We start from the raw sequence: 144179 nt of genomic DNA on the forward strand, positions 1-144179 counted from the left end.
ACAGTATAGACCACTTATAACGTAACCGCTTATAGTGCAGGACCGGATATAGTGCGGTCTTTTCAGACTCCCGTTAATTTTCCCACAGCACTCCATGTATACACGTATCGCTTATGGTGCAGTTGCGGGAAACGAAATACCGGTTACAGTGCGGCTGCCTGGGAGTAGTAAGTCAGCGGAGACGGCGAACGCTCCCCTCAAACGGGCGCCCCAAGGAGTGCTCGAGGAAGAAAGAGAGACTAAGTGGAGGATACGGGCACGTGGTGCGAGCGAACAGCCAGTGAGGCTGAAACCAGAAACTTGAGTGCGAGTCGTGAAATATCACGGCGCGCATAGAGAGCGAGCGCCACGAAACTGCCAACGCTCGCTTCACGATAACGGTAGCAAACGAAACTTCAGGGAGCGGGCGGCGCCGGCACATTACGGCGAAGGGCGCACGCGGAGACCGTGGAATGTGAGGGAGGAGGGCGGCAGGGAAGGGGATTTCGCCTCGGCAACTCCGCCGCTTCGGTGGCTCCCCTCGCCCTCCCTCGTAGCTCTCTCACTTTCGACTGTCACCGTGCACGCGCCGCCGCTCCAGCCGGCCCGGCGCCAGCTCGCCGAAGTTTCGTTTTCTGCCGTTATCGGGAAGCGGGCGTTTGCCGGCGTGGGCAGGCAGCAGGTGTTTCGTTGGCCGGCCTGGGACAGCGCCGCTGCTTCCCCCTGCGCTACTCTGCGCAAAGAAGCATAAAGAAGGGTTCACTGCCATTTTCTACGCGTGGCTACGGTAGCGTGGCTGAGACGTCGCCACGTACACGCATGTTCCGGCGCAACCACGGTGGAAGAATATTTTCTTAGGGCTGCAGAAGTAGGCGTCTCTTTCCTTCTTTACAATCACCATATATGTAGAGCAAACGCGCCTTCTTCCGACGCTCGAAAGGCCTTGGGGGAGGGGGGGGGGGGAGGGAAGGGAGGCGACGTTTAGCTGCGGCACCAAGTGCCTATTTATATCAGAGGCTCCGGCAACAGTCACCAACGCTGCACGCATTTTGAGTGAACGAGGGCAAAACGCCGACGGCGTCGACAACAGTTCTGCGTGTTGCCGGTGCTGCTGCATGTCCAAGTTTATACAGCTGATAAAGCTACTAATTTCGGTCGCGTTTTTTATCTTTTTTTTTTTCGTTCGCGCGTGACATTGAGGGGTCTCTCCTAAGCTCTTACTCTATGGTGGTGCCGCAGCAATGCCGGCTGGAGGAGACGCCGCATGATTTGGTTTGAATTAACGAGATTCGACTGTAAATTGAATGCAAACGTTCTAGCCGCATTCCTCGACTGTCGCATACGCGTGGCGGCTCGGTGCACACGTTTTGCATATGTGCGGGCCTTGAAAATTGTTGCTTTGGTTATAGTGCGGTACCGCTTATAGTGCGGATATTCGCGACTCCGGCGACTTACGTTATAAGCGGTCTACACTGTATTCAGCTTAAGTGTGCTAACACTTGCATTCAGCTTTGTTCGAACTTTCCTTTCGAACAACCTGCGTACATCACAATGATCCTGACCATCTTTGCAATATTTTACACTGTAATCAGTCAATGTCACACCAAAAGCAAGCTGGTTAGAAATTGCAGGAGTATAAATAATGGCTCCAGTGAGTGCAAAGGGTGGCTGCAACAGCAAAATTATAATAATGACTGCACTAGCAGTGAACCTCTTTCAAAAAATGGTAAGATGGTGTATTTTGTGATTTATTTCTTTTAACACTGCAGCCAATGCATTGCTGATGTTATCAGATGGGCAAGCCAAACATTTTATTTTTCTGCAGAAAACGGTGCATGTTTGGTAAATGAAATTACCTTTTGTACTTGTACAACAGCTTACCCTATGCCCGACTCTTAGTTTCACGACAAATGTTACCATCATGCTTCTAACAGTGCAATTGAAATAAATTCAATTCATTTAAACTTAACCAGAAAGCCAGCTTAAAGGTGTCAATAACGGACCACTCTTTATGCTTGCCCAAAGTCTGTCTCAGTTTCCTAATACTACGCACTGCAAGTTAACATCCTATGGTCTCATACATACAGGAGACATCATGGTGCTGAATGACACAGATGTGCATTTAAACTTCCAAAGTACGGTAGCGAAATGAGCTCCGATCTTGTAACTTTTTCTGCATCATTTTAAATGAAATGATAAAAAAAAATTAAGAAATTTCTATAGCTCTTTGCTCCTCAGGGAACCATTAAAAAAAAATTTCGCCCTAGAATCAGCTGGCCACACCATTTAAAAAAGAGACATTTCTGTGCCCTCACTTGCATGACCAGTGACAACCACACACGTGTTAAAATTAACAAAGTGATCATCCACGCAGCCAGCATTGCGAGTTTAAGTGCAAAGCAGGGATATGTGTCAGCCTGCTCTTCCCTGTACAGCCAATGACAAGAGCTAGGAAAAAAATGGTGACGAGAGTTGGGGTGAACGAAAAATGGAGGGGCTCTTCTGAGAATAGGCTGGCCTGTTGCCGTTCTCCAAACAATAATGTTCGGAGCAAAGCAAAGCAGCGAGCAGGCGAGGCTAACTAGATGTCCAGTGTCTTCCGCAGTTTCAAGGAGTATCTTAGTCTCCGACGATGACTTCTTATTCCTGAAATGACCACATGGTGCATGCACAAGCACAAGTGAAAGTTTCCACAAAAATAAATAGAAGATAAAAAAAAGAGTGCTTAGGGCCACAAGCCAAGCACCTCGTTCCCAATGTGGTCACCTGCACAAAGTCACTGGAACCCAAATCCACTACACCAAGCTTATGCAATAGTACCATGTTTCTAGTTTGCTACTTCTCTTGAACATTTTCACATTCAGCACCTTTCATGTCAACTTTACCTACAGGAAACACCACCATGCAGAATATGAGCTGTAAGTTGCACTTAGAGTGCAATAGATGAGACTTGAGGGCAGAAGAACATGGTTCAAACTCTGACGTAATGAACACAGGTACTTCTCATTTATTTAATTGTAACCTCAAAGGCCCCTAAGTTATTACATGAGAGGTCCAATTCGCATACCAACTCTTTCAATACAATTCTTGAAACTGACAGAATCGGAATAAGATCCGATATAACAAGTTATTGGACCTCTTCTATTTCTAATCTTCATTAATGACCTCCCTAACAGCATTTCGTTGCAAATCTAACTATACTCCGATTGTGTCTTCTATCAACGCCTGTTATTATAAAACATCTATATATACTGCATTGTGTGGGTATCCAGACAACGCAGTATAAAATTTGTATGTGCCCTGTACAGGCTGATGTGTTCAAACGTAGTTGACGTGCACTTTTCGCATTCATTGAAAGAAAAAAAAAAAAAAAATAGAGGACGAGGCTGCGGCGCTTGGCGTCCCTTGTTCTGGTAGTCTTAAAAAAAAAAAAAAGATAACACAAAGCCAATCAGTTTGTCAGGCAGATTTTATTAACAATATCTCTCTTTGCTAGAGGGCAAGGCTTCAATATTTATGCTGTCGGCGTGATTCACGTACTAACATCTAAAAAAAATAATCACATTCAAGAAATACTTTTGTAACTTTGGAAATGCATAGCAGACAAGTAGGGCTATGTAACGATGTGTCACAGCTATCTTTAGAACCACCAAAGCAACTTTTTTTTACCTTGACAACGAAGCTTCTTGCTAAAAATTTTCACTTCAGTTTTTTTTCTTCAGGCAACCCACTGAACCTTCAAATATTTTTTGGCAATACTATGTCGACCGGGCTACCATTATATGTTGAATTTGTTCGTTCTGGGTTTTCCTGTGTTCCCAGCAAAAAGTTCAAGCTTTGCAAGTTTATGATGTTATTTATCATGAATTGTTACTAACTAGCGCAACACAGTACCCTTGGAAATTCACTCACTTTTGCTGGTGCCAAAAGCACTTAGAAGTGTTGAAATATTTGAAACATTGGCTATTTTGGCAGTCACACCACTCCATTGTTGTCATGCACACCATTTGAATGTCTAGATTGCACAATGTGCCTTTGAAAAAAAAAAAAAAAGAATGTTGATTGGGTGCCTTCTAGCTCAGCTTGGCAAGAATAAATTTTCTCCAAAATGATAGAAAATTTCTGGGAAGAAAAATAAACGTGGAGAATGAGTTTTGCACATCAACAAACATGGGGAAATTTTTAAAACTATATCTGTGGTAATCGAAAAAATGTTTGTAGTGGAATGACCCCACAGTGATGCTATGCAAAGCGGGAAAGCAGTAGCTTCGCAAAAGTGAAAACGCTTTCAGTTACTACTGTACAAGGTACATTTGTTTTTACTCATTGCAGCAGGCACCTGGTTTATTTTTCACTGCATTCTTTAGGCTTGCAAAACAAGGGTTGTCAGGTCAAGGAGCACGCAGAGGCCTCCTCATACTTTATTATTGCGTTCGATGAGCTTTTCTGTGCAAGCAAGACGGTCTAGTGTCCGTTCAACTGGTGCTGGAGTATCCACATGGTTCGCTCAGTTTCTGTGCAGTATTGTACAGTAATGTGGAGCGTTGTCAAATATTGTACAGTAATGAATAAGGGCACTTGCACAGGCGGTGTTCGAAATGTAATTAAGAGATGAGGCAGCTAGTCAAGCTTCAGAGGAAGGCCGGTCTGAAATAGACTGCGTGCTCTTAAGTGAGTGAAAACCCCACATGATGGGAACGATAGCTCGTAATAATTTCTACATGCGCTGTCGAAGCGCTGATATATAAAAGCAACCCGTGGTGGGGAAAATTTCTCTTGATATTATTAGAGTGCTGCTATCAATAAGACACACTCATGAACATCTACCGTTGTTTGAGACATCATTAAAACAGTCTTTACGCCGAATCGGAAAACTTACAACTTCACCGCTGCCAAGGCGACCAAAGCGAAAATTTTGCGACTTTTTACTGAAGAAATACTAGGAGCATTGGAGGCTAGTTTAAATGATGCCTTCAGTCGAAGTTTTATTTTCCAGACTTCCCAATGTGGCAAAAATTGTCAAATGTGACAAGTTCAGTCATTATTTCAAATGGTGCATGACGTCAATTGCTAGTAGAATCCCAATGAAAATGCTTAATGCGTAGAAACACTGTCGATCCGAATGATCTATTTCGAAAGGTGCAGTAACAAGAGAGTAAACAATGCATGAACAAAGGAGAAAGAGGTCATCCTTGTTTCAGACTTGAATTTCTGTAACTTCATTGCATCTCCAGCTTTCCCACATGATTTATACTCCGTTTTCCCTATATATCTCCCTCAACAGCTCCACAAAATCGTCTAGCCCATTGTGCTTGAGCATATCCCATAGCAATTCCCTGTCTACATTGTCGCAAGCTCCCTCAATATCTAGAAACGCTATCCATATAGGTCTATTCTGAGCTATTGACATCTTCATACACTGTGTTAGTACAAAGATATCCTCTAAGCAACTGCCTGGTCTGAACCCATCCTGTAGTTCCCGCAGTATATCGTCTTTCTCGACATGCTTCAACAGCTCCAATTTTATGGCTTTCATTGCCATTCTAATATCACCGGCGATGTTTTGGGGAGGACATGTTTTGGTGTTGGTGACCTAGAGCGGGGGGTCCTTTCTTCCCTTTGTCGCATCTCCAAAGCCATGGGCATACACGGAAGGTAGGATGCCCTTCACGCAGTTTATATTACCCGCCGTATTCTGAATGTGCCATTCATAATACGGTGGGTAATATAAATCAGCTATGCCGACTGTCTCTAAAAGAAAGAATCAGATGACATGAAAATAACGTCCGAACATTCAACCAAATAAGCAGCTCCGTCGGCGAATATTCCAAAGATGCCGACCACAAGATTTCTTTCCAAGAAACCCAAATCCTTCCAACAGAGACAAACTGGCGAAAAAGGCTGCTACTGGAGTCATGGCACATTCAGAATATGGCGGGTAATATAAACCGTGTGAAGGGCATCCTACCTTCCGTGTATGTTCATAGCCTTGGAGACGCAACGAAGGGAAGACTGGACCCCCTACTCTAGGTCTCCAACACCGAAACCTCTCCTCCCCTCCCCACCAATGGCTGTCCCGTGAGTAAATCGCCCCCAGCATCGGTCAACCCAGCCGACCAGCAACACTGCAGCCACCCCCCCCCCCCCTCCTTCCGCCTGCTTCATCTGTCAAGAACACGTGTTCTGTCAAGTGTCTACCCACCTTCCTCCTTGCTTACGTTGGACCTTTTAAAAGCTGCACATGGCCACCTCCAAAGAATACCCCCTGAAGGAGCCGAATTGGCTACGAAACGTCAAGCTGATAAAATTCTCCTATTTGGTTGGAGTCGCTCTTTAAGTCTTATCACCACATGTCGCTACCAGCCTAAAGTAAAAGCTCACTCAGACTCACCAAAATTCTACTCAGCTGGGCTCGCTCGGACTAATGAGTTGGTTCGAGTCTAAATGAGTCTGAGTCAGTCGTCTTGCAAGTTTCCCAACCTAAAGTGCTCTACTATGTGATTGCTTGGTTTTTCTTCTTTTGGTGTTCCACATTGTACACATTCAATGTGCCTGGCATCAAACTTTAGTTGAAAGTTAGCGCTTGTGTCTTTTGTTTTGTGTTTCGCGATCCTAAAATTCTATGCTAGAAATCTAAGAGTTATGGAATGTCAACCAGCCAGAATGAATGCTTTGCTCATGTATAGAGTTTCAAACTACTGCAATGACTGCTGGTTGCTGTCAAATCCTTGATAACAAACAACACACTCTGTTCAACAACCGCTGACCATGCTAGTCTTTCTTGATCACTACCATTTAGTTGCTTGCTTTGTCTGCGAGGCACAAGTTCACCCATAGAAAGAGTTCCGGGGTTCCAGATCTGTAGCAGGGGTGGGACTGCCCAAGTCATTTTCGAGCAATTTTTGGAGCAAGTAAAATTGCATATTGAAGCAACTTGGAGCACGGTAAATTTCATTTTGGAGCAGGCCAATCTGAATTTTAGTGGAATAATGGAATATGGCAGCACACTTCGAAACCACGATAGAACAGAGAATAAACCAACACAAAGCGCATAGTAGAAGCACGACGCATGTTTTTCTGTAAAGCTATACTTTCCCGCGCCGACACTCATGATGATAGCCGAAAATGTTCTCAAATTATGCGGTCCAAGCGACACGCTAACATAATTTCTGGGTCACCGCAGACGAAGAGAGCTGCAATCAACCCTGGGTTGGTATAACGTAAAACTATTCCAATCTGAATTTATTGCGATATCAATTATATGGACACTCCAGGCGCATTTCTGCCGTCGTCTACAGGATGTTCCGTATAAAGTGCAGGGGCGACAACATTGTCGATGCGCGCGAGTGAAAGCGTGAGAGGGTGAGCCGACCATGGCAGCTCCATATCGCGTGCGCAAGGGAGGAAAGCAGGGAGGAAGCACGCCGTCTAAGGTCACGCGCAAGGCACCGTGGGGGGAGGGGGGCGTTCTCCAGCAGCGCGGTACTTATCTTGGAAGCAATCTACGATGGGGGCAGATCTAGTGTGAGTGCTCATAGCTTTGTTTGCGCTGTGTTTTCGCCGCTTAGCTCGCATTGAAGCGAGAGGCAGCACAAAGGTCAATTCGCTTGCTCACTCTAGAGTTTAGACAGCTAGTTTCCACAGTAATCGAGTGAGACATGTTCATGTTTGCTTGTGCGCGCGTGACACCTGTTAATTTAGTAAGAGAATGTTTGCAAGTTTATATGACCGATAAAACCATTATCCTTACTTTGTATAGCTTTCTACTAATTTGCTATCGCAATCGATGCTTCGTCTTTCGGGCAAAACTGCAACTTTTTATTCCAAATCTGCCATTAGCCCTTTGCAATATGTTAAAATGGCCTCGCCGATGTGGGCATAAAAACAAACGGGAATATTTTTATGGTATAGTGGCCCTGGGGACTGAGACAGCCGCTCGCTGAACCCGCGGCAGCATGCGTGTCCCTAATATCTAGTTCGTTCGCAGTGCCCCGAGCCTGCTTTTCGTTATTTTGCGCCTCAGCGAACGCCGCTCGGCCCACTCAACCGTATTCTAGTACACTCTGAATACAGCCGCCGTGGCCATTCTGACAGCAGTGACAATAGCCGAGAGTGGCCGCGCGCACGCTGGCCACTTGCCGGAAGCGCCGCAAAGTCCAGTGTGAAAATCCCGAGAAACTGTGCGGGAAGCGCCGTTGCGCGGTCTGCGGAATGTGAACGGACGCACTCTTTTTCGGACAACGAATCCGCTTGCTGCTCGCGGCCATTGCCGGAGCACACATGCTGAAGCCGTTCAGGCGCAGCGTGGCGCAATTTCGGTCAATTTGCTGTGTTTGGCGCAGGAATCTGCATTTGGATCAAAATGGAGCAATTGGCGCAGGAGTCCCACCCCTGCTGTAGTCTTGTGTGCACACCCAGATGTCGCCAACATAAGTGTGACAATGCTTGAAAAGGTTTGCTTCAAATTCAATGCAGAAAGATGGGAAGCAGCAGTATGCAAGAAAGCCAAATTAGTAAGCACAGGGCTTCCCTATTGAATAAAGTAAAACCTTAAAACTATGTCCTGAAAATATAACAGGTGGGCCCATGTTTAGGCAAATCCACATTATTACCAGCAGTGTGCCTTATCACAGGTAGCTATCACAAAGTCAGATAAAGAACAAACACGTAGAGAACATTATAATAATACAAGCTAAAGATGTAAAGTAGGTAAAGGACTACAGTTTCTGCTTAATGAAGAATTTTATATGGCAAACAAGGCACACACTGATGCTGCTTCCAGTGCTGCTCGCTCAGGGGCTGAGCTGCGGTGGGGTGCCCTCTTCTTCCTGGTCGACTTCAATTACAATTGGGCCGTATGGCCGATACTGTTTGAGGTGGACCATCTGGCGCTTGTGAAGACCTGCACGAGAAGCAGCCATGAATTCAGACCACTTAGTTTTAACCACACCGCTACTTGATTTGTAACGTGCCAATTAAACGATGTGTGCTCCATGCATTGATAGAAGCAACAAAAGAAGCCAGCACTTTGGCAGCATTCACATCTGCGAGTGACAGAGGTCATGCATCCGACTGGCGACCAAGGAGTGCATCACGGAGACCGACGTTCACACCAGCAAGTGCGATTTGTCGTCGCCACATGAAATGTCTCCCAGTTGATGCTTCCACTTCCACCGCCTCATGAAATACCATATTTTCTCGCATAATGAACGCACCCTGAACTTGCTGCCGTGAAGTAGGAGACACGGTACAATTCGGCGCCTGATGTGGCGTACGGCGAGTACAATTGTATCGGACGCCTGATTCGTACCGTGTCTCCTACTTTTATTGCGACAGCAATTATATGGACACTCCAGATGCATTTGTGCCGTCGGCGCTGACGATCGCACCTCTATCTCCCGCACCTTTATCTCGAGAAGGAAAGCGGGGAGGAAGCGCGCTGTATTCGGTCGCGCGCATTGCGCGGCCACGCACATCCTATCTTGAAAGCGATCTGCGTTGAGGGCTGAGTCTAGGTGCGACGGCGGCTCATACCTTTGAGTGTGCTCCGTTTGTGTTGATGCGATATACAGCACGAAGGTCACTTTGCTCGCTGTTTTCCTTACGCAAATGTTTTGACAGCGAGTGTCCGTGGTCATCGAGTGTGATGTGTTCATGTTTGCCTGTGTGCGCCGCCACCATGATTGGTAATTTACATAGCGAATGTTTGCAAGTTTATATGACCGATAAAACTACTACCCTTACTTCGTATAGCTGCCCACTAATTTGCTATGGCAATCAATGGTTTTCCTTTCAGGTGAAACTGCTACTTTTTAGAGGTGGCTGTGAAAAAAAAAAAAAAAAATCACTCAAAATTTTACCCCGCATAATGAACACCCCCAACTTTGCGCATATTTTTCAAAAAAAAAAAAAAAAAGTGCTTTCGATCATTATGCGAGTAAATACAGTAAGCATCAGCACATTGTGGTGGCCTGCTCCTGTGCTGCCGATTAGCTCACCAGATTTGCGACTCCAGTGGTGATGCTGAAAAATCAGTCGTGGAGCAACCCCACAGAATTGATCGCTTTTCAACTCAGCTTAGTCACATGACCCTCTGCGACTCTTTGGCATAACAGCAAACCTGTGAACCTTAAAATTCCAAAAAACTGCTGCGGATCAAAATGAAAAAGAAAAAAGTGTGTGTGTAGGGGGGTTATGGCAAGAATTTTATTTAAAGCTTGCCTTAAGCACACGCCTTCTGTTGTGCCCACGAGTTAGCTTTAGACGCCATGCGCCAACAGCAGCAGCAAACACCACACAGCACAGAGTTGTCGAGCAACACGTTCCTTTTAGATCACAGTTCTTCAGTGAATTTGCTGCTGCTGATTTCACCTGGTCCGGGGAACTTCCAAGGTATATGTGCGCATGGTAGCGAAACTCCTATTCAAGGCCATACGTCCTGCAATAGTGGCTTGTGGAGGCACGGCAGCACCATCTACATTTCGTGGGGCCAATTTCTCGGAGGAAAGAAATCAATGTGTGCCGTTCGAGGCTTGTTGCGCTAAGTTTACTGCACTAGCTCACATCACATCGCTACATACGCAGAGCACACAACAGTACAGATGAAGCAGAAGCGAGGAATCAGCCACAATATCGGGTCAAAATCCAACACGTTTGACTCATCTGTATTTATAGCCCTCATTTTATAACTGCAGGCATTACACCGGTGAGCCTTGAGGGTTTAGCATGAATTGAGAGCAATGGCTTCACCCAGATTTTGAAGTACCGCATGCAGGTGCCCTAGTACCAACACACATCTTTCACTTCAGTGTCCAGAGAAAATCAGCACTACATTAAAATAATTCACAAGAACCACACTTTCATCTTCACTAACACAGTATAAGACATTGCTAAAAGATGATGTTACTAATGAAATCTTACAAGGTTAATACTGTGTATAATGCCATTACTGATATTGCCAAACTTCAGAAAGCCCTTCTGCTGTTTTTTTTTTTTTTTTTTGCCGTGTTGGTCCTGTGGGCATTTCATGCTACATAGAAGATAGTTTTCCGTTGCCGTTCTCTCCCATTTCAGTATTTGTGAGCATGTCATAAACTTGCTTCTGGAGAGGCAGGGAGTGCGCTGAAAATGCAAAGCAAGTATACCACGGAGTGCCTGCAGGGGCTATGCTAGTGTGGGTGCCCGAGTTATTGCAGGAGTGGCAGCCGAAGGGTTAAAGAAGTACTAACAAAAGAATTTTGTCACATCTTTATTGCTTTGTTGTATAGCCATCGAGCCAGTAATTACACTATGGGGCTTCAATTACCCTCGAGTGCAACAAATGTGTTAAGTTTTACTGTGACCAGTTCTAAACGCGCCAAGAGCAGGGCGGCTTTGGACGTGAAGGAGACTCATCGTGTCACCAAAACCAGTTGTGGCAGTCTCGTGGTACCCGATACTAGTATCAGCGATGCAGACTACGGCTGTGGAAAGCAGGGTCCATTCAGCACTTGACGGTACAGGAGGGGACCGTGTCCCCCTATGTTTCCAAGAGAAGCACACGATTAGAAAGATCGATTAGGCAGCTTTCGGCAACACAGTCAGTGCATGGCCTTTAACTACCACTGGGCTTGACTGATGGGCTCACAAAGGGGTTCCGAGACACTTTTCTAACTAATTTTAGAATGACACCACTATTAAATTTTACATCACCTCACAATTCTCCTGCCGCAATAAGTTTTCAAATCCTTCAAGCACACAAGCAAAGTTATCGGACAGATCAGTGGCTTTGTGTCTCTTAATTTGCACTAGCACACTGGAAGCTAAACAGGAGAGATGGCAAGGAGTCACAAGGGAGCAATGCACTGCTGGCCCCACCCAAATGTTGAACCAAGACAGCTCCTGGCAGCACCTCGTGGCTCTCGTGGTATCTACACTACGCTTTTCATCTCAGAGGCTACGAGCAGCAGACGCAGCAACGTGCAACTGTCGTGTTTAGACCGGCAGTGTAAAGATGAAATGCTTTTTGTCTTTTTGAGACCGCAGACTTTTCATTTGTTTAACTCAAACGTGCAATAATTGTATTACTGAGAATGTTCTCGCAATCACGAAATCAGCCAATAGCTGTGGGTCCAGCTGCTTGTGCTGTTGCTGCATGACATTACAGAAGCGGGAGCAAGCGATTTTTCACTGCTTTTTACATGAGATTGCAAATTTCCCGCTGCATGCAGTGCAATCATATTTGGCTCTTATGTTGCCAGGAGCCTCAATAACAGATCCACAATGTTTTCTTGCAATGTTCAAAGAGTGTTTCAGGGTCCATTTAAGCTACTTGTGATACCACGTGAGCGCCACTTCAGTTTACATGGCCGGCACTTCAGGTTTCAGTGACATAATGAGACCACTTATTCATGTCGGAAGCCGGGCTGCCTTTAATGCATGTTTTGAACTGGTTGTATAAAATGTGCTGTAATTATTTGTGATGCTCTCGAGGAATGCAGGCTTCAGACAGTAATTGCATAGTTGACAGCTAGCTAAAAAAAACAGGACACGAACTTTTCCTGTCAGTAAGAAAAAATCTCCAGTAACCCTGGTGGAACCACTTGGCTGAGGCTGCACTTGGGAAGCATACAGCTTGCATACATGCAGCAGAAGTGACAAGCACTGCCTGCAGTGTTATTAACTGGCATTTAGAACACTGCAAATAAAGCCTAGTTAGCAAGCCCTCTGCGAGGTGGCCTTTACCAAATTTGCCTCGACTCCTGGTGCAGGTTTCTTTTTATTACGCACTTGCTTCAAGCAAAACTTTCCCAAACAGAGATTCTAAAAAGCAGTGCTTATTATATGGGACCACAGAGTAATGGATGCAAGCACAGTCCCGTCTTTCTGCAGTCTTTTACAGCCAGTACTGTCTTTTAAGAATGTCGACACTCAACCAAATAACCGAACTTACCTCTACTATTGAAAAGACAGCACACTTTGGCAGGCTGCAATGACACATTACCCCTCCTGTCTCCTCACTGCATCCATTAAATTCAGGGGGCACATACAATGTTTAAAACGTTAAGTACATGGACATTCAAGAAACATACATGATCATCTGAATATTTACTTGAATAACACTATTCCTATGTTTCTACTTCACATCTAGAAAAGGACGGCATGTCATTGCAAGAAATTTCACATGTGTGTGTGTCTATGATGCTCTATCGCCTTAGCTACAGCAGTGGCTGTCCTCCCCTCACATGTTAGTGGCTACCTGTGTACACTTACAAAGCCACATTCCACTAAAAAAAGAATGTGCATGCTTTCACAGCCTATGCAATGGTGTGAGCCCACGCACCACTGCTGTTGAAAAGTTCAGATACGACAATTCGAGAAGATTATTTTTTCAGTCACATGGCTTTGTTAAGGCAACGCACAGCACACTTTGTTTTGACATTACAGTGACAAATGACACCCCTGTGCCAGAATTAAATATTTCAGAAAACAGATCTGGCAAAAAAAAAAAAAAAAAAAGGAATTGCAATAACAATGCCTTTCAGTAGGTGCGCTTCTAATCTTGTACAATATGAAACAAACATACTCTATTAAATTTATGCAGCAGTTATATATATGCATATATCTTGATGGCATAGTCCACATGTGGGAACATTAAGATTTTATTGTACAATATACTGCAAAACGAATGTACAGTCTGTTTCACACTTAGGGGAAATCTCGGAGCGCATTGCATGATAACGACATTAGGTATTTACACCTTTAAAGGAACCCTGAACCAGCCCACGAGCTTCGTGAAAAAAACATAGTCTGCAGATAGCATACGCTTTCGTGAACATCTCAGCCAAGTTCTGCAGTCATGCACGGTGCATGGAGCTCGCAAGCGGAGCGCACACTTTTTCTTTTTTTTCAACGCTCTCTTTGCAACAGAAGCCTGCTCCGTACTCTCTTCTGGACGCTTTATTTCATAATAAAGTGGATTCACATACGCAGCTGCTATTGGCCAATAGCTGACATCAATCAAGAAAGGTGTTTGGATCAGTTCGCTTCTTCCTACTGTTACGCTGTATATTGTTACGACTGGTCTGTGCGTAAAAAAATTTATGTCGCATCGCCAAAGCAACAGCGAAAGCACGACGTTCTGAATACGCTGAGTCAGCCGCAACTTTTAAGGAAACCAGCCTAGAAGAACAGCAATGGCAAAAAGACGTTAGCGTTTGTGTGCGCATTCTTGCCTCCTTCCCCCACGGCGTGCACAGCGCCCTGATACCTGCCTAGGCTCCGCAGTGCCGTCTCCGTTCAGCGTCGGGGACGGTTAAGCTTCGCGCGCACTTTCATACCTTCTCCTCCTCCGCAAGGAAGACACCGGCGGTGTCTCTGTGTGTGTGCGTCGGTGCCTTTCCCTGTGCTGTGCCAGTGGCGGTTAGAAAAACTGTTAAACTTTCTTTGTGCACCGAGCAGCGGCTGCAAGCGTGGAGAGCGTTCGCTTTCTCCTTCCCCCTGAGCAATGGCATTCTGGACACTATTGACCCTTTTCGCGGAGCAGTTTGTTCTTAAGAAACGAGATGGCACTTGCGGCGGGGCGCCATATGTTTCCTCAGCGACCGCGCACGAATGCGAAACCATTACTGCTTCTACCAATTGTTTCTGTGCGATCAGCTGTCGGAAATCCAACTGAGTTTTCGCTAACGCACTGTGCTCCATTCATGCTGGCTTGAATCATGTGGATTGAAGACGTGTGCAGCAGTTGGCTGCAAAAATATTGACTGGCATATTAAGCGTTATAATTAATATGGTGGTGCCAAGTTCGCGGATCGCTGCTGCAAGTGTCCGTACATGTTTCTGGCACTTCGAGATGTACGGCTTTCCTCAAGGATACACAAATTTGCTCATCCACCAGCGTTGTATAGCTAACCTTCAAAGAAAGGGCTTCAGCCCCGGCACGTCAGCAAGAGTGAGCACCACTCATCAAAACAATGATAACGGGAGTAGCGCCGCTTCCTGTCAGAGCAGGTTTTGCGCACAGTATCTTCACACATCACACCTACCCCAACCAGTACGGAAACTTACACCCGCTCTTTCGCCAACATGTCAAGAATAAGTGAATGGGGGCACACTTGAATATATGCGCACTATATAAGTACAATAAGTGACGATACTACACCGATAGCGCACGAATGGTCGAATCTAAATGTTTCGTGACGGTCCACAAGAGTAAGCGAGTTACTAGCGATAATATGCATTTGCTACAAGGTATTACAATGTGCAGAATAGCTACGTTTAAGGCTTGTGTACAGCAAGAACAAATCGAACGAAACTGAGCGCACCCACAAGCGATTAGGCAGAAAATGCTCAGATAGTGACCGCACCAAGGAACCTTACTGAGTCAGAAACGTGACAAGCCGCTGCTCCAAATATTTGCCAAATAAAGAACGAAGACCAAAACACCATAATCCTTATTCATGAGCAGAAAGTTTGAATAGGTTGCAATACATATTTAGCCCCGCTTTTATAGCAAGCACCATATACAGTATAGACCACTTATAACGTAACCGCTTATAGTGCAGGACCGGATATAGTAAGGTGTTTTCAGACTCCCATTAATTTTCCCATAGCACTCCATGTATACGCATACCGCTTACAGTGCAGCCGCGTGCGACGAAATACCGGTTATAATGCGGCTTCTGCGGGAAAATCTCGCCGATAAGGGTGGCAGCTAGCACGCTTCTCAACAAGATGCATGCTGCCGGCCGGCGTATGCATTATTCAATGCAATCAAACTCTCGTTAATTTGGACTTATTTGGCTGCACATCGGTTAACCCTGACTACTTTCGGAACTCGGTGAGCGAGGAGCGCCGCAAATAAGGAAGAACGGCGCTAGCGTCCAACCGAAACGAAGCGGCGGAGTCCGCATCGCCACAGCCATCAGTTGAAATCGTACGTGAATGACAGCAACGCCAGAACGCTTCCGAGCCTATTTCTGTCTTTAAAGCCGGAATTCTTGCGTTTACCGCCGCGTATAACACCGCGTTGGCCGCGGGCTTTCGTAATTGCGTAGTCATCATCCACAATCGCGTCGATAGCGGCCGCGGTTTTCTCCGCAGCGGTTGCGGCGAACAGTAGTTTCGTTTTTACTCGGTACGCGCGTTGGCCACGTGCCTAGAAAACTGCGTAGTCGCCATCGATGATCGCATAGATAGCGACCGCGGTTTCGACTGCAGGTGTTGCAGATTGAGAATGGTAGTTAATTCGTCCAGACTCGGTGCGTGCGTCGGGCGCGTGCCTTCAGCACCGCAATGTCGCCGTTCGTAATCGTGCCGATAGCGGTCACATTTTTTTCCTCAGCGGTTGCGGCAAACAGTTGTTTTGTTTTGACTCGGTGCAAAGCTGTCGAGCTTGAAGAGCACCGGCTACATCGCGATTATGTTTTCGCCAGTGAGCTGGCGAAAACGTAATCGCGATGTGCGTGCGATATTACAAAGCGTGTATACATGTTTTGCATACGTGCAGTGCTTGAAAATCGTTCTTTTGGTTATAGTGCGGTACCGCTTATAGTGCAGATATTCGCGACTCCGACGACTTACGTTATAAGCGGTCTACACTGTACGCTGCTCGCGCCGTTTGGACATAGCGTAATCAGGTGCGTCCACCCAGTCACCGTCTATTATATCTCCCGAAACAGAGGTTTGCTAAGCAGCACCGGCGTCATACATATCCATTGTAAACACGGAGGCAGTTGAGGCAAGCAATGGACGTGTCACCACGTGATCAAACATGGCAGCGCCCACTGGGATCGCCCCGAAAAGGGTCAAAGCCCGCCCCCGCCAATGAACTTCGGCCTTCAGCTTTTGAGCAAGCTTGACTGTGTGTCGCTTTCCGAGAGGAGGCTCGTTGAACTGACCGCTCCGCAATGATGTATTAAACTGTTTTGTTAATTGTTATGTGGGTCTCCTTTCGTTTCTGCCTGGGCCCTTGCATGCTGGTCGAGCTCCAGACCGCCAGGCCCACGCTACCCCCACGGTCCATGGTTATCGATCCTTAACAATTTTTATTGACGCAGTTTAATAAACAGGCTGAACTATGTGAACATCTGCTTTTGAATTTCAATAATTACGTACTTCCGGAAGAAGCAGACTATCGTCTGCTCACGCTTGGCCACGGCCGCCCGCATAGGAATTAAACTTTGGCCACCCGGCTTCTCAGTGTCGTAGCTGTTGGGTCTTCCTAATTTCGACTAGTTTGGAAGAATCAACTAGCCTCGAACCACGCAAAACACCGTACGCACGCTTGCCAGTGCACACTCACTCCTGGCCGCTGCTGGTTAGATGCCTTGGCATACTTCACTTTGTAATGAGTCATTAATAGAGCTTTAAAATGCGCAAGTAGGATATGGCTAATATGCGACAGTCAGGCTGGTGCAGGACAAAGCCAGTCCGCACCATGTAGCACAGCGAGACAGGAGCATATGTGCGCGAGTGTACACTCAAGCCAAGTAATCCACAAAGCAAACGCTGCAGTTGCATGTAGCTGCAGTCTGCTACGTAGCATAAATATCGCGGCCGCTGCGGGGTGCCGCGAGTCCACTGGCTTAGGGTGCCTCGATGTCCTCCTCACCAGTGGGCAAGGGGACATTGGGACACCCTAACTGGCTAAGCGCACTGCAGCTCGCTCAGGAGAACTGCGCTTGGCGTGCTCTAGGCGTCAAAATCGGAAAAAGTGGCGTCTACGTGAACATCCAAAATCAAATATGAACTGCGTGCCACGGTGACGTTCAGTAGAAGGAGCATTATGGCCACACCCCGCTGTGCCGTAGCCTTCGCAGTGCAAATCGTTGAAGGAGCGGAATCACCACTAGCGGTTTGTTTTAGTGCCAATAACTCTGCTTCTGCTGAACGCCTTGAAGAACTTTTTGCGGCAAAGTATTTCTAGAATAGTCTAATTTAACTTCAAATGCATTTGTCTACTTCAATAAAAAGTGGTTCAGGGCCCCTTTAAAAGAGAATCAGCCACCTCGGTGTTTTGACTAGTTGATGATCTTCAGAAATCATTGTCAACCACACGAAAATGAGCAAAGCATTTCTGAACCAGCTGTAGCATATGATGACGTACGTCATCAAAGCCAGATCCTACACACTACATGCAACCCATAAGGTCAGGCACACATTCGTCACACAGCACTACTAGTTATTCTTCAGCTACTAAGTTCGCTTTGCAATAAGCCACGTTGGTTCTATTCGTGGCTTTGTTCTAAGCGACAGGCCATTCACTGCTTCATTAATTTAAGCCTAATGTGCCAGTAAATGACAGGCAGTGACTACCAGAAATGGCAAACTCATTCCTGTGGTCTAATTGATGGGGTACTGCAAGTACAGCCGAACCTACATATAATGAATTATTGTGTATATAAAACAGCTGTAAAATCCCCTAGAAAATTTCTTTAAGATATTTATTTTATGCATCATATCACCTATATATATTGTACTTTATTGTGATCCCCTTCAGATTCAATATATCTGGGTTCGACTGTATGTAGTACAGTGTGCACAAGTGCAAAAACAAGACAGGCGGTCCAATCTTGTCCGTGCCTCTGTCCTGTATGTTTGCAGTGCACACATAGTAGTTGCAATGCCAGAAGCAACTGAAAGAGAGAGGCCACCTACGCAGAAGTGTGCCGAAGACGCTGGCCACAGCCCTTCGGTTGAAGGCGTCTGGTGTGACCAGTGCCTCCATGGTGCACAAGCCATAGTCGTCGGTGAATAGCTGAAGCCGCTCCCACACGTGTAACATGGGGCCTTGCTTGACCAGGGGGGCTGCAATCGTGTATGCAATCACGCATGAGCACTTGGGTGATTCCACGAGAGATCGAAATACGGCCAAAATCTAATGAAATTTCATGAATTTTTATTTAATATAGAACTTCAGTTATACTATCTTATTTCGCATGATTTCTCGGTGCCAACGATTGAGAACACAAAAAATGACCTAATACAGTGACACTTCTTTTTTAACAGTTAATTAGGGTCTCTATTCCTTATTCGCTTCAATTCGAATTCAAGTACGTATTCAATATTTTTGAATTATTCGGTGCAGCCAAAAGCAACGGACGGCCGGAACAAATACAGATCTCGGAGGCTATCCTTTATATGCCATGACCGCCATACAACTGTACATCTCGAAGGCTATAATACGTTTTTGCATTAGAGAGCCGGAAATACGTCATGGCTGCCATGTTCACAGCAACCGTCACCCAAAAGCTCACTGCATAGCTCACAGCATGGGCAGCCCTGCATTGGTGTACACATTTTTTTGTCTTATCCCCCCCATAAACCTTCAGTTGCGCTTATCCACATGTTGCTTATCTTACTGTCGGCAACCGCTGCAGCCACAGGTGAAGATGGCATCAACTGCGCCTGTGTCTGGGCAGCGCGTGTACACGAAACCAATATGGAACTTTTTCATGAAAGTGCCTGCTGGAGGCGAAGCGCAGTGCGAGACCTGCGTAGTTGTTTTGAAGATGCCTACTGGTACTACTACGGCGCTCGTCACCCACTTGAAGAGACATCTAGACAAATACAAAGAATACTCGGGATTGAATCAACCTTACAGTTTGCCGAAAAAGAAAAGTGAATCAACGGGGCTGTCATCGCAGCTGACCATGGCCAGTTTGTTTAAGCATAAACTTCAGCCGTCATCGATAAAAGCACAAGAGATGACCAAGAAGATTGCAGCATTCATTGCTCACGACCTGCAGCCATACAGCGTGGTCGAGGAATAAAACTTCATCGAGATGATGCACTGTGCCATTCCGGAGTATGTCGTTTCGTCACGTAAGACCTTTCCACGAACGGTCATTCTGAATTTGTATGCGACGAAGAAAAAAAAAATCGCAGCATATCCACGAAGTGAATGATGATGAGTGGGCGAAGCACCGGGGGATCATTCGGGTAAACCACAGCTACGGACGAGAGATAAAGAGAGCGTGCGTCGGGAACGAGAGAGAAAATTACACCATCTTCCCGTAGGGGAACCCTGAGTAGTATGCGAAGCAGCCATGGGGTCGACTCAAGGTAGTTTTATCAGCTGTATAAATTTGGACATGCAGCAGCACCAGCAACGCGCAGAACTGTTGTCGACGCCGTCGGCGTTTTGCCCGCGTTCACACCGAACGCGCGCAAAGTGGAACCGAATGGAACCGGAACGCCATCTAGTGAACACTTCATAAAACTACAGGTGGCTACATACTACTACTACTACAGAGGAGGGAACGACCCACACCCCGAAGAGCTTCGCCCCTAAATGAACGCCAAAAGCGCGTTGGGTGCGTATTTGACAACGGTAGTGCAGAGTGCTTTACTTTGACCCTTTATGGTCATGTGTCGGGCCCATGCCGCCATGCAAAAATATTGGTTCCAGACAGATGTCAGGAAGCGCCCGACGTGCGCGTTTGCTCGCATTCTCTGTTTATTTAGTTTATTTGGGCAGGTTGTGCCATCTCTCGACCGTGTTTTCAATTACAAATTGCAGTTTTCTGTTGCCTACAGTTGAGGGCAGCACATTTTGCAAGGGACTTGAAAAGACTTGAGCTCAAGGCTGCGGCGAGGCGTCTGCAGTGTAGCTTGATGGAACGGCGCTGCCATCTGCTGGCTGCCAAGGGAGTGGCGACAGCGGCTGTAAGCGCACGGGCGGAGAGTTTGACAACTGAAGGTAGTCTAGTAACGTTGCCCTCGCCTGCAAACCAATGCTAAAGGAGCATGCTGGAGAAAACATTGTTCATTTCCCTGAGACGTGAACGGAGAGTGGGGTCTGCCCGACAACATCCAGACTTTTGACATTACTGACAACGGCAGGAACTTCGTTTCAGCTGTTGCCAAATCCCACTGGGCAGGACTTCTCTGTTTTGCACATACCATGCAGCTGTGCATAAATGAAGCCAAAAGGGAAATGGCAATTCCCAGCTTTGTGTGAAGTGTCGATCGATTGTGTGTTGCTACAAGAGAAACGCACATGCACATACACGGCTTATGGACATCCAAAAGGACATGCACATTGCCCAGCATGAAGTGATTCAAGACGTCCCCATGTGCTGGAACACCAAGTACGCTATGACAGAGAGGCTCGCCGAACTTCGTGCCCCAATTTCAGTTGAACTTTGTGAATCTGATGTGGACAACTTCAACTCCAAAGAATGGAAATTATTGGCTGCGGTTGTAAAAGTGTTGCAGCCCTTAGACCAAGCAACGACTGAGCTGTGCGCAGACTGCTATCCTACACTTTCGCAAGTGATACCAACCGCGCATTGTACACAAGTGGTGTCGCATGAGCGTGTGTCTGAAGGTGACGAAGGAGCATCATTTGCAAAGAGCCTTATACACAGTCTTGCAACAAGGTTCCCTGGCTTAGAAATGGCACGTTCCCGCAAATGCAATGCTAGTTGATCCTCGCTACAGACATTTCTTACACTGAAGAGAGTAAAAAAAAAAAACCCAGTAGGCAAGAGCCACACTTGCAACTACAGCAAATGAGCTCAGGCAAGTCCAAAACGATTGTGCTCGGACATCTCTTTGCCCAGACATGGAGAAACCTCCAGCTGACACTCTGTGCAAAACAATGCACATGAAAGTGTTTCTTGCCAAAATGCAGACTACTTGGGTGCCCCTGTGCTACCACAGTCAGAATACCCTTTGGAGTGGTGGAAGAGCCATGGCAGTCAGCTGTACCCAGTGCTGGCCAAGGTAGCACAAAAGTACCTCTCAATTCCTGCCACCCAGGCAAGGAGTGAGAGGCTATTTGCAACAGCAGAAAATATTGTTAGCAGCCAGCGGGAACTGCTGCTCCCAGACCACGTGGAGCAGCTGGTATTTTTGCATGAGAACTTGTGAATGCAGTAAAGAAAAGCTGCGTGTAATTTCTGAATAAATTTCAACTGTTAATAGTTTTCAAGTTCACAAAATGCTGTGCTTACATGAGTTCCAATTCTTAAAAAAGTGTGTAAATTAGTTGGGTCATGATAAAAATGCAAATTTTTCTTTATGATATGTGATACAGTATACTATTTGAATTATTCGACCAAATCACCATTTGCTTCGAATTCGCATCGAGCCTGGAATACATTCCTGGAAAACATGATCATTTAGCAACAATGTTTCGTATATTGGTAAACTGCGAATGTATGATACATTTTTCGAACGCTAGATCCCATGTAAATAACAAAAGGTGCGAGGCATGCACAACTGAGAGCAGTAGGTGCCCGCAATGGCAACTACCCCAAAGTACTTGCTAGACCTTTCTCATAGCAAGATCTACGGTGGCCTGTGCTGCACATTTCAAGAAGAGAACTTGTCTTCATCCGGGTGACAACTGCAGTTATTGGCCCGATCAAGACACCAAGCTGTCTTGCTTTGCGATTAGAATATGCAGCGCAACTAGACGAAGATAGAGAAGATCACACACACGCACACAGCACTGTGCGCGTCTTCTTCCTCTGTCTGTCTAGTCGCGCTGCACATTTTAATCGTGAATCATAACCAACGAGCCCGCCAACATGCTTCAGTGAAGTTCTGTCTTCTTTGCTTTCTTATCAGATCTTGCAGGGCACCCCACACAGTCAAAGTGCTCCATTCGACAAAGAAAAAAACAATGCTTACCATCTGTCGAAGGCGCAGCATGCACCATAGTCTCCTCAGGAGTTGCACTGTGCGATTAAAAAAGAAAAACAGACACTTGGCTGTGCACTGAATGCAGTGTAATAAATGAGAACACCAGGCGTACACGACCCTAACCTCTAAACTGCTGCCATGTTTGCGCTCCGATTTCACCCAGAGGTCACATTTGATGGTCCATACCCTTTATTACTATGTTTATGTACATTCTTAGCCTATTTAATCCAGAACAAAATCAGAAGTATGTGTTGTCTGTTTTCGGTTCCCTTTCAGTTCAATACCTTGCTCACTGCAGCAGCTAAAGCACAGCATGCACTGTGTTTCACCCTACCACTGACTGACAATGCCACCAATTGACAGCAGCAAAGCTGTAATATTTTTATGTCAAACAGTGCGACAGACACAGTAATTTCTGGTTTGTTGTGGATTAAACAATCAATTTATGTACATAAGCGTGGTAGTAAAATTTCACAGTGCATACATTTTAGTACCATATTTATGTACATTATTTGTCTGCTTAATCCAGAAGAATGCATCGTCAGTTGCGACGTTGGACTAAAAAAAAAAAAAAAAAAAAGCTGACTTTACCGCAGTTTATTGGTACACTGACTGCCACAGGTAGGCTAAAGCTAGACTTGTATGTAACGAATTGCAAGTAATTGATTATTTGTAATCTACTTCATTTTTTTTTGGCAATTTTGTACTCCAACGACATTTTGTACTAGGCAATGCTCACTGTAATGCAATTACATTTTTTCAGTAACTAATTACACATAGTTAGCAACTTAACCGACGGGACAAGCTGTAACAGGTGACGCAGCTTTAGGAAGCTGAATTTGGTGGGAAGAACAGTAGAACAGCCAAGATTGTGCCAGATAGGAGCCTCGCGGACACGCATCTTCAGACAGGCAAACCCGGTAGCTCAATATTTCTTTTCTCGTGTTAACGCTCCGACTGATGTTGGCTGACAAAATGAGCCAGTGCTGGCATGTCTTGATAGTGATGACCACTTAATGCTAATGCCAGGAAATCGCCTACGGACAATTTGCACGCCTTTTTATTGCCGCAAGCAGGAGCATCTTCTTCAAGTCCCAGCAACAATGAAACATTGAAGCGCTGTGCTTCACAGACCCAGATGCTGAGTAACGACAATCTTGTGCGCAAAATGTTCATACATTACAGCACTGCCCTACCCCCCAGTGCGCACATTGAGCGAGTTTTCATTGTCGCTGCTGATGTACTCGCGACAAAAATGAGGGAAGATGACCAATGAAATTTTTAAAAATCCTTTGTTAGTAAAGATAAGCAATGTAGGAAGACCGGCAGGGGACACACTGAAATGTGCCAGGCCAGCTCATTCTAATTACAGTCTCTGTGCAATGCTATAAACAAGTCAAACGAAAAAGTCAAACGAAAGTAACGTAAAAGTAATTGATTACTTTTTACTACTTCGGTCAATTATTTTTGTAGGGCAGTAATTATAGTTGGTTACTTTTTTTTTTTCTGTAGCGTATACAAGTCTGGGTAAAACACGGAGCATGCTGTGCTATTGCTGCCGTAGTGAGCAAGCTATCGAACCCGTCCTGAAAAAAAAAAAAAAAAAAAAAAAAAAAAAAAAACCTCTCTTTGGATGCACCGGAACTGAACAAGAACATATTCATCGAGCGGACTTGTGCAGCAGCATCGAGCGGACTCGTGCTGTCTATCGCTTGAACGGAAACTGAGCGGCGAAAGCACAGCACATACAAAGGTCAAAGCCGTGTGGAGATCGCTTTCAAGATCGGTGCGTGCGATAGCCCTCAGCCGCGCAAAGTACGCAGTTGCAGGCAGAGTAGAAGCCTCCTCCCTTCCACGCTGCCTTCCCGCATTCCTCCTTTCACGTGGGAGATTGAGTCGCCCGGTCGCAAGATACGCATTTGGTGCCGCAGCTAAACGTTGCCTCCTCTCCCTCCCATCCCACCGTGGCCTTTCGCGCGACGGAGACGTTGCGTTTGCGCTCCGCTGTGCGTTCGCTTTCCGTGAAAGCGCGCGTCCCTTGCGCTCTTTCACTCGCACATTACACTCGTTGGTTAGAATTGGGTGCATCATTGCGCTTTTTAGACAACTTGAATTTCGGTATTCGATTGTAACGAGAACATCGACTTCAGGTAGCAAACATATGGAAAGAAACTCGTGTTATAATCATGTAAACACGGCAACACACACAGCCGCGATAAAACTGTATGCACCATTAAATGCCACACCTCTGAGTGAAACCCGAGTGCAAATGAACCAGCGGTTTGGCCTAAACTGCAGTGTGACACCAGCCGCTCTTATTTATACTATTACAGTCGACTCACGATAATTCGAAGTTGCTTAATTGGAATTTTTGGTTAATTAGAAGTAAAGGAGTGGTCCTGTCAGTTTTATATTATCAGTTTTTTTATATTATCAGTTATATTATCAGTCCTGTCAGTTTTATATATATTATATTAAATTATAGAGAAAAAATTTCTCGATAATTTGAAGTTAAAAATCTCATAATATTGGTTAATTAGAAGTTATTTTTCAATTGAGAACCTTGAGGCTACCGTAATTTTTCAATAAAATACACAATTTTTCACGTGCCAAAACAGCTACTTGACCGCGTTGGTGTCGTCGCCATCGCAGCTGCCTGCAACGCACTGTTATCGCCATCACCACTGTCCGCAGCACCACATTTCTTGAAACGGCACGATTGTTTAGTCAACGCCGGCGTTTCGTAAGCTTCGTCCAGTCTCTTGTTTTTCGTCGAGTGCAACAGCCGCGCATTGGTTAATTCCGCACGTTTCTCCACGCTTCTGATTTTTGAGTGTCATAGTGGCGACGATTGATAATGGCAACTCGCGGTTCTTACCGAACACTTGACCTGGCAACGCAAGTCGAAGTTTTGAAAGAAGTTGACAAAGGAGGCACCCCAAGCAAGACATCGCATACAAGTACGGCATTAAGCCTAATACATTCTCAAATTTATCAAAAATAAGCGTTCAATATTGGATGCTTTTGAAAATGACAAGTTCAAGATGTCACGGAAGCGAATGCGCACCGGTGCCTACCCCGAGTTGGAAAACGCACTGCTGATTTGGATCAAAGAAGCTCGCAATAACAAACTTCCCCTCAGTGGTGAGGTCGTCGCGGTGAAAGCCTTATCGCTTGCAGCAATGTTGGATATCAACGATTTGGCTTCGTCGGATGGGTGGCTGATGCGCTTCAAACATCGGCATGACCTCATTTTCAAGAGCGTGTGCGAAGAAAAGGGGTCTGTAAACCCTGGAAACTTGCGCGACATGGAAAGCTGAAAAGCTTCGTAAGTATCAGCCGGTTGACATCTTTAACGCAGACGAGACTGCGCTTTTTTACCGGCTGCTACCAGACAAGACCCTGACATTCAAGGATGATGACTGTGCTGGAGGCAAACAGACTAAAGAAAAGGTGTCGGTTCTGATCGCAGCAAACATGACTGGCACCGAACGATGTCGCCTGCTTGTCATCGGGAAGGCCGCAAAGCCTAGGTGTTTTAAAGGCGTAAAGACGCTTCCTGTGGACTACGCCTCAAACAGGAAGGCGTGGATGACGTGCAACATTTTCAGAGAGTGGATCACCAAACTTGATCGCAAGTTCACGTCGTCGAACCGCAAGGTGCTGTTCCTTGTGGACCAATGCAGTGCCCACATGAATGTGCCAACCTTCAATGCTATCCATCTTGCATACTTGCCTGCAAACACGACGTCGGTGTTGCAGCCGATGGACCAAGGCATAATAAAAATGTAAAGGTCCTGTACAGGCAGCACCTTGTCGAGCGCATGATTTTGTGCATGGACAACTCCTCGAAATACGAAGTAAGTGTACTTAGTGCCATCCACATGCTAGCGCGAGCTTGGGGCCGCTTGAAAGATGAGACTATTGCCAACTGCTTCCGGGCTTGTGGTTTTGTGGAAACTTCAGGGGATGGTTCTTGTCCGCCGGAGTAAGTGAGCTCGACGACGGTAGCTTTGGCACCGCTCTCGGTGACGTTCGTTTTGAACAGTACGTCACCGTGGACAGCACTGTGGAAACATGCGGTCCACTGATGGACAGCAAAATTGTGCAGATCGTTCGGCCCCATGAATGAAAGCGACGCTGACGCTGACAATCGAAAACGAGCTACAACCGAGGGCTGCCGATGTAGCTGCGGGTCTTGCTCTCGCGCAGCAATTTTTTGTTGGAGAAAGCAACGCCGATGAAGCACTTGGACACGTCTACTGCTTGCAAAACATGCTTGCCGCAGCTAGATTCGGCAAGCAGAAGCAGACGAAGATGACTATTTTTCATAAAAGACTTTCCGCTTTGAAATTAATAAAGGTGCCGTTTTTTGTGCTTTTCATTTAATTGGAAGTTCGTTTAATTGGAACTTCTTTGCGGTTACCGTGAACTTCGTATTAATGGGAGTCGACTGTACAACAATCGCTATGTGCTTTCTGAAGCATGCGTGCTCACATTGCAAAGCTGTGATAATTTGGCAGAAAAACACTGATTTCGCGCAGCACCTTCACAACAAAGTCACTTACAGGATCACTTTTACTGGCACACTTATTTGTTTCACAGTATACCCAATATCCTGTGAGATCATAGCAGGATCTGCTGCTATAATTTTACTGTGCCATACAGACTGAAATATGAGGAAATAGTCTTAATTTCATTGCCGTCACACTAGCTTGCTGACGCAAAACTGAGTAAACAAGCAAGACAAGAAAACACAGAAGTTTGATTTTCATTTTCTCCAGTAAAAGTTAACTTTTTTCTCACATATAACAGTTTTGAGAGAATGCTAAACCACTCTAAACTGATTCGTTGCTGCCCTCTGGTGTCCCATTAACTGCTCTCACAATAAAGGAATCATGCAAAGCAAGAAGCTAGAGCTCGTAGCTGCCTACACTGGTGCCACAGGAGCCTGCTCTGGCTCATCCTCGGGTGGTGCCTGCCCTTCTGGAATGGGCAGCTGGTCTTCCTCGGCCCCTGCACAAACAAGAACGATTGAGAAAGAATGCGCCAGCTTGCGGCCAGAGTATGCCAACAGCTGCACGACGCTAACTTTCCATCAGCGCCACAGAGTTTGTCAGAATGGAACCCAGAGGGAAGAAATATGGTGCCACTGTCAATGTGAATTTCTAAAAGGGTGCTACGATTCCACGGGAACCCTGGGAGGCGAAAGGTTTGGCTTGCGTTGAATGTGGCTTGGCCCAAAACATGCCCAAGTCTGAGGAAATAGAGCTTACTTTGAATTAAATCTTCATAACAAGAGTTGATTGTCCTGCATTGTGCATCTTGCGTCAACGCCTGCTCACATATAACAAGAACCGAAATATATACGTAAAGAAACATACCTAACAGCAGACTTCCATAATAAAAAGATACATATACCAGTATTGAAACTGGTGCACAGTGAACACAGGCTTTCTTGTCCTCCTCCCAACTTCAGCAATGCGACCGTACTGCTAACATTCAGTATAACTGTAGACACCCTAGAATGAGTGCTTAATCTCTATTAAAAAAATTATTGTATAATAGCACAACAAAAACATAATCTTGCACACCACTTCAGCGTATCCTGGCTCTCCGAGAAAGAACCAAGTTTAGAGCCCCACACTTCCGGACATTCACGTGCATACAACAGCCCAGCAGTGTTGCGTTTCGGCCTGGGAAACAACTGCATTATCCAAGGCAGCCAGTTATGTTTACTATATTCTGTCATATATCTATCGGCTCATAGTTTCCCCTCTGCTACTTATGTATGACAGTCCAGCTGCTTGTCGTGGTTTTAAGCATCAAATCGATCCAGAGCAGGGTTTCTGACAAGTAAAATAAACTTTGCATCTATGAGCTAAATTGGGAATCAAACTCTGAAAACATAGTTGAAAAGAAATTTAGTTGCAGCAAACAGCCACAACAGGAGTGCTACAGGTAACCGAAAAATAAACTGTTCAGGGCCAACTTGAGGGGCGCTGGCCATAAGCCGCACATCGAGCAGCATGCAGAGGTTTAGTGACAATTTACAAAATTCAATGCAATCACAACCTTCCATTTAACAGGTACGGAAAGAATTGATGAAGTGGTTGATGAAACAAGGTAAAATCCTCAAAAAAAAAATAATAATAACAATCTTAGCCCTGATGACGCTGTGTACACTTGTGTATGCCAAAAAAGTGCATCAACAGCAATAGCATTGAACAAAGTTATGAAACTTAAAATGTGTTGCATACATTTTTTAACTGTTCCAATTGGAATCATGTTGGAACTTTGAATAACGGGTTCAAAATGTTTTAGTAAAACGTGGGGGATGGTAGAGGGTTGCGTGTACTTGCTTGATGTGAGATGTCGTTGTATGTAGTGGGTGTACCCCTTTCATTGTTTTTCACAATGTGTTTTATCGGGCATAATTTTCCAAGTGCCTGGATGGGTGCTTTTCAAGCTTGCTAGACATGAAGTAGTTGATGTTCTCATATTTAATGTTCCTGTAGCAAATTTTTGCATGGAGTCCATATGTTCTGTGAACTTGACAAAACTCACTAAAGAATTGAAAATTCTTAATCTATTCTGCAGCTGTGTGCTTTTTATATGATTCTGAATATGCAATAAATGCAGGGAAAGTAAGTTTTCAGTCAACAGAATTTGTTGGCGTATGAAAGGGTTAAGCCTTGTAGCAATTAAGCCTGGACAAAATGTAAACAAAATACCACAAAAGCCTGAACGCGTGAACCAATCGCTGGGACATTCTGCAGCAAATGCCCAAATAAATCCTCTTACCAGGAACTTGAGCTTGCTGCTCTTCCTCAGGAATCCCGCTCATTGACGGACCCACACTGTGGGAACAAAAACAGTGTTAACAGATAAGTCACAATGGAATGAGGGCGGAATGATCAACGACTACTCACGAGGTCCTTATGGCCAGCTTCCCCTCTCCGCCTGCAAAGCGGGGAAAAGGAAAAGTTGTAAGAGAAAATTTTCTGAATTCTTTGAATGACTGAAGCTTTTTGCGAGGCTTCTGACGGACAAGGCATGAGCGCCACTTCAACTTTGCGGAGTTTAGAATTTCTTCAAAAAATAGTTTCAGCTCACACAGCACTACTTTAACAACAAAAGAAGAAGAAAAAAAAAGCAAGAGTTAAGAATTGGAAAGCATGCTTTTTGGTGCAAAGGCATGTGGCAATGGCTAGAATATAATTTGTGAGTCATACGAAAACCTGGTATCTCTGGAATAGTTTTCATGCCTTGCACTGCATGCCGAGTTAAGGCAGAGTCCACGTAATTTTATTGTGAGAAATTTGTGGCACCAGTGCTAAAGCGCTACCCCATGTAGCACAAGTCACTGCCAGTTTAGCATATCCCTCCATATACAAGAGCATTCGACTGAGTGACCTTTAGCACTTAACATAGTAAATAGTGCAGACAACAGGAAAATACAGATGCAAACCGGACAGACATGCGCTGTTTGTGCCTCTGTGCCATTGTTAGCGCTGTTAACCACAATGACCAAAAGCCAATGCGACCATCTCGGAACACTGGCTCTGTTCCAATACTCCCTGCAGAAGACTATACAGTAGATCGCAAAGTGGAAGGGACAAAGAAGAGCTTTAGGAAGACTGCATACAGGCTACTATGGTATCTTAACAATTAAGATAGCAGCTGAGGATTAGCAGCCTTGCACACAAGAATGTGATCACATTTTGTTTTGTTCACCTGTAACGAGCCCCCCATTGCCGCTTTCTTTTTTTTTTTTTCAAATGGGGGGGGGGGGGGGGTTTGAACATGCAAAGTGTTCAATAGCGGTGACATTTCTATCTCGCATCTTTCTTTTTGGTGATGTGAGGTGGTGTCCAGCTACAGAGGCAGGTTCCAATTGTGGGGCTCAAAGCTGTCTTCTAGCCATCAAAGTAGACTGGCTTCAATGCTGGCAAGGCTCCTGTAATGGCCCTAAGAAAGGGCTGACAGTATCAATAAAGAAGACAGAAAAGAAAGATTGGAGCACACCCTCTCGTGCTATTCCTTTAATGCTCGTAATCGATGCATCGTTTGTACAGAGCATGACATTCCAAATTCAAGGACAAGTCAAGGATTTCACGGATGTAGAAGGCCGAAATTCCAGGATGGGGTAAACGAACGTTAGTCGTACAGATACACTGAAAAATAGTAAAATGTCCTTCATAGCTGCAATTTCTTGCAGCTATGTACCTACTGAGTTGCACACACGCTTCAAGCTTTTCAGGTGGCTTTTCAAAGCCGACTTCCTTGTTGTAATGATGCCAATTGCCCTCAAGCCCGATGGTTAGTAGTGTTCAGCTTCACAGTCAACGAGTACCCTATGGGTGGCGCCTCATGACGAAAGTCAGAGGAAGTAATCCTGACAGACACGTGAAGCGTCCACCGCATCTCCTCTGGAACGGCAGCGACGTACACGTGACACAAGCAGTCATACCCTCTGGGTAGCGTCACATCGCGACAACTCACTGAACTAAGGTGCACCATCGTGTTAAAGCCAAATGGTTGTACCTTACTTTTCGCCATGCATTTCTAGAAGCTGGGGGTCGGAAATGGAGCCATGATGGCTACAGTGTGAACCAACTATGAAAATAACAAAAACAGTGCTACGGCTTGGTTGCCTTATCTGACTTCGTCTAGCTCAACGACTACAATGGTAATTGAAACAAGCCTGCCGCTGGTGGCTGCGAACACGCCACATTGCATCGCTTAGTGACCCTCTGAAAATAAAATATCTAGAGGTTGTTTTCCTGCACAACAGTATTCGTGGCACAGCCTGACGCAGAGATTGTTACTTCGGATGTTTAAAGGATGCCCCTAACCCCAGATTTAAGGAATTCAAGAAGCACATTCATTTTTTAGAAATTCAACAATTCTCAAGAACTTCAAGGAGGTGTACAAACCCTATCGATGAGGCTAAACGAATAAGGCAGGGGCTTTTGCAGTACCTGCATGAAACGAGCCTTCATGCTTATGCAAGTCAACTTCCGTTTTCAATCACAACTGGCGCCCATGCATTTCTGTGGCCCGAAAATTTCGTTATTTCGAATATAATATTGGCCTTCGCCGGATAATTCGAACTTGACCAGTCAGCATGCACGTGCTTGACTGACCCCAATAGTGCCAGCGTCCGTCTCAGTGAAGCTTATGGGGACTATGAATGCGTTGAACGAATGTAAACTCTCGTCAAAAACGCTTATTTTCAGCTTGCCATAGGACAATTTTTTAAGCAATAGCTATAGCTCACAATGTCGTGATTACGGTATTTACCCGACCTAATTCGCCCCCCCCCCCCTCCCCCCCGCAGAAATTTTGGCCGAAAATTGCTTGCAGTTCAATCGGATGCGAAGCCAAAACCCCCTTCGCGGCATTCAATAAGCTTTTTTTGCATAGCATCAGTGAATTAAGGCAAAGCTAACTTTAAAAACCGTGCGGCGAAGCTGAATTTAGGTAACTGGCCACCACTGTGCAACACACATTAGGCCTTTGCCTATTTTTCTTGCTGAAACATCGGCTGCACATTAGATTTAAACTTTTTTGGGGAGACTTGGTGTCATTTCTACGTTAGTTTTATACTTTGCACATATAGAAAGTGGGTGCACGTTTGATTTGAGGGCTTGTTAGAATCGGGCAAATACTGCCAAATGAATCGGCAGTGCGCTGTTTCTTTGTTTTTTTTTCCATCTTGTTAAAGTCGACGCGCTGGGTAATTTGATCAATTTTGTAGGTACCGTCAGGGTTGAAATGCCGGAAGTCAACTGAATAAAAGTTGGGGTACACCCCATGCGACAAACGGCCAAATGGAGTTTAAGGGTGCCTGGGGCCTCCTCTCCATGATCATGAAATTTCATTTTAAGATTATGCCACGTGGCATCCCTGGTGGAAAAAAGAATAAGACGCGGAGCCTACGCAATGTTGTACTCACTGGCAGTTGAGGTGTCCTGCAGTGAAGGTTCCCTGGCCACTTCCAGGCCATGAGCTGAGGGCAGCTCCTGCACAGACAGTGAGCACTGTTGAGTAGTAGCAGAGCTTACATTCATGTTGTCAGCACTTCATCATAGCTTCATTCTTAAGCTGGAACCGCATGGCGCGTTTTTCACTCACGAAAAACGCAACGTGCAGCGAACGCCGGCGTTGCCGTTGACACGCGAGCACCCGCACGAGAAAACCGCGCCAGTCCGCCGTTTTCCGGGCTGCCAGACAACATAACTCCCAATGACATGAATTGTCTCTGTTACCGCATATATAATATGCCCTTAAAGTTACCGAACACTACAATAAAAATAATCTTCGTGTAATTAAAGAGCGCCAATTTTTACAAATTATTTATCAATCTTCATTTCAAACAACAAGATTGTGTGCAAAACTGCGGCTATGTACCTTCCGCATGCTGAGCGGCGCTGCTTGTTTACAGCTTCACGTAGAAAATGGAGTGTTGGCCGCTTATTACCGAGCAGAGGAGGCGATTGCTACTATTTATGGCCTCATTAAAGGTTGCTTTGCCCATTTTGGGTGAACACGATGCGACACGTGTACCACACGTTTCCTCCGACGCGCGCGCTAGTTCTGCAGAGTAAAAAAAAAAAAAAAAAAAAAAGTTCCACCAAAGAGATTTTGCCGAGATGCGCAGAGCCATCTGGTGGAAAAACCGAAAAACCAAAATGCCACGTGACTGCACTCTGATTGGCGGACGCGCCGCGCGAGGCGTTTTTTTACTCCGAGTAGCAGCACGCGGGGGCGCAATTTCGTGAGGTATCCTGGCAGCAGAATGACGCATGCGTCCCACCATCCGTGCGTCAATCGCACCTGAAATCGTACCATGCGGTTCCGGCTTTAAAGATGGTAACAGCACGAACAACAAAGTACAGTGGAATCTCGATGATAGGAATCTCACGGGGTCACGAAAAATATTCGTATTAGCCGAAATTCGTATCATCGAAACACAATTAAAACTAGCTAAATTAAAGAGTCTGAGGTGAACTCACTCGGGCACACGCACGTAAAAAGCATTTACAGTATAGATCAATTAAAAACGTGAGTTCTGCACTATAAACTTATCTGTTTATAGTGCAGAACTGGCTACAATGCGGCCTTTTCCGACTCCCGTTTACCCTCCCATAGAACTCCATGTATACGCACCCCGCTTACAGTGCAGCCGCGTGAGACGAAATACCGATTATAATGCAGCTTCCGCGGGAAAATCTCGCCGACAAGGGCGGTAGCGAGCACGCTTCTCAACGAGGTGCGCCCACCGATGGGAGAGATCAACGAGGGCTATGCGGAGGAAGAGCATGAGACAAGGAGCACGAGTCCAAGGGCGATAAAAACGTCGCCGCGAGCCATATGTGCGAGTGAAAGCGTTCTTTTAGCACGCCTTCACAGAGAGCGAACGTGACTTCCGTCGGGCGAAAGGCCGTGGGGGTATGGGAGGGAGGGACGGAGGGGAGGCGACGCTGTGCTGCGCCTATCTTGCAACCGGGTGCAAGGGTAACCGGCGACGCAATCTTCCGTGCGAAAGGAGCAAACAAATTATTCCGGAACCCCCCACTTCAGCGTGCCTCAATCAGATCGTGGTTATGGCACATAAAACCCCATATTTAATTTTAATTAAACCTTTTTTTCTTCATTTGTGAGCCTCTTTTATATTTGGAATAATATGTATATTTACTGCTGTTTATGTTCCACAATCTTTTGTAATCAAAACCAACTCCCCTCTGTAATGCCCTTGGGCCCTGAGGGTATTGTAAATAAATAAATAAATAAGTAGAGTGTTATAAGACTGAAACACGTGGCTTTTTTTATTTTCACCTGCCAGCCTGAAGTTCCCGGGAGCTCAACTGTGATATCCGAACATGAGCAAGAGGTCTCTGTCATCACTAGCAGCAACAGCGATGATACTGTCTTAAATGGCTTAATCGACCAGTACGAATCACTGATGAAAGTATATCGTGGCTCCTCATAATGGAGAGCGACGCGTATTCACGTGCACAAAAGATGGGACACTCGCCTCACAGTTGGAGTTTTTGAAGCAGCAAGCATACCATTTGCTGGAATGCAAATAAAAAAGTTAGCATAGCTTGCAATGGAGGCACAATGCTAGAGACAGCGGAGCTGATGGGCACCTAGCTAGCCCTGGCTTTTGAGCTAGGCTAAGCACTACCAAGTTATCCCAAGCATTTCCCGGAATTTATTGATTTTAGATCGATTAGCTATTGATTGGCTATCGCAAGGTATTCGCCACGTATTTGGGCTAGGTTAAGCACTACCAAGTCATCCCGAGTATTTCTCAGAATTTATTGATTGATCATTGATTAGCTATTGATTGGTTATCGCAAGGTATTGGCCACATATTTGGGCTAGGCCCTGATCTACCAAATCATCCCCAGCATTTACCGGAATTTATTGATTATCGATTAGCTATTGATTGGCTATCGATAGGCTAAGCACTACCAAGTCATCCCCAGCATTTCCCGAGATTTAATGATTATTTGTCGGTTATCAATTAGCTATTGATTGGCTATCGCAAGGTATTGGCCACGTATTTGGGCTAGGCAGAGCACTACCAAGTCATCCCCAGAATTTTCCGGAATTTATTGATTATTGACTGATTATTGATTAGCTATTGATTGGCTATCGATGACTTGGCAATGATTGGCTTTCAGCGCTTTTACCAAAGCCGCCTAGCTTACTTAAGAACTTCTAGATATCGCTGTTACCGAAGTCTGCAAGTCGTGCGCGAAACCCATGTAGGTAAGCATCATTAGGGCACGAAAGTTTCGGCGCCGCATTTCAAACCTGTCTCCAAAAGGTATACAAATCCTATTATGTCAGTCGCTAAGCAAATATAACGTTGCAGTCACCGAGATGCACATGTGCAAAAATAGTAATGCAGAACAACCGCTTACTACATACAAAGCTCGAACAAATACGATACTCAACGCATAATCAGTGGGTAACAACCGAAATGAAAGAGCAGCTGGCACTTTTCAACGTTTGTCTCGCATGCTGCAATGAACAGCCGATGTAATTTCTTAAAATACATGACGAATTTTTCTCGGTGGTGGAGTCACAGAGATGTCTGGGAAGCTCGTGCACAGTACTCAACGAACATGGACTGCGGTGGTGTGGTTGACCAGTTGACTACAACCAAGATGGTGGCAGTGCTACTTCCGGAAACCCGGCGCATGCGCAGATCGGTCGGTGGGATCGGTCTATTACAACTTGCCACTAGTCGTAAAATATCCTCTGGGCTTGTCTTGCGCCCTACCAACCTGTCCCTTGTTTTATTGTGCTATAAGCATGCGACCACGCCGTACAGAAAAGGCAGCTCCCAGTATTTCCAGACAGACACCACTCACAAAGAGCAGCAGAAGAACCTCGTAGAACATAAACTGGCACTGAATATCGAAGGGCATGATAACGTTCACATAGAATCACTCAGTGTTTGTAGTTTCTGTCATATTACGCAGCCCACTTTTATGACCTGTCCTTTCTGCGGGGCATCCCGGCTCCAATGAAAAGCAAGGAAAAAAGGATATGCAGATCCCGCCCACTGTGGGAATCCGTGTTCTATGAAGCATTTTGTAAGTAGCTGTCTGTCTATCCTAATTTCAGCTTGAACAATGTGTTAGCAGATAGTGCAACATGTCCGTCTGAGGCGAGCAGTTGTATGCGTGTGACGTGTGTCCAGTAGAAGATCGTTCATACGTGCTGGAAAAATAAAACCGTAGGAAAAGATGTACTAACCAGGAAAACGTAAGTTCTGAAGTCACTAAAAATTCACCAGACTCAACTTTCGTTTACGTCTATGTAATGTGAAGCGTTCAGTCAATCATTGCAGCATGAAACGCCGAAACGCGCCGATCTGGTGGGGCTCAGGCGAGCCGTGACCCGCGTTGTCCTTTTTGCGGCTTCAGCAAGCTTCCGTTCGTGCTCCACGAAGTTGGCCTGGGCCAGCAGCTTCTTTGGGCGGAGCATTTTGGCGGGAAGTTTAGACCTGCCCACTCGGTGACAATCGTTGTGGCACGATAGGGCAATGCGTGTTGAGCACATGGGGCCCTGACGACCTGTGACGCGCATTGTCTTTTTAAGACGGCAATGGGAAACTAAAATGAAATCGAGCTGTTTCACTCTGGTGGCATCATGGTATACGATGCCACCAGAGTGAAACATGACACTGTTGTCTCAAAACAGCAATGGGCATTCTCTGGGTGCCTTCCATGAAGCGACCACTTCACCAATGCCCGCCTAGACGACGACGGGGCCTGGCGTTGACGATTACCAGCAAAAAAAGAAGCTCCCTTCGAGATGACAGCAATTGCCGCATTCTGTGGAAGCAGTAACGAGCGTCAGTCAAGGCCAGGCTCCTCAAATCGCTACAAGCTGACCGTCACGGAGAGCCCGCTAATTGTTGCCAGGGGTCAACGTCAACAACTTCCATGGGAACAAAGTTTACTCCAGATTCCCAATTGCATCGTATGCAGTGGCGAAGGTACATCAGAGGCGGAGCCCAGCAAGGTGGTGCAACCATGGGCGGAGTTCGACCATTCAGTTCAACCATTCCAATTGGACGAATTAAGGTCATTAGATTCCCTTGTTTGGTGACGTAGGGTAGACGCTGGCTTAAACAGTAGATCTTGGGTGCTCTGACGTGTACAGTGGAATCTCGATGATACGAATCTCACGGGGTCACGAAAAATATTCGTATCATCGAAACAATTAAAACTCGCTAAATTAAGGCGGGACGCGGGGATCAGATCGCGAAAATCGCGAGAAAAATTTATTTTTGAAAACCACGCGTTTGGGTATCTGCAACGCCTAACCTACGCTGCATCAAAATGGTTTGGCTGAAAACGCACTGAAAGTGCCCGAAAAAGTTTAATTCGTCAGTGCGCAGGGCGAGAAAACAGCTTTAAATCGCGCAAAATCACCGCAGTTCACGGAGCCATATCTCGTATTTCCCGCCACCGAGCGCCGCCATCTTGGTATCGTTCGAAAGCTCAAAGTTTCGCCGTTCCGCTTCTCAATTCGTCCGTCATCGCCAACTTGTAACAAACGCACAAACACCAAAGAAGCGCGGGTCTGCGATACGTAGTCACACAGGCCCTCTGATAAAAGCGGGCCTCCGATTGGCTGCCGTGCTGAAAGGCGTCTCTCCATTGGTTGCTGCTGTGGCAGGGGCAAGATGGCAACCGCAGTTGTCTGCTTTGTAAACCACGCCGGCGTCTTCACTTGACACAAAGAATTCGGATTACTGAGAACTCCCAGGTTAGTGATGGATCGCCGCTCGTTGGCGAATAAACTTTGGACGAAGCACGCCTTCGGAATATGGAAGCGCTCCTACAGCAAGAAAAATACGACGGCGATTAGCGGGAGAAGCGGAGGAGCACCCGACTGAACGAGCGCAACCTTGCACGGTGGATTACGTGCTGCGCTATCTTGCACCGTGTGACTCCAGCAGCGAAACCCACAATCGCCCTGTGCCATCGGCACCGATAACGCAGCCGACGGAAGACGCGCCACCGGAGGCTCCTGTGCTTTGGCGTACGGCCGCGCGAATCAGCTGAGATCGTATCTCGGTAGACATAGCTTGCTGCGACTAGGCAAAATGGCGCAAAAAAGAACGCGGCCCGAAGCACGGCAGCCACTCCGCCCGATGGCACGCGGAAAAGGATGAAAAGCACAAAAGCAACAAAAGCGCCACCACTTCGAACTCTTCGCACCCATTCGCGGCCTCCGCGCTGTCTGGCGTCGCGTCCGCGCCTCTGCACCAAAAGAGAAAGGGAGAAAGCGCGTGACTGCGCGCTGTTCTCTTTCGCGGCCGTCGGTGGGGCGGCGTTTATTCGTATCAACCGACGCGGGTTGAAAATCGATTCGTAACAACCGTTTTCTAGCACGTTGCAAAGTAATGGGTCTCGGCCGGGACCGCAGAAAAATTCGTATCATCCAGAAATTCGTATTAGCCGTGATCGTATCGAGGTTCCACTGTAGTGTGATCAGACATGTAAAGTGCTCAGACATGGAGGGTGCTACATATCCATGCAGCCAGTTGTGGGTTGTAAATATGTTAAATAAACCAATGTGTTTCCTTCAACCTCCCGAGCTCATCTCCTCGCCGACAAGCACCTCTCGGTGATAGAAATGAATGACAGCATGGGTCTGCTTAGCTTAGTGTGACGCCTTGGTATAGTTCAGGCCAGCTACAGTGGAACCTAGCTGATACGATTCTGCGTAATGTGTTTTATGGGATGATACATTTCTTTTTCTTTTCCTGATAATACGATTTGGTTGGATAATACATCGGATGATACGATTTTGGGATGGGGGGGACATGCTTTATTTTCCGGTTCCTGTGAAGACCGTAGCAACAAGGTTCCACTGTACCAAGTTCTAGCCGCTCCGGCGGCGTAGGTAAGCAACCCTTTGTGTGACTAACTACGAACTCCAGAACCGGATCCCAACAATGCTCACTTCACACCATCTGCAGTAGGGAACGACGGTGCGTTTGGGTTATTGCCTATTAAAAGCATGCAGTACGCTTGTAATGGCACTGCAACACATGCACTGTGAAACAGATTACCATGGTAAAGATGCTTATTGCAATGGGGTAGTGGTCATAGCTGTGAATGGTAACATGCAACAAGCCACGAAATTTCCTGGTAACGGAATAAGAAACCAAGTGCATGGCAACATTTTCATGAGAGATGGGTAGAAGAGTGCAGCGGGGAAGGTGTTGCGGTAGCCTTCTGCTCTCGATGGGACATGCCTCGTTCTTTCTTTTTTACATGGCATCAAGCTGCCGGAAAACGTATCATATGATCGCAGTTTGGCGACATACAGAAAGTTAGTGCAGAAAGATCATGTTTTTCTGGGAACGTATTAGCCATTAAAAAAAAAAAAAAACATGTATTGGGTAATTTTTTTTTGCATTTTCAATTGCAAACGTTGGCACCGGGATATCATATGAAACAGGATTGTATCACTGAGGTTCTACTGTATATCTGCGATAATAGCAAGACGAAGGCATCAAGGTGACAGAGGCATGACCAAGGTGGTGGTGAGATCAATGATGACAGTGGCATGATAACAATGAAATGACAATACATTTGACATCTTCTGTGCTATCTGTAGTGCTCTGTTTCCTACTCAGTACTGTCAACCGGCACTACCAACCATGCAAGATAGATATATACTTACCTATCGCAAAGTCAATAGAAGAGGCAAAGAATGCTTGGAGTTAAGAAATGCAGCAAGGTACAAATGTCGACTAGATGGGAACATATTATGGTGAAGCAATAGGATAAACATAGAACACAGTTTAAGGCACAACAGAACAATGATTACCAAGTAATGATTCTAACTGCCGCAACCAGAACATCTTGGGTTTAACCAGTGTTTTTGCATTTATAAATATACCCTTAAGCTCATACTGCACTGCAAAAGGAAAAAAATAACTAGTGATAGAGCAAAATACAGCACTCATAAAATGCTAGCAATACAGACAGTAGTGCGGAAAGAAAATGAAACACCTGATCTCAGCTAAAAAGAACATACATAAAAGAAGAAAATAGACTAGAAAGAAGATAGGCTATTCTCAAAACAACAATTGGTGAACAAATAACAAGAAAAAAGTTCACTGACGATTACCATACTCCATAATGCGAAATTTGAGCGCAGCTTTGTATGTATTTTCATTTCAAGATCTATTGGCTGGCGCAGACAATCTGTCTCGTGCGGCACGTTGTAAACGGAGCGAAGTGTGGCGCGACTGCCTCACTAATCTGGAGATCCCAAGAGTCAGTGATGGTGTATGGAAACAACACCCCCAGACGTAAGTTTACTGCACAGGGATAGACATGGTAATATGACAAGCTGCATTTCGCAGCCGTCACATTTAATGTGAGATGACATATTTCGGTTGTTGCAATATTAACTGCAAGTTGATAGTCAGTGCTGCGAGTGAAATTTGTGTCTAGTCTTCGCACTGTTCCCCTGGCATAAAAACCTAGAAATTGCATTCACCTGTTCTTCAACCAATTCGGCCTCAGGCTCATGAACTGGCTCTGGAACTGGCTCAGGAACTGGCTCAGGCTCTGGCTCAGGAACTGGCTCAGGCTCAGGAACTGCACAACAGAAACAGGACGTCACTCGCTCGGTTTGTGTCAGCTCATCTGCAAACCTAGCCATAATGCCAAATGCATCTGTGCAGCTATGAGGGCAAAATTTGCAAAGTAACTGCTTGTGAACAAAGCCTTAGGGACAGGAAAAAGATCAACACTAAACCAGTTGAGTAAAAAATGGTAAAGTATTATTTTCAGCACTCGATCATACCTACATTAATTTGATAAGATATATTATGTTGCTTACTAGTGGAGAAAAAAAAAAAAAAAAAAGAGAAAGCCCATACTTCTCGTTCTTGAATTTCACTCTGAAATGTTGGCACCTGTACATCAGTGTGACGGCAAAGATTTCAAAGTATTCTCTCATATTTGGGCAACTTTGGCACCGGGAAAGTTCTATAGACTTGTTAGGTTGTCTTTTACTCTTTTACGTCCTTTACATTTACTCGATCATTAATGATAAACAAGTAGATTGCAGTATAGACACCGTCAGAAGCTATGACGTCATGGTGCGACAACTTCAGGGTGGCATTGCCACTTGTAATTCATTTTTGCATCTTTTCTGGCTGACATAACCCCCTCTCATGGTAAGAGTGGTCACTTTGCTATCGTGCAATTGTAGTCCACTAATACAGCATAACTGACATTCCTGCTTATTGTCTACATTGATGAAAGGGCCACACAGAGAGCACACAAGCTCTGTACAAAGAGGAAACCTGCAGTCTTTCAGTTGAACAAACCAGAGGCAAGTTGGTCTGTGCAAGAGGCTTTCTGTCATGCAAAGCACACAACGCCGACAAAAATAAGGAAATCATTGCAGTGACTTTTTGTGGTTTACAACGCTATTAAGTAGAGCAGAGTAGAGCATCTGATATTTCACCACGAAAGTGCTTTTACGCACATAGGTGGTGGGGATGGCGGGAAAAAAGCTGTGGGACAGCAGCTCGACTAGCCACACCTTCTCTAGAAGACAGGCCGCAACACGGCACCGTACAAACAGTAAGAAATATGGAAAACACAATATAATCAAATAAATTTAACTTGGAAAATTCAGAATATATTCAAAGGAAACAAGTTGCGGTTTCCCTCGAAAGGCGATGCAGTGATCGCAATAGCAAAGTGTTAGACAATACAAATCAACGCGGTTCTTCATCCTTTGATTAAAAGGTCAGATATGCTGTATCTACGATGCATGCTGAAGGTATGCAGGATCGTTAACTGACAGCCAAATCCCATGAAGCGATAAGGGCAATAGGATGGCCGCTCGAACTAATCTACTTGCCAACCTCTCCAAACTCTGATATGGATGTGTTCGTTGCGAAAAGAGAACAGGTAGGCACTAAATTGCTCAACACTGTGCTTACTTTAAGATTCACTGGCAATGTTTCAAGCATTTGTACGTTGCTGGCCAGCGTGCATCTCGCGCTCATCAAAAACATTGACATTTACTCATAGCTGCTCGACACACTGCAGAAAGTGTGAAGAGCTCTTCATGTTTCAATACAATTGCAGCAGTGAAGAATAAATAGTAGTTGCCACAGTTGCGCTATGAAAACTGCACACTAAACCAAACCCACTCATGTTCCACACAACCTCTTTTAGCTCACTTAAGAGTAAACACTGCTACACATTGTTTTAAATTGCAGTAAAAACAAAACACTACCGTGAATGATACTCGTCATGGAAAAAAAAAACATTGCGTCACAGCTGCGACTTGCGGTGAATGACACAAGCAGTGCACAATTCCCCATGAGCCGTTCTCCCAACACTTCCTGCGTAGAAATGCTTGCCTCTCAAAGCAATGTGTCGTGTGTGAGTGTGACCCACATTATCCTGCACAATTATATGACACGGCGCTTGCAGTGGTGCAACAGCCATTTGAGCTTCTGGTGCAGGCAAAAATCTGATTTGGTGCAGTCTCCAAATACATCTGTATGCCACATATAATAGTCCATAAATATAACGGAGCCTGCTTTAGGTGCATCATGAGGCATTCGGGCTAAAAAATTACGAAACTAGTTTCAATAATATTAAATATAATTACTTTCCATGTGCGTATATCATGCCATAAGGCCGCTTCTACAATTTAGACTTGCGTTGTGCATTTGGCCAGCTTTAAATGAGAAAAAAAAAAAAAAAGTTTGCGGAACTTCAAGGGCATGTCAAGAAGACCACACCCGAGGAGGCACGTGACTAAATTGATGTTCGCGTGGAGACGTCCAGGTGTCTCTTGTAATGTGCACAATTTGTTTTGCATTACTGTGCCGTGAAACATCTGAAAGCTGATTAAATTAAAACTACAGAATTCGCTCTTTCGTTCGTGCAGGATTGCATTATGTCAGCAGTTGAATAGATGTATTACGAGAAGTTCTTAAAGTCACACCACCAAGAGCTGCGCTAATCAATCTGCGACTGGATATTATCCCAAGCTTCTTTTTGATCCAGCATCTTCCTCGAGTCAGCTCCGTGCCACGCTTTAGAAGAATACCGAACTGCAGCACGAACGGCACAAGCAAAACAGCAGTACAGCGACAGTACACTGCAACTTAAGCCAAAGGGAAATAGAAGTAGAAACGCGAAAACAGTAAATTGAGAACCAACAGCATCGGCTATAACTGTGGCCACTCCAGCGACTTCCAGGATTATGATGACAATGACGACGTACTTTAGGTTTTCAATACCAAGGCAGCAGCAACGCACGGATATTTTTGTTCTTGTACGTCATTTGGTGCAGGCTTGGCACAATTTTCCACTAAGATGTTCCTTTGGGGCAGGATGGCGCAAACTACCTCTCTTGGTGCAGTTTGGCAAAACTGGCGCAGCTGTTCCACCACTGCGCTTGCTGTCGCCGTTTCCATTTTGGAGTGCAAAACGATTTTCAGCAAAACAGATATCGGCAAATTGGTATCCTCAAAAGTGGTTTGCTGGACTCTTAGCAGTTGCCGCACCCTAAAACTTATCTCCTGGGCATTTCTTCTCGCTTCATTGATTGCATTAAAGCTTTAATGTCCTAAATGACACAAAATACAGAAACAATCCACATCAATCACTGGCATGCGTGGCGACTGCGACTGATTGCTTCATCTACACCCGTGTCCACTTCAAGGTGACACGGACCATTCAAGGAGGGACTTGATGATGTGACGGCAACTGGCCACTCGGCGACAAAGAGAAAAGGGGTTGCAATATTTTCAAAGTTCCAGTGACTTCCAAGATCACGTGTTTCATTTCGATCGCGCCTTGTCATCTATACCTATTGGTCACTCAGAGCTTTAAGTACCATGAATCTGTCTTGCTACACCTAAGTCATAGAATCATGCTGTGCATGCTGTTAGGGAGTTTTAGTATAGTGGAAAATGCTTACGTTGGCGTGCGACGCAACACTAACGTAAAGAAAGGCTGCACTCCGCGGTACAAGGCAGTGTTTTAGAATAGCGGAACGGAGCAAAACGATAACGCTAACGCAAATACACTTAGGGCACCATCTCGAGGCGGATACAGCAAACATGAGCAAACCCTCTCGTTAAGCCTACTCTGCCGCTAATCGAAAACGTATATCGAAAACAACGCCCATTTGTAACCTGTACGTCGCTGTCGAAGCATCATCACACAAATCTAAAGCAAACACAAGCATTAGTGGGGAACGTATAAGCCGAACAGTGCAGGTCGACGACTCGATAGATCTGAAGTGGACAGCTCTCGCTTCAACAGGCGCCGCCATCGTTCTCTATGTACGGAATCCCTTGCGTGTGTTAGCGTTGAACGCTATATTCCAGAAATAGCATACGTATGCAAGAGTTCTGGCTACGTTTACGTTCTGTGCAGTTTGCAGCACGCAACATTAACGCTAAATTCTTGCGTTTGCTGTTTTCCGCTATACTAAAACTCCCTATTATTCGTAGCTTGAGCTTATATTTGGCAGGACGCGTCTGAGCAGCTGGAAAGCATCACATTAGGCAGCGCCCTTGCAGTTGCTTATTAAATGTACGGTGGGAAGGGGAGCTTTCCCCTTAGAGTTCGTTATACTAGCTCTATGCCCTCACTCGTCACTGATATCTCCGAGATACGGCACGCAGGCAGCACATGGGCTCGTCCACGTAGATGGCCATGCTCAGCTACAGCCGGTCCCCCTAGCATACAATCGATCACATGACCTCTAAAATAAAGCGCACGGCAGGATGGCCCGCATCAAGCCTCCATCCTTCTCAGCTCACCCTCAAACCCGCTGCACATGGTGTGTAGTCCTCTCTTATTGCACTTGGAATTTATATAGAACAAACGGCGACGGGAAAAATTCACCTGGAGTGGCTATACAGTTGCTATCACAACGACAGTCCACTCACAGGAACATCTTCAGCAAAGTATTTTTGACACATGGCATAAACCTTCATGTGTCATGTTTATTAAGAGTAATTGGAAGACAGAAAACCAATGCTTGAAATTTATGATCATTTTAGTCCATGGTAATTGGTAAGTGTGACTGTCCTATCCCAGTGGCAGTGTACAAGACTTGCGTCCTGTCCTGAAATGCATACCACTGACAATAACGAGGTAGTCACTGCGATCACTTTTCACAATTTAAAAGGCACATAAGTCTGACTGCTCTATCCTAATGTCAATGTACCATGCCAAACATTAAAATGTGTGCACCCTCAAAACCCCGAGACAGGTGCACAGCCAGTGAAGCACAAGTCCTGAGAGTACCTCGACACACACTTAAACAGCTTGGTGATGCAGCAGGTTTACTTTTACAAAGACTCGGCATGTGAGGGTGACAGAGAATGAGGTCTTAGCAATAGAGCGTGCATTGCCTTAAAGCAGGGCATCATTCCAACCAGCTGTCAACATAAGCACTGGACAATTTGGTGATTGCAGAATAATAAACTGCGGTAGAGAAAACGGGCATGACAATGCAATTGCTCTCACTTCTGTGTTGCATTAGTACTACAGTTACTTAGCTCTACTTGACCAACTTTCAAACACGAGGCAAGCTAAATAAAGGTAGACAATTGTAGCACTTTGCAAACATGACAATCGGTGTTTTAGTGAGCAATGTGAGAAAAAAATGTCACAGTTTCGCCCTAAGGGCGAAGCAATGAATGCGATAGCAACACAGCAATGTCATATGAAGGTGAGCGGCTTTGGTAGCAATATGAATTGTAGTAAACATGAGCTGATTAAGTAAGCAGGTGTGCTGCGGCGTAAGTAGACCGACATGAAGAGAGACTCGATGACCACAAGAAGGCGCGTGTGAAACGGTGGTGTTGATGAGAAGCGCTTCCCGTGGGCAGCGCGTGCGAAGGGACACACCTGTAGCGCTGCACTGCCGATCCGGGCAGCATTGCTTGTGTAGCGTGCGTTGGAAAATGTGGCTCGACTATTACTAACTGAATGAACAAGCGTGGTGTGAGCGCGCACAAACAAACATGAATAGATCACACTGAATGACTGCAGACAACGACCGTCAAAACTCTGGCAGCAAGCGGATACGCCGCAGCGGCAAAGGTACGTGCGGTCTATCGCTTCAACGAAAACTGAGCGGCGAATGCACGGCGCATAAAGGTCAGAGCCGTGTGGAGATAAGAGACGGTGCGAGCGAGCGACGAGTGCGGTGCTGGCTTCCCGCTTCCTTGCTTGCGCGTGGGAGATTGAGTGCGTTCGCTCTCCGTGATAGCGCGCGTCCCCGCACGCTTCCGCTCGGGCATACGGCACGCGGCGAAGATTTTATCTATAGGGAACCTCACGGCGACGCCGACGGCAGAAATCCGGTTGAAGTGTCCATATAATTGCTATCGCAATAAAAAGAACGTGCCCTTGCTGTGCAATTTGAGGGAGAATAAAAGGTAGCTTCAAAGCCAAAATCATCTTTTACAGTTGTTAGTATAACGGTGCAGGACGCTGTACTTTTGCCTCTGGAATTCACATATGGATCGTGACTTGCAGTTATTTATTTTCTTACTTATAGGTTTACGGAGCTTACAGCCAAATACACTACAGAAATACTTGGACCAATACCATGAATCAATATGGTACTTTTTCCTTATTATAAAATCAGGAAGGCGTAAGAGTTGTGCACACATTGTTATCCACTTTGAAAATATAAAAGTGGGTGCTCATTAGATGCGGTAAATACTGCCAAATAATGCATTTCCTGCTTCTTGTTTTAGTTTGATCCGCTGGATAATTAAATTAATTCTGGTGGTCCCGTGAAGGTGGAATAAGTGGAATCAAAAGAGTTTGACTGTACTGGTACCCCAAGCGAAATTTGCCATGTTTACCGGCACATTAATAGCAGTGCCCGTTGCTTCCTAGAGAAACATGAACTCACCCATTTCTTCAGTGATCGTGGATGGCTCATCGTCATTTGGTTCCGGCAATATCCGGACTCGCTGCCATGGTACAAGCAGGCGGTCGGAAAGCAGCCCTGCAGAAGCCACTGACTCAATTGACTTTCAATTTAGCGGAAGCTTTCATGTCAGGAGTTATCTTAACTACAGAAAAATAAAAATATTTTCATAGAACTGACTTATTTTCTGAAGTGATTTTATGAAGGTTTGGTGCGTTTGAAGAAATGAATTAGAATTTACTGATAGCTTGAGAGCTGGCTATTTGCTTACTTGAATATAACTGAAAATCAAGTTCACACTCTAAAACTCTGCAATAAAAAACAATGCAAACAACAAAATAGAAAACAACAAAACAGTTCATCTCTTCAAGCGACCAAAACGACAACATTCAGCTCACAAAGGTAAAAAACTAACTGCGTGTGCAAAATGACATCCTTCACGGCACAGGATTTCTCGTGCCAAGACCTCTTCACTTGCAGGCTGTCTATTTGCGCACATTGATCACCGGGGCATTGTGAAAACGAAACTGCTGCACACCAAAATTTGGCTTGCGTAAATGAACGCTCACTGTATGCCAAGATAGAAGATAGTCCAGACATGTATTCCATGCCAAGACCGTGACGAAAAATCCCCCCAGGAACCCCTCACCATGAACCCCCTTCCACGGCAACCCTGGTCGGAAGTCGCTGTCGACCTACATGGGCCCCCTCAGTCGGGCGAACACCTACTTGTCATCACACATGAACACTCGCGCTTCCCAGTCTAGAGAGCTGGTGCAGTCGACCAAACTTTCACCCTTTTTCAGTTTACCAGATGTTGTGAAGTCTGACAATGCACCACCCTTTAACAGCAGGAACACGGCCTCTCTGCAACAGAGCTAAATTTCCACCAATGCAAAATAAGGCCCAAACAAATGGAACTGGAAAGCACTTCATAAAACGATTGTTCAGGCTAGTCCAGACAGCCCACCTTGAAGAAAATAACTGCATACCTTTCAGCTACAAACTCGCCTCACCACTGGGCGCTCGCCCCACAGCCTGATGTTCGGCACAGACGGAAACAAGTCCGCTCCTAAGCATGCTGCCACTCCATCAACAGCACGACAGAGGCAGATGCACTGTTTGCGCTGCCTACCGCGAGAGAGGTTGTGGACGTTTTGAGCTGTCACGTCGACTCGCAGGATGACGAGGCAGCCTTGGATGATTTACAGTTAAACTTGGATATAACGAAATTGAAAAATTCCCTAAAAATTTCTTTATAAAGAGGATTTCATTATATGCAGGTTCGGAACTAAAATTCGAAAAAGAAACGCTTAACGTATGTACTATCGCTCAAGATTTACTCCCAATACACTAAAGTTGCGATGAACAAAAAAGTCCCAGTTTCCCCCGAAAGACAAAGCATCGATTGCGACAGCAAATTAGCAGACAGCTATACGAAGTAAGGATAGTACAGTCAAGCCTCGTTAATACGTAGCCACTTAATGCGTAATTGCGGTTTAAACGTAGTCGCGAAGATTCCCCCACCCAGCCCCCATTGAACCCCACGTATTGGCTGACCACTTAAGCCGTAGTCGCTCATTGCCCGCCAAACAATTAGTGCGTGCTATTTTTCTTGTTCTACACGCACAGGCACAAAATCGGCAAAATCTCGTGTGCGCAGACGTTCGATTCTCGAGTTGCGACGCCCGGACGACAGTTGCGAGCGATAGTGAACTTAGAACATGGCCACCATGACGTATTTCCTGCTCGTACAGCTGTTGCCAATTGCCGCGCACAAAAGCATGGCCTTCGAGATAAGTTCCCGGTAACACGGAGAAGCTGCCGGTAGGGGGTGCGAAATCGCTGTCGCCGTCGGGAGTAGTAACAGCGCGGAAGCACATTTGTGCCGTTACCGTGGACGTCGCTTTGAGGTTCTGTGTAAAGTCCAAGCACGGCAACATCGTCGCCGTATGCGAGGCGAGGGTGAAGTGGGGGTTGGGCAGAAGCGCGCTTCCTCGCTAGGCACGGCGGAGGAGGCGAGAAAGGGAGGCGTTTACTTCGGTGGCAGCCGCCGTATCTTGAAAGCGATCTGCGATGTGGAAAAAGTGTGCACCCGCGCAGGCTTATCTTCAAAGCGAACTGCAGACAAGGTCTTGCGTTTCTTGGTCGAAACACTCGTCCTTGGAATGTCACACCAGGTACTGGATGTGTGGACGTGTGTCGTTTCACACAATTGCGAGGTGTCGGAAACGAAGAGCGAGCGACACGATGGCGTCGTGTACTGTCACCTAGTGCCAGGTTAGTGAAGCACAGAGGCTTGCTCAGTAACCAAAGAGTGGCGCTGCCATCGCGTTGAAAAAGTTTTTTTTTTCTTCGGCAACATCAACCGGAAAACGAGAGTGCTGGCTTGGCGGGCTAGGCCAGCTGCAGCAAGCGGCAGGATCAGGTTTGAATGAAGGGAGGGGGAAAGGTGACGCCCGCGACGGCAAGATCGCCGGGTCGAGGGATGCAGGCCCGCCTCGCACACGCGCGCTCGCTCTCCCCTCGCAGACGCTGTGAATTCAAGCGCGCCAAGCATGACACTGCCGCTTCGCATTCCGTCGCGGCGGAGACGGTGTTTCCGATTGCTGCTCGTGCAAAACTGACAAAATTTGGGGTGAAATCTACAGGATGTCAGCGGGGAAAATTCGTTATTTCGAGGGGGTCTCCCGCTGCCACTTCGTTACGTAGGTCTCAAATACATGTGCTTCTACGGAGTAATGGCGGGGAATAGAAAAACTTCGTTATATCCAGGAATTCGTTATATGCAGGTTTAACTGTAGTTTCATTGAAGCGCCGCGTAACGGCATCCTTTGCGTGGAAACAGCAAGCAAAAATCACGCAGTTCTTTTGAGAGGTAGGTTAACCAGGATTGGCATTTGTTGCATTTTGTTTTTGCACCATCTATGCTAGTCTTTATTCGAAAACTGCGAACTTTGTTTCAATTTCGTCACATCCAAGTTTGACAGTATAGTATTTACTAAGTATTCTTACCAATTCAAGTGTCTAGTTCCTGAAAGAGTGAATCTAACTTTGCTAACTGGTGGTTTTTTCACAGCTGCCCATCCAACACGTCAAGATAGTGCCTGTTTGCATTTTTCTCAACAATGCGTGCGTTGAGTGAAGTTGCTCTTCGATTATGTTTGAATGCACAAGCAAAACTGGCAAGCGCAAGCAATTATGAGTTCTGGGCATTGCTCAGCACGCTATATTTACTTGGAGTCCCAAACTTCGCGTGCACACGTTACTCGTGGATGCCTGAACGGCTGAAAAAAAGTGATAGTGAGCAAGGTCGTAACGAAGTGGTAGCCATGGTGCCGCAAAATTGCGAACAAATCCGGACCCTATTTCTCTTCCATCAGTAGTGCCAGAGTGTTTTGTTCAGTCGTGCCAAACAGTGTTTTGTTTAGTTTTCTATCGTACCTTTGACGGTAAATACTACTGTATAAAACCAGTAGTTAGCAGATTCTCATGCACACCGAACAGCGCACTTGCTTCATAGGCAACGAGCGTGCTTGGATGCACCATGTTTTCAAGAGTGCTTGCTTGTAACAGGTTATCCTCATTAGACTATACTAAGAATCTCAGCACAATCCCCGCATTGGTGTAGTAAACGATGTTTATTCTCCAGTGTGCCTGGCAATCAAACGTGACTGTCCAAGGCTGTCACAAGGACATCCTGGATTGCGCATGCATGCAGCTAAGAATTACAATACGCAGCTCACCCTAGTGGCAGCGAAAATGTCGGACAGTGCCTTGTTTCGTCATATGACTCCCACATTCAGAAAGTGCTTTTTCTGCTAGTAATAATAAATAAGCAACAAGGGGGGAAAAAAGCGAAAAAAAAAAAAAAAGTGGTAGGTGCATGGTTACTTTGCGAGAATTGGACATGGCGTAATCCTTAGGTTTAGTCAGTGCGCCTATAAGCAAAGCAGTGTGGCACGCTTCGACAATTGGAATGGCATGGCAGACAATCATATTTGTAAAATAACCTAATGGGATGAGTAAATTGTTTATTTGAAAATGTAGCAAACCAAAGCCTAAGAGAAGGATGGTAGCCTTTTTCACATGAGGGTGAGGGGAGGACTCGACTTGCATTGTGAGGTGGAGCACAGGAAAACCAAAAATGAGGGCATTTGCCCACCTCTGGTTATGACCACAGACATTTTGGTTTGCTGTTGCAGACACTCATACAACAATTACCCTGGATTCCATGTAGACTCTATATCAGTGATCCCATGCTGTGACAGCTATGGAGCCAACTAGTCCGGTCAATTTTGTGTTATGTATGCTTACAGTTTGTTCTAATTCATTAAACAAATGGTGTTAGAACATTACCAGGATAATCTAGAACAGAAAAATGAAAATTAAGGAACAATAACGAGTCGAGCGAAAAAAACATGACAACTCCTTCACATACTGAAGTGACAAAAAAATGAGCAAGACGATTCTATAGATGTATTTAATAGCTGAAAGTCAGCGTTGTTTGGTCGCATACAATTTTTTTATACGTGCTATTGCTATGACACAAAAGTTGTGGAAACCATCGAAGATAATTGTTGAAGTCAGCAAGAGCTTTCCTGGGGGAATGGTGCTGCATATCCTCATGCTATCCGTGAATCGCAAAGCCTTATGGGCAACCTTGCTGCTAACCACAATGCCAAATGATACCATGACACAGTGTACCTTCCTTTATAAACACAACAGCCACGGGCCACCTTGGCACATCCATTCGGGAGGATTGGCCAAGAATGGGCACTTAGCAATACCTAGTGGCCCAAGATCGTAGACGACTTGGGTCATTGAGTACAGTCCAATGTAGCTGAAAAAAAAAATTAAATAAAATGAAGAAGCTATCGCTACATAAAAAAGACTTGGCCAGGAAAGTGCAGCGAGGCAAGGCACAGGCACACCTCAAAACCACAAAGTCAAGGATGAGCTGTCAAAAAAAATACTACAGTGGTTTAAAGAGAACATTTGACAAAAGTTAAATCAGCGCTACACAACAGCTTGATGCTCATACGTACGACGGCCGGGCTGGCGAAAGAGCATCTCTACATCGTGCGCTGCGGACGGCCTCACGCGATCCTGCATCACAAGCATCGACACGTGAAATTAAAAAAACAATAGCAAATTAAGCATTGAGTTTGCAACTGAAATAAAAGTTTTCATGCTTTCGTAAACTTCTAATGGGGAATCTAAACTAAGCAAAATTGGCCTACTATGTACCACTCTAATAAGTATACCAATAATCTGTGAAAAGACCTTACACAACTTTCATGTACCATCTTCACGTAAGCTATGAACACATTATATGTATGCCTTGGACGATGGAACAGATACAGTTTACAAAACTGCTTTTGCTGCAGACCTACGAAACTTTGAAATCTGTGCTTCAATATTTTTCTAAATTTGCCTGCCTATATTTATCTATTTATTATTACCTACCTATTTTATCTAAATTTTTTTGAAATTTACTAACTGCTATCACGAAAAAACTTGCTGCCCTAAATATTCTTTCAATCGTCACTAGAATTTCGTTTTCTCACCCTAATGTAACTCCATCCCTCATTAAAATAACTTCAGCAGTGGTCTAACAATAGTTTGTCTATAAGCAAAGAAGAATCAAATGAACTAAGAGGCTATATTTCTATTTATCAAATTATGGGATTTTACATAGCAAACACCATGATCTGATTACGAGACACTCCGCAGTGGGGGAGGACTCCGGAATAATTTGGACCACTTGGGGTTCTTTAACCCACACCTAAATCTAAGTACATGGGTGTCGAAGTGCGACCGCCGTGGCCGGGATTTGATCCCGCGACCTCGTGCTTAGCAGCCCAACACCATAGCCACGAAGCAACGATGGCGGGTATATTTATATTTATTAACTACAACAGACAAGACAATGAAGCCAGGAAAGCATAGGTGAAGTCATGTTTTACTTTGATGAAACACCGAAATAATAAAAAAGAAAAAGTGGAGGCAATTTGTCTCGTTATTTCCACATTTTGCGCAGTTAATTTATTCTCTGCTTTCCTTGGCTTTATAGTACAGTAAAACCCTATTGATACGTTTTTCAAGGTAGCACGAAAAAAAATAAAAAATGTAACAGCCGGGAAAATGTAACTGAGGAAAGTCACCAATCGCCACAGCTATGTCAGAAACAGCTCTGAATGGCTGCCAGTACAGTTTAAATTAGATGTCTTAACTCTCATATTGCGACCGAGGACGGTGCGTGCGCGCATGTATAATTAAGGGACATGGACAATGTTTCGCAGTTAATTTCTTCTATGCTTTCCTTGGCTTCATAGTACATTAAATTAAAATAATTAATGTAGAATGGATTACTGGTGGACCATTAGAGTTACAGAATGGATACCAGGAGAAGGGAAGCGCAGTTGAGGACGGCAGAAAACTAGGTGAGGTGATGAAATAAGGAAATTTGCAAGCGCAAGTTGGTATCAGCTAGCGCAAGACAGGGGTAATTGAAGATCACAGGGAGAGGCCTTCGTCCTGCGGTGGACATAAATATAGGATGATGATGATGACAATGTTTCGTGACAGTGGCCCCTTTCAGTTCTTGATATGCTTGACCGAAATATTTTGCTTAAGCTTCACCACATAACACGGCTCCATTGCAGCGAAGCTGACTTAAGAGAACCAGTGATTATGCAATGCATATAAGACCTTTGCAGGCATTCGGTGGATCTGAGCTGTTGTGCGTGGTTCCCAGTAGGCTTCAACTGATGCACACTTTGCTTCGGGTGCTTCGCCAACTGCTTTGTGCACATGTGCAGCACCCGGCTTGTGCAACTTTGGCTCTTATTGCATGTGGTCACTCACTGCAAAACTCTGGTCTCATACTTGAAACTTTGGTTGCTAACTGCAAACTTCGGTCAATTGTTGCAATGTGTCAGTTGCTTGTTGCAATGCACAAGCTGGCTGCACCGCTATATTTACGTGACCACCACGTTGAAACGCAACATAAAATGCAGAAATATTACAGATGAGCGACGTATCAAGGTCAATATAATACATAGAAGTCAATGGGATTTATCAAAAACGCGACATAGCAGCTGGGAAAACGTAGAAGCGAGGAACGTATCAACGGGGTTCCACTGTATATGTTGAGCATGCCACGGTGACTAAGTGACTATGACATTCTGCTACACAGCATTAGGTCGCGGGTTCGACTCCCAGCCACAGGGCCACATTTTGATAGGGGTGGAATTCGAAAACGATCGTGTACTGCGCTTTGGATGCACATTAAGAACACTAGGTGATCATAATTATTCTGGAGACCCCTCCTCCTACTCCATCCCTCATAGCCCATTGTGCATTTTTGGAACATTAGGTCCTTTAATTTGATTGTCTTTTGTCTTCACATATGGCTGTTACTAAGACCGCGTCTCAGTTCCATAAGTATTTGAATAGGGAAGTCAGAGTCTATTCCAAATCTAAACTTTCTTTTCGAAATGTGACATAGTTAATGAAGCCAAAAAAAAAAAATAAACAGACATGGCATGAAAGGGATGGACACGGTCCCGTATCAATCCCTTTTCTATGTGCTGTGTCTGTTTCTTGCGCTCACTAACTATGCCAAGTATGCACCAAATGGGCCCTCAGGACGTCCTTTTAGGCTTTCTCTTCAACATTTTTTAAAAGTTGGTTGAACGACGATGGCGCCTGCCCACCAGCGCAGGAGGCGCAGCAACGCTGTCATGGAGGTTCTGCCGCAGGGTCTCCATGTCGATCTCCGTCTCCTCATCGATGATGACACGAGTGCGGCGGCGGCGGCGGCGCGCTGGCTCCCCAGACGGTGGTGACCTGGGCACCCGGCGCCTCCCTGCAGACACAGCACGGTCAAGCTACAGTCACGTGTAAACTCTCTCTACAGTAGGCGACAACCTAAACATACAGTGGCAAAAGCATGGACGTGGCTGCACATGGCTGTCAACGTGGCCCAGCGCATATTCAGCTTGTGCACCCTGTTTTAGAGGTAACATTACACGTGCGGAAAGACTGAGCGAGCTCATACGGTGTGGCATTGTATGATGTCTCCCCCACATTTCGTGTTCATAGTGTCTTCCACACAATCAGCCATGGGAGCGGAGTGGACGTGAAGGCATGGCTGGCTTTGCTTCATACTGCCATAGTCCCTCAATACATGTCACGAAACTCCGCCGTCACTCTGTGGGAGAGCTTGATATGTCGCATGAAGCCGCAGCGCTGCGGCGCCAGCGCAGCTGAGAGGACACCTTTCTCCGTGTTAAACCCGGCGAGACTGCAGATGCGGCCGGTGTGGGCTGTAAGTTTGGATGCATACTTTTTATTTGTATGTGTGTGTGTGCGTGCGCACGCGTGCGTGTGTGATTCTCAGTGCTTCCACTCTTGCGCCAAATGCGCCGAAGAGCATTTCCTGCGCCATCCTGATAAGAAAACGACGATTTTGCGCCAAAGTGCACCAAATTAGCAACCCCGCAAAATGTGAGCAGCCATAGTGGTCTGCAGACATGCGTGACGTGTTTGAACAGCGCCTCCAAAGAACCGCTAGTTTCACTGAAGCGGCTTTTAATAAATAGAGCTCGCTGTTATCTATATTTTTGTTTGCTGCTTGAAGTTTTCTAATCGCATGGCCGTGTAGCTGCTGCACTTTTTAATATAAAACTGAAGGTGCCCACTGGCGGCGCAATAGAAATGAATGAGGAAAGGCACGGGCCAGAGATGAGGCGCTGCACGCGGGGCCGTCGCGGGCTCATACACACTTCTTTTGTTGTTTGGTTGGTTGTCTTGACCGCGCGGCACCGTGCTAATTCATATCCTTCAGAGACAACTTCGGAAAGGACAGCTTGCACCGATGCAATGAAGGTAAGTCTTTTCTTTCCAATACGTCTTTAAAGGGGTGATTAAAAATATATTGATTTTTGGAAACTACTCACTTCGGCATCTTCAATGCCTAATCCACGCTGTATCAAAACGGTTTAGCTTAACACGTGTTTAAAGTGCTAAAAAAAATAGTGTCAGCAGAGACGACGAGAAAGAAGATCAAAATCGCGCAAGACACGTAAGTTCACAACAGAAGTGTCTCTCGACTTTCCAGTCTCCGTGCGCTGCCATTTTGGCAGCATTCAAAAGTTCATAGTTTCGCTTTTCCATTCCTGTCTTTCTGTTATGACCGCACCGTAAAAGTGCAAACAAAATAAAATTCAGAAGCCGGTATAACGGAGTTCGCGTTGCGTGCGGCCCTCCTATTGGTACAGCGCGCCGACATGAAGAGGCGTATTCCGATGTGCAAGCACGTTGCCGGCAGCGAGCTCGCCGGCTATGGCCTGCTTCTGCAACTTCGTTGACGCGCTGTTTTCTGATGTTTTATGTTTTGTAGGATCACATCGCGATCGTAAATAGCGGGAAAGCAGCACCCGTTTTAGATAGTACGAAACCGGGCTTCAGTATGGGAAGCAAAGTGCAAATCTTATCTGATGATAAACGGAAGGCGCGTATCGCAAGTATCAAACTAGTGGGTTACCGAAAAAGGGCCAATCATGTCGTGCTATCTTGTACCGCATCGGCAGTTAAGCGATAGCAAAGCAAAGCCCTGTGTCATCGAGTCGCGTACTGCGTGTCAGAGCGCAGACGTTACGCTGGTGCTATTTTCGATGGAGCGGCGCTTGTTCCCTCACCTCTCCGCACCTTCTCGCGTACACCCTGTTTTTGAGATAAGGTGCGTCTAATGTCACCGCTAGTAGAGACGGTGCATCGCAGTTATAGAGGCGCTCGACCTAAGTCCCGGGCCTTCGAGCGTGGCGAGTTTTGTGGTGCTGGTGAGGCACCACTCTGATGTATTAGCAGGTCGTCCGATGGGTTGATCGATCCCGTGGATGCGATGTATATCCGCAATTCTTAATTCGTTCGTGGTAACACGTTTTCCCGCATGAAATCTATTGTCACCTGTGTGGCTGATTCTACACTTTTGCTTATCTGTCGTCTGCTTCGGTTATTTATAACTTCCGATTCACATTTTAAGGTATGTAACAACTTGCTTTGTTCTGTTATGTATGCAGCTCGGCTCACGACCTTCAATCCTTCAGTATCAAGAAACTGACAGCAATTTCAATCCCATCAAGCTGTGGTGCCAGGCAGGCCCAAAAAATTCAGAAGCCAAGTGTGTCCTGTGCAATGTCGTGATTTCATGTGCGCAACATGGAACGTCTGCTGTCAAGAGACACGCATGTTCAAAAATGCACCTGAAAGCTGTAGAGCAGCACCGTGGTACTCATGGCAAGTTGGTGAGGCCGAAAACAGTCCAAGCAACACTGAACTTTGCTGGGAAGGCAACAGCATCATGTTCATTGAACGACAATGTCGCAAAGGCGGAAGCTTTGTTTGCCATTTCTTTAGCTGTGAAGGCAATACCTTTTACCTATGCAGAGACAGCAACCAAAACATTTCCAGCAATGTTTCCCGACTCGAGGATTGCTGAAAAGTTCTCATGCAGTCGAACAAAGGCCACATAATATTGGATGGACTAGGTCCCTACTTCAGGCGAAATGTCCTAGAGGAGGTTGGCTGGCCGGATGTTTACTACACAATCCAAACTGATGAAACGCCAAAGCCAGAACAACATGTCCAACAGCTAGACATCTTGCTGCGTTACTTTTCAAAGAGTCAGCAGAAAGTCGTCACTGAGCTGTCAACGAAAAGCTTCACAATATGTAGAAGCCAACATCTCAGCATCTATTTGCAATAAACAAATACAACAGGTTTGTTCTTTTCATTGAAATTAAGACTCAATTTTAAATTTCCCTTTGTATTTGCAGCGAGTGCAGCATTGCTTGTGTATTTTAAGTGTTGAAAAATAGCTTGTGTATGTCTAGCAGTGTGCATTTATTTGCTCCAAAGTGCTCCGAAATGTATGTAAAGGTGCTCTAAACTGCTCCAAAATTGAGATTTTCCTGCTCCAAAAATTGATCCAAATCTCTCTTCGTGAGTGGCACCACTGGATTCTACATTTGCTTCAAGTAAAGCTCACAATTTAAATACTATTGTATGTCGCCGTTCGCCAAGGAGGTATGGTACTGAGTGCAACAGACCGCCAATCCTCGTCACTCTGTTCGTGCGAATTAGAGATTAATAAGCGTAGTGGTGAGTCAGTCGGGCCTACGAATCCGTTAATGTTTTTACAGGGTATATTGGGCAACGAAAATCAGGTTTGAAAACTTTGTCGCCCACTTGGAATAATACACACGAAAACTAGCAAAGCTTGTGATACGTGAAAATGGCAATACTTTCCTTGAAGCAAGCATTTCATACACGGCTACGATCTGCCGATGTACCTTTTCCAAACTAATTCTGACGTTCTAGAACAGTTCATGGTACGTGCGATTAGAATCTGTCACCATCGCCTGAATGGCTCGAGTGCAATCGGAATTCGGTAACAGCACATGACCAGGTTGTCATTTACTGGCAACGCCACGCCGCTAATGTCTTATTCTTTGTACAGCGCATAAAAGTTTTTAATCAAAGCCAGTTGGGCCAACTAACGACAGATTTCTCGGTAAAAAGAATTCTATGCGCGTGGTCTGCCGACACATGGAGTCGCCAGCTGACTTTGAGATTGTTTACTTTTTGTACGTGCCTTGATTTCGGTTAGAAAAGACTCTCAGATGTTCAAGTTTTGATGCTGTAAGTGCTACGACAAAATAGAATGTAAATAAAGTCTAAAAAAAGCTGCAAAGTCTAAAAGAAACGTGACCAGAGAAGAAAAAGTAACGCCGCTCGGCTAGGCGGCCTTTCTTTTACTATGGCGCCCCTAGTGGAAGGCGCTGGCTCCATATTAAACTGAGGCGGGAGTTTCGTGACCAGAAAAAGATATTAAGGGACTACAGTACCGCCGAAGTGAAGATATCATTGACACGAGATGAAACCGTGTGTTTCGTCGCCGACTCTCAATTTCAACAAAATGACATTTCCTTTCTCATTCAAATGTTTTTTCTGATTGCCAAGTAATTCAGAAACTTTTGCGGCCCCTTCCATGTAAGAAAACTCTATCAGAAACTGTACTTAGTTGCATTAAACATTAAATTTCACTATAACAAAGCCAACTGCCAATGTTACCGACTTCGTTATATCGAGGTTTAAGTCCTTCCCTCATCCAGCCTATAACCACTTAGGATCCTCAGCCGATTATGGGAGAAGGGGCTTTAAACAGTTGTGCAAGAAAAGCAGTTGTCCTGACGAAGATGAGCCTCCTTGTCAGAATGCTGGCCACAAGCTGATGCTTTCCCAGTTCGGCTACTGTTAATCTCAAGTTTCCACGTTTTTCCGAATTCCCTTCGTTTGGCTTGGACTTATGAAGTAAAACTATCTCCATAATGCCATTATTCATAATGTCATTGAGATGGCTCTGCTGCCTGTGTTAATAATGCTGTACTGCAAAATGGTTGATAGTTGGGCTTGCTGGCATGATGACATAATGTGGCAAACAGTCGTGGCAAAGACAAGAGGTGGACAACACTGACTCTGTGCTGTCCCTTTTTTTGTCCCACATCCGCACTGTCAATGACATGTTACGCTGTACTGTGCTGTGTGGCTTGCGAACTAACTTGGTCTTGGGACGGGAGCCACTGCAGGGCTCGGTGCCCGCGGAGGCTGTGCTGCAGCATCGACGTCTGGCTGGACTGGAGGAGCGATAGCAGCCGTGGGCAGCTCGCCCTCGGAAACAACGGGCACGGCCTCCTCCAACTCGTCCTCGGCCGTCCTCCGTTCCGGCTCGGCTACGGCTGGCGGCTCAGTCGGCCCTGCGTCACTGGCCTCAATCGGCTCCCCCACAGCAGGCTCTTCCGGTCTCGGTGACTGGCTGCTGTGACGATCCGTCCGAGGAAGAGGGGGTGTCCTGCTTTCAGCCCTAGAAGAGACAGTCATTATTTTTCAGGTTACACTTTGGTCCTCTTGCTGGTATGTTCCTAGAACTATTTAACATTATATATCTGAATGTAGTTATGTAACCTGTGCAAGAAACGTTCTACATCTTTGTTCGTATGAACTCATTTTGTGCTTTCTAATTTCAGACCCCCAATTACACAGCCTCAGGATGTGGGCCTAATCAGTCTTGAATATTATGTATAATAAAACCCGGAAAAAAAACTTTTATTTCGTGTTAAAGGGACACTAAAGAGAAATATCAAATGAGTTTAGATTGATTAAGTTGTTTTTGAAAACGCTATATCCGTTGATTTCACCATAGGAGGTTGATTATCGAAACAGAAAAATGAAGCTCAAAGCTCCCCATTGGTCATCAGAGGCTGTATTCTGAAACGAACCACTTCACTGATACTATCACCTAGGCGATAGTCACGTTCAGTAATTTAACCTGCTGCTTATCCGTGACATCAGCATGCACCATCAACACGCACTCTCGAACGCTTCACAACACACGAGAAAATGCACCGTGCGGGTGCAGAGTGGCTAGAGTGTGTTGTTTTTGAGTGCACTGCCCACAGTACTACGCAGACGTTTATTACGGGAGCACCCAACAACACCGTGACGACAATTTGACGTAGACCGGAACTGTTAGATGGCACTATTTCTTTTCCGGTTTCGCTAAAACAGCCAATCAACGCGCGCCGTTGGCGGAGGTGTGGCCAAGGCGATAGTATTGCCGAAGTGGATCGTTTCAGAATACGGCCCCAGAAAAGGTACCACACTGCAGTGGCATGGGGGCAGTGCCATCGCCCACTTTGCTCATCTGTGCCTTAGCGGAGGTCTTCACCACACAGGGATGGAAGCGACCAAGGAAGTTTTGGAGCAGCTCTGGAAGCAGCAAATTTGGCACTTTGGAGCAGCTCGGTAAAGGTCAATATCAGTGAAATACAAGCAGATGAAGAAAAGGTGTTCTTTATTAAACTTTGCAGCGGACTGTAAGGGTACGGCCACGCTAGCGGCAAAGGCGGCAGGAATTGGGGATTTTGCGGCGTGCCGCGCAAAATGGGTCTCGGACCCAATTCTGCGGCAAGTGCTGCATGCCGCGAGATGAATGACCAATCAAGAGCGACGAGGGTGACGTCACGGAACCATGGCGTACAAACGCGCCAGCTGTGGACGAAGACGACGACGCTCGAACGCAATCATATGGTTCGCATAAATGCATGTTCTGCAAGCGTGGCTGTATAGCCTAGTAGTCACGACGCTCGCCTTGGGACCGGGGGTACGTGGGTTCGAATCCTGCCTTGGCAAGAAAGTTTATTTAATTTTCTTTCTTGGTAGTTTCTTGATACGCACCACAAATTATGGCTGGCTTAAACAGCTTCGCTGTTAAAAAAAGTATTCACGAATCCTAGGTTGCTTTAAATGCTGTTATCGGCCATTGCTCGACATCCTCCAAAACTTCTACATTGACCTCTACGTAAATTTATAAAGTTAGCTAATTATATGTATTCGTGCCCAACGAACAAGAAATACTCGCATTGACCACCATGAAGACACACTCATCAAGATACAGTGAATGCAGTTCGTGTGGTGCCCTTTGGTAATTATTAATTCTTCACGACCTTCAATTAAGATTGCAAAATATTGCAGAATAAATGTAAAGTTACTTCCCTGGTCATTGCAGGTTGGCCAGTATTTCACATCGCTTGCTGTCAAAAAATAACAAAAAACTAAGATATCTTTAAAACAATAAAAGGATAAAAATGTTCACAGGGTTTCTGATCTGTGTCCCCGACCAATATTTTGAATAAGTCGATTATTCAGGCCAAGGTTGACTAAATAAGACTGCTAAGGGTGACTAAATTCAAAAATTACATCCTTGGCTTGTGTGTGGCCATGCAGAAAATAATGTAGCTTGAGCGCAAACTTGAGTGATGACTGCAGTTTCCATTGAATATTTGTGGGCGAGAAGTTTCATGGGGAAAGGTCGTTTGCCAGCATACCACACATGCAAAATAGATTTATTATGTGACATGCACAGTGTTCGCGCATTAGTCAATGCAGATGTACTAATATGGCGCAAAAGCGAGTGCTAAAATGTATAACGAAATTGATGAGCTACACACTCGGCAGACTACACAACCTTATTCATTCAGCATGGCTTTCCTTCCCCACCGCCCCACGAATGAAATGAGCACCAGTCCAAATCATCTTTAGCTCGTCGGCGTTTACGAAAACGCGCAACCCTCATATAAAACATTCATAATGCATTGTATAGCACAAAACAGTTTTCATTTTCTTGTGGCCTAGGTGCAATTATGCCACCTAACACACCCACACTCCAAGGACGTCGATGCTGAAACGGATTGCTTAGGCTGGGATTGCAGGGCTAAGCACTAGACAATGCACGTGCGTCAATGGGTGTGTGGTTGCCACTGAACATGCACACCCTGCTAAATTTAATGACTTCATTCGAAATTAGTGTTGTGGCGCAGGTTGGCGAAGCTCGATGGTTTGGCGCAAGATGGCACAATTGGCTTCCATACCTTCCATACCCGACCAAACTTCGTGGTTGCTTCTTGAACCGCGTGACCACTCTTGGCAAATGGAAATAAACATGCACTTCTGCTCCCGGCGGGAGTACATGCAGTATACTGGCTCTAGTCTACGCTGCTTCATGTAATGTGTGCAACAAAACACTCGGACAAAATCAACTTGTCCATGGCATTGCAATAAAACAAGTACAGTAAAAGCTCGTTAATTCGAATTTCGCGGGGACGCCCAATGAGTTCAAATTAAACAGAAATTCGAACTAACGAAATTCATTGAAAAAACAGCAGGAATTGAGACTGGGTTGTTGGAAAATCACTCAAAATATTTACTTGCGAAAATAATCCGTGATCACTGTCTGTTTCTCTTCTTTGAATGCGATCGCCATAGCCTTGTTTTCCAACGCGCGAGCGTGGCAGAAAGCATCCTCTGCGTCTTCCTCGAAGCTGAAGAATAGACGCGCGACACGCATAGCCTCCATTAGTTCCAAAGCTGAGGGCCACGTGGGTGCATCATCCTCTTCGTCATCCGCACCTACATCGATGACGGGCGCTTCTCCACCAGTCACCTGCGCGATGATATCATCGTCGGTGATTGTGCCGCAGACCGCTGCACAGCGATCTGCATCGATGTAGTCGTCGAAGGTCACGTCCTCCAGTGCATCCCGCAATCTGGCAGGAATGACCACGGCCTCGCGCTCGTCGGGCTCGCAAGCTGTGCCCTCATTGGTCACACAAAAGCCACTGTGGCGGAAGCAATTGGCAACAGTTGTTGCCGTGACCTGATCCCAGGCCCGCACCAACATATGCAAGGCCGTGAGCAGCGTCACATCGTAGCGACACGGCACCGAACGACTTCGTAGCTCTGACGTACACGAGGCCTAGCGACTGAATGTGCGACCAATGCCTCCTTTACTAGTAAAGGAGGCATTGGTGCGGCACACAAAGGACATGGAGACTACGCAGACACGTCCGGCACGAACCACCACACGATGCGAAGAGCGAGCGTAATGACGACAGTGACGCCGCTGCGCTCGCGCCATCTATCGTTGAGCCTTGAAAGCTTGCGGCGGCAGTATAAAATACCACCACGCAGCGGCGCGCAGTTCGAATTATCGATAGAGGAGCCGATGCGCGCGTGAACTAACGAGTTGGTTAACCCATAGACGCCTATATATTGTGGCCGGACCATGACCATCAGTTCGAATTAACCCGAAAGTTCGAATTAATGAGGTGCGAATTAACGAGCTTTCACTGTACTGTTGAAAAGCTGAGCTTGTTCTTGGCTATTTTCACCAGTAATGCTAAGCTTCTGTTTACGTCACGAGCAACAAGCACCGTGTGGACAGTAAAAATTGTCTGTCCTGAGGCACAGCTAATGAGCATGAACGACTATCTTTAAAATTTACTTGCAAAAATGAAAAGCAAATTACACAGTTCAAGTCTCACCATTAGACACAAAAAGACAAAGTGCTCAGTAGAATTACGATACAGTAAACCCTCAGGGTAACCAAGTGATCAGAACAGAAACTGAACTTCATTATAAGCGTTATTTCCTTTAAAGCGGAGGAGCTATAAGAGCCAAAGGGGTCTTGCACAACTCCTAAGGCTTAGTGAAAAACCACATTCCGCAGATAGCATATGCTGGTGTGAACACAACAGCCAAATTTTGCAGACGTGCGCAGTGCACGAGCAGAGCACGATGTCATCTGTTTCTCAAACACCCTTTTTTCGAACAAAGCCTTCTCCTCACCTATTTCTAAGGTGCCGGCACATTGCATTTATCGTCAAATGCAAGGTTTCCATAGGCAGCTGCTATTGGCCAATAACCGACATCAATCAGGAAGGTTGTTTGGATCGATGTGCTTCTTCCTATTGTTACTGTGTATATTTATTGAGGCAGTTTAATAAACAGGCCCAAATAAACAAAAATCTGCTTTCAAATTTCGATAATAATTACGTATTTCCAGAAGAAGTCGACTACCATCCGCTCACGCGGACAGTAGTTTGGTTACACTGCTTGTAGGTGTCGCAGCCGTCAGGTTTCACGAATTCAGCTTAGTTTTGAAAACTGACGAGGCCTCTTATCCCACCAAACTTAAGCTCGGGCTACACGTACACTTGCCAGCATGCGCTCGTGGCCACTCCTGGCAAGACGAGTTAGCAGACATAGCTTCGTAGTGAGCTATTGATAGTGTTTCAAAATGCGCAATTTGGATGGGGCTTTTACCCGTCGGTAAAGCTGGTGCAAGACACAGCTGATCTGCACCATGTAGCACAGCCAGACATGAGCACATGCGTGCGACCAGACCTGTCATGACTCCAGAGCTGTCATGCACATAGCAAATATTGCGCTATAGTGGCTACACGCACTGCAGTTAGCCACCACAGTTGCATGCAGTGGCGTCTGATACTGCAGCCACCGCAGGGTGCGGTGACAAGTCTGCTCGTTGAGGTGAGGACAACCGCATGCTCCGATTGGTTTCTGTGGGCGACGCGGCTCCAGGTGCATGGCACGCCAGACTAACATATTTTGGGTTTCCGCCAGCAAAAGTATGGCCCTTGAGATCTGGATTAGCTATCTAAAGATGGTGTCTATGACGCGTTGTATCCCTAAAATTGGTTTTGGCTTATAGATATTCCGTATAAAGTCCAAGGGTGATAACGCAGTCGCCGCACGCCGTATTCTGTATGTGCGAATGAAAACGTGCCAGGGGAGCCAACGACGGCGTCTAAATCTTGCGCGCACAAGAAAAGCAGGGAGGAAGCGCGCCTTCTTTCATAGCGCTCGAGGCACCGGCGAGAGAGCAAGGGGGGGGGGGGGGGGGGGGGATAGCGGGCGGCATTGTGCTGTACTCTGGCATCAACTGCGTACTGCGCGGCGGGTCGCGCGGGCCGTATCTTGAAAGCAATCTGCGTTGGGGCGCAGTCTAGGCAGTGTAGGAAGTTTGTATGGGTGTTCTGTGGAGTAGGTGAGTCGGTGGCTCATAGCTTTGTGTGTGTTCTCGGCATTCAGTTTGCGTTGAAGTGATAAAGTTCACTTCGCTCGGTTCTGCAGCGGCGCTTCCACACGCCGCCAGCGTTTGACAGCGTGTGTCCGCGCTCATCGAGTGTGATGTGTCACAGCGTCTGCCAGCACGTCGGCAACATCAACTGGAAAAGGAGAGTGCCGGCTTGGCGGGCTACGCCAGCTGCAGCAAGCAGCAGGATCAGGTTTGAATGAAGGGAGGGGAAAGGTCTCGCCGTGGCGGCAAGATAGCCGGGTCGAGGGATGCAGGCCCGCCTCACACACGCTCGCACGCACGCACACGTGCGCTCGCTTCGCATTCCGTCGTGGCGGAGAAGGTGCTTCCGGTTGCTGCTCGCGCAAAAATGACAAAATTTGGGGCGAAATCTCTAGGTTGTCGGCGGGGAAAATTCGTTATTTCGAGGGGGTCTCCCGCTGCCACTTAGTTACGTAGAGGTCTCAAATACATGTGCTTCTATGGAGTAACTGCGGGGAATAGAAAAACTTCGTTATATCCAGGAATTCATTATATGGAGCTGCGTTATAAGCAGGTTTAACTGTACTTATCGCTCGAGTCCTAACTGAACTAAGACTAGGACTGCATGATGCAAACAAGGATGCAGAAACTGGGACACCTACTGCCATGCTTGTCGTTATCGCATTTCTTCTTTTTGCATCCTCATTTGATTCCTTGTCCTAGCTTAGGATGTCGAGCTGTATTAACTAGTTGTCCTAGCTGAGGATGTCCTACCTGGGGATAGGCGAGATTGGCTGGGCAGGTTCTTCCCCGGATGCTAGAGGAGGGGTGGCTACGAATCCAGCACCAGCTGCCTGCTCCCCGTTGCATAGTATCTTCAGCCTGTCCAGCTCATCCAAAATGTCTGCTTCGTCTTCACCCTGTGGAGAGCACACGTGGGACAAGGCAACACATGTGGCATGCTGTGATCACTACACATGCACGCTGGCTCAAACCACCAGAATTAATCAATTAATGGGGTACAACATTCTAAAGCAATGCATCAGCCATTGCAGACAAAGCTCCATGGGAGCTAAAAAAAAAAATGTTTAACTCTATGTGATGTGAAGCTTTAGACAAGCAGTGCGTAGTAAATTGTGTACTAACAGCAGCGGTGCGTAATATTCTGCTTACCTTTATCGTATGCCATGCATTATCTCATGCAATGTTTATGTTTATTGACTACCGAGGTCCCTACTTTAATATTGTGCAATTTTATGTTTATACACTGCATCGCTGATGAGTTATGCCGAAATGCAAAAACCAGATCAGGCAGATGCACAGTTCGAGACATCTACGCAGTGATGCCACGAGCATGAAGGCGATGTACGATGCTTATCGAGGGAAGAATGGTGACGACAGGTGTGTGCACAGAGAACTGTAACCCGCTATCCAGCTAATACAGTGTAGACCGCTTATAACGTAAGTCGCCGGAGTCACGAATATCGGCACTATAAGCGGTACCGCACTATAACCAAAACAACGATTTTCAAGCCCAGCATGTATGCAAAACGTGTACACCAAGAATGTAGACACGCTTGTACTATCGCGCGCACATCGCGACGTTTTCGCCAGTGAGCTGGCGAAAACATAATCGCGATGTAGCCGGTGCTCTTCAAGCTCGGCAGCTTTGCACCGAGTCAAAACGAAACAACTGTTTGCCGCAACCGCTGCGGAAAAAACCGTGACCGCTATCGGCGCGATTATGAACGGCGACTTTGCGGTGCTGAAGGCACGCGCCCGACGCACACTCCGAGTCCTGGACTAATTAACTACCATTCTCGATCTGCAACACCTGCAGTCGAAACCGCGGTCGCTGTCTATGCGATCACCGATGGCGACTACGCAGTTTTTTAGGCACGCGGACCGACGCGCATACTGAGTAAAAACGAAACTACTGTTCGCCGCTACCGCTGCGGGGAAAACCGCGGCCGCTATCGGCGCGATCGTGGATGACGACTACACAGTTACGAAAGCCCGCAGCCAACGCGGTGTTATGCGCAGCGGTAAACGCAAGAATACAGAATTTAAAGACACAAATAGGCTCGAAGCTTTCCGGCGTTGCTGTCATTCACATATGTTTTCAACTGATGGCTGTGGCGATGCGGACTCCGCCGCTTCGTTTCGGTTCCACGCTAGCGCCGTTCTTCTTTTGCGTCGCACATTTGCGGCGCTCCTCGAGCTCCGAAAGTAGTCCGAATTAACGAGTTTGATTGCACTGAATAATGCACACGCCGGCCGAGAGCACGCACCTTGTTGAGAAGCGTGCTCGCTGCCGCCCTTGTTGGCGAGATTTTCCCGCGGAAGCCGCATTATAACCGGTATTTCGTCTCACGCGGCTGCACTGTAAGCGGTATGCGTATACATGGAGTGCTATGGAAAAATTAACGGGAGTCTGAAAAGACCGTACTATATCCGGTCCTGCACTATAAACGGTTACGTTATAAGTGGTCTATACTGTACAATGAAATCTCGTTGATACGATTCTGCATAATACGTTTTTCGGGATAATACATTGGATAATATGATTTTCGGATGATACGCTTTATTTTCTGGTTCCCGTGAAGATTGTATCAATGAGATTCCACTGTATCCAGCTAATTTGGAAACATAAAAGTTTGTGTTCAATTTTTTGATATTCAATATTCGATTTGATATACCGATATCTACTATTCAGTATTCGCGCACCCTTACTATATTCTAATCATATAGTTTATTGTTTGCACGCACTTTTAAACAAAACCTGCGGCATGGATACTTTTGTGAATAAAAATGTGCAAATCTGGAGAGTAATAAATGTGAGTCACTGAAAATTCAGCTTCAGGTGTTTCTTGTTTTTCTTGTGCACATTTTCTAAAATTACCAGATGATGCGTGCACATAGTTAGTAGTGTTTATACAGGGTGTCCCAACTATCATGCAGGAAGATTTAAAAATATGCAAATGTCACGTAGCGGGACAGAACCAAGGTAATGCTGTTTGCCATCGCTTCGAGATACTCAGAGTATTTTTTGCATTCCGCCTAATTAGATAATTAGTCAATTAATTATTCAACTTCTCAAATATTTTAATTAGTTGAAAAGTGTTAATGAGACAATTGTAGAGCAACATAAGAAACTACCGATACAGCTTTCTGATGCTTAATACGTGCCCCATAAAATTGTTTTTCCGAGCGTGAAAAAAGCCCGCGAATACACGCAAAGTGCCTCGAGTGGCCAGTCACATGGCACCATCTTCAAGTCAATGGTGTACCACTGACTTGAGGGTGGTGTACAAGGTATATCAGCAGTTTCCCCTGATTGTTGGGCACGACAGTGAAAGCGGGCCGTCTCATGCAGCTTATTAGACGGATGAACGAAAAGCTGTACCCTGGCTATCTAAAGATTTGACTATCTTAATCAAAGGCTGTGTGGTCCGCATCCGTGACCAGTGGTGAATATATTCCTTTTGAATTTTCGCCCCCATCACCGACAGGTACTGCTTGTGTGCTAGTAAAACCAGCTTTCAGCACCTGTCCTGTCTTCTTCATGTTGTGCTCTTTCGTTTTTCCAAAGCTGTAAATATGTCAAACTACTCAAACCAACTAGCCCAGCTTCTTTCCTTAACTAGGTACTCCCAAGATCCCTCACATGAGGTGAAATGCACTTGCCTCCAAAGGGATCACGCTTTCCTCAAGAGGGTCACCCTGCGCCATGGGAACATCTTCACGGAGTGTCACTGTCTCAGCATCCACCGTCAGCCCAGGTGCCTCGGCAACGTTATCAACTGAAGGCAACATCAGTGGATGAAGTCGGCGCTTAAGAGGAAGCTTTACCTCGGGATAAGCGATCTAAATACTTGGCAATAGAGAAACAGTTTTGTTCGGCATTCATTACACCCAATTTGGTGAGGTTTTGTTGCATGTTATGTTTCCTGCAAAAATTACCGAAGGGCACTGCAATCAGAAAGCTACCTTAACTGGAAATAGCTGGTAGCACATGTATTTGTTTATTCATTGTGCTAGTGACTTCAGATATTGTCGTCCTGTTACTTATCGTGCTTCCATCTCTTTAATTAAAACAAAATCTAATTCTTTTGAAACACATGAGGGCAATAAGATTCTGCATACGTAAATAATCATCGTAAACTTTTGCATTTCGAAAGCAATAATTTGCTGAAGATGGGCTCAATTTGTGAAGCCATAAGCCGTTTGATGCCAGAAAGACAAAGTTTAGTCAAGTCCATGTATTAACTATTATACTGCGATGCTGGCTGAACCAACATACCTGCAGCTCCCACAGACAGTAGCGCAAGAGTTCCCTCTTGTAATTTTTTTCCACAAAACTCAATCATCTGTTGCATATACCGTATTTTCCGGTCTATAAGTTGCACCTTTGTATAAGACACACCCCCTCAAACCGGCAGCTTTTTCGAAAAAAAAAAAGAAAACGTATATAAGTCGCACCAGTATATAAGACGCACCTCTTCGTTCGGAAGGCAATTAAAAAAAAAAAAAAAAAGGATTGCGACATTTCTTTCTGTGAACGCGGGTCACATGCAAGCGCATGGGTGCCATATATTTCCGCTCCAGGCGCATTTCTGCTGTCGTGGTTGCCGCAATGTTCCGTATAAAGTCCAAGGGCTATAAAGGGCTGATAACATCGTGATAACAAAGCGCCCGACCATAGCCCGACGGTGAGCCGAATCGCGCACAAGGGAGGAAAGCGGGAAGGCAGCGCGGGAGGGGGGGTTTGTACTCTGGTAGCAACTGCGTAGTTTGCGCAGTGGCACGCGCTGTATCTTGACAGCGATCAGCAGATGTGACGAATTCGGGGTTGGCCTGCCGCCGCTTGCGTTGCTGCTCCGTCCTCGCACGGAGCTCGAGAACTAGATCACGAGAAGAACCCTCCACCGCGATAGCGCGCACAGAACACGTAGCAATTACGTCAACCAGCGCGCTTCGCGTGGCCATAACATTAAATACAATTTTGACGGCAGTTTTCCCGGGAAAAAAAAAATAAAATAAAAATACATAAGTTCTATAAGACACGCCGACGAAAAATTCAGAAAAAAAAAAAAATGCGTCTTATACACCGGAAAGAACGGTAAAAGAAAAAGTTTGTATACCAACAGCAGGGTGTACATATTTTAATTAGATTACCAATTGCTTTGACAAAAACCATAAAAAGTTGCAAATTGAAAAAAAAAAAAAAAAGAGCTCAAGCATAAAGCCAACAACACTAACTCTGTAAACTTAATTCTGTAAACTGCACCAACTGCTACATCTAAAGCGGACAATACTGATGTGTCATGTGCTGCTGTGAAACATAATACTTGTGGCTACCAAAAGTCTTACTCACAAGTAGTTCAGAGAAAGCTGTAAAATCTTACACCACGTTTATCTGTTTCAGATGCTCTAGAAGGTGCCATTTACAGAACTGCAACACCTGTTTTTCATCCAGACTTTCAAATTTATAAACTTTTTGCTTCAAGCTTCTTTCTATGTTATAGATTTTTGGCTATTTTCCTAAAGCTATAAGATCCCCAAAATGAAAATCTACTTCCCATTCAGTAGAGTCTATTCCGCTTGTTTTTTTCCCCTGTTAAATCCAACAAATTTCGCTCAAATCGGCGCAGCAGTTGCCTTACCAAAGCATTTCTATGCCTCACATGTACATTTGAACAGAAAAATTGGCGAGTTGTCCTCAAGCAAGAAGCCTTAACGAAAGATCAGAAGGCTATGGATGACAATGACAAACATAATACCACATGCCAAACAAAGCTGAAAGAAAACAGGAAAGTAAAAAATTCTATTGCTCCATCCAGAGGAGTTTTTTGTTCCTCTACATATGAGGAATGTGTGTTAATTCCTATTCTAGATTCAGTGTAAGAGAGCCCATGCTTTGCCATTTGGTCAGTTACGCAAACATTCCGTTACATCCAATGGACAGGCGGTTATCTACTGTCACACATCTACACATCACACAGTAGTGTGATTGGCTGAGGCCGTTTTGGAGCAGAAAAACAAGCTTTTGGAGAATCTAAATGCATGTTTCCAAGTGGAAAAATTGCCTTTGAGAGAAGCAAGAGAGCTTACAGAAGGAGGAAGGCCCCCAATTTAACAGGAAAGCAGCACATTCTTACCAAGAATCATTTAGCTTAACATAAAGCTGTGGTACTAAAACATGAGAATCCCATGCATGATGACAAAGTAATGATGACAACGGTGACGACGATAGAATTATGGCAATGGGATGACAACTGTATGAAGACGATGGTGTGGCGAAAATTAGATGAAGCTTGGGTGACGATAGTACGACTACTATAGCATCATGATGACGGTATGACCACAAACCTCTCTAATATCTACTTTAGCTTTTCACTTTGCAGGAGGCTGGGTGCTAAAATGGTGGGAACTGTAGAAGTGGACATATATAGACAGAAATTTGGGGAACTCTACTACGGAAGAGCATTAGGAGTGTGCAATGCTCGCTCGCTAAGCTACACCAGCCGAAAACAGCAAAATGGCAGCAATGCAAAGAAAAGAAAAGCTCATAGCATGTGAAATGAGTTGCCTCCATTTAACAAAATTTTCAGCCATCCTGTACTACTTGGACAAACCACAGGAAAGTCGCATCGTTAAAAGGCTTTGCTGTACCAGCAGAACGCTTTTCCATAAAGCGTTATTAAGAAAGGTGTGTGCTCTCACCTCTTAGTTTTGAAAGCTCCATTTCAGCAATGGACACCACATTTCAAGCGTGCAGTAGCCCTACTCTCGCGCCCACGTTTTACTTCCTCCATGCGCACACATGACGAGTGCATGTGATGAGTGATGTCGCTTGTTAGATTAGTTCGTTTTTTAATGTAACAGAAAACACCTTTTGGAGCAGCTTTGGAGCACATTATCGAAAATGTAGCAGGATGTAGGAGGATTGGCCTTTTGGAGCAGCAATCACATTACTGCATCACATGACATTGCCAACTCAAGCCTCCTAATGTCAGCTCAGCAACCATGTTACCTGTCTTTTGCTCTCTAATCCATACTGCCCTCTTCCTGTCTCTCAAAAGTTACACTCATCAATTTTTGTTTCATCATGATTGTTGCATCTTTAGCTTCTTATTGTGCATTTTTTTGCTATCCTCCATGCTTCCATTTGCGAATCAAGAATTCCTGCAATGGGCTCCAAGTTTCCAACTAATTTTTATTTGACTGGAGACTTACAAGATCTGGGTTCATTACTAACACCGCAGTGTGTTTCTTGTGTTTTACCTCTCATTCACATTCACTACACTGATTCATAAGATATGAATGCAGTTGCCAATAAGTAGCAGCTGCTGCCAGAGCTTTTGTCAACTCTGTAGAACAGACATGCCAATATTTTGCATGGGCAAGAAGGCCCTTGGTTTTTCCTGACCATGTTTTTCTGTTTGCACATCGTGCAAGATGCCGTTCAGTCTCTCGCATATGTTGAGCCATTATGCAGGCAACACACCTGCCAGCACGTCGGCGATCACCTCGGGAGCGGCAACGGGGTGGGACACCTTGCCAAAGTCATCTGGCACGTCAGTCGTCGAAGCCACGCGCCTCCGACGCTTTGGTGGGGGCAAGCTGCGCAGAAAGATCCGCACAAACCACCATTCATTAAAACCTAATCTCTCTGTCACAGTAAAACTGCGCAAAAACACAGACAGAACGTGTACAGTCAAACCGGATTATAATCATATTCCATCCGACACAAAAGTACCTTTCGTTGCATGTGATAGTAGTTACAAGCATATATTTGCTACCCGCTGATACTGGTGAGAAACAATTAGGCACACTACATAATATCCACTAATTTGCCAATATCCACGTTCATTACATCAAAATTCAGCTGCACACAAACTGTGCTGCATTTCTGAAGGGAAGGGTTATATTAACTTTTAAATTACCATCCCCCTCATATCCTACAGACATATGAGCATAGTTACCACTGTAAGCAATCCTGTGAAGCACAGTGACACAGAAGAACCGACAATAAAACAAAAAGATGCTTATATTAACCCACACACAATAAATGTAAGCTAGAGCAGTCAAAATATGAAACACTGAGTATGATATCATGAAGTTAATAAACTGCTCCAGGTAATGTGAATCCAGGATGTGGCTCACATGTGCTGTAATGCTTCCAGTAAGCTGGAACATCTCTTACCAAGATAAGAGCCTGGAGTTGCAATTACAGGTGACTAAATAAATAAACACTTTTTGTCACGATCCAGGGTTGCGATCTCGTGATGGCAATGGCGATGATGCTGGCTAGGCTGGCTACGACGATACGCTGTTGCGAACACAGCTTAGGCTTTGGTTTCGCATCGAACTGCATACCCGAGCAAATTTTTGGGTGAATGTTCCGAGGAAAAAAGAAAGAAAGATGCACAATAGAATCGGGTAAATACTGTAATAATTTGTTGTGAGGCACAGTCTCGGCTTTAAAATTTTTCTGGACCAGGCAGAAAATAGGCATTTTTGACGCGAAATGATGTGCATTTGATGCATTCGCTGCACCCTAAGAGCTGCAAAGGCAGACGTTGCCACTATTAGAATCACCACTGCGGTCACCATCGGGGTCGGGTGCGCGCATGATGACCAGCCAAGTTAGAATTATCCGGTGAAGGCCAATTTCAGGAACGACATAACTAAAGTTTGGTCCAATAGAAATGCGTGGCCATTAGCTGGAACTTTCAGTTAGGATCGAACTAACAGAAAAATTGCATTAACTGGAGTCAAATTAACAGGAGTCTACTGTATAACCAAACAGGGCTCTACACAATGGCACCCCGCAGGGGCGTCTGCGTAAGCAGGCGTTTGGTGTGTTGCGCCACCACGTACCCGAGCACATGAGGGTTGGACCCTCCCGCGTGTAGCCGTGTCTGGGGAAAGGGGGATCCTGGTGGTTGAGCCGATGCCGGGTGTTTGGACCTTTACGGCCCCTCGGCGGAGGCAACACACCTCTTTGGCCTCTGCTTCACACAGACGGCCCCCAGACTGACCCACCTGGAGGAAATCGGCAGTCGCCTTTTCCCGTCCTCCTCTCCAATCTTCGTCTTTATCTCTCACCTTTTCATTTTTCCTGTCCTCTTTTCACTTCTTACTTCCGAATTTCCAGGTGGCAAGGGTTAACCGTGTGTAACATATAGAGTCTTGGGTATATACATTAGGTTATAGTGGCTGTGTACTGCTGGCGCTAGCAGGCCTTGTATATACAGAATCTTGCCGTGTCCCCTTGTTGGGCTCCGTGGTGGGCGGCTGGCACAGCTGCCGAAATTTATATACTTGTATGGCATTAGGCTCATTCCCAAAACTGCCTGATCGCCCTCTTTTGAAAAGAGGACGCACCGATGAATCTTTCACCTTTTTTGCCAAGAGAAAGGAAATCTTTCCACGGTTCCATGTGATCCATACTGAAATTTCCCAAAAGACTAAGAACGCTACCTCCCTTTATTGTCGCGAAGTGCCTCACCGACACTCTGGGCAAAATTGGCCAGTGGCGACCTTCTCCTTGAAGTTCGTGACAAAGTAAAATATGAGAAGCTGACAAATCTCGCTTCATTTGGTGACATCCAAATTTTGGTAACCCCACATCGTTCCCTCAACAGCACACGAGGTGTAGTTTCAGAACAAGACCTCCTAGAATTGACTGAGACAGAGCTCCTAGAGGGCTGGAAGGAACATGTCACGAATGTGCAGCGAATTAAGATCCGACGCGACGACAAAGAAATTCCAATGAAACACCTCATTCTCACTTTTTGCACTAGCACACTCCCTGAACAGATCGAGACAGGCTACATAAAAATCAATGTCAGACCGTACATACCAAACCCACGACGCTGTTTTAAGTGCGAAAGATTCGGTCACGGCTCTCAGAGCTGTCGCGGCCGTATTACCTGTGCAAAGTGTGCGTTGCATCACCACCCCGCGGACAACTGCAACGACCCACTCCACTGTGCAAACTGCGATGGTGAACACCCTGCTTATTCACGCTCCTGTCCTTCATGGAAGAAAGAAAAAGAAATCATCACTCTAAAAGTCAAAGAAAACATTTCGTTCAAAGAAGCGCACAAACGACTTTCCGGACCGACATTCTCCGAAGTGGCACGGCAGGGGGCAGTGCCACAACGGTTCTCGGCGACCGTTAGGGCCGCGCAGAGTGGACCGGCAGTAGCGCCATCCGCCCCCACTGCGGGATCAGCTAGTGCTGTTCCGCCACCCAGCAAGAACAGCCAGCAGCCCTCAGGGCCTGCAGCATCTAGGACTTCTAGGGCCTCTGCTCTGCAGAGAAGCCCGAATCGCCCGCAAGCGTACACCGCGAGTGGGCATCCAGCACCTCGGCGGAGGCAATGGATACATTACCAAGTGTATCGGCGTCTTATACTCCGAAGGACCGACGCAGCTCTCAGGAGCGCACCAAGAAAGACAACCCCGCATCACGGGGCCGGAAAGGGCCCTGTGGGTCAACATAACTTTCCTCTCTTGAACACACAGCACAAAACACATTCATTATAGATACACAAGTACTACAGAGGAATGTTAGAGGACTTCTTCATAACCTCGACGATATTAGAGAGCTCCTACATAAACATAATCCAAAGTTGCTGTGTGTTCAAGAGACACATCTGAAACCCACAAATACAATTTCTTCGTCAATACACCATCTCATAAAGACCGTGACGTGGCGAACGCCTCATCTGGCGGTGTAGCAATAGTTGCCGACAAGTCTGTAGCTTTTCAATATGTTGCCCTTCAGACGCCCCTTGAGGTAGTGTCAGTTCGGGCACTTCTTTTCAGTAAGTTGATAACCGTATGCTCCATTTATATACCCCCGAATCATCATCTCGAGAAAACAGACTTCCATAACCTCATTGATCAGCTTCCCGAACCCTACATACTCGTGGGAGATTTCAATGCTCATAACACGATGTGGGGAGACTCACGATGCGACACGAGAGTTAGATTCATAGAAAACTTCCTCGTGAACTCTGGTGCATGCCTCTTCAATAAAAAGGAGCCAACCTAATATAACCTCCATCACAATTCATACTCATCAATAGACTTGGCGATTGGTACTGCTTCCCTTTTTTCCGACTTAGAATGGAGTGTTATCAAAAACCTATTCGGAAGTGACCACTTTTCAGTCACATTAAACTTAGTAACCTAACATAACTTCCCCTCCGCATGTCCCTAGGTGGAAACTAGCGTTCGCCGATTGGAAACTTTTTAAAGAATCGTAATTTTTATCACGTCATTTTATCAGTGAATTTAGTATAAACGACGCAGTAGCGTATTTTACCACTTTTATTATTGACGCAGCAGAGAAATGCATTCCACAAACAAGTGGCAGCTCGTTCAAAATACGAGTGCCAAAAGACGAGATGATGGAATGGAGACTGCAAGCAGGCACGCAAAAAACAAAATAAAGCATGGGGCATGCTCCGTCGATCGCCAACAGCTGAAAACCTGATAGAGATCAAACACATTAAATCACAGGGAAGGCGAACGGGACGGCAAGCCAAGAGGGTGCGCTGGGAAAGGTTCCTTTCAGGCATTAATTCCTATACCCAAGAGGCAAAAGTATGGAACGGGGTACAAAGTCTTAAAGGGCAACAAAGCTATCCATTACCCCTGGTAAATGACGAAGGGAACAGCCTAGAAGACCAAGCTGATGCGCTTGGGGAATACTTCGAATGTGTGTCTAGTAGCTCTGCGCATTATTCCCAATCATTAATCAATTACAAAGAAATAGAAGAACATAAGGCACTTAACCCCAGATGCAGAAAAAACGAACCATACAACAGTCTCTTCGACATTGCTGAACTGAAAGCTGCTTTGAATGCATGCAAAAGCTCCGCGCCGGGAGCTGACAGGATCATGTACGACATGCTCAAGTACTTACACACTGACACACAAATTACGCTCCTCGCACTTTTCAACACAATTTGGGCTGCCGGATACCTTCCAGCTAGGTGGAAGGAAGCTATCGTTGTCCCAATTTTGAAGCAGGGCAAAGACTCATCCTTGGTATCAAGTTGCCGCCCAATAGCACTGACCAGCTGCCTATGTAAGTTGTTCGAAAAGATGATCAATCGCCGTCTGTTGCACTTTCTTGAATCCAAAAAGTTGCTCGACCCACATCGGTGTGGTTTCAGGGAAGGGCGGTCGACAACAGACCACCTCGTACGCATCGAGGCTAACATTCGTGACGCATTTGCGCATCAACAGTACTTTTTGTCGGTGTTCCTCGACATGGAAAAAGCATACGACACCACGTGGCGCTACGGAATTCTGCGGGGGATCTGTCAGGAATGGGTATCCGGGGGAGCATGTTAAACGTCATTGAAAGTTACTTAACAAATCGGACACTCCATGTTCGAATTGGTAATGCTTTGTCCAGGTCATTTATCCAGGAAACCGGGGTGCCGCAGGGTCGTGTTATCAGTTGTATCCTTTTTATTATAAAAATGAACTCCTTGTGTTGATCTATTCCGCAAAGTATTTTTTATTCTGCATATGTCGATGATGTGCAAATCGGATTTAAGTCGTGTAACCTCGCCGTCTGCGAACGACATGTTCAGCTTTGCCTAAACAAAGTGTCCAAATGGGCTAACGAAAATGGATTTAAGTTAAATCCCCAGAAAAGCTCCTGTGTCCTCTTTACAAGAAAGAGAGGCCTCGTGCCAGAGCCCACTATCGAACTCCTTGGCCAACGCCTACCTCTAAACACAGAGCACAAGTTTTTAGGTCTGATACTGGACACTAAACTATCCTTCGTTCCCCACATTAGGTATCTCAAAGTTAAATGCCTAAAAACAGTGAACATTCTCAAAATACTGTCACACACAACATGGGGCAGCGACAGAAAGTGCTTGTTGAACCTGTACAAGAGCCTAGTACAATCACGTTTAGATTATGGTGCCGTAGTGTATCACTCTGCTGCACCAACCGGGTTAAGAATGCTGGATCCGATTCATCATTTAGGCATCAAATTGGCCACGGGTGCCTTCAGGACAAGTCCTGTACAAAGTCTCTACATGGAATTGAATGAATGGTCTCTTAATTTGCAGATGTCATACTCTAGTTTCACTTATTTTCTGAAAGTGCATTCGAACCCTGAACACCTCTGTTACACGACCATAAACAATAACACATCTGCCACACTGTTTCGCAATCGACTTACAGCAAGAGAGCCCTTTTCACTGCGTGTCAGAAAGCTAAGTAGTGAAATGGAGGTCCCATTGTTTGAACATTGCCTAATGCCACCAGCAAAGCTGCTACCTCCGTGGCAATGGTGGGTGGTAGAATGTGACACATCTTTTATCGAGGTTACATAACATGATCCACAGACACACATTCACATGCACTCTTTAGAACTTCAAAGTATTGTTGCCCTGAATTTTACATGGATGTGGCAAAGTCACATGCCGGCGTATCTTACGCAGCTTTGGGTCCTTCCTTCTCCGAGTCCGGCATTCTGCACCCTCAGACAAGTATATTTACAGCAGAAGCCTATGCAGTACTGTCTGCAGTAAAACACATCAAGGAATCCACACTACAAAAGACAACAATATTCACAGATTCCTTAAGTGTTGTAAAAGCTTTACTGTCTTTAAAGAAGCACAAGAATCCTGTTTTTATTGAGCTTTATTCATTATTGTGCACTATTTATTCATCCAACAAACGTGATAGTATGCTGGGTTCCTGGGCATAGAGAAATATAAGGTAATATGCTTGCCGACAAAATGGCTACATCAGTTGCATTGGAAGCTGTTAATTCTACCATGATTGTCCCTGCTGAACATCTTAAACCTTTTGTATGCAAGAAACTAAAAAACCTTTGGCAACGTTTGTGGGAGGCTGAAACGAATAATAAGCTATACGTAATAAACCACAGTTATGCATGTGTACCTCCACAACGAAAACCCGGCACATCGATGTCCTATTCTGTCGACTCAGAATAGGGCACACGTATGGTACCCACAATTATCTGCTGACTGGTGATGAGCCTCAAATCTGTGACAGATGTGGCGAGAGGCTCACTGTCCTTCATGTTTTGCTTGAATGCCAGGAAGCAGAACTTCTGCGTAGAAAGTATTTCCCTTCAGCTTACAGAGAGCATATTCCTCGCCATCCGGCAATGTCCTTGGACCTGAGCCGTTTTTCGATAGCAAGTCAGTTGTCAACTTTTTAAATGATTTTGCTCTATTAAAAGTGATAGGCACTAGACATTCGTAGCGCATCCTTTTTCAAGAGGCTGCTGCTACGATAGGATCGCTTTGTAACGCCCATGCTTCCATACCTTTGCGTGTCAAGGGCCTTGGAAATGCAGTAGTGTTTAAAAAAAGAAAATCACAAACGACATATTGTAGTTAATTTTATCCCCCCCTTCTCAATGTATTTGTTTTAGAGTACATTCATTGGTCATTTCCATAATTTTATTACATATGCATTTTACGGACTTTACAGCCACTGTTTTAAGCCCCTTTACAGCCATGTCACAACCAACTAAATAATTCATTACTTCATTGTTAGCTCATTACTTGGCCCCTGCGCCACAAAACACCAAATTCATCATCATACACGATGGCACAGGGAACAGTACACTAATGTCTGCATCCTATCAAGTATACAAATAGTAAAGTTAAACCTCGATATAACAAAGTCGGCAAAATCGGCACTTTGCTCCGTTATATCGAAATTTCATTATACAGTGTAGACCACTTATAACGTAAGTTGCCGTAGTCGTGAATATCTACACTATAAGCGGTACCACACTATAACCAAAACAACGATTTTCAAGCCCTGCACGTATGCAAAACATGACCAAGCAGCCGCGCGTATCCGAGAATCGAATCGTGTGACTGGGAGTTTTGCATCCATTTAAATTTACGAACGTTGAAAGGTTAATGCCCAAGTACCCAGATCTTCGCATGAAGCAGACAAAAATAAAAAAAAAAATGTCTCAGTTTTGCCCGAAAGGCGAAGCATCAATTGCAATAGCAAATTAGTAGATAGCTATAAGGAAGTAGGGATAGTAGTTTTATCGGCTGCATAAACTTGACACGTTCGCTTACTAACTGAATTTGTTTAACAAGCGTGGTGTCAACGCGCACAAGCAAACATGAATAGACTCGATGACCGCCGACAACCACTGTCAAAACGCAGGCGTGGGGAAATGCGGCCGCCGCAGCGAGTGAAGGTTCGTGCGGTCTATCATTTCAACGGAAACTGAGCGGTGTAAGCACACCAAAAACAAAGGTCAGAGCCGTGTGGAGATCGCTTTCAAGATACGGTGCGCACGACAGCCGGCACAGGCGCGAACACATTTGTTGGCAGAGTAGAAGGCGCCCTCCCTCCCATGCTGCCTTCCCGCTTTGCTCTTTTAGCGTGGGAGATCGCGTCGCCAGTTCACCTTGCTCCCTCACAGCGTCGCCCCCCCCCCCCCTCCCTCCCTCCCCTACTCCCAGGCCTTTCGCACGACGGAAGTCGCGTTTGCTCTCCGCTGTGTGTTCGCTCTCCATGAAGGCATGCGTCCCCGGCGCGCTTTCACTCGAACATACGGCGCGCGCCGACGATTTTATCGCCCTTGGACTCATGCTCCACATCTCATGCTCCTCCTCCGCATCGCCCTCGTTGATCTCCTCTCCCATCGGTGGGCACACCTCGTTGAGAAGCATGCTCGCTACCGCCCTTATCGGCGCGATTTTCCTGCGGAAGCCGCATTATAACCGGTATTTCGTCTCACGCGGGCTGCACTGTAAGCGGTACGCGTATACATGGAGTGCTATGGGAAAATTAACGGGAGTCTGAAAAGAGCGTACTATATTCGGTCCTGCACTATAAGCGGTTACGTTATAAGTGGTCTATACTGTATTGAAATATGACCTTTCTCTGCAAGTACAGTGAGACATACTTGCTGCAAAATAAAGCACACACAAAAGAAAGATGCATACACGATGGCACTGGCTGAATTATCAGTCAATTGGAAAAGACGAATTTCAATTACAAAAATGTTGCAGTTTCCCCTAAAAGGTGAAGCATTGATAGCGACAGCAAAGTACAGTGTAATCTCGTTGATACGATTTTCACGGGAACCGGAAAATAAAGCGTATCATCAGAAAATGGTGTCATCGAACGTATTATCCAACCAAATTGTATTATCGGGGAAAAAAAAACAAAAAAAACCTATCATCCCAAAAAACGTATTACGCAGAATCGTATCAACGATGTTCCAATGTATTGCACACCTACACAAAGTAGCGTTCGCAGTTTTCTCCACCGTATAAATTGCAGTAAACATTTGCTTATCAAATTAGCTTCAAAAATCAAAAAGACAAACTTGAACAGATCTCACTCGATGACCGTGAACACAGTCATCGCAGTCGCAACGCTTTCACAATGCCGGCGTGTTAAAGAGTGCAAACAGAAGGAAGAGAATGATATCTCCTGCCCTTCCATTCAACAAGTCTCCGAAACTTGAGATTACGCGACCTCCAGCAGTAGGCGTGTGCAAGGAAAGCAAACATGCACGGTCGGTGCATGCACAGCCACAGCTGCGCACGCTTGATCACGTGATCGCGCTCCTCCTCCCCCTTTGTGCAAGAAAGGAAGTGCGCACCAAGCTACCATCCTTCTCGGCTCAGCCTTGCACCCACAACACGTCACGCGAGCACGATAGGATCCCGACTACTTGCAGCACATTTTATGTGGTAAACTTTTCACATCAAGGAAAAAAAGAACGGCATCTTTCTCGTGTAAACCCTACATGGTTGTGCGCAATACATGCTACACATGAAACGAAACGACACAGGTCTCCTTGCTGTTTTGCAACATTCATACCTTAACAGCTACAGTACATTGCAATGACTCGGACAAAAACCTTCCTAGCATGTGCCCAGTCTAGAGACTTTTAGCTTGTGACTGGTTGTCTCAAGGTAGCCTACTGCTTGCCTAGTAAGCCATAAATAGGAATAATGTCAGCTTACTCAATGTTGGTAGTCTTGAGCTGCCTTCGTCTGGTCAGCATTCGAAAGCACTCTTCTACTTGGGCTAAAATAAAAAGGAAAACAGTAGTTAATAAAGATAAGGTAGGAATATTTAAGCATTTCACAATGTAAATTGAGGGGACATAAAGCATTGTGTCTCAATGACACCGGACGGTGTGTCCAAAGGTGAAAATCTGAGACAAAGAACGACAATACCAGAGTGCAGAAGCAACACAGACAAGTAGATGCAAAAGTGAAGATCTTTTGTATAATCTCAGCAAGTCAGTGTGCACATAAGGCAGCAATAGGCTTGTACACCCATCACGAAAGTACAGTAGTGAAGGATAGATGTGCGTGCGAGCACAGGACGCACATAGAAACGGTCATGGGCCACGCATGCTCTGCTACTGGTGTCATTGAGTTTGCTGCCGCTTTTTGCATGCACAGTGTTGCATATCTTATAGCCCTAGAAACATATAGCCCAAATGAGACAGATGGAATATTTTGGCATGTTCCCACGTCTGCACCACAAATGCATCATGGACTACTACAAAGCGAAAGCAACGACGCGGAGAAGCCTTGACTGCAGGGTTAACCTATTTGTTGGGTCTTACCATATCAGATTCAATCAGAGCAGACTGCACAAAAAGTAGGGAAGCAAACCAATAGATGCAACATGCTGTGCTATCACATAGGCAGTCGTGCAACGATCGCACGCAGTCATCTAGCACAGTCAGAGCATCACCTTGCAAGCACTAGAATATTCGGTCATACGATAGGATCAGTCACCGTTGCCCGGGATTCCACCCTTTGCTCAGGAAGCATGACTGCTGTTGCTTATACACGCCTATAAGAGACGAGTAATGCAGCCTGCATGACAGTTTCCGTAGCTCATGTGTGTGAAAAATGAAAAGCTGGCAGTTTGCGCACTGTGGTACACAGGCTTTTAAATATACTGACTGGTAAAATAAAGCTACAACAAATGATTGAGGACCTTAACAGAAAGTGTAAGAGTGGGGTTGAAGATTATTATACAAAAGACAGTTTAGTAGCTTGGCAAGGAAACAAGAATTCAGGATCGCCAATCAGCCTCTAGAGTCTGTAAAGGAGTACGTTTATGTAGGTCAGTTACCCACAGGGGACCCTGATCACGAAAACAAAATTTACAGAAGAATAAAATGGGGTTGGAATGTATGTGGCATGCATTACCAAATCCTGACTGGGAGCTTACCACTGTACTTTTGCATTTTGCATGTATTTGAATTGGGAAATTGGAGTTGGCCCTGAGCTAACGCTACCTCTCAAGTTAAAAAAATAATAACGGTGTTTGAAACTCGCAGAGAAATCCTTGTAATGCCCATCATTCACATGTAGGTGCAGATCCCTATAGCACCAGATTTCCCTCAACACTTGGTGACAAGCGAGGAATTCAGCACCAGCTCTGCATACAAACACCACACTGTACTTGCACTCACTGTGTGTCTCTACACTGAAGCAGTTCCTGAGGAACGGCAATAGTGAAATAAGTTCGCAGACCAAAGTGCGATGCCATGGAAATGAGCGAACAAGGCACATTAATAGACATTTTCTTTTGAGTTGGACAGCAGGGTAATTGGCCCTGCATTCTATAGGTTGTGGGTGCAGATGCCACATTTCTTAGTATGACATTCTTTGTTTCGAGTGCTGCCTGCCTCTCACCTCGGACAAGGACAGCTTTCCTGCGGTAGAGTACCCAGAGCCCCTTGATCAGCTGGCACGACAGCCGCAGGGAAAAGCGCAGTGACTTCCGGCCACTGATGCCCTGGGCCAGCTCGCGCTGAAGATCATCACTACACACACACAGAGACATCTCACCTGAGAAAACTACTACCTCATGGACACATAACATGAAACTAGGGTGAAGGGAACACAAGCATAAATGTTTTTCTGTTCCTTAGGCAAGTTGGTTCATTTGCCCAGTTGGCTCATACAGCACTTGAAGTGATGAACAGAACAAAAAAAGCTTCAGCCTAGAGTTTCAACAAGGAAATTTGCCTTCATATGGGCAACAACTGCTTTCCTTGGGCGGTTTGTCCTACATTGGCTGTTTGTTTAACGATACTGTAAGCCCCCGAAAGCACCATTACAGAAGTGGTGATACAGAACATAAGACATATATCACTTTCGTATAAAACACAAGGCATAAATATAGCAATAAACAAGGGAGTGCACCCGTTTTGCACATAGTATAAGGCACTAAAACTCGCAGTACAGACAAAATTTTCCACATTCACAGTAGGGACAGAAATGTAGAGTACAGTGAGCGATTATGTAGCACACATTATACGAGCAGAAATACTTTAATTGTCGGGAGCTGTGTCATGAATGTATGAAGCAGCATTAAAAATGCATTCACAGAAGATGTTACCATCCATTGGTTTTTTCCTATTCGTGGCTCTCTGAAAACGCATTTATTTATGCAACTCATTGATCTAGTTAATAAAAATTCACAAGCTAGCCCATCAACATGCCCCAGCGAAGTACATTTACATTCAAACTAGCAGTTGTGAGGACAGTGCCTTACAACTGCTAGTTAAAAACCAAACCTTCTACTAGACTTAGTTTACTACCTTCCCAACTCAAACAATAAATATCAAATACGGTGAGCGAAATGCAAGTGCCCACCCTAGTATTAATTCCCTTTTATACAGACAGAAAGGGTGGCGCTATCTATTGGGCTTGTCAGTGACTAGGTGGTGGGCCCTACAAGGAATGGGTGAAGATGTACCATTTGGAACCGGGTGGCAGCTTACGCTGTTACCATGCGACCCCTGATAGTGCAGCCACTGTGCATGTGGGCAAGCTAAAGAAGGGATTTGCACGAGCCAAAAAATATGACAGAAGTCAAGTGACTTTCGTCGTCTAAGCCCTTGGATAATGTTCTCACCTCAGCTTGGCCAAGGATACATTCAGCAGATTCATATTGCGGATAGACTTGGGCGAGGTTGCCGCCATCCTGCGAGGTAGACATGGCAAACAGGTTGGCACAGTTGCGTATAAAGAGATGCTAAACGATCGATCTAGGCTTGCATTTCTTTCTTGGTAATCTCGTAGCATTCATATCTGTGAGAAAGAGTTGCAAGTAGAGAAAATTTATTTTGCTCCTCAAGAACATAGGAATTAGTGCATGTTGTGGCTTTCCGTACATTTTTAACCTCTTATAGCGAGAATTTTCTGGGCTGAAGAAAAAATTTCGAATTATTTTATTTATTTACAGATGTATGCGAGGAACACCCAGAATTACATCGTTTATTACTACGAGTGAGATTTCTAATCTCGTTTAAAGAAAATGGAAATGGGCCATCTAGCACAAAACAATGTCTTTGTAGTATTTGCATGTTTTCACAGAGCAGACTCAGACTTGGCAGGTCAACTATCTCGCATCCTATGGCAGTCTGTAAAGTAGTTCGTATTGCAGAAATGGCAACCAATTTATGCAGCTGAATGGATGCAGCCAAACAAGTTTCTTGGAGAGTTTAAGTTTGTTGGAAACACAATGGGCAAAGCGTTATTTTCTGAGTCAGTAATGGGTGCATACTGACATGTTCTTGCTGGATAACCCTATCCTGCAATAGATCCTAAGAGCTAACGATTGTGTGATGTGTGGAGTGCGTGACACGATGCGGTGGACGGAGAGAAACGAAGAAGCAGACAAGGAATGCGCGCGCGGAGGCGAATACTGTGCTGGATGGAAGACGACAGTGTCGAAGAGCGTCCAGCACATGAACACGCGGCGCAAGAAGAGAAAATAAAAGGAAAAGGCATCCAATCAGAAGAAAACACGGAGCTTTGAGCGGCCAATCAGCAAAAGACAAATCAGCTAGAGCGGCAGAAAAGCGAGGCGTGCTGGCAGAAGAGGGGCCCAGACAACACTCGACGTCCTCAAGTGGTACAAACGTCCTCGCAGTTTTTACGACGTCCTCGGTACGTCCTCAGGACGACATTCACTGGTTCATCCTGCAAACATCTTCTGCAGGACTTTTTAAGGATGTCTGATTGTTCAAAGAACGTCCACTGCAGGACCTTTTGAGGACATTTAGTTTTATGTTAGAAGAGACCATGAAATTGAAATTTTTACGATTATTTCGGTTGATGAACGAAAAATTAGGGGCTATACTTCATGTGAGGTCGTTATTACGACCATCGAGCTCGATTTTTATATATATTTTTTCTTTTTTAAGTGGACTTAAACTCTGATCAACTGGTCTTGATGCCTTACAATTGTGTTTGATGGAACCATTTTTTTTTTTTTTTTGCAACTTGTATTGCTTTGAGTACCCGCGAGCGATAACAGTTGTGGGAGAGTCAACCAGCGAGGTATCCCACGATGTCAGCGACCAAGCCACCCCATTTACTTTCCTTGGGGCCACATTGGCACTTTTGATTTGAAAAGTCAAGCCAAGCCAGTCCAAGCCAAGCGCAGCATTGAAGAAAAACAAGGCAGCGGACAGCGGTAAGTCTCCTGTTTTTCGGGGTGGCAGAAAGCGGAACGTAGAGTTGTGCGGGGAAGAAATGGACGCATTAGCACATGTTTTCACTTAGCGAACAGCGTGGACAGGACCTTCATTAATTACATTGTGAATCAGACGGCTTCGCGCGACTTTGCCGCGGAGCTCTTTGTGTCGGATGGAACGGGTGCTGCAAATCACGATGTCGCTTTGCCCGTAGAACAAAATATCACCAAAGCTATTGGCATAGGTTTGTGACATTTTGTGCTTGGTCGCGATAGTGGACAGTTTCAAAGTGATGATTTCAGCGTTTCTGGCGGTCGCTTCTCCATGGTTCAACGGCGCTGTAACGTCCCTCTCAGCCTCTCCGCTACCACAACTGCCTTTCCACACTACTTTTACCGACAAGAGCATTTTTGCAAACACCCAAGCAGTCTGAGATTTTAGCACTGGCCGGCGGCAAATATCGCGCTATCTCGGCCTCAAAGGTAGATGTTGTACTTTTTTTTTTCTAAATCTTGTCACGGCTAAGGAAGTGAAAAAGTATTATTTGTTATGGAAGAAACGATTTTCCGAGTGGATTGATTATGCCATAAACAGCAACATTCAATCAGCAGAGGTTGCTTTGGTGCTTCGTACAATAATTTTGTGCTGCAGTGCTTGCCAGTATGTGGCATGAACTGTTTTGTTTGTTATTTCTCTGTGTCTGAACGTAAGTTGTTTATTGACAATGTACTGTTTATCATTTCTTTCAGTGTCTCCTATGGGCTCTCGCTGTTCTCTGTTTTCGGACGAAGACATTTCAAGCGGTGAAGTCTCCTGGCTTTATCATGCTACTTTCAACATTGACATGCGCCGTTATTAAGCGAAATTAATAAAATAGGTTTGTGTGCATCGCTATGGGTCTACGTTTTCATTTCGTGTGGCCATATACCGAGGCCTGTGCAACAGGGCTCAAAAGTACGCTCTGTCAAGCAGTAAGTGCATATTGCAGTTTTAAGCCTGAATTTCTCACTTAGTGGACGAAAAACAGTGAACTTCAGTGAACAAAATAAAAGAATATTTACTGGGCGCAGCGAATGCCTAGGTCTTCAAAATATCCTGAACGCGTACTGAAAAGATCCTCGAAGGCTTCCTGAGGACGTCCCGAGTACGTGCCGAGGCCGGACATGTGGACTTGATCGGGATGTTTTGAGGCTCATGCGGGGACGTCCTGAGGACAACCTAACGTACTCAGTTGTACGTACTGAGGACGTCCTGAGGATGTCATTGTGTTGTCTGGGGGAGTTCCAGGAAACGACGCCAAGAGAAGGTCGGCCACCGGACCGGGGGTTGAAGAAGAGCAGTCGGGTTCCGGACTCGAGCCACCAGGATTTCACCTGACCCGGGCCTCCTGCCAACCCATTCCTGGGCGTTGCCACTCCATCCGATGAAGAACTGCTGCCCGAGGCCGGCGAGCTTCTGCGCCCGTGGGCATAACGTGAGCAGTCGGGCTACGGGCCCCGAGTTCCACACCCAGCTGCCTGACCAGAACGCCGCCGCCATCTGCCCGTGCCGCCAAGCCGCCTGCCTTCCCTCTCCAAGCCAGAGCTGCCGCGCTTTGATCGCCTGTTCAACGGTCCAATACACCAACCTTTGGCAAGACCAATGCTGCTTCTTGCATCGTCTCATCTCCGCATCGGAGACTGTTGTGCGCACTCACACGTGTGATATGCCCGAATTTAAGTGCTTTGATACCATTCTTGCCCTGAGTGTGTTTTTTGCCATGATATTTCTTTGAGTGTTTATTTTATCGGTTGCTTTTCGTTTTATAACAAACAGCTTTGTCCCCCAATTGGGGGGCCGTCTGCAGGGTTGAAGAGAGGGGTCATGCTGCATCACACACTGCCATGGTTGCTCAAGTGTTAATACAAGGTTCGGTTTCAGAATGTTGCAGTGCACGGTTTCGTGCAGTAAAAAAAAAAAAAAAAAGCATATATTGGTCGCGCCAACATCTATGGTTGTATGCACATATAAATCGCACCGCTGTACAACATGCACCGAATAAAATTTCAAAAAACAATCACGCAACCTATAGGCCGGAAGGCACTGTATAAATACATTATGTAGCAATTTGGTGGAAGCAGCATTAAGGTCTATGTCCTTTTCCTTAACGATGCTGGTGGAATGTAACAGACACTAGGCCAGGTCACTCATTGGCAAAGGGGTGAGTTGTCACTCTTTCAGCCACCCCACAGGATAAAGGGTGCGAGATTGGGCTTGTTGGTAAAACATGCTTTAAAGTTTTCATTAACAGTGCAAGAACACCAGAGGGGACAGAAGAAAAAACAGAGCGTCGAAATTCTAACAATTTTTACCGTTTAAACTTAAGTGCTTTAGCTGTTCTCTCTTCTGACCCCTCTGGTGTCCTCTCGCTGTTTATCAGAACTTTAAAACCACAAGATCAGTTGTGTGCATCACCTCACAGCAGGCAACAAGAGGTCGAGACACAACATGGCCACTGCTACCATGACGTGTTGGTTAAAGAGTGGCTCCCTGTCACCTCATTGCGAGGTGATGCCCAGGCTGTGCCCAAGGCATTGGAGAGTGCGCCATACACTTTGAGCGTAGTGCACAATCTTGAACATGATGGACAAGGTAGATGTTATGACAGATGTTGCTTTTGTCAGAAAGTCCACTTCCTGGGCATATACGCATGTTCTGCTCCAATTGACTGTCTTGTCGCATGAATGCTGCAAGTAGAGTATGGTGTTTTGTAAGGGTTTTTTTTACCCACTTTAGGTTTCGACATGTCGTGCAGCACCTCTATCGGCTAACCAGTGACACCCTGCGACAGCCTTTCACGTCATTGTATATAACCAACCATCATGTGTTACAATAAAGAGTTCTTTCCCAACTCTCCTAATGTGCAGGCGTTCCAATTCTGGCAAGCACTGAAGAAAATTTACTTTGCTAAGAATACAGTTTCAAGCCCAAATAATGGAACACATTTGGAAGATGTCACTGCATTTTGATGTCACCTAGCACTGACAAGAAAAAGCCTTAAAAACATGTTTCACTTTGCATGGGTGAACCTAAGGAAAACACAATGTAGGTTACATTACATAGCAAAGTGTGGCTGCGTTTTCTTGTGCGTAGATGACCTTCCTACCGAATTGCCAAGCATTCTACAAAGCCAGCATCTTATTTAGACAGCAAAATAGCCCTCATAATTTTTGACTTAGTTCCTGTCTTCGCGAAGCTTTCTTGCAAGCTTTTTGAGAATTCGAACGAGACCTAATATGGTGTGCCATCCAGCCAGCAGAGTCTTTTGTTCAGCTCAGTGATGCTACTGCGGACTACTGATTTGGAGCAATTTTTGGAGCATCAGAAATTTCATTTTGGAGCACTTTGGAGCAGGAAATTTGGCATTTGGGAGCAGCTTGGAGCAGCTGATTTTTCACATCCTGAAGTATTTCAAAAAAACAAGTGTACATGTGACACACACACACACACACACAATTGTCATATATTGCTAGTTTTCCCAGATGTCATCCGTATATCCATAAACAGAAATGATGGACACATTGGCGGCATGCAGTTATTATAATCACATGTCATGCTGCGCTTCAAACAGGCGACAGTAAAACCCCGCTGTTACGTTCCCGGGCGCTGCGTCTTCCTGGTTGTTAAGCTCCCATAGCACCCAATGCATTGGTAGCACCGCTGTTGCGTCGCAAATGTGGGACCGTTCTCGCATCATGTGGCCTCTGGGCTGCTGTGCCTTTGTTCTGCGTTTTTCATGTTTGTATGGCATTCTTTACTGCTGCTCTACAAAGAGCATGGTGCCTGGGTTTCAAACCAAGTGAGGTGCAGAACTATGTGGGCATAAATATACAGTAGTTCTAGTGTTGTACCTGCAGACTGCCTCATTGATAGCAGTCTCTAGTGCAGTCAGTGAGGCATTGTTTTCTTTTGGTAGAATCAACCATGTTACTGAATGAAGGCTCTCAGCAGCCTTCTGAATCATCATCTTCCATTGACAATGGCTATGAAGGTTAGGAGAGCCACTGATAGATAGGCAGCAATGCAGCTGCTATGTGCTTTCCAGCCTGTACTTTTGTATCATGCCTCACTTCTGCAGCCAGGTAGGTGTCTGTGCCAGCCCAAGTGGTCTAGTGAGCAGAGCTCATGATGAGGTTCTCTTTATGAAGGGGTGGTAGATAGGTATTGTTACGAGATATCGTGGCATTACGATAATAGAGTCGGCACACGATGTGCTAAGTCGCGGGTACGAGGTGCCGACGCGCGAAATGCCTGGTCGCGGGTCCAAATAATAGACGCTCGGTAAGCTCAATCGCGCAGTCGGAGGGGCCGACGCGCGAAATGCCAAGCCGCAGGTCCGAGGAATAAACGCTCAAGGTGTCGACACTCGATGAGCGATGTGCGGACGCGCGAAATGCCCAGCCGCGGGCTCGAGGAGTCGACGCTCGAAGTGCCGACGCGCGAAGTGCCTAGCCGCGGGTCCGACGAGTCGACACTCGATGAGCGATGTGCCGACGTGCGAAATGCCTAGCCGCGGGCTTGAGGAGGCGACGCTCGATTAGCTTAGTCGCGCCTTCCGAGGTGCCGACGCGCGAAATGCCTAGCCGCGGGCTCGAGGAGTTGACGCTCGCAGGGCCGACGCGCGAAGTGCCTAGCCGCGGGTCCGAGGAGTCGAGACTCGCTGAGCGATGTGCCGACGCGCGAAATGCGTAGCCGCGGGCTCGAGGAGTCGTCGCTCGATGTGCTTAGTCGCGCAGTCGGAGGCGCGGATGCACGAAATGCTTAGGCAACGCCTCCTAAATTGGAGGCGTTGGCTTAGGCAAGGATCCGAGAAACCCGCGCGCAATGTGCTTGATCGCCGAGTCGGAGACGCCTACGCGCGAAAGGCTTAGCCGCGTGACCGAGGATTCCGTGCCCGAAGCTAGGTCGCGAATCCGCGTCGCCGATGCTCCGAATGCTTAGCCGCGGGGCTGAGACGTCTACAAAAAGCGGGATCGGCCACGCTACAGCGATGTCCACGTAGCGCCCGCTCTAATACTAGTCGAGATTACGGAAACTGCCCAGAGATCGCGAAGAGACCGCAACAAGCGGTGCAGACGACGCCATCGCGAAGCGAGCACCAGACCAATTGGCGAACCGCGCTGGAGTCACGTGGCGGGCGCGGGCAATCGGTGGCTCCGGCACGACCTTCAATCATTTGTTTTTCTGTGCTTGTTTCTGTATGGAGGAGATAGCTGAAGCGGCAAATTTGAAGACGGAGAAATGCGCTTTCCAACGAGTCCAAGATGGCGGCGCTCGGCTGCCCCGTTCCGGAGATATCGTGGCTTGAAAAATGCCGTTTTTTCGCGATTTCCGCGAAATTTTTCGGCACCTTGGCTGATACAACAATTTTTTTAGAGCCCTTCTACTTGGTTTTCAGCGATGATATTTCGGAATCAGATAAAATAAGAGCTACAGAAATTGAAAATGTGATTAAAAAAATCGATTTTTTGCCATTTTTGGCGATGCGAAAGCCGCGTCCCCCCTTAATCGGGACGCACGCGCTAGTGCTGTTTCGTCTCCTGTTCGCAACTAAGGCTAGCCCTATCATCGCGTTGCAGGTTCTAATTCCCCGTTGGTGCAATTGTCGGCGATAGACGCCGCCAAATCCGAGACTGTTTGGCGCAGTTAGGCGCAATTTTCGTCGATTGTATCAGGATGGCGCAGTAAATCCCATTTGGCGCACTTTGGCGCAGTTGGCGCAGGAGTGGAATCACTGTCAGCTGTTTGGGCCTCCCTGCCGGCTATGTCTGCAACACCACACATTGAACAATTACTGAGAAAAGCTAGCTCGTAATAAAGCTGGTATAACTCGGACAACACTAATTTATTGAGAAAAATGCCTGATAGCGCGCGCTATACTATCTATGCCTTAAGAAATATTCCATGTGCCTTCATATTATAATTCAGCTGTAATCGGTAGTTAAATACTAACTCGGTGTTGCCTTTATCTTTTTTTTTATTTAGCCTAAGACAAAACTGTTACAAAAGTGCTATCCAAGCACCTCTACGACTTAAATAGATAATCGCCCATTTTGAAATGATTTGCTTGCGACAAAAAGCTGTGTGTGCATTGTTTGCTTCCGAGTTTCCATAACTTTAGACATTTGCAATGGTGAAGGTTTCCATTGTGTTACGGCAGTTATTCCCCCGGTGCAGCAATCAAAATTATTAAGCTATACAGAACGGTTTCCTTTAATTTGAACAAACACTTAAAAAAATTGTATGCAGCTAGTATATTCAGCCTGTTGAGGAAGATAACGCAAGGAGGCATAAATTTTTTTTCACAAATTGCACTGCCACGGTGGATTATTTTAAAAATCACTAATTAGTTTTTAAATTAACTTAATGGCCCACACTGAAATTAAAAAAGAAAACTGAAGCCGAACTGTGGTGGTACTAGTAGTCTCAGGACATGACTTCACTACTGTTCGGCTTTAAATTTTACAGTTGCAACATATGCCCTGAAGTGAATTAAAAAATTAATTAGTATTTTTTAAACACCCAGACACTGCAATTTATTGTGCAAGTAACGTCCCCATTTTCAGGTGATCCACCTGAAGAGGCCAACTTGCACTATCTGCTGCAGGAAATTTTTAAAAGAACCTGTTCGAACTCAAAAAAGTAAACGCGTGGTATAGGCAGCAAGATAATTGTGTTTCTCACCAGAGCAGCCCAAATTTTCCCTTCCGGCGGTGGAGAATTTCATGGACGTAGAACATGATGTTGTGACTAGACGTGTCAACTGAAATAAAGACAGCAGTGAGAGATGCAGATTAGATATGGTGGCTGCAGGATGTTTTCGATACGCATGCACATGAAACAATTTGCATACAACACAAAGTGCAGTTCTACCCAAGCATTTCTATGTATGCGTAGCACATGCTGTGAAGCATCACTCTTCATATCTCCAAGCAATGCGCGTGACGTCCCGTTCAGCAACGGTGGAGATGACATACAGCCAATGAATGAAGGTTCTTCAAACGTTTTTTACCACTGGCTTCACTCAACAAATGTATAAGAAAAAGACGTTTCGCCACCTATGCGGGTGGCATCATCAGTACACAAATGGCAACAAATGGGAGAACATATCTTATTTATGTACGATACTGCCGTAAACATTTGACAGGGGGCCACGGTTTGAATTGCATGCAGACCGATTGCGACAAATAAACCACGATTCCACAAATTTTCATGGGCCCCATAGGAGTTCCCATGCTAACGTGGCTACATTATCAAAATGACCAATGGGTGTTTGAACTGTGTTAAAACGCATGTACACATTGGCAAACATGTTCCCGAAGCCAAAGGAACGAAATGCCTCCGGACGAACACAAGGTTGACTGCTCGGACTGTGATGCCAGCTACATCAGCGAGACGGGGCTGCGACGTCGCAAAAGGAACACATAAGGGACGCTACGAAATCAATGCATGCCACACGTGCAAAGACTAAACTGGTGGATCATTGCTTGGCAAAAGGACACGTTGCATTTTGATAATGTAGACACGTTAGCACGGGAAAACCGATGGGGCCCAAGAAAATTTGTGGAAGCATGGTTTATCCGTCGCAATCATCTGCATGCAATTCAAACTGTGGCCTCCTGCTGGATGTTTACGGCAGTATCATACATAAACAGGATGTATTCTCCCATTTGTTGCCATTTGTGTACTGACAATGCCACTCGCATAGGTGGCGAAACGTTTGTTTTTGTTGTAATTTTGTTGAGCCAGTGATAAAAAATGTTGGAGTATGAGTTCCCCTGGCTTCTGGAACATTTTTTTTCATGAATGAAGATCCTAAGTGGCCAGATATAACGGTGGGTTTGAAGATTAATATGCAAACCAATTAGGTAATGATCAACAGCCCGGCCAGAGAACAAGAGTGTGTTTCGTGCTCAGCCCCTTGAGGCTGTGCAGGAGTACATTCAGACAATGTAAATCACAGGAGAACCCAATTCATGAGACAAAATTTAAACAAATGAAAATGAACTGGAGAGCATATGGCAGGCATTATACCGAGTCGTGAGCCACAGCCAACATATATCCTAAAAAAAAAAAAAAAAATGAATTGCATGCCTCTTCCAGCATTGTGCAAGAAATGCAAAGCATGTGATACTTTCTCGTGAGCAGTCATGTGCGGAAGGCAAGGCAGGCATACAAACACAACTCCTGCCTTTCCTACCATGAATGCCTACCAGCTTGCTCAACACTTTCAGTATGTGTAAGAAGCCATTAAGTTTTTTATCTTATATTTTGCTAATCAGCATGCTCTGCTGAATTGTGCAAATCTGCCAATCGGAGGCCTTCATATCGTGCAGTATGTATCATGGTACCTTGGAAAAGGAGACATTACAGAGGTATACGCAGAAAAATAGAGACCTGAAGGGGTGGACAGTAGTCGAGCAAAGGATATGTCTCTGAGGCCAGCGTTTCGACTAGACAAATTATCTTTGTCAGGGCAACAAGGTGCTTTCCTGGAGAGTATCTCCACAGCTCATTCAACACAAGTCCCCTTGTCCAAACCAGGGCTCCAGAGACATATCCCTTTTTCGACCGCTGGTGATCACTTGCACACCAAGACGTCACAGATTACCAAACTACAGAAAAAGGCGACCACAACTATAATGGAGCCCCATTAACAAATAGTGCAGTTGGCTATCCTACAATGGAGGAGGGGCAAAATGGAGGCAGAAACGAACGGACAAAATGTTTCAATGCTACCCAAAACATACGATAATTATTTCTAATAGCATCCCCTTTGAAATAAGGGGGTGGCAATAGTCACCTAGCCTGCTTGAGCTAATCAGGTTATACTACGTCGACTGCAGTCATTTTGTCTATCTCTACTGTATATTGTTTCCCTCCAATAAAGCATTTACCTTGTAATGTTACCTACTGCTGTAACGAACCCGGCTACATTTCTTCCCTGCATTTTCTTCAGCAATACCTTAAATGTCTCTTGCCTGTCTCGACCGCTGACCCATTAAAGCTCCCATAAGCTTTGAATCCCAGTTCTTCTAGAAGGTGGACATCCCTGACAGTCTTGGCTGGGTGAATCTCTTGGCAATTTATTAGAGTTGTCGCCAGACTTTTTCTGCAGTAAAAAAATCCTGTAGTGAATATTTGCTGCAGTGTCTTTTTGGAATTAGGCAGCCAGCTGAGGTCTCAAATATCAAGGTGTTATTGTACATTTTCCTCGTGATTTCTTGCTTGTCATCTTTCTAAATCTCTATGCACTTTTTTGTTTTCATTCTTTTCTTTTCGAAGAAACATAGCTAAAGATGGTGATGATCACTTGAGACAACCCTTGAAACAGGGGCCACCACACACCAGCACATACTATTTAAGTTTATATGCAACTTTACCGTCGTTAGACCCCGACTCCCTGATGTTTATCATACCACCATTATATCATTCTGAGGCAGCATACCAATGTTTATTTTACATTATTCAGGTTATTCTATATTTATGCACCATCAAATCACAAATGTGTGTTCCTTATGTTTACTGCTCTAATGCCTACCTGCTCATTACTTTCTTAAAACCCCAAGAGTTCATGGAGACTGACGTTTTTATATACTTGAAATAATAATATATTGGCATCTCCTTTGAAAGGGGGCACTGACAAATAGTCACCCAGCCTCCTTTAGTTAATCAGGTATGCTATATATGCTTTTCATTCTAGCATTTTTGTATACATCTTTTTTCTCGTCCTCAAAACTTCTCTATACACCTTGTAACGCTATCTATGCCTGTAACGAATCCGGTCGTATCAATCTATTCCCCGCTTTTTTTCCACCAATACTCTAAACGCCTCTTATCTTGCCCGCTGACTGTTGATGCTTCTGTCCACTTTAAATCCGAGCCCTTTGGGAAGGTGCACGTTACCTACGGGTCTCACTGCGCATGCTGCTTAGGCCTGTGACTTTTTTGCTGCAGCATACACATACCTCATCTTGCTGAGAGTATTTTCTCCACTATGTTTTTGTCCTTAGGCAACCAGCTCGAGCCTCAAATAGGAAAGCATTGCCCTTTGTGTTGTTGTACATAATTTCCCTTCTTATTTCTTTCTTCTCATTCTTGTAAAACTCCTTGGTCATTTTTGTTTCCATTCTTTGCATCCAATTCACTGTCTCTGTTTCTTTCACGTTATTTTTGATGCCTCCTGGTTGTCAATATACTTTCAATTACAATGTACTTGGCTGCCAACTTTATCGCTTCGTCCATTCTGTGTCCACGCTATTTAGGTACAGACACTTGTGCACTGTAGCCGCCCATTTATTTTGATCCATGTTCCCGAGTGTTTCTTCAAAACTAATCTTGCTCTGCGCTTTTCTTACTTCAAAAGAGGCCCAGCCCATGTTGCCCTGCACTGCCTCAATTGAAGTTTTACGGTGTTGTCCCAAAGCCAACCGGCTACCAATCTTCGGTTAACTTCCAATCAAGACAAGATTTCCTATTTTAAGCACAGAATAGCATTTGCAAATGTTAGCGCTGGCACCATTACTCCTTTCCAGATTCCACACACCACGTCAATATTTATTGTGGCCCCAAAGTGGTTTATGTTTTATAATTGCTGCATTCCGCTCCCCCACCCCCCTTTTTTTCAGATTACCTTGGTGGGTGCTTGAGTAAGTCTTTCCTTCGTTTGTGTAAACAGCAAGGTAATTATATTGCTTGACTATGGTTATGAGTTGCTTTGGGATGGACACTTCGTAATTATTGATTTCTGCATTAAACATCATAATTCCCAATTTCTCTCTGCTAAACTTAAAGCCGACATTTGTTGCTGCGTTGCCACACATAATTGCAAGTCTGTAAATCTTTTGCATTGTCCGCTAGTAGCTCCATGTCGTCCACATACATCAGTCCGCGGACTACCTGTTGCACCATTTGCCCATTAGGCATGTAGGATAAATCAAACCCTAATTCACTGTTTTCCAGTTGTCGTTCAATGTATGAACAATGTTACTGTAACTGGCCTGGACAAGCTCGTCTTATCCTTATCACTTTTGTGTTTGTAGATGAAGTATTATCACTTTTGCATTTGTAGATGAAGTATAACAGCTTGTTTGTAGCCGCAGCACCCCTGGTGATGAAAGATGCAACTACTATTGCCATTTTGCCAATTTTCGGTGAATACATGTACATACTCTATGAATGAATGAATTTTTACTTTTTCTTTTCGATCACCCAGTGTATAAATGAAAAAACAGGCAAGAATCACCTTGCATTCGATATTACACTCCAGCTTAATAACTTTGTTAACAAACTTTCCTCAGTTATGTCTTTTGTAATAAGGTTATAACATTTATTATAATTTTACAATATAATAATATTACCAAGAGGGCATTATGTCGTTTTACAACAGGTATACTATGATTCTGCTATGGTCCAATGGATAGCTATTTTAATCCACATGTAACAAAACACTCTGCACTGCAGACTCAAGCTGCTACGGAGGGTCGAAAGGTAAAGTTGGTGCATGTGCTCTCCCCACTTGTTCCTTGGCCGTTACTGAACCTTAATACCTGAAAGGGGGCCTCCCGCAGCACGCGCGTTGTGTATTGCGGTGAAGCATAATAATAGTGCCATTGGCTAACGTGGCTCGTAGGCTCCTAGCTAACGACGATTGTGAAAACGTCAACCAAACAAGAAAAATTGCTTCTCTGCCGACCACAACGTTCGGTTCTCCTTGAGGGAACCGTACCTAACCGCTTCACACCTGATTGGACCGACTGACTATGCATGGCTAAAACAAACCAACGCGTTATTTTAAATTATTCACGCATCCACAGGTGTGTGCAACACCGCCTATAGCACCTGTTCCTAAATTATTTGCGCACCTACTAATTCAAAATAATTTGAGAACGCCTGCTAGACCGTGTAACACGCAGTGGCGTAGCCAGGGGAGGTGGGCACACCGGACTCGTTCCCCTTCCCCAGCCCTCCCGAATTTTTTTGTTAGTATATGCGGCCTACCCAGCCTCGTCTTTCCACCCCCCTCACCCTCCCTATGCCCGAAGAAAGAATTTCTGGCTACACCACTAGTGCCGAGGACCCATGCTAAATAAATGGACAGGAGGAACCGGCCGTGTAGGGATTCCGCCAAACGACGAACCGAAAGTTTGGCGCTGAGCCGTGCTCCCTCAAGGGTTGCAGAAGATAGCGCCAACCTTTTCCTTTTCTCATACGGAACCACTTTTTTTCCCGAAAGTTATTGTGCGCGGCGAAGCACGTTTTAGTTTTTTTCTGGTTGGGTTCACGTTATCACAATCGTTGGCTCGAACCCTACGTGCCACGTTACTCCCTGCCACAATCAGTGTGCTTCACCACTATACACACTTTATTGCGGGGAAGCACACGAAAACCACATTCGCCATTTTGGAACGCATACAAGACCCTTGACGGATGAATCGTAGTGACGCAGCTACTCCTTTGTCGAGTTTCGGTCTATCTAGAAGAAATGGCGAGGGAGATGCATGTACGAAATTTATATTTGAGGTTATCCAGCAGCAGCGGATTTCGAGCTATGGATGAATGGATGCTATGAGCGTCCCCTTTGAATCGGGGTGGTGGGCTGCGCCACCGAGCCCTTGTTATTATTTTGCCTAGTGTCCCGCCTACCTATTAAAAAAAAAAAAAAAATCCGAGTGCGTCAAGGAGGCTACAGAAGCTTAAACCGACAGCCGTGACATCTCCTCTCCCAAAAAAAAAAAAAAAAAAAAAAAAAAAAAAAAAAAAAAAAAACAATGCATGCATCATCGTTTCCCTATGTAGAGCCCTACCTACCACCGCAACCACGTGCTTTTTCTTCCTTGGTGTACCTCGCTATAAGTACGCGTTCTAAGGCATCCAGATCTCGCTTCGAAAAGTTAACAGCTTCCCTTAGAGTTATAAATTGTTTCTTTCCTGATTTCGTTCCTTTGTCTTAGGTAGTTACTCATAGCAGGTTTCTTTTCCATTGCCGCCACCCATGAGATTGTCTCAGCCTCTCTGACTTTGCGTTTGACGTTCTTTGTTGCCACGCTGCTGATTATCCCGGTCGCATACTTGCTGGTAAGCTTCGTAGTTGTTTTTCTCCACTGTGTGTCAATGTTTCTTTCCTGTACAAATAACCGAACACGTTCGCAAACCATTTACTTTCTTCCAAATTCCTCAGTCGTTCTTCAAAATCAATTTTACTCTGCACTTCCCTCACTTCAAAACTTGTTCAGCCCACACCACCCTGCAATATAACTGGCGCGCGCTGCTGCGTGCCCCTCGGCGCCAGTGTATATAATAGATAGCCGGCGAGCACTCGCGAGCATCGGAGAGGTGCATAGTAGTTTAAACGAGAACGCTATAAAATATCATTTCCACGGAAACGTCATGGAGGAAGCAGGGCCTTCAGCCCCCAAGCGATTTGGCGGGCTCGAGATCGGGAGCGAGAACGCCTAGGCCTATCCCGCCAAAACGGTAATGGCGTCGTGGACGCCGCAGCCCCGCAGCAAGCCCATCTAGCCACCGTAGCAAGCCGACGTAAGCGAGAGGGCTCATCGGTTCGAGCCGCGCAAGCAGAAGTGAAGCGACATAGACGCGAGGGCCGTATACAGTTCGGGCCGCCGAAGCAGAAGCAAAGCACACAGCAAATCTGAACATGTCTGCGAAATATTCTTTGCTCCCGCACAACAGCTAACCCTTACACTCGTTACTCATTCGTAATCGTCGTGTCATATATACATTTCATATCTTTCGCCCGCCATCGTACGCATATGCATATCTGCCAGTAAAGCAACGCTCTCTACAAGCAGATACAGCGTGACAGATTGCTCTTGTATGGTTTTTGTTGGATGCGTAGATGAGTGCGAACGCGCTTCGCCATTTCTGTCACCAACGGCCAAGCGATCGGTGCTACCTCACGATTAACGGATCACCAAACGGTCAGGTTTCCCTCGACTATTATAACGCAAATCGAGCACTCGATGAGCATCAAAATGTTCACGTAGCATGCCTCGCAATACTCGAAACGCAGACAGCGATATATGGTAGCCGAACTCACCGAAAGACGAAGGCTACGAGTCCCACCGATCCTACCGGTAGCAGAAGTGAGGCCGTTGTGATCGTAGTTCAAACCTTGCGAGGTTGAGGTTCAAACTGTTGAAGCTGTTGAAACCGCCTTGCCTTGTGACGTCATGGTGCTTACTCTGTAAACAGGAGCGTAAATTCCACTACACGGCCGAATTCTCGTTGATTTTACCAAATAAACCGCGATTTTTTAAAGCTATTTATATATATAAGAAACAGGATTTGAACAAAGTATTTCTGGTGAAGTTTTGGTTTCGGAATTATCTGGACAGAACTTTGCTAGTAAAACTCCAAAAGCCAACCTCTAGCTTGCGCATGCTGCGCTAGCAACTTTGCGTCTATTTTAGTTTAACGCTACAATGTGACACAGTAATTACTCTATTCTACAATCACACTTATCAATTATATTTCACAGCTAGCGTGGCAATAAAGCGAACCATACGTCCCCGTTGCATGGCAATTGTACGTGAAAAGCGATTCACACTTATGGAAAGCGTAAATTAAATTATCCGCGCACTGTTTTGGCTTCCGACTACCAAACAATAGAGTAATTAAGCGCAGCGACCAACATGCGCTCACAGCGATTATCTGTGTTTTCTGGAACGCGCGTAGCATAACTGTATTGTACAACGCGTTAGCAGGTGCATTGCCACGTCAGTAGGAAGAGAGAAATCAGAGCGCATAAACGAAACGACTGAGAAGCGCCTTGTCGGCATTATTTCTATCATGACACACCTCCTTGCCGATGCTTGTTGATAGCACTTTCCTCATCCAGTATTTAATTGTCATGTGATTTCAGGTCAACGATTGCGCCCAGCAACAAGCGGGTAATAATAGATGCGGAAATTGAAAAGAAAGCAATACGACCTACTGGCCGGCACACTTTCTAGTGCACCTGCGTGGTTTGAACTTTATCGACGCTGAGGTAGTCCCGTGAATAGAACAAGGTTTTTCAGAGAGATCAAATTAGTTCACAAATAATTTGAAGTAAGAATAGTGTACGCGGCTGAATATTTCCGGTATAAAACGTATATGCAAAGTGTTCGTTCTTAACATTCATTGTTGTACTGCTCTTAGGGAAAAAGAAAACGGCGAAAAAAAGTATGTGCAAAAAGAAAAAAACAAAAACAAAATTAGCATAGCGTGCACTAGTGGCGCAAGGCTAAAGAAACAGCGGACCTTATCACCACTTAGCTGGTCCTGGCCTTACGGGTTATGCTTTTCCGGAATTTATTGATCGCTTAGCTATTGATTGGCTAACGCAAGGTATTGGCCACGTATTTCGGCTAGGCTAAGCACTACCAAGCCACCCCCAGCATTTTCCAGATTTCATTGATTATTGATTGATTATTGATTAGCTATTGATTGGCCATCGCAAGGTATTGGCCACGCATTTGGGCTAGGCTATGTACTACCAGGTCATCCCCACCATTTTCAGAAATTTATTCATTATTGATCAGTTATTGATTAGCTATTGATTGGCTATCGATTGGCTGTCGCGAGGTATTGGCCACGAATTTGGGCTAGACTAAGCACTACCAAGTCATCCCCACTATATTCAGGAATTTATTTATTATTGATCGATTATTGATTAGCTACTGATTGGTTATCGATTGGTTATCGCAAGGTATTGGCCAGGTATTTGGGCTAGGCAAAGCACTACCAAGTTATCCCCAGCATTTTCCGGAATTTAGTTATTATTGATCGGCATTTTCCGGAATTGATTATTGATCGGCATTTTCCGGAATTGATTATTGATCGACTATCGATAATCTATTGATTGGCTGCCGCAAGGTATTGGCCACGTCTTTGGGCTAGGCTAAATACTACCAAATCATCCCCACCATTTTCTGCAATTTAGTTATTATTGATCGGTTATTGATTAGCTATTGATTGACTATCGACTGGCTTTCGTAAGGTAATGGCCACGTATTCGGGCTAGGCTAAGCACTACCAAGTCATCCCCAGCATCTTGAGGAATTCATTGATTGATTACTTATTAGCTATTGATTAGCTATCGATTGGCTATCGGAAGGTATTGACCACGTATTTGGGCTAGGCTAAGCACTACCAAGTCATCAACAGCATTTTCCGGAATTTATTGATTATTGATTGATTAGCTATTGATGGGCTATCGCAAGGTATTGGCCACGTATTTGGGCTAGGCTAAGCACTACCAAGTCATCCCCAGCATTTCCCGGAATTTATCGATATTGATCAATTATCGTTGAGCTATTGATTGGCTATGGCAAGATATTGGCCACGTATTTGAGCTAGGCTAGGCACTACCAAGTCATCCCCAGCGTATTCCAGAATTTATTGATTATTGATCGATTGATTGGCTATCGCAAGGTGAAGCGAGGCGCAGCTGTGCGCAGTGACGTCATCGCTATGCGAGTCCTTGCGAACGCTACGCGGGGAAACGAAAAATATCCACCGCATATCCATGATGAGTGGGCGAAGCACCGGGGGATCATTCGGGTAACCGTGCATCCCCCGTATATATATATATATATATATATATATATATATATATATATATATATATATATATAATGATCCCCCGGTGCTTCGCCCACTCATCATCATTCACTTCATGGATATGCGGTGTTCCGCTGTTAAAAGTTTGCGGTGTTAAAGTTGAGGTGTTAAAAGTGGTGATAAGTTTTTCGTTGAAATATATATATATATTTAAAGTCGTGGGGATCGGGCGCTCGCAGTGGTTGTGCGACGCCGTTCCATTTGGTTGCATCTCCGAGAGCTCCACGTCCCTCGCCTCTGCCTGGACGGGGTGGCAGCGGGTCATAAGACACTGGACCTCTTCGATTATCCGTTCCTGACAGTCCCGGGCTGCCTGAGACGGTGCTTTCAGCCAATGAGCGTTGCGTATGCAGTCTTTCGGACAGTCCGGGACTGTCAGAGACGGGTAATCGAAGAGGCCCACTGTCACTCGGCTGTGATCCCGCCCACGTCAAGGTCAACAGGTTTCCTCCATTGGCCGACGCTTTGCCCTGCTTGCGTGCGCTCCAGCTATGCGGGCGCAAGAGGGGGCCCGAGCAGTGACCACATCGCGGCGTGAGAAGGTGCGCACTACGTGTTCCTCTCTGCCGGCGTTGGCCCCCTTTGACCGCCGCCGGCCGATGTTACTTCGGCTCGTCAGGGTGGGTCCTGGCCTCGGCGAGTGCGTGCGCTCTTCCGTCGTCTCGGTGTCCTAAGTCTGCGCCTTCCGATCGTGCCCTTGTCTGTTTCTGTGTCCGTTATCTCTCCCGTGGGGTGCGCGATGGCAGGCGCTGGCCGAATGATAGGCGGCCTCCCCTTCTCTGCTAGGTTTGTTTTAGATGCGATGCATCTTATGCTCGGGGCTATGTCACTCCCTCCCTCCGCCGTGCGGCGTCCACTTCCGGTTCCGGAAGCCAGCTTCCGGCTTCCGGAGAATGCTTCCGGCGTTTTGCCCGAATGATCCACCGGTGCTTCGCCCACTCATCATCATTCACTTCGTCCTCTCATTCTCCTCCCGCAACGCCGAGATGAGTGCCACGGACAGCGCCAGCGTCAACGCCAGTGTCAGCGCCGTGGACAGCGCCGCGGAGAAGAGGGCTCGAGCCGCTGCCACGAAACGGCAGCGGCGACAGGCCGATCTGAAAACTAATGGGAACTTGAGTCGACCCCATGGCTGCTTCGCATACTACTCAGGGTTCCCCTACGGGAAGATGGTGTAATTTTTTCTCTGTCGCGGTGCGCCGTTATAGCGGCCACCGGCGACCATTTGGCCATGGTTTGCGTTGCAATTAGATTTAGATTCGGACGTGTTGTTTAAACTTATGTTGTGTCGGAACCCAGCTTAATAAATGTCCTTTGTTCCTTCCCGAGAGTTTCGCCTAGGGTCTCCCTTGCTGCGCACGCGGGCTCGCCTTTCCCTAGCTGAGACCGCGGCTGAAACATGAAGCGGGCCGGAGCAGGCACGGATGCGGCTCCCGGTATGCATGGCGGTTCGGATTGCTCGAACCCGCGGTGGTCGTCTGGCGCACGCGATATCGGAGCGTGCGCACCGTGATCCTAGCGAGGATACCACAACGTGCACCCAATGCTTATACACGAGCGTTTAGCATGCATTGCTCATGTACCGTGTGCATACGCACGCACGCACGCACGTACGCACGTACGCACGCACGCACGCACGCACGCACGCACGCACGCACGCACACACACACACACACACACACACACACACACACACACACACATATATATATATATATATATATATATATATATATATATATATACGATGTCTAATAATTGCCAGCCTATCTTGTACAAGAGAACCCATCAATTTTAGTGATCAGTGTCGACTGCGACCTCTTCTGGAGCTCCCATGTGACCTACCTGAGAGAGAGACTCCTGGAAAAACGTGGGGACCATCGGTGCTCCAACTCCAACTGTACAAAGCGATCTTCATGAGTGCTTGAGAGCATGCGCCCAAGCGTTGAGAACGTACCTACATGTATTGGTCTACCGCGATGCGCTTCAGCAGCGGGCACATTTGTCATCGCCAGGGAACATCCCATCAGTACGTGTATCGCCACAGACACGCTTAGAACTCACCACCTTTCCCGACTCTAGTCTCAACACTGTTATGATCGGCTTGGAACTGCACCTCTCAAATGTGGGAAACAAGCCCGAGCGACTTTCCCGTGACGAGATAATCCTCTTTCATCCCCGAGGAAGCGTCACACCTCTACGACCGGAGCAGACGCAAAGGGCGAGCTACCAAAGAAGAGGACCCGAGGGGGAGGAGGTCGTCAACTTGACTGCCCGACAGAGGACTGACACTTCCACAAGTTCCCCGAAGGAGTCATCGGCAGGTTATGATCTTCCTGGAATCTGTATCTCTCAAATGTGGGAAGCAAGCCCGAGCGCTTTTCCCAGTGACGAGATAATCCCCTTCATCCCCGAGAAAGCGTCTCACCTCTACGACCGGAGCAGACGAAAACGGCGAGCTACCAAGAAGGAGGACCCGAGGGAGAGGAGGTCGTCAAACTTAAACACCGGAGCTGAGCCGTGCTCCCTCAAGGGCTGCAGAAGATAGCGCCAACCTTTCCCTTTCCTCAAGAACCACTTATCATCAGGACTTCCCCGAAGGAGATATCGGCCACCACGAGGGGATTTAAGGCCGTCCTGGCCCCCGTGTTAATCAGAACCGCTCGAGACTCGAATAGAGTCAAAACCATGTACCAATGAAGTGAATACAATCTTTTCTATTTTTCATCATCACGATGCCCGCCTTCATCGTCGTCTCCTGATTCCTGCGGTGACGACCCACCTCAACCGGTCGAGATTATATCAAAACCTTGCTCCTACTTCGGAAAGTAGACCAAGAGGCCACATTTTCGAGCATTGCAGCCTCCTGCAACATTCCTTCATTTCACGCCTACAGCAAGATCAACATGTCCTTTGCGGTGTCTCTGGCAACCACGAGTGCGCCTCTCCATTCCAGAGTTGAAAAAAAAAAAATGGAGGACGCTTAAGCTTCGTCTTTAAGAGTGGGACGCGATAGCTTTATCGGGCTCCGTTCACATCACATTTTTCTTTATAAGTAGGCTTCACCGCAATGCACAACGTGGGAAAGCCAGCTTACAAACACCAAGCTTAGACTGATCCCCTTAAGGTCGGCTTCACTTTTAAACACAAATGCATTGCTTGGAAACATTTTACAGGATCAATTTAAGTCGTCTTATATCAAAATGCGAGGGCCCTAGGACCTTTTTTTATTATTTTATTAATTGTTTGATGTTGCCCCGAGGCGCGAGCGTGTCCAAAGTTTAGAAAGGCTCGGTTTTCAACATTCCCCTCAATGTTGCCTAGAACCAAAGTACAGCGAAACACTATCAGAATTGGAGGACGCTTACGCTTAGCTTTTAAGAGTGGAACGCGATATCATTCAACGATCCCTGGCTGCTTATCAGGCTTTTTTCTAGTACATTCAAATTACAATCCGACGCTATCACGCCTGTAGGTTGTGGTTAAGTCGTACTTTACGGTTTTTCTGACGGGTTTTACTTTGAGAAATTCAATTTTTGTTCAGTAACGCCTTGTGCCACGCGGAGGGCCTGTGTGGTCGGGATGGTTCGGCATGATTATTTTCGTCAGACGCCGATGCTTAACGCTGACGCCGTCGCCGGATTTTCTCCGACACGGGGCCCTTAACGCTATCGCGTTAAACCGACTTGCCCACTTGTGCCCGGCATCAAGCTACTCTACATCTACTGCCAGCGAACTCACATTTATACAGATGACTCTTCGACTCTAATCAGCTCTATAATTTTGCGGTGGTTCTTCCGTCGACATCGATCTGCGAGAATTTCAAAATCAGCTACGTCACAACATCGACAGGGTCCGAACTTGTTGCCCTCTGTAGTGCAGTGCGTTATGTGCATCAACAGTGACCAAATCAATGGGCTATATTCTGTGTTTCAAAGGCAGCCCTGCAATCACTCTGATCAACTCTGCGTCGCGGCCTGCACTGACAACTGATGGCAGAGATACGATTGCACTACCGTCAAGCGGTGGACAGAAGCCACCGCTTGATGGTAGTGGCTACCATCATATACTACCATATTGACCCTTTTCGCGGCACTCCCGTGGTCGCTGCAATGTTTGATCACGTGGTGACGCTTCCATTGCTTGCCTCAGCCGCCTCCGTTGCCTCCGCGTTTACAATGCAAGCGCGTGACGCCGGTGCGACACAGCAAACCTCCGTTTCGACGCATATCGTAGACGGTGACTGTGTGAGCGACACGAAGCTTTGGCCACAGCTTTAGAGGGCATGTAAGTGCTTTTAGAGCTCATTACGCCTTGTCCAAACGGCGCTAGCAGCGTGTACGGAGCTTGTACTAAATAGCGGTGCTAGAAATGTATTACAAGCTGTCCAAACTTTCCGCTTATGAATTAAATGGGGATCAGTGTGCTCTGCGTTCTTTATTTGGTAAATATTTTGAACCAGCGGCTTGTCATATTTCTGACTCAGTAAAGTTCCTCGGTGCGGCCACTATCTGATTGTTTATTTTCAGCGTAATCAATCGCGGGTGTGCTCTGTTGCGATAAATTTGTTCTTGCTGCGCACAAAGGCTTGGAATTTAGATGTTCTGTACTTTGCGGTACCTCGTAGCAAAGACGTATTATCGCTAGTCCCTCGCTTACTCTGCGGACCGTCACGAAACATTCAGCTTCCTACATATATTCGTGTCTTGTCGGTGTAGTCACCGTCACTCATGCTTCGGCACATTGATTAAAGTGTGCGCCTATTCACTCACACGTTGGCGATAAGGTGGGCGTAAGTTTTCGTGCGAGTAAGGGTGGATGTGTGTAGATAACGTGCGGGAAACTTACTATGCCAGTAAGTGGCACGACTTCATTTTGTAACGAGCGGTACTCACTCCCAAGTGCCGACGTTCCGGAGTTGAAGTCCTTTCTTTCGAGGTTAGCTATACAGCGCAGGCGAATTAATAATATTTTTTTTATCCTTGAGGAAAGCCGTGCCTCGCGAAGGGCGGCAACACGGGCAGTCTTTAAGTAGCATCGGCGACATAGGTTGATTCCATTTATTAATATGTGAATCCAGTGTTGCCAGGTTTGGCTATATATAGCCAAATTGGGCTACGGGAAAATTTTTTTGGCGTCGACTTGGACAAGTTGGCTATGTGGCTATATTTGGGCTACTGAAAATCTGCGACTTGGCTGTGTTTGGGCTATAAGTGGCGCCCTAATTGACCTTCCAGAGGTGGCTCTGATCGGGTAGAAGCAAAGCTCGAAGGCTGTGTTTTAGCTGGCTGAGCCGGCCGCGTGGCTGAGCGTGTGTGCGTACGCGAAATGACCCCCCCCCCCCCCCCCCCCCGGCCTTTCCTTCCCTCTCTGCGCCGTTGTCTGAGCAGGTGGCTTTGATCTTTGATGCACTTAAACTTACACCCTGCTTGACCGTTAGGCACACGATCCCCGGGCATCGGGATGAACTTGGGAGTAGTGGGTTTTTCACAGTATACTGTACTAACATGGCTATGCTTAGGAAGGGAGAGCAATAACATAGGGTCGGGGCCGTCACGCGATCGTGGCGCCGACATGAAAGAAGAGAAGCACGGGTGGATCACACGTTCCAGTGTGTTCATAGCCAGGTCTTCCGGATGAAGTATCGCGCCTGGCACACGTTTCGACCTACTCCACGTTTCTGGCGCGAAGCTTTACTGCTATTTTCCTTTTCCAGCTAGATGAATTTGCCTTCGTGCTTCATTTCGAGATTCATTTCGATAGGTTGGACGTAAGATCGGATCCTCCTCAGAGAGGGGAATGCAAGCATGGGGAAGTGGGCCAAGTATGCGAGAACGTATAAAAAAGATTGGGAGCAAGACCCCGAGCCAAAGGTGGGTTCTGGTGCTCTTACTTCTAGATGGTTTGCCGTTAACGTCACGGATTTCAGATACTCATTCGAAACATGTTTGCCACCATGACATCAGTGCACCACGTCACATGAACTTCACTCATCATGTTAGCTTAGCTTGTGATGTGTCGCGCTGCTGGCTCAAGGACGCGGGTTTGATTCCCGACCACGGCAGCCACATTTCGATCAAGGCGAAATGCTGGAACACCCGTGTACTTAGACTTAGGTGTACGTTAAAGAACCCGAGGTGGCCAAAATTTATCCGGAATCCCCCACCGCGTCATGCCTCATCATATCGTGGATTTGGCACATAAAACCCCAGCAGTTTTATAATAGGGGCCTCAAACGTTTTGCGGCCCCAAAGAAACAGCGTCGAAGCCACTGCGCATGCACAAGACGCAAACTGTGCTTGGATATGGCGTCGGGCACGCTATTTTCATCAATTTAGCGGGAGCCCCAAAAGCTGCCCCAAAAGCTTTTGTAAACAAACATGGCGGCGCCCATCGAGGCGACGGTTCTAACCTAGCACAAGACTGGGCTCGATTCGTGGTAATGCGTGAAGTTCGTAAACTAGTAGAAGTGATTGCGGATATCGCTTTCTCTCAACTAACATGTGTAATGAAGATTGATTCATTATACGCCGCTTATTCCGAATTCAATTGTCGATTTCATTGCTCGTAGGCCTATCACGAATTGACTTGGTTGGGTGAAGGTGCGTAAAGTTGGTTACTCAAAACTAAGCGCAACAAGTTGCATGCTGCTAATTGAATAATGTATAAATTGTAATTAAAAGCGAAAACACAAAAGTCTAAATTACTTTTCTTATCATAAAATGGTATATTTTATTTTAATATTTATAACAGCTTTTCTTTGACGCCGTAGTGACGCTGCAAACGCAACACGCTATCCGCAAACGCAACACGCCTATTCCAACACTCTTCATTCCTGCATGCCCCAACGCTAACACCCGCAAAGCTCTTTGGGGCCCCAAACTTTAGGGGCCCCTATTCTAAAACTTTATTAGCGATCAACATGGTTTGCTTTTTGACAGTAACCGGTTTTCACAGCATTACCACTGTTATCAAATTGTTGTTTACCATTGCTCTTTGGGTGCCTTCGCGGCATTTACCATTTCGAGCGAGTTAGTTCAGGACGTGCTCGTCGCTGAAAATGACTGCGCGCTTCTTACACTATGTGCCGGTTTGCGCAGTAATGTTTTAAAGCTCAGTTTACACCGATTCAGACAGTGAGTGGCATCTGTTGCCTGTCCATTTTCTTAACGCATGTTCTTGGCGTGCTAGAGACCTAAGATGGCGGCCAGGTTGATGTCAATTGACACTATATAGATACTGTGTTTCCCCGCTAATCCGGGCCTAGGTAATTGAAAAACAAAAACATAAAAATGAGAAAACAAGAAAGGACAATGAGACAAATAACACAAGATATCATAGCGCGAAAGACTTGTTTTAGCTCATAAATAAAAAAGCCGTGAGCACGTTGCAGATCGCTGGACAGCTGAATTTCTACGCCGTAGACAGATGTAACGTGAGAGATCGATGACGCTGAACATTATTTTGTGTTCACGACAGCTAAAAAGCAGAGTTCGTAGTTAATATTACTGTAAATAACTAAAAATAATAACTTAGTACTAGCTGTCATAAAATAAAAGCACTGATTTCGCCCTCTGCAGCGATTCGCTGGAACTTCCGGGGCCAACCAAAAAGTATTCTTCTTCTTTCTAGGGTTTTACGTGCCAAAACCAGTTCTGATTATGAGGCACGCCGTAGCGAAGGGCTCCGGATTAATTTTGACTACCTGGGGTTCTTTAACGTGCACTACAACGCAAGCACACGGGCGTTTTTGCATTTCGCCTCCATCGAAATGCGGCCGCCGCGGCCGGGATTCGATCCCGCGATCTCGTGCTCAGCAGCGGAACGCCTTAGCTGACAAAAAGTATTCTGTCCAAGCATTATGTCGCTGTTGTTGATGTAAAGGGCCGGCCATCACGGCGGCACGGACATTTCTTACGATTGGTTGTGCAAAAAAGTATTCCCGTAGTGGAATGGGAAAACGTATACACAAATAAAATTGCAAATAAAAATGGCTATACTTGGCTACGAAGTATTTTCCACTTTTTTTCTGTTTGGCTACATTTGGGCTACAACTTCTCTAGCATTTGGCTACGCCGCCTAATCGGACCTGGCAACACTGGCAGTGCATACTCCGCTGGGGGCGCCACTGTAGTTCCGCAGTATGAAAATGACGGAGCGCGCGCGCCTCATTCTCTCTCCTGTGCAGCGCCGCGATGAGCGCTCGGGCCGCTGCCGCGAAACCATCTCGCGCTCAAGCTAACCATCCCCCTGCCGCTTCGCATCCACACATGGTTTCCTTTAGCGCGAGATGGAGTAATTTTAAAATCAGCCTATCCTCCCAGTGGTTTAATCTTGCAGTCATGTGCTTGGAAACTGAGGATTACTCGACCCAACGTTTTGCATTAATAATAGTCGTAATAATGTATTGTCGCATTCACTCCTGGCGCAATATATATATATATATATATATATATATATATATATAGATCATGCATTTTGGCAACACTATCTTTGGCGAATCCAAAATTACCCGGTCATAGACTGAGAACACATGTTCTGCTGGTACTGACGTAGCTGGACCGCACAAGTGCTTCATAACCACTCTAGAAAGAGTGAGGTTACAATTATTTGTGCACACCTTTATGCTATTGACAGAGTGCTATCGATAGTACAATTAATAATTCATATTTTTACAATAAATAGTTTATATTAACTCAAATACTGATGGTATAGGTACAACTATCGAATGTTTTGCATAACTGTTTCAACCGCATCAAGTCGTAATAAATCCCAGACCAATTATTATTATTATTATTATTATTATTATTATTATTATTATTATTATTATTATTATTATTATTATTATTATTATTATTTTATTATTAGTCGGCGGCAATTCTTTGTCACAGTCTGACGATTGTCTCTGTCCAGGGGAATGCGGTCAAGAAGCATGCGTCGTCCAGCCCGGCTCGTTCAGCGATCATCTGTCAGCGTTCAAGAGCGATAACCGCAAGACTTCCACACGGTGGTATCAAGCCCGCACAAGCAAGACCACCTCCCCATCGACTAGCCAGGGTACCAGAGGGCTGCTGTTCGTCTCAGCATTGCCTTTAAACGCCCGGACTGATTCCTAACCTTCTGCAGTCGGCGGCAATTCTTTGCCACAGTCTGACGATTGTCTCTGCCGAGGTGAGCTAAGGCTCTTAATTGCACTGTTTGCTTTCTACGTGCCGCCGACTGCCACAGGGGGTTGTGTATTTTGTGCATTAGGGTTGCGTATGTTCTAGTTGCTGCGCAATGCCATCGTCCTGTGCAGATTGCTCTGATCATATTCCTGATGACGGTCGTTTCATGTGCTGCGAAGAATGTAAAAAAAAAAAAAAAAAAAAAAAAAAAAAAAACATTTCATTTGGGCTCATCCTGTTCTGGAATTTCGGAATCAACGCTTATCTCGACGAGTGCGACTAAACGTGACGTATGGAAGTGTCGTCATTGTCGACAAGGTAAAAACCGGCCCGTGGCTCCAGACTCATCTGCTACAGATGAATTTGAAGCTCTGTAAAACCAGATAGGAGCTATAAATAAAAAACTAGACAGTATTTCTTCCCTTAGACTTAATCTAAATTCTCTGCTACCGCTTCCCGCTAAAATTGATCAACGTTTGGGTTTGACGCAAACTGTCGAGAAGCTCCAGTCTTCCGTGAGCGAGATACAGAATTCTATTACATTCACGTCATCTAAATATGGCGAATTTCTCGTTAGGATAGAGGCAAGTGAAAAAGAAATCAAACAAGCCAACTCGGAGGTTTCGTCTCTCACGCTCAAAGTGCAGGAGCAGGAGACTGAGATCCAGGCTTTGAAGGCTGAAATGAACAAACAAGAGCAGTACAGTCGCCGTCCAAACTTAGAAATTCACGGCCTTCCTGCTGCACGTGATCAGCACTTGCGCGCCTTCGCGGCAAATCTTGCCACAAAATTGAGCATCAAAGACTTCGACAGCTCAGACATTCTTTCCATCCATAGATTGCCGAGCAAAAGAGACAAATTTCCAGTCATTCTGGTTAAGTTTGCCTCTGTATCCATGAAGGAAACTTGGATGGCTAGTCGTCATGAGCTGAAGAACTTATGCAAATCTGATAAAGATCCCCGTTTTTTTTTTTCAATGATAACCTAACACTAGCAAATAGGGAACTGTTTTGGCTTGCCAGTAAGGAGGGAAAGGAAAATAATTATAAATATGTCTGCACCAAGGATGGAAACGTGTTTGCAAAGAAGGAGGAAGGTGCTTCTTTGATCCGTGTGAACCATGTGAATGATCTTGTGCGCTTAACCTAACCGTTCACAGCGCCGTATCATTCAGTGCCGAGATCAGTTTTTAAGGCTACCTTAGGGCCCTATGCGAACGTTTGGTTGACTTTCAAGCATTTGATCGTCATCTTTCTTTTCCATCGGCAGTTACCATAGTTCTTGTTAATGTCCGCAGTTTACGGAAGCATTGGGACACCTCTTGCTCCTACATTGACAGCGTTTTACACGAAGTAGACGTCTTTGTTCTTACTGAAATAAATATATCCTCAGCTGAGACTGACTTGTTCACTCTGCCGGGATTCGTTTCTTTTTGGTTCACTCGACACGATCAGAGAGGCGGGGGGATAGCAATTTTTGTACAAGATATTTAGAGCGTAGAGCAGATAGCGACTACCTTTTCTAGCACGGAATCTTTGGGACTGAAGATTTCAAACCAGCATAGCCATATTTCCCTCTTAGCAATATATAGGCCTCCTTCAAGTAACCTGACCTCGTTTCTTAATGAGCTGGATGCTCAATTACAGAGGACGACATTAGATCCTAACATATGTTTAGTAGGTGATTTTGATATAGATGTACTTAATCCCACAGTACCCTCGGCATGTGATTATTTGGATATCATTGCAAAATATGGCCTTGAAAGTATTATTGGCATTCCAACTAGGGAAGAATCACTTCTTCATAATTTAGTAAAATCTTGCATTGACCACTTCAACATCCGTACGGACGTTGCTTCAGTTCACGGTGCAGTGTTACAGCAAAAAGTTGCTGACCATTACTGTATAGCTTGTCAGTTGCGCTTTCTTTGTCGGTCATCGTCCCGTTCTAGACCGAACACTTGCCATTCTGCTATTGATAGTGCTATTTTTGATAAACTGGTCGCCTTGTTCGACTGGTCAGGTCTGCTCGAAACTACCGATAGATCCGAACTATACAGGCACTTTTCGCGTTCGATGGACATTATTTACAAATCCAGTGAAAGGAAAGTTACCGTTCGCCAACTCCGCGCGAACCAGCCCTGGATGAACGGTATGATATTATCCGCCATCAAAGAAAAAGACCTACAATGGCAACGCTGCAGACATACACCAAGTGACAGCGTTCTATGGTCACAGTTCAAAATCTTCTCGAAATAAAGTGAACGCCCTCATTCGTGCGGCCAAACGTTCGCACAACCGGAACCGCTTTTATCAATCTCATAATAATACTAAGAAAACCTGGTCTCTGATATACGAATTGAGGGGTTCATCTTCAAATCCGGCTAATGATATTCAGAACAATTTTGATTCAGATTTACCAACAGTCGTTAACAACTTTAACCAATCTTTCGCTCAGTTTTCCGCTGTGTCTAAGCAATCGCGTCATACTGCTGGCCCCACTACTTCGGTAATTGAGTCCGCTTTCCTTTCCACAATTACGGAAGAAGAGCTTTACTCTTTACTAGGCAGCTTCGGCCGGCATCAGTCACCAGAAATTGATAAAATTTGCATGTTTGATCTTTTCAGGAACTTTGGTGTTCTGAAGGATATCCTGTTAGAAATCCTAAACGAGATAATTACAAGTGGAAGCATTCCTACGCTGTTAAAAACAGCCGTAGTTCGACCCCTTCTTAAAGGGGGTGATGCTAAATGTGTGCATAATTATCGCCCCATTTCCTTTTTGCCTAGTTTAGAAAAAGTTCTAGAAAAGCATATATTCTCACTCATGAACAGTTTTATTTGCAAATCAGGAGGGTTTTCAGAATGTCAATATGGTTTTATTGAAAAAAGGGCCACTCAGGCTTTATTAGAAGAAATAAGTGACCATTTATTTTCTTCACTTGAAAGAAATCTTGTATCCTGTGCACTTTTTTTTAGATGTCGCAAAAGCGTTCGACATGGTGTGCCATGTTATATTGTTAGATAAGCTCTACAATTTAGATTTTCGTGGTCCTTTTTTTTCGTTTGTTGCAGAACTTACTTACAGATCGTTCGCAGCTTGTTTCCGTTTCAAACATTTACAGCTCCCGTGTTTTTCTGATGGCCGGTGTGCCACAAGGTTCCATATTGTCTCCCTTACCTTTTAATGTGTACGTTAAGGACATGTCTAATGCGCTATCCACTTGCAAATTATTCCAATATGCAGATGATACTGCACTTGTCGCCACACACGTGAATTTTCCAAGTGCATTCTCAATGCTTCAGAATGACGTTGAAAAATTAATGGACTGGTTTGATATCAATGTGAGTAACATTAACCATTCTAAGTCAAGGTTGGTTTGCTTCCATAGCCCTCTCAAGAGTGTCTCACTTTCTAATTCCCTTTATTTACACATGTCTCGATGTGTCAATTGTTCTTGTCCCGCAATAAATTTTTCTGATTCAGTAAAGTATTTGGGCATATGGTTTGATTCCCGTCTTCTTTTTTCGATTCACTTATCTTACATAGGCATCAAACTCCGTAAAATCGTCTGTTTATTGTATAGTATCAGGGTGTTTTTGCCTCTGTCTGTCAGGAAACTTTTGGTTCACTCGTTAGCCTACAGTGTGCTCAGGTATGGAATTACAACATTTGTTCATTGTTCTGGTATTTGGCATCAACGTGTTAATAGACTATTAAAATGTATGTTAAAAAGTGTTACTTATGACGTATGCCGCCCACAAGATGTGAACTTTTTTCAGATGCTAAAATTGCCGAATTTACGATCACTTTTTGTTCAGACAGTGGTACTCAAACATTTCTGGACCGATACATTTAAAGCCCCCACTGTGTTTTGCCGTCCTTTACGTCATACACCCACTTTTGCAGTTCCTCCCGCACGTACCAGATTTAGTAGATCTGGTACATGATTTGATTTGATAAAGTATTTGATAAAGTGATTTGGGAAAGATTTGATTAGTACTCGAGCATATCACGTTCCGGACATATTCAATGCTATTCCCTCTGAAATTACGTCCTGTGAGTCTGTACGCGATATTCGCAAAAACTTAAAGGAATTATACGTGGAATGATTATAGACGTGATATCTTTTTATCTACGTCATTATGAAATGTGTCATCGGTTACTGCCTGTTTGTGTGACTTGTATTTTATCGTCCGCAAATAGCCTAGATTTCAGTGTCACTCTTATTTTTTTCTTCTTTCTTTCTTAATTTATTTTTCTTTTTCCTGAAATGGTCAGTTTTGTGGCTGAGTTTTGTTGCTGACTGTCGGGTTTCGCGTGACAAGCCACTGCGATGGCTTAGGCGAACCTGATCTCTCTCATTGTATTTCGAAGATTTGTTAATAAAGTTATTATTATTATTATTATTATTATTATTATTATTATTATTATTATTATTATTATTATTATTATTATTATTATTATTATTATTATAGACGTCCGTACTAGGCGCCATCTTGCGAAGCAAGATGGCGCCTAGTACGGACGTCTGTATTCTGTGCTCCCAGCCTTTTTACGGAAAACAGCAGTTTCATCGCTGTATTTCGTGCGAAAAACGTGCACACGTGAAGTGTATTGCATGGCCCGACGAGGACCTTGAGCTTCTGAAGTCTGGTGAGAAAGCTTTCACGTGTAACCTGTGCCAGAACGCCGACCACGCCGACATTCCAGAGGCTAGGCCTAGCGATCCCAACACGCCCGCTGCTTCCCCATCGGCGACCCCTCCACAGGGCCCCGCTCTCGTCGGGACCGGTTTTGAGGCGGTTGGTGACATGGCGGCCCTCCGTGGCCTTCTCCTTCAGGCGCTCGAGGGAATATCCTTCCTCAGCGATGAGGTGGCGCGGCTGCGGAGTGACAACGAGCGTCTGCACAGGGTAAACGCGCTGGCATCCGCTCAGCAGGCCGAGACTATAGGTGCGCTACAGGTCGAGGTGCGTTCCCTGCGTGATGCGCTTGGCAAGCCGTCTCCCATTTCTCCTACTGTGATGCCGCCCATTTCTCCTACTGTGCTGCCGCTCCACCCGTCCAAGAAAACCTATGCTGCGACCGTCCAGACTGCTTCGCCGAGTGCTGTCACCGCTGACCATCTCTCCAAGGCAACTCGGAGTGAACGTCGGCCTGCTTGTTTTGGAGCTGGGGAGAGCAAGGCAATATCTGTAGCGAAACGCGCCCCGCGACCGAAAGCCATTTTTGTGTCCAGGCTTTCTCAAAATACGACGTCTGCGGATCTGACTGCTCACCTGTCAAACGTCGGAGCACCGCCAATCGTCTGCAAACGCCTGAAGACGAGGCATAATTCGTATGCCTCATTTCTCGTCTGCGCTGATGAAGCCATCGACGATGAAGCTCTTAAGCGCCTTAACGACCCGTCTATGTGGCCAATGGGGTGCCTGTTCAAGCCGTTCCGTGGGGTGCTACACGACGGTATGCTTCATGCTTCAGAGAAGACCCCAAACGATCAAAGTGGTGTGTAATCTGGACATTTTCTACCAAAACGTTCGTGGACTTCGCACCAAGGCACGTGAATTTTTCGCCAATGTCATTTCGTCTTCCTTTCCTATTTTTGTTATTTCCGAAACTTGGCTCTGCAGTGAAATTTTCTCCTCAGACTTTTTTCCGCCACATTATAACGTCTTTCGCAGTGACCGGGACTTCAGTGGAGTTAAGCAAAAAGGTGGTGGCGTACTTATTGCCGTTGACAGCTCAGTGACATGTGTAAGGCGCAGCGACATAGAAAGTGTACAGGAATCGATTTGGCTTGAAGTCAGCCTAGCGCGCTGTGAAAAATTGTTAATCGGAACCTTCTACGTTCCACCGAATATTTCTCCTGCTTTGTTTGATCAGGTCATCTCTTCTATTGAAAATGTCTTATGCTCCCATCGCAAACACAGAGTAATCCTTCTTGGTGATTTTAACACACCAGGAATTGATTGGAACACGCTTACATATTCTCATTATAATCATTACATAGAGAATAAATGCAGCCTGTTGTTAGACTTTATGTCCTTCTGTTCTCTTCAGCAGCACAATTTGATCGCCAATTCCTGTGGCAACGTTTTAGACCTTTGCCTCTCTAATGCTCAAGCTATAGATGTTTCCTGTTCTGATATTTCCCTTGTCCGTCCCGATAAGTTTCACCCCTCACTTAAGATAACTGCCTCTGTGTCAGCCTTGAAGCAGAGCTTCTCGACTGGCATTAATGAATCTTCTCGATTTGCTTTCAAGCGGGGTGATTATGTTGGCTTGTATGACTTCTTGTCCACCAGAGATTGGTCCCTGGTCACAGATAAAACTAATGTTGATGACCAAATAGATCAGTTTGCAGAGCTTGTTTTGAGCGGCATGCGCCAATACATTCCTCAGTACAGTTCTGGGCACTCTAAATATCCCAATTGGTTCTCATCTGAACTTATAACTGCCCTAAAGCGTAAAGATCGCGCGCACCGTAAATCCAGAATTCCTGTGCCTAATGAGTGGAGAGAAGAATTCCGCTTTTTTCGAACTCTCTGCAAACGCCTCTATAAGCGGGATCATGACGCATATATTGCATTCTTGGAAAAGAGCGCCTCCGACCGGCCGGCGGAATTTTGGAAGTATATCCGCAAGCGTACCAGTAATCGCGGAGAGAGTTTTCGCCTGCTCGACTCTAGTGGAGTAGAAGTCCAAGCAGTCGCGGATTGTTTTGCTGCCCATTTCTCTTCCTTATATAAGCCTTCAGGTTTCAACGCTGGTGTCAGTCAGCAGCACACAACGGCTCCTACATCTAGTCCTGTGTTGTTTGATGAAAAGCTGATCAGCGAATGCCTTAAGCGCTTGAAGCCTTCCCTATCCTGCGGTCCTGATGGCATCCCTTCCGCAATCTTAAAAGCGTACGGCGGTATATTTGCCCCAGTATTGACATCTATATTTAATAGCTCTCTGAATACTTCCACCTTCCCTCACATGTGGAAAACTGCTCGTGTTTTTCCTGTATTTAAGTCTGGCTGTAAAACCGATGTCTCAAATTATCGCCCGATTTCTCTTCTCTGTGCCACGTCTAAGGTTTTTGAGCTTGCTCTTCACAACGTATTGTCTTGTACTGTGAAGAACACGTTGATTCCGAATCAGCATGGATTCCTTACCGGCCGCTCTACTATCACAAATCTCGCAAGCTTCATGACACATATCTCCGCGCCGGTACTTCAAAGGGGGCAAGTAGACACCATATATTGCGACCTCAGTAAAGCTTTTGATGTGGTAAGCCACTCACTGCTTCTCATCAAGCTTACGCACTTTGGTGTTGACTCGTCAATTGTAAATCTATTGCGGAGTTATCTTATTGGTAGATCATGTTTTGTTAACGTCAACGGCCAAACGTCTTCATCGTACATGGTAACCAGCGGCGTTCCTCAAGGATCAGTGTTAGGACCACTCCTTTTTTTAATTTTTATTAATGACGTTCTTTCCGCCATTCGGCATTCTTCATTCCTCCTATATGCCGATGACATAAAGATTTTTAAGGCAATTCACACTGTTGATGACTGTCGCATCCTGCAGTCTGACCTGCTTTCTTTTTCTAAATGGTGCACAGATAATAACCTCACCTTGAATGCTGCTAAGACCAAAGTCATGACTTTCACCCGCAAAACAGCAAACATCTCTTTTTCTTATTCAGTAGATTCTGTACCATTGTGTAAGGTCCGTGAGATCAATGATCTTGGTGTACTTTTTGATACAACCTTACACTTTTCAGCTCACACTAAACGCGTCGCAATGCGGGGCATGCGCACTCTTGGCTCTATTTGCAGACTGTCGAGAGAATTCAATTCCCCTACACCGTTCCGCAAGTTGTACACAACAATCTGTCTTCCTCAACTCGAATACGCGTCGGTCGTCTGGAATGGCATTTCTAGATCCAACAGTGACATTATAGATCGGGTCCAGAAAAAGTTTCTAAGCATATATCATCACCGCTTTGCTAACACGGACTCTGGGCCCTGCTCTAGCACTGTTGGATTATTGCCATTGCCCTTACTTCGCTGCCGACGTAATCGTGCTGACCTGCTTTTCCTTTTCAAACTCCTTCACGGTATCCTCATGTGCCCCGAACTCCTTAGTTGTATCACATTTCGCATTCCGCGCAAAATCACCAGAGAACACAGACCTTTCTATGTTGCTGCCTGTCACCACCAACACTCAACCGTCCATAGAATACAGAGTCTCTATAACGCCCACTTTCATGACCTTGATATTTGTCACAACTCTTTGTCTTTGTTCTGCTCTCAGCTTTCCGTTGTTGTGTCTTAGTTTCACATATTGTTCAACTCCCCTTCTCCTCCTTTTTATTATTTATGCATTTTGCGCCTTTGGTTGCATGTATGTACACTTTTCTTTTCAAGATTGTTAATTTTTTATTCATTGTTTTTTTTTTTTACTGATATTCCCCTGTTGTATTTGCTGATATTTTTCTCAACTCTATGTCTTTGTTCTGCTCTGAGCTTTCCGTTGTTGTGTCTTAGTTTCACATATTGTTCAACTTCCCTTCTCCATTTTATTTATGTATGCATTTTGCGCCTTCGGTTACATGTATGTACACTTTTCAAGAGTGTTATTTTTTATTCATTGTTTTTTTTCGCTGATACTCCCCTGCTGTATTTCTTTTTCTATGTATACGTGCGCCAGCACCCAGACCTCACGGTTGTTCCTGGGCACGATAAATAAATGATTGATTGATTGATTGATTATTATTATTATTATTATTATTATTATTATTATTATTATTATTATTATTATTATTATTTGGTTTGTACACATATACACGCAAGGACACGAAGGAAATAGGGAGGGAGCAAGCTGACAACTGCCACCGAGAGGGGCAAGACGCCTGCCTACTATTTCAGGAGGAGGGAATAGAGGAAATGAAAGTAGGAAATAAAGAAATGACGGAAACACAGACAGAACAAAACAAAACACAAATAATGTCTATAAACGGGAGGCCAAGTCAGTGTCCTCTAGAAATGTTAGCAGGGTTCGATGGGGCCTGGTCACGTCGAGCAGCGCACCCTCTTGGAAATGGGCAATCGTCAAGGGTCAAGGGTGGGCTAACACGCGGTGAACTTAAACGGGCGGGGGCTTCTCGCGGCCTCCGGACTCCATTCGGCCGTCGAGAAGGCCTTGAAGGAACGCTTGTACTGCTCATATCTACGTCGTCACTTTATTTTTAGTTTTCTAAACTCGCAGACACTTCTGAAGAAGCAGACGGTTGTTGCCCTTGCAGAGATGCGAAGCGTAGTGGTAGAGTGAGGGTAGTCCACTGATTACGGTTGAAGAAGCAATCGCAACAGGAGAGCACCGGGCGAACTAAAAAGAAGGAAAAATGTCTGCCGCTTTACGCCTCGTATTTCTGAGGAACATCTCGGCATAAAAAAAAAAAAAAATCGGCAGCGACACTTAAGACTGCTTACGCATGGGAATGCGACAGCATTATACCGTTTGGAGACCTGGGGACGCCCGCAATGAACGCGCTCATTCTTTACACTCGTGAAGTGGCACCACCTCCTCCCCATTATCTGCGCTGTCACGTGCCCAATGACGCTCGCACCATGGCACACCTTTAGTCAGCCAGATGGCTGCGACGTGACGTGTGCAATGTCGTACGCACTAGGCACACCTTTAGTAAACCACAACCGTGGAACAGCCGAGGCGTCAGTGAAGCCTGCTCGTTTCGCACCCCGGAAGATCGGGTTTTATTCCCACCCAGGCCGAAATTGACCAAATTTCCTTCTCAAAGCGATTATTTACTTTGATTACAGGAACCTACCCGAGAAATTTGACGTAAATCCGAGCATTTCTTGACGTGTTCTTACTTCTTGCGGTGTCAGTCATTCTTGGTACCATCTTTCGGTCACTCCGATGGATTTACCCGTAATGGGGCATATAATGCTGTCGCAATAAAATTTTGACATAAGTTCAGCTTTCGAGAACTGTGTGGGTGGGCGTCAACTTCATAGTTTTCCTTACGTACGAAGAGTTCTTCCTTGAACGCTTGTCCACTCTGTTATGCTTTTCTCTGCTGTAGAGAGGACGAAAATCGCCGAAAATCGTCAGGATTTTGTGTCCTACCTAAAAACTTTTCAACTGCTTAGCAAGACATCATTCAGCGCTCCATATGCGGGACAAGGACACCGCGGCATGTCGGTGACTTCACTGCAGGGTCACGCCCAGAAGCTTCGAGTTCACTGGCAACGATTGGTTCCTGCGTTATCTACATCACGAAACGGATCCTCACATTTGAGGCTCCTCTTCAGGTGAGTACCGACCGTTAGTGAACTATTGTCAACCGGAACTTTAATAAGAAACTCTGAAGAAAACGTTTGTCTTGTCCGACGTGAATCCCAAGTAACTCTATAGTGTATTTCACCGAACCTGTGTAAAAAAAAAAAATCTAGGGTTTTGCGAGCCGAAACAAGATATGATTATGAGACACGTCGTAGTGGGGAATTCTGGGTTAATTTTGACCACTTGGGGTTCTTTAACCTGCGACCAACGCGCGGTATAAGGGTGTTTTCCATTTTGCCCCAATAGAAAAGTGGCCGGCATTGGATACCGCGCCTTCCGCTTTGGCAGTGCAGCGTCATAGCCACTACGCCAACTTGGTGGGTGCCCCAAACATGTGTTCTCGTTCGCTGAGATGATGCAGATTATTGTATTCTGCCCCACCATTTACTCTCTTTTTCTGTGTCCCGAAAAAGTATGTAGTTGATTGCAGCTGCACAATGAACTCAAATTTACTTTTAATATTACTTTTTTTTTGCCACCAGAACTTGAATATACAAATATGACAAAAACTATGGCGACTTCTTTTGTCACGTCAATGTTCTGCGTTCACAGAGTACGAAGCTTATACTGCTACCGAACACTATCATATCGTCCGAGAGCCAGATGTCGTTGCCTTAAAAACCGATTTCGGAACATTACAACCTTGTTGAACTCATGAACTAGCTGCTAGAGATATATTGTATACACAGAAATTCGAACGAAGACGCGTGCGATGCTTAATTTGTGGAAGCCTGTTCGTAGCAATGCAGCTCGTCTTCAGTGCTCTACGAGCCTCTGCCAGCCTGTACGCTGCTTCCATGCAGACTAGAACTAATTTCGGCAAGTTTCTTTAACATAACACTAGAGAGAGAGCAATGAAGGCAGAAGATCAAAAAAGCTGTTGTTAAAGTGTAACATTCCGTTTAATCAGACATCATTAATCTGGCTGCCTCTGCTACATCTTCTGTCGTTGACCTTGGCCTAAATGCGGCTCCTTGCGCAAGCAGTGTGGCTTCATTTAACTTCAGTGAGCTAAGCATAACTGCACACGACTATTTTCATGAAGGCACTGCCACGTTTGGCGGGATGTTCGTAGGGTGGAGTTCCATCAGCAATGGCCGAAAGAAAAGTATTTCTTCTTTCGTATTGTCTGCAGCCGATAATTAACTTGTGTCTGTGATTAACACGTGCATTAATCCACGTGATGAGCCAATAACTACCTTAAGCCGTAACTTGTTCCCGCGATTGAAGTATGTTCATGAGAAAACGGAACATAACAATATGATAAGATTTGATTAGCCTGTAATTATCACAACTCACTAGAAAATACAACGATCACCCTACCACCCTCTTGACTTTCTTTCAATGGAGTCTACTATGGCTTGGGATAGGAATATGTAGCTTAGACACATTTATCCAAAATCCATCATTATCCGTCACTACGCAAAAAAACGTTACATACACTTTTCCTGGTTGCTTAGATACGTACTTACAAATACGGAATAATTGAGTACGTCACGGTTAGGAAAAGTGGGGATAGGGGCAAGAAAAATAGCATCAGCAGAAAAATAGTCGCCAAGCAGTCTGTGGCGTCTAGGACGGGAAAACTGATGCAAGAACACGGCATAAACAGAGATAGGACGGTCATACGATACGGGATAGCGCGATGCCTGGCACACGGTCCGGTAGCCTCCGCTGTCTCACGGAGTTAAGCGTCCAACTTAAAGCCCATGTACGGAAAAGTGATATGACGCAAGTACAACTGAAGCCGTCAAAATGAAAACGCACAAAGGCAAGTCACATGACGTGAGCAGACGCGCAGCTAGGTCAGTGAAACCGACACCAAGAAAGAGAGAATACATTACAACAGACGTCGCTTGCTGCCGTAGAAATGGGTTGATATTACCTGATACATGACGTGCATCCCATCTGACGTCAATGCGCCTGTAGAAAATTCAGCCACGTATGGTTGAGAAGCTACTGGAAAAATCCAAGGTTTGTGGAGGAACTCGTCATGTCACCGCGCGAGGAAGACGAGCTCCCACGGCTTCTAAAAATAAACCACTCATCGGATTAATTGCTGGCTAACTGTTCTAATTTGGCGGCGGCTGCGTATACGGCTTAGCCCAGCGGGCTTTATCTTGAAAGCGACCTGTGATGGCGACAGAGAGCGCCCAGGGCGGACAGCTTCGTGTGCGCTGTGTTCTCGCCGGTTCACGTTGAAGCGAGAGGCACCATGAAGATTAATTCGATCGATGATGCTTGCGCGCTTCCTCACGGCAGCATTTTGACAGCGAGTGTCCGCGGTCGTAAAGGAAAGGTGTTCATGTTTGCGTGTGCGCGCGATTGCAAATGGAAATTATTAGACAGCTGTCAGATAATTTGCAGTCGCAATCGATGCTTCGCCATTTAGCCGAGTCTGCGGCCTTTTTTCGTTCCACCGCTCTTTCCGCGGTCCTTAACTGGTTCTCGCGCTTCTTTGGTAACGTCCAAGTTTCTGTTCCATATGTTAGCACTGGTGGAATGCAATGATTGTATCCTTTTCTTTTCAACGACAGGGGTAAGCTCCCAGTCAGGATTTCGTAATGATTGACGGATGCACTCCAACCCATTTTCATTGTTGTGTCAGTTTCCTTCTCATGATCGCGGCCCCTGTGAGTAATTAAGCTGGTTAATGTTCTCCTGCACAGGCTCTAGTGGTTGACTGGCGATCCTGAATTCTTATTCCCTTGCCATTCCATTAAACATTACATTTGTCGTCGGCATATTTATCTTCAACCTTACTCTTACACTTTCTCGGTCAATGTCCTCCATCATTTCTTGCAATTCAAGCCCAGCGTTGTTGAACAGGACAATCCTTCCCAGTCTAAGAGCTTGAATATTTCTTCTGAGCATGCAGTGAGTAGAATTGGTGTAATTGTGTCTCCTTGCCTGACCCCTTTCTTGATAGGTAAATTTCTACTTTTCTTGTGGAGAACCAAGGTAGCTGTGGAATCTTTGTAGATATTTGCCAAGATATTCATGTATGCTTCCTGTACTCCTTGATTGCGCAATGCCTCTATGACTGCTGGTATCTCTACTGAATAAAATGCCTTTTCATAGTCTGTGAAAGCTATTAGAGAGGTTGTTTGTACTCCGCAAATTTCTTAATTACCTAATTGATGACCTGAGCGTGATCCATTGTAGAATATATATATCTTCCTTAAGCCATGTAGCCTGTTTTCTTGATTGATTGAAGTCAAGTATTGCCCTGATTCTATTGAAAATTATCTTGGTGAATATTTTATACAAAACTGAAAGCAATATAAGGCTCCTATAATTCTTCCATTCTTTAACGTCTCTCTTCTCATGAATTAGTATAATGTTGACAGTCTTTCAGCTCCATGGTACACTTGAAGCTGTTAGACAATCATAACTCTTCCATCTTTGAATAAATGAACTGTCCTGCCACTTCTCCGCGGGACATATCTTTCGAGGCCCTTCGAACTTCATCGCTAGTTTTAGAAGGTGCATCTGCATGCTGTTCATCGCTACGTCGAATTAAGGTTGCGTGACTGCTCAGGGTAATGTACAAGAGAGAAGAGAATTCTCCTGCTGCTTTTACTATATCATCGAAGTTGCTGATGATATTACCCCACTTATCTTTCATTGAACACAGCTTACCCTTCTGTATGCCAAGTTTTCATCTCAATGATCTGATGCTGCAGCCATTCTTTACTGCTTCCTCAATCATTCCGACGTTATAATTTCGAATATCCCTTGCTTTCTTCTTGTTGATAAGTTTTGACAGTTAAGCAAATTCTATCTGATCTCTCGAGTTACACTTTCAGGCTTTGTCGTTTCCTTATTAGGTCCGTTGTTACTTGGGAGAGCCTACCCACTGATTGCCTTGGTGCCTTACCTCCCACTTCAATTTCTTCTTCTGAAATCAGCCTAGTTACGGTTTCATTCATTACCTCTATGTTATTTTTATCTTCCTGTTCTAAAGCTGCATACTTGTTTTCGAGCAACAAACTCAATTCATCTTCTTTTACCCTTACTGCGTCTGGATTGGCCTGTTTCTTCTTGACTAATTTCGGTCTTTCTCTCTTCAAATTGAGAGCAATCCTAGAACTCACTAACCTATGATCACTGCCCTTTACCCTTCCCAGTACATGTACATCGTTCACTATGCTCGGACCGGCAGAGAGTATGAAATGTATTTAATTTCTTGTTTCTCCATTAGGACACTTCCAGGTCCACTTCCCGTTACAGCGCTTTCTTAAGAAGGTATTCATTATTCGGAGTCTATTCCTTTCCGTGAATTCTACCAAGGACTCCGAATAATGTAGTAGTGCTCTTTTAACCTTTCGCTGATGCATCTGCCAGTTTGCCCTATATAAGGTAGCATTGCCACAGGACAAGGAAATAAAATAAGCTATGTTCTCTGCGCATTCCAGAAAACTCCTGGTGCATAGATGGAACCGCGGCCATCTTTATCTTTTTAACGCGTTTGCAAAGATCCTGCAGGAGCGGAGACCACCACCTGGAGGCCGAATTTTTTTTACCCATCTTTTTGAGGTGGTGCAAAATGCGATCCAAGTGTGGTATAACTGCTACTTTTTTTTTTTTGGGGGGGGGGGGGGGGGCTTGTCAGCACGTGCCGTTTAAGGACGTGCCGTTTAGCACGTGCCATTTCAAGAGACATGTGTAAGCATGGCGTACCTGACACTGGCAGAAAAAGTGAAGCAATCTGGTTGTTTATGTTTAGACGAAAAGGCAATTCTCATTAAGCGGCGACCACGGGCTCGTGATTTCTCTCTTATGTTTATTTTCTTGTGTCCGATTTGGGGCATATATTTCGTGCATTTCCGGAAATAAAAGTAGTGGACTGTCGGCGCCCGTTTGCGTCGCTCACTCTTATTGTGTTCCGTCTGTTCGAGCTATTAACATTCCCCATAATCCACAAACAACTAGCCCGCCAACAAGTCATAATTGAACACATTCAGCTAAATTGCGCAATGTTGGATAATCGAAATTAGAAAAAGTCCGCGAGTTTCGATGTTAATAATGAGGGGACCAAATGTGCATGCTAAGTAGCCAGGAACGAACCGTTACGAAAATTTCAAAAAAAAAAGGAGGGACAGCATCAACCCTATTTCCCCAACTGCAAAAAGCGTTTTGACATACCTCCAAAGTCGATATGCATGGTAGCTCATAGTGAAAAATTGGCTCGAGAAACCTCAACGAGTGGGGTTACAAAGAAGCCGCTTCCTCTGATTCGGCAGATTTCAGTTTTAGTAAGGTTTCAGTTTCAGTTTATTATTATATAATTACAGCTAATGGGATAATATATAGACGAGGGTCCCAAAGTCAAAGACTGCACCGGGATCCTCGGTTAATAATGGCGTTGAAAAAACGCATGAAAGTTGAGCAAGTTACGCAAAACAAACAAGAACAATCGCGTAAAATACGACAATAAAATTTAACAAAGCAATCGTCAGTACAGAGTCCTATAGTGCATACAAATGCTGTCAATACATAAAAATGGTAAAGTTAGTGTGATTAATGATGCAATATTGTTATACAAGTAAGAAAGCTTAAGGACATGATACATTTCAGGAAAGGATGAATATTTAATGGTGTTGGGTAAAGCATTCCATAGCTTTACCACCGCGAACGACGATGTCATTTTTACATAATTAGAATGAACCGCAGGTCGTAGAAAATTGGAGTTACGTATTTTTTAGTCACGGTATTGTTATTATTAATGAGATTCCTGGAATCAATGAATTCGTATGAAAACTGTTTATTAAGTAATTTATAGAACATAACTGTGAGATGATAGTTGAACAAACTCGTCGTGCACAGGAAGGATGTTGTTTTCGCGAAGTAACAGGGTAGCACTCGCGAAAAAAACCGCTGTTAGTGATAATGCGTATTGTTTGGTTCTGTAAGTGCTGAATCGACGAGATCTGACAGTAATATGTATTTCGTCGCAGTTACTTCCTCCAAGTCTCAAAATAAAAAATTGGACTTGAAATTCAACCTTTTTGCACTTTTTAAGCCTCAAAACCTGTGCTTATGCTACCACGTGTGCTATCTATAGGCAGTGCACATACGACCACACGATCAGAAACTGGATTAGGAACTGAGAGCTGCGAGCTAAAGGGTTCAACTTTGACTTCTTAACAGCTGTGCGTCGAACACAGTTTAATTCCACGAGGTCTTTAATTACAGTCTGTGCTAGTTGGTGCACGTGCAACATGGCAAACAGTGCAGCGACCTATGTCCACACCACCGTAAAGCATGCGGCCACTAAACAGCCATAGGCAGCGGCTCCGACAAACAGGGACCACAACGGCAACAGTAAACAGAGGAGAGAAAAAAAAAATAAAACGAGGAACCCAGCGCGAGCGCGCTAAGCATCGCGTGCGGAGTTGGAGGAAGCGACGAACGAGGCTGCAGCTCTCTGACAAGCCGGCTCTGTTGCGCTCTCTTAAAACCTCGGGTGATTGCACTCTCGCATGTCACATCTTGATCGCGCTGGCCACGAGTCTGGTGTACACAAGCTGGAGCCGGCACTCCTGACGGTTTTGTTTCATTCACGCGGACGGTTCCTAAACTTGGCATCCCTATAATTGTGGAATCTCTTTTTAGACACGCCTTCGCCCTCACTTTTTTTTTTTTTACTTCCTCCTCCTTTTACTCGAATCCGGACGCTGCATCTTTATAGCGCTGCGCTGCATGTGTGGAGCAACTACACGGAACGCCACTTTCGTTTCTGGGAGGATGATTTTTCCGAAATTCGCTTCATCGCGACGCCTCCCTTCGTCAGGCGAGCGACAGCCTCTGTGGCCTTACATTCGAGGTAAGTTCGTTTGTAATTCGCTATCAATACGGTAGTCGGTGTCCTCTTAGCTGTTTCAATAAATGGCCCTTGAACAAAGAGCCTCAAGACCGCGTTGGGGAAGTTGATCAAACTGGAATAAACCATGTGGTGGTCTTGTGCGTCAAGAGAATCCTTTGAGGCACAGAGTTTCCTGCGAAAATTACTAGAGATAATTAGGTACGGCGTTTCAGCTAGCACGGGAATGATGGGCGCCACACGGATTTGCCCAGCTTTCCTCCTTCTGGCTTCAAACGGCTTTGTGGCTTCGCAAGGTCATCGTTTTGAACAGCAGGTTACGTTATAGAGGAAACATTTCGCAATGCTTAAGCATGCATATGCTCAGAGACTAAGTGCCTTGCTGCACTTAGAAAGTGGATGCTTGGAAATTTAGAAAGACAAATCGTAACAAGTAATGTCACTAGAACGTTTGAAGCAATAAGAATAAATAATAAGCAAACTATATATAAACCATAATTCTCATAGCAGCTGGAAAATCGCAGTGGCAGAGTTCCCTCTAGTAATTTTTCTAGGAACCTCTACGTTCTAAGGATCTAAAGCTTCAGCTCAAACAGCTGAGCTAAACAAACTCATCCAAGGTAACGGTATAGGCGCATCTAAACATAGCGCACGTGTACGAAAGTACAACTTTAACCAAGACGCCATTATCGCGCGGACAGTATGGGTGACTTAAAGGCGGTATCCTCGTTCAACGGTAGACCACTCTCTATAGTTTTCTTGTGCTGTATTAGCAGGTTGCTGATGAAAATGCAGTGACGTACAACGTTCTAGTCGCACCGTGCCATCAGCTGTTAAACTTGCACATGCACATCAAAGAAAAGGTAACATTCATTTAAGTATCCTTACGTGATTTGAAGGCGAAAGCATGAGGACTTGTCTAAGTTATCACCTTAAATTAAAGCTCAACCTTAGTCTATATAAATCCACATTGTTCTAATTTGTACCAACCTTAATCCACCTTATTCCACTTTAATCCACCCTAATCCACCTTAAGGCACATTAATTCACCTTCATTCACTTTACTTCACCGTGGGATTTTGCAGTGTGAGCCGCAGCAGGTCCAGTGCCGGGAACATGACGTCATCGCTTGGTCACGTGGGTTTTGGTACCATCGGGTGATAACGCCGGACGCCTAACGTAGGATTTTCGTTTCACGGGGCATATAAAGCTTTTATCTTAAAAGGAGACGACCTTTATTGTCGTTCCTACTCGGTGCATTCTGATTGCACATTTTTCTTTGGTTCCATTCAGGGACACAGGCTAGACCAGACGTCACGTATTTTGTTTCTACAGTGACTCTATTAGATGCAGCTAGCACATTCTTGTCGGTCTTCATAACATAGCATTTGTTTCAACTTCAACATGTCTAATCGAGACGTCCTGAGTAGAGCACTGCACACACCCGGGCCGACCCGAAAGCCCGGGTCGACCCGAAATCCCGGGCCAGGCCCGGCCCACGGGTCGGGCCGGGCCGTCCGAAGCGTTTTTCGGCGGGCTCGGGCTGCGCCCGGGCTTGAAGCCGCGGGCCGTGCTCGGGCGTAAGGCCACGGCCCCGGGCCGTACTCAGTCTTGAATCCATGGGCTGGTCTCAGGCCCGCTCATTAATAGGTCTAAGTTGGGCCTTCGAGCACACGCGAACGTCGTGCATTGCATGTTTCAAGGCATTCCGTTCCAAACTGAAGTGACATGTGCAAAGGGCTGACTCTTAGTACCTTTGCAAAGAAAATAGGAAAACAGACGAAGTTCAAATTTCTTTATTTTGCACAAAAACGAACATTGTTTCCGCGTTATAGGAAAATAAATTTAGAAAAAGCCGCTCTTCAAACCATTTCCCTGTTACCGCTTTTGCGATTGCACTATTATACCCCTCTCGATACTGGTATATTATTTTGTGTTATTTTATGCGGTGGTGCTCGTGAATTCGCTTGTTTACACACACACACACACACGCACGCACGCACAGACACACACACACACACACACACACACACACACACACACACACACACACACACACACACACACACACACACACACACACACACACACACACACACACACACACACACACACACACACACACGCGCGCGCACACGCACACGCACACGCACACGCACACGCACACTCACACACACACACACACACACACACACACACACACACACACACACACACACACACACACACACACACACACACACACACACACACACACACACACACACACACACACACACACACACACACACACACGTGTCTGTGTGAATTTATATATATTCGCATGCTAGACCTCAGGACCACATTGTAGGATCAAGATAAAAGCATGCACAGATCAGTGATGGACCATGGGAGCAACAAAGATTTCGGTCTTTTATGGCTTCTACACTGAAGCTGATTAGACCTCGAGAAGGGAAGGATGACACATATGGTAAAATCTGTAATTAAAAAAAGGTTTTTTTTTTTACTTACAGGCCGGGCTTGCTCATGCACACGCGGGCCTTGGCTAAGTTTAGTAATGAACGCCCGGACCGGGCACGGGCTTGGTATCACGGGCCCGGGCTGGGCTCGGGCTTCGTAAAGCTGGCCCGTGCAGTGGTCTAGTCCTGTGTATGAATATCTCAGTGTGAATTTCCTTCTTTCGATTATTATTTTTCCCCGAAGTAAATGCTCGTAAAGACAGTGAAGCATTTTGCAATAGGTGAACCAAGCGCCTCACGAACTGTGCGAACTTTTTGAAGTCCAAGGGAAGAGTAGTTCTCTGCTCTCTTCGGTTACATGATCACTGCAAACTTTCTTCATGACTTGAGCATATTAAATAGGCTCCGTTTCAATGTCAATACTAACTAGTTATTGCAATAATTTTTTGTATTCCACATACCGCGCATTGAGCGTTGCATCTCTAATAATAGTGGGTTCTTATTTGGCGTCGATTTTCAATGCTTAAGAAGAGCGTTGACCTAACGGTCAAGATAAGGGTTATTTCTCTAGGACACAAGTAAGTGTGGCTGTTGAACAACAAAGTCAAGTGAAACAAGTAACGGTTTGTTTTTGTCGGCTAGGTAGCATAGCGGGAGGAGGGGGGGGGGGGGGAGGGGGTATACGCTTCTACGAGGGGGTTATATTCTTAGAATGGTTTTGACAAACTGAAATCGTTATTAGATTGACAAAATATTTTTGCAGTGTTGATTTCCAACTCCCACAAAAGTGTTTTAAGTTAGGAACAACCCTGCGATTCTCTTTTAATTTCTCTCGCTTTCTTAAGCATTTCGTAACTATGTATTTTAGCAGAAGTATCTGAGAGGTTTGATGTGTTCATTACGGCTCTTATTTTCTCTTAAGGTTATTCCCGTACAAGTTTCGGCGGCATGTTACCTCACGAAAGATATCAATTTGCACTAGGTTAACATCAAGCAAGTGCAACAGAGAGCCTTCTCTGAGGCTTGCCTACTTATCGTGAGGCGTTGCTCATCGTAACTTTCGGATTGTCGAGAAAGGCCAGACATGAAAAGTCGAAACTGTTTTGTGGAACTCGAAGCAGTTATTTCAAGTTGACCGCATTCAAATGATGCGCCACCCGACGTGGTGGTGTAGTGGCTGTGGCATTTCGCTACTATAATCCCGAGGGCGCAGGATCAAATCCTGGCTGAGGCGGTCGCATTTCGATTGAGGTGAAATGTAAAAACGCCCGTGTACCATGCATTATAGGTGCACGTTAAAGAGGCCCAGGTGGTCAAAATGAATCCCGTGTTCATCACTGCGGCATACTTCAAAATCAAGGCGTAGTTTTAGCACGCAAAACGCCCGAATCGATTTTTTTTTTGAATGACACACCCTACCAGAAATGATGTGTGTGCGTGTGTGCGTGCGCGTACGTGCGTGCGTGAGTGTGTGCATGAGTGCACACGAGACTATCTATCAAGCAGTCAAAAGTCAACTTTCAAGCCAATAGCCACTACAAGCCTCCCTGGCTACCCAAGAAGATTACATTATTTCCTTGCGCCCAAAAGCTGTTATCAGGCGGGCATTAGTGATTTTGTTTCCGCAGTAAGAGACAAGTGTCAACAAGGTGGACATCATCTGCACCATTAAACCCACTCAGTGACGCAGGACTACGCAAGGGCAAAATAATCCTGGTGTTTATTCACCTTTGGGACATCCTGGAAGAAAAAGAATAAACCGAAAGGCCGCACAGGCAGTGGTGCCTATTGTTGCCTTCCTGTTCGTCCTTTTTTTTTTGTTCCGAAGGTTAATTATAGCTTTTCCAACGAGAAAATCAACGCCCCCTAAGTCTGGTGGCACCGGAAGTATGCACTTAATAAATTTAAATTAAAAACTGGGATCGTTCATGATGTGCCAACAACCAAAGAAAATATGGGCATTCATAGAAAAGTGTTGCGACGCCGGTTCCTTCAAGCTCGACCGGCGTTACTGCTGGGTAGCGTGGCGTTCTCGGCAGGCTGCAGGCGTTCGGTAGACCATGGCGACCAGGCAGGGGCAAGACGATTTCTTAGTGCGAAACTTGCACAGTTTATTTCACGGTTGATGAAGGTTAGAAAAGAAGAGAATGACTCGAAAATACATGGTGGGGCCGCTTAAATAGGCCCGCTAACATCGTAGGCGGGATTTCGCTCACGTCAACGTCACGTGACAGGTACTGAGTCCAGTCGGGAGTGCGGCAGCTGCTGCCTCTCTCCTAGGCGACGTTTCTGGGGCTTGCCTCCGATAGCGGTGACTGGAGGCTCCTGTCGTGCCCCGTTCACGCCTGGGTGCACGAACACAAAGGGCCGGTAAACACTGCGACACGAGGCCCCGGTGGTACACAGTTTGGAGAAGGCGGAACCCCTCCGCTGCTGGGCGTCCGCACACAAAGGGGGCCATAAATCACGGCGACTCGCCCGCCAGATTGAGGACCATTCGAGACAACCATAGCAAATCAGGGATTCATCCTCCGTTGGTTTAGGCATGGGCCTCCGATAATTTCCGCTGCACGGGACGTCACATGTCAGTCGTAACAAACGGGCTGTCATACGTTAATCGTTATCCTTTTTGGCACGGGGCGTCACATGCTAATCGTAACAAAAGGTAGGCGAGCGTTTATGCACATCGTGCCTGAGCATGCGCTCACTAATGCTGGCACACATGCACTAACCTATTTTTAGTCATGCACCTCGAAGGTGCTTTGAAAACAAGATACACATAAATAAACATGTTGCATCAAGATTATCTGTACCAAATATATTCAAATAATAAAATGTTCAGCCGCCTGAAAAAAAAAAAGCATTGGCTTAAGCCTCTTGGACAAACAGCCGCGAATAAAAGGTTACGTGCAGCTATAGATCTTAGCTAAATAAATCTAGCATGAACAGACAGGGGAAATCTGAGAGTACTGACGATTGTCCATGTACATAGTTCAAATTCCAAAAAATGCCTTGCTGTGTCATGCAGAAAAGTTGCGTATACTTAACAAAGAAGTAAAGTCACAACTTATTTATATATTCCACACTATTCTTTATGCACTGTAGCAGAATTATAATTACCTTTTAAATGTTATAATAAAAAAATTTCACTTTCTTGTCTTAAAGTATGACATATTTCTACGAGCGCAACCATTGTTCTGAACCACCCAGTAACCACCGGCTTCTTTCTAGTTCCCCGTAGTGGGCGAACGCAATTATGTGAGAAAGAAACAGGGAGGCGAAAATAACATGGTGGTATTCGCTGTGGGATAACCGCGGCTGTCAGTAAGTGAGTTCAGAACCCAAAGGATCGCTGAAATAATGCGCCTTTCTTATAGAGCCCTCCTATTCGACTTCTCTCATAGCTCCGTGTTTCTTTGGAACCTTAAGCTTCCTGGGCTGTCGTGTCTTATGAAGCTATATATCATTCACAGCGAAGATTAGGTTCAGATACTGGTCAGAACTGCTTGACTAGGACTTTTTTCTTGACTATGGGAGGAGTATAGCGACGTCTAAGCTAAAAGGCCGACAAACTTTGCCTCGCTGAGTAAAAGAAATCAGGAATGACGTATTCACTCACGTTCATGTGATCTTCAAGGAAACGACTTCAAAGGAACCGAATTGCCATAGCGCCATGGCTATAAAAAATAGCAAAACATCTCATGCTACCCATTGAACTAGGGGCACTTATTGAAAAGCTTTGGAGCACTTGGGATAAATTCTTATCAGTAGACACGCGAAAGATGTCAACTCCTTGCTTTGTACTTGTTTCGCATAGACCTTCTTTATTCTATTTCTTGGAACATGCAACGGGTCAGAACTGATAGAGTGAATAGCTTCAAGAAGCCTTAGAGGTCGACATTGTACCTTGAAGCCAAGGAATATCTTCAAACATTGCTGTCTCCCAGAACGTGCGCGACCGAATGACCTTCAAGCACAAACCATGTATTTGCGCTCACTACTATTTTGAATTTCTGATAATATATTTTTCGAAGAGTCATTGAACATATCATTTAAGTAAGCAAGAGAAACCTACTTTATTGCATCGTCCTGAAACCGCAATGGATGTTTGGTATCGTTAATGCAGCTCGAAATACAGCAGAAACTATGCTAGGCAACATAAATTAAAATTGATAATAAATAAAGTAAATTTTTGTGAAGATATCGTTTAGTTTTTAACAAAACGTTGTAGTTACGCTCACAGTGCGGCGCAGTGATGCGATAGTGGGTACAGTAATATCCGCAGTAAGTATGGCATTGTTGCGTGAGGTATCGGTTGTACAAACAACCGAAGCTTCAGTTATGATACTTTCGGAAACTTAAATCTTGCCCATTACGATAGAAAGTGGCCTATCGGTCTGTAAATCAGCACTCTTGGTAGTGGAGTAAGTATTTCTTCAGGACATTTGCCTACAGCGATCATCACGTACGCAGCCTCACCTGGACTTTCACGGACTTTCATTACACATATGCGTGTTCCGAATTGAAGATGCGAATGCTCATGCCCACCACGCACTAACGTACAGACCGACGACGAGAGTGCGTCAAAATATCCAGCTGCTATCAAAGGCAATTAAGGTGAATATGGCTAGTTGGTATTCATAAGTAATTACTACAGCGCGAACAACGACGACCAAGAGGATACACGAAACGACAGGACCAGCGTATGGTCATGTCGTTCCTTGTCTTCCCTTCGTGTTTGTTTGCGCTGTAGTAATTACGAATCAAAGACGACCATCGTAAACCACTTTCAGTGCTCAAGGTTCTCACCATACCAGTCCTGCATAATCATCGGACTCATTCGATGGGAAGTCTCTTTACTACATCGTATTCGCTCGCGGTCAGCGCGGACGCCGGCGTGGTGACACATGATAAGGCAGTCGCCCTAACCAACGTGTTCATTCTACTACACTCCTGGTGATATGAAACATTACCTGCTAGAATGCGCAGAACTTGTGGAAGGGCGCAAGACTTCTCTTGACGCCTACGCGGCCCCGTACCTGTCACTCACGCCCTGGTAGTTGGACAAACTGGTTGCCCTCCTCCGCAAAGCCTTTAAACAACAAGCCTTCGGAGTTCCACCAGGTACGGCCACCCTTCGGCTAGATGCTCTGGGAGTCCATAACACCGTCAGAGGGACTATAAAAGCCCCCCTAACCAGACAACAGGTGGGCCTGACCCTCACCTCACCGGGCCAGCAAGTGCTCTAATGACTCGGATACACCACGCAAGGTGTGGCATATGCAAGCACCTAGCCCCCTACTCAACCCCCCCCCTCCCACCCCCCACCCTCGAATCATAGAATACATCCGAATGGCTCCAATTCCCCTCAAAATGCGCGCGGAGCACCCCTAGGCCAGATGCAAGGCACGCGCAGGGGCTTTTCACAAGCACTACGCACTACGGATCACTTCCAACCGCACATTCCAACGATGCAGCAGCACCGGAACGCCCACACAGCCTGCGTAGTTAACTCCAACCGAAAGATGTATCGGCCTCATTTAACAGCACTCACACACTTGGAGACGAAAAAGCAGCTGTCGCATTACTCATCATCCCCCACACGCATTTGGAATACGCCACCATTGTCATCCACTCAAGAGGGGCACGTCAAAATTATGAAAAAGGGGGGTTATCTACTCCGCCTACAGCATTCTTCAACGCACCATCTCGACGCCACCGGACGTCGAGATCTAATGGGCCTCTAGACACAAATACCTTCGCGGTAATCAGCGTGCACACGCTTTCCCACCTGCTAATGTTCTCAGCTTCGAAAGTGCCACTTTCGTTTTGGATAATAGCAGTCTACCGCTCGCTGACTACACAATGTCGGAAAATCGGAATCTCACACAATCACAGAAACATGGGCTTCTGAGACGTACGTCTGGCAAATTACCAGTGCACTATCATCATGCTTCTTTTTTTCAACGTGTAACAAATTTCTTGTCACTGACCCTACTTCGGAATTTCTCCAGACGAATATGTTAACTGAGTTTATTATTTTGTCCAGGAGACGCTATACGTTAAGCACTTTTTACACGTAATGGAACCTTTCGTTTACTAAGTTGTCACCGCATCTCACGCCTCTTATTACGAATACCGTTGGCTCGTTATTATCACAAGTGGTTCAGCCGTATTGTAAAAGGAAGTGTAGCCTCCTTTGCAAGGCGGGAGCTGTGTAAGAGCGGGAACCACGTTTTCGCGGTCGGTTTCTTTGGATGTCAACTTCGCACGGAACACTTAGACCTCAAACGTGACGGGAAGGCGTCTTCTTTCTTGTTTCAAGAGGAACCGGAATTTTCCGAGCCAGACGCTCACAACGCCGACTACTTTCAGGTCTGCTTTCAGGAGGAGTGAGCTCTCTGCGGGCTGCCTCTTCCTTGTTACACGGAGCCCCGGACAAAAAGCTACTCTCTCGTGAGCTTATCCTGTCTATCTTTGGTATCTCTATGCGTCCGCTCGGATCCACTGATGAGCCGTCTTATAAGATGTCTATTTACTCGCTTTTCCTCTTCGCATGCCATTCTAGCTTTCTGTAGTTTGTCGCATACGTTAATGGTCGAAAATGTCCGAGTTATGCTTATCTCTTGCGAATGGATGATCGACCCGAGACGCAAAACACAGTTGCTCGAGGACAAGGCCGGTAAGTACAAGAATATTCAAGCATGCTGTCTATCAACATGCCATCGTTTGTACCCGCCCGTTTCTGTCGCTCCTGGCATGCACATGGCTCTCTTTCTATTACGTCTGGTCCACTCCGAGCGTGATTGTATATCTGTTTCAATGTTACAGAAAAAGTGCATGCTACAGGCAATGGACATCAGAAAGAGCAAACTGGAGGAGGGAGGGGGCAATGAGGATGACAGCTTTGAGCTTAAGTATTGGGGTGCCGAGGCTCACTTAACGTGTGCGCGTCCTCTGTATGCTCCCGACAACAACGTAAAACATTCGATACCATATGTATGTAGCAGACTAATCACTTTCTAATGAGAAGATACATGAGTGTGTGGTGGCTATTCTAATTAAAATAAACACAGCTCATAACAATTGACGTCGTGAATCTTACCTTTCCAATGGAACTTCGAGGAACTAGATTGCCCATGAACAACGACCATTCTGAAGATTAACCGACTACTGCTCATTCTGGAGCGTCATGACCTCCAGGAAAAACAAGGCACTATGCTTGTGTTCGTTAAAAATATTTCTAATCGGAGGCCCTCCCCCATCTTCACGTAGTAATAAATCATAATTCATTTTCTATAACTTTATCTAAAACAACTAGGGGCGCTATGACGTAAAACTATTCCAAAATTTTCTGTTCCAATTCTGCAATCAGCCCACCACGATTGGATGGATGGATGGATAGAAAAAACTTTATTTTGCCTGTCTGTCACGCGACGTCACGAACACCACGATAGCTTCCCATCTGATATAACGTGTACTCACTGATTATGCATGATTAAGCCGCACAAAAAAATAATTATTCCTGTTTCAACGTCTTTTCACCTTTAGCCCTCTGCTAATGGTCCAATGTTCTCGGGCTGCGCCCAATTCGCCTGTCTGTCGCGCGACCTCAAAAAAACCGCGAAAGCTCACCACGTCAAAGTGACGTGTACGTGAAAAAAATGTATTAATATGCTGAACAAAACTGAAAATGTTTCTGAATAGCCAGAGACTGCCCCGTTCCGAGAGGTATAGAAGATGGCTGCCCGCCGATCGCTCAGGCCCTCGCTACTTGCACCTGCCGGTGAGCATGTATTTATTTGCGCATGATAAACCTTCTTGCGTTGCATTAAAACGTTATCGAGCCCTTTCGGCACGTATACGGCATCGCTCTGTCAACTCTTCCTTGCTGAGGATCCGTTTTGGCGGCATTCTTATCCTTCCGTTGCACGCCGCCGCGATTTTCGACCAGCCACCGCAAGCTAAGTAAGGCGAAGCGGACCAATCGGAGAAGCCGGCACCACCCTCTTCATGCGGTTATCTATTTTCACTGTGCTGGCTCGGCACCATCGAAACCCTCTCGACTAGAGCGTGCTCCTCGCCTCTTGTCAGCCAATTAGATAAGAAAAACCGCTGAGTGTAGACAATGCTATTGGTTTTAAAAACGAACAAAGGTGACCTCCTATAAACGAGGAGAGTGTTTCATAGGGTTGGTCAGACAACGCTGCGGGTCACCGCCCGATGTTTGCGTCGGCGGTTACGTAAATTTGACGTCAGGAGATTGGAATAAAAACAGTTTGGAATAGCTTTACGTTATATAGCGCCCTAGGTTTCTGACATATGAGAAATATTCCAATCATAACATGGAGCAGGGCTGTATAGGGCTCAAATATGTTGACAAAAGTTTCTTACACGCTAGCTTTACCTGGTGTTACACGCCATAAACAAGGAGTCCCGAGGACGTCCCCGTGTGTTCTCGTTTATGTTTATTCGTATAACGTTTGCTCTTCGCACGAAAGACAGAAAGGCCACTATAGCACGATCATCCATGTCGTAAGGCTTCATAATATCGGGTGACAGACTTGCGAAAGTTGTTTTATATGCAATTGTAGAATCCCGTCTTGAAGCAATTGGTTTCTCTGCAGAGAATTTTAGGTAGAAATGAACGTTACCCGTCAAGCTACATAAATCGTTCGTTCCTGTACAAACGTGAGCTTAAAAAATGGTTTGCTTGGTTAAGATCGCTAGCCCGTACGCCGAATCCCACTGGCAAATTTAGGCATGCTTTCAATTTTTAAATGATACGAACGGCACAAGAATAAGCAACACTTTCGCCTTATCAAGTCATCTGACGTGGGTGCCTGTGATGACAAAGGAGCAATATTCTCCATCTATTGTAACGTTGTGCTGTCACCAGGCTTCAGCTTTCGTAAATGTCAGAAACATTTTGTCCCACGTGAGACAAGAACTCACGCACAATGTATACCGAAATCACCCAATGTTGAAAATGTTGAACAACGCATCAATAAGGCAAATAGGCACATTGCATACAGAGTGTTATTTTTTTCTCAATACCTTAGGACTACAAAGCACGAATACTCCTTTTTTTCTATTCAGAATACAATTAAAAAAATCGTTGAATTATGCAAATGTCTTTTTGTGTGTAAGCGTTAGAATTTTCTCTAAACAAATTTTTTTATCGCAGAAGCAAAATATATGACTTTAAATTTGAAAGCTCTTTCATTGCGATGGCTTGTTTATTTGTCATTCTCTATCAGGAATGAAGAATATCACTTTTCGCCACGGAAACTGGCCAGTTTCACATAGTTGAAACTGTGGAAAACGAGTATGGCGTAGCACACTGTGATTCCTTTTTCTGATTGTTCCAAATTTTCAAGGCAAAACACAAAATGTAACCAACAGAAAAAGTTTTTTTTGACAACACAACCGGATTACTAGGAGTTATTTCACCATATACTTGCCTGTGCGGCTCGGTACCACAGAGTCATCTCAGTCTCCTGCCTAAACGTTTTTATCTCCACCTGTAATAGGATCACCCAAATGCAAATCCTCTTGCCAGAGTGCTTCAAAATTGCAAGCATCTAGCCAGCAGGTTGTCTTGCGTACGCCGTCTGGTTACGTTACACAACAGCCCCGATCTCAGACAATTTGTTTGCTTTCTCTGGAAACCGAGAAAGGCGTAATCGAATGTAAGATATTCGTTCCATGCACTCATGGCAACTCATGCCAAACAGGTATTGCTTTTGTTGTTGTGTTGTTTTCATTTTTGTGTTTTTATTTTTATGTTTGTTTCAAGTTGACTTGCCTTTAAAGGAAGCAAATAATTCGCGGTTACGCAACTGCCAACGCAATGTAACGCGCCGAATAGCTCTGCTCCAAACCTTTTCTGTAACCGGGCATCGGGAGTGGCTTTACTTTGACGCTTACAACTCTGGATAACAGCAAGGTAATGACACGCTTGCCACTAGCATCTTGTCAATAAAATTATTGTACTCTTTCTCCTTCACCGCGCAGAGCGGCAGACGTTTAGAGGTGATATATAAACGGTAAGCTGTGGCTAAATACAGATAGCTTACACGGAGGCGTCACGGCTGTAGCTTCTCACAGTTGTTCTCCAATAGGGCGTCTAGGATGACGTCAGTGTATTATATTGACTGCCGCGGGTAACCTCCTTTCATGAAGGAAGGAAATATCAGCGGAGGCCTCTGCCCTGCCGACTATGTTTGAGGGTGTTGGAGTCGTGTGAGAACCGACAGACTCGACTTTTCACCATGGATGCTGGTTCATGAACATGGCGCCTAGGATTACGTCAGTGCAAGCCATTTATAGTGGCCAAAGGTTCAACGCCATAAGCCCTATTAAGTTGTCACTGGTGCTTTTTTACGTTAGGACTTCAGCGTATGACGTTACACATCTAACTTCTTTTTCTCTTTCTTATGCAATCTTTGCGACCCTTTAAAGTGCCCCTCGCGAAGTCGGGGCATTGCAAACAGATAACCGCGGTGCGTAGACCACGCGCCGGCCATCGCGTCTCCAAAGTAGGGCGCGAAAAGAGATGAAATTTCAAACCAAAGCACTTGCACTCTTCGTGTCAGGCGATATCCACTAATTGCCATTCGAATCAAGGTCACGCGCATTGATTCCTTTTTATGAGACACACTGCCTGTAATGTCATAGTTCATGACACGTAACTTCGGTAAATAATTCAATGCAGAACCCGCAAAACCGCCACCGAAAGCGCGCTGCGCCGCAGTACAAAAAAAAAAAAAAAAAAAGAAGAGAAGAAAACAAAATGAAAACGGAACTCGTGACGTAAACGTGGCGTTGGCCCTCGGCTCCGGTACGGGAGAAGGCAGGAAAAAGACCTCGTTTGCGCAAGCTAGTCTAGACAAGAGGATATATTGTTTTCGTTGGCAATGAAGTTCGCGTAATGGCAGTATAGCCGCGTGACCTATAAATTTCCCCTGTATACTCTAATTATGAATCAATCTGAAAAATTGTTGTGGTAAAACACTCTACAGACGGTCCCTTACAACTTTAGATGTACACTCCATATTTCCGAAGCGGGAATGGTGAGAGATGCTTTAACTTTTTTTGTTGGGTCCCTGGAAATACCTAAGTGAATAAGCATTCTGTAAGCACGGCTACTATAAACTTCACACTTCAATTGCTCGCTTTTCTCAATACAAATGTGTAAAATACGAAATGGTGTGACAGAACCTGCTCAGAATGCATGCATTTTTGAACGTATACCTGTCCTCGCTACGACGTACAACGCCTCTCTCTCTCTCAGGACAAGTTTAAACAGACTGTATACGAGACCGTTCTCTGAGTCAGATACTCGGACCGTGGCTATCATCCGTCACTGGCACAAAAAGTGGTTCGTGCACTAGTACACTACTTAAAGTGCACCGCGGTTTAAGAGACCGGTTATCGTGTCCCAGTGCACCATCCTACGTGCACTCAATGCTCACTATCTTATTTTAACACGAAAGTGTTTTATGCCGGGGTCCACCAAGACTTCACTGACGTATTTCCGTCACGGAAATACGTCACACGAACATACACGAACAT

The 144179-nt window shown here is 45.5% G+C and overlaps 1 protein-coding gene across 3 annotated transcripts; it reads right to left on the reverse strand.

Moving 5' to 3' along the window:
* Positions 1 to 8709: 8709 nt before the first annotated feature.
* Positions 8710 to 101302, reverse strand: LOC119455800 (meiotic recombination protein REC8 homolog). 3 transcript variants are annotated; one of them, XM_049669328.1, is made up of 20 exons: positions 101224 to 101302; positions 93849 to 93927; positions 85559 to 85627; positions 84331 to 84461; positions 82633 to 82696; positions 73110 to 73225; positions 69287 to 69402; positions 66374 to 66519; positions 59745 to 60046; positions 54837 to 54988; positions 52164 to 52224; positions 47098 to 47193; positions 40672 to 40742; positions 32576 to 32642; positions 29547 to 29577; positions 29419 to 29474; positions 27549 to 27630; positions 22603 to 22649; positions 18619 to 18768; positions 8710 to 8881 (listed from the first exon to the last, which is right to left on the reverse strand). In XM_049669328.1, exons 2-20 carry the CDS (start codon positions 93902 to 93904, stop codon positions 8772 to 8774), a joined length of 1923 nt encoding a protein of 640 aa, XP_049525285.1. In that variant the 5' UTR covers positions 93905 to 93927; positions 101224 to 101302; the 3' UTR covers positions 8710 to 8771. The 3 variants fall into 3 exon arrangements, with proteins under 3 accessions (XP_049525285.1, XP_037573198.1, XP_037573197.1); XM_037717270.2 differs by having other exon boundaries at positions 40672 to 40754; XM_037717269.2 differs by having other exon boundaries at positions 40672 to 40772.
* Between the last annotated feature and the right edge of the window lie 42877 nt (positions 101303 to 144179).

The sequence above is a fragment of the Dermacentor silvarum genome, chromosome 6, assembly GCF_013339745.2.
Source record: "Dermacentor silvarum isolate Dsil-2018 chromosome 6, BIME_Dsil_1.4, whole genome shotgun sequence".
NCBI lineage: Eukaryota > Metazoa > Arthropoda > Arachnida > Ixodida > Ixodidae > Dermacentor > Dermacentor silvarum.

Excerpts from the sequence above, each read along its gene's own strand:
- LOC119455800 (XM_037717269.2), bottom strand. The coding sequence starts at position 93,904 with ATGTTCTACGTCCATGAAATTCTCCACCGCCGGAAGGGAAAATTTGGG. Across the intron at positions 54,989-59,744 it reads GGCTCCCGTCCCAAGACCAA|GGAGGCGCCGGGTGCCCAGG; the intron begins GTTAGTTCGCAA and ends CTGTGTCTGCAG. Across the intron at positions 47,194-52,163 it reads CTTTCGCCAGCCCGGCCGTC|GGCTGCTTTCCGACCGCCTG; the intron begins GTACGTATGAGC and ends TGGCTTCTGCAG.